The 144179-nt window shown below is 32.3% G+C and overlaps 5 protein-coding genes across 7 annotated transcripts; 2 read left to right on the forward strand and 3 right to left on the reverse strand.

The window, feature by feature from the left end:
• Positions 1 to 36753: 36753 nt before the first annotated feature.
• Positions 36754 to 45514, forward strand: LOC131849637 (peroxisomal membrane protein PEX13). Its single transcript, XM_059199750.1, has 5 exons — positions 36754 to 37371; positions 41198 to 41334; positions 41902 to 42038; positions 43572 to 43737; positions 44655 to 45514. The coding sequence occupies exons 1-5, from the start codon at positions 36977 to 36979 to the stop codon at positions 44981 to 44983; spliced, it is 1164 nt and encodes a 387-aa protein (XP_059055733.1). The 5' UTR covers positions 36754 to 36976; the 3' UTR covers positions 44984 to 45514.
• Positions 45515 to 48372: 2858 nt separating this feature from the next.
• Positions 48373 to 52246, reverse strand: LOC131849644 (small ribosomal subunit protein eS7). Of its 2 annotated transcripts, none has more exons than XM_059199758.1 (5): positions 52179 to 52246; positions 51643 to 51804; positions 50444 to 50628; positions 49320 to 49467; positions 48373 to 48501 (listed from the first exon to the last, which is right to left on the reverse strand). In XM_059199758.1, exons 2-5 carry the CDS (start codon positions 51802 to 51804, stop codon positions 48424 to 48426), a joined length of 573 nt encoding a protein of 190 aa, XP_059055741.1. In that variant the 5' UTR covers positions 52179 to 52246; the 3' UTR covers positions 48373 to 48423. The 2 variants fall into 2 exon arrangements, with proteins under 2 accessions (XP_059055741.1, XP_059055742.1); XM_059199759.1 differs by lacking the exon at positions 52179 to 52246 and adding an exon at positions 52054 to 52143.
• Positions 52247 to 53009: 763 nt separating this feature from the next.
• On the forward strand, positions 53010 to 68445 carry LOC131849642 (UDP-glucose 4-epimerase). Of its 2 annotated transcripts, XM_059199753.1 has the most exons (9): positions 53010 to 53173; positions 53314 to 53465; positions 60438 to 60578; positions 62687 to 62807; positions 63527 to 63640; positions 64612 to 64791; positions 66045 to 66158; positions 67005 to 67176; positions 67544 to 68445. In XM_059199753.1, the coding sequence occupies exons 2-9, from the start codon at positions 53446 to 53448 to the stop codon at positions 67777 to 67779; spliced, it is 1098 nt and encodes a 365-aa protein (XP_059055736.1). In that variant the 5' UTR covers positions 53010 to 53173; positions 53314 to 53445; the 3' UTR covers positions 67780 to 68445. The 2 variants fall into 2 exon arrangements, with proteins under 2 accessions (XP_059055736.1, XP_059055737.1); XM_059199754.1 differs by lacking the exons at positions 53010 to 53173; positions 53314 to 53465 and adding an exon at positions 54724 to 55649.
• Positions 68446 to 72458: 4013 nt separating this feature from the next.
• On the reverse strand, positions 72459 to 77911 carry LOC131849646 (longitudinals lacking protein-like). Its single transcript, XM_059199761.1, has 5 exons — positions 77750 to 77911; positions 77395 to 77510; positions 76420 to 76506; positions 73995 to 74141; positions 72459 to 73495 (listed from the first exon to the last, which is right to left on the reverse strand). Exons 2-5 carry the CDS (start codon positions 77488 to 77490, stop codon positions 73439 to 73441), a joined length of 387 nt encoding a protein of 128 aa, XP_059055744.1. The 5' UTR covers positions 77491 to 77510; positions 77750 to 77911; the 3' UTR covers positions 72459 to 73438.
• A 3800-nt stretch (positions 77912 to 81711) lies between these two features.
• On the reverse strand, positions 81712 to 112660 carry LOC131849638 (zinc finger protein Xfin-like). Its single transcript, XM_059199751.1, has 6 exons — positions 112463 to 112660; positions 101682 to 101767; positions 86412 to 89127; positions 85383 to 86034; positions 83567 to 83793; positions 81712 to 83097 (listed from the first exon to the last, which is right to left on the reverse strand). The coding sequence occupies exons 2-6, from the start codon at positions 101737 to 101739 to the stop codon at positions 82836 to 82838; spliced, it is 3915 nt and encodes a 1304-aa protein (XP_059055734.1). The 5' UTR covers positions 101740 to 101767; positions 112463 to 112660; the 3' UTR covers positions 81712 to 82835.
• Positions 112661 to 144179: the final 31519 nt, after the last annotated feature.

The following is a 144179-nucleotide window of genomic DNA, read 5'->3' on the forward strand; positions in this document are numbered from 1 at the left end:
TATTTGCGGCCATTTTGTTATCTACCTACTTCGGAATGAAGGCTCTCAATTAATGTCGATGTGTCCACAGATACAGTGACGATAAACTATTAATAAAAAATCTATTTTTAAATGACGTCACGCATCAAGGGATAGGGAAGGTGTTAACGAAGTGTGACAAAGGGGTGGGAAGAGTAGTAAATTAAGTGACAACATTTAAAAATCTTCATATAAAAAAACAAAAAGAACTCTTTTTATACTTAGAATGCTATGATTAGTCCAAGACCGTAATCAAGATCCGAGGCACCAAAATAGCTAATTCTAAGTATAATTGAATACTTTTCTACTGTTTTTTTCTTCATATGTATGTAGACTTAGTGTATTTCATGTTTACAATAAATTTAGCAGTTTTGGAATTAATTATTTTTATGACAATAACATTGATTGTCAGGTATGCGTGTTTAATAACACTATCAAAGTAAACAAGTAGTTTTTGTTTTTCTCCGTTACACCTACTCGTACCATATAACGGCAACCAATCTGATAAACATAGCACGAACAAAATCATAAATACTTAAGCAATATATTGACATCCCGTTACACAAACAGGACCTATAAAACGTCCCGGCGCCCACAAATAGCAGTAGGTTTACACTTGGCGCCTACTAATTAACTAATTACACGAAATATGTATTTGCCATGCCGTTGAACTGCATTGTGCATTGAATTGCAATCTTGAGATATAATTTTGATGCATCTTTGTCATTAGAATGGTAAACAAACTAATAGCCTATGTGTTGGTAAATGGTAACCATTAGTATGAAAATTATTGATCCAATAAAGGTTACTGTAGTCACCATAGTTTTCAGCGATAAGGCCGCCCATTTTCATCTGGAATTTATCACGATGGTTTCTAGGGGGAACCGCGTGGAGATCAATCTGACCTTTGAGAATGATGGGGTGTAAGTATATATATTTATATACATATATTTATATATCAATAATGTTTATATATATTTATTCTTATTTATATATCAATAATGTATATAAATGTTTGTTTGTATTCTAAGAGAGAACAATAAAGAATTTTCATTCCATTTCAATAGGTTTTAAAATAAAAGGATATAAAAATGTACGAAACAGTAGAGTAACTAGCCACCTAGATAGGATAATCAATAACCTCTGTTTAGGGGTTTCAGCCCTGATTCCCTCGACACAAATACAATATATTATACTTGTATATTAATATAATAACTATAATGTTATAGTGAGTACTAAATTACAAATTACAATTATACTAATATACTAATATTATAAATACGAAAGTTCATCTATATATGTGTCAAAACAAAAATTGTTATCCTTTTTTAATAAAACTAATAAAGACATACTGGTAACACTAGATAAGTTCATCTATATATGTGGATAAGTAGATAACTAGATATATATATATATATATATAAACTTAAAAGCAATAAACTAGTATATTTCCCACTTTTTTGACATGACATAAACTTATTTTTTTTAATTTGCAATAAACAAATAGGTATTATATATTTCCCAATTTGAACCGCTAGCTCAGCAATTAGCTTCTATAGCAGCTAACAGTGAAATTGAATATGGTGGAAAGACTCGACTTGAGAGATACTGAAAAGTTTATATCATAGAATGCCAGACCATTTATTTCGTTTTAACTACGCGGGCTTTTAGTGCAAAAGCTATGTGTAGCGTTTAATTGTCGTTGTGAGTGTGACAGAGATAGAAATAGTTTTAGTGTTCAACTTATTTGGGACGACAGCGAATATTAGTGGTTTTGCAGTGAAGTTAAATCTTAACGGCGCAAGTAGTTAATGTGTTATCTGTAAACGTTATCTATATAGTTAGTTGTGTGAATTGTTACTTCAATACTAATATTATAAATGCGACAGTAACTCTATCTGTCGCACTTTCATGCCAAACTACTGATTTAAATGAAATTTGGTACACAGATAGTCAGAGAAAGAATACAGTCTACTTTTATTGTGAAAAAAAGGTTGTAAGGTATTGAAAGAGAAGATAACACGTTGTAGTGAAGTAATAATAATTATAGTAACATTTTGGATGCAAGACTAGTAAAACAAAACCTCCATTTGACAGAAAAAGACATGCTGAACGAATCGTCTTGTTCTATCTCATATATACCGCAATGTAATAGCATTTAGACACGGAATTGTTCGTCATTTGTTTAGGACCCTTGTTCTGAATTATAAAAGAGATGATCTAACTTGCAGGTATATGGTTACAAGACTGTTGAATCGCGAACATGATGCAAATAACACTTTACAACATAAACTAAACTGTTAAATAACTATTCACTACATAAATATCTATTGATATATGAACAAAAATCCCCTCGTTGATAAAAATATCAAACGACTAATAACCTATTTTAGTTATTTAACTGTTTGTCATTTCCATAATTTGAAACAATGAGACAGAACACCAATAATTAAAGTAAGATTTAGGTTACATGAATAAGACGGTTAAATTAAATTATTGAATGGACTTGGCAAGTACTTATTCAAATGAAACAACCTTATAATTAGTTGTTGTTATAAAAGCAATAGGATCAGTTAATAATAATTCTGTAACTATTGGTAGGCATGCGACGCCGTGATGTGGAATATATTTAGTACTTTATGTTTATTACTTATGGTAGAATAAAATATTATTACCCTAATAATATTGGGGTAGAAAAAGGTTATTGCTGATGTAAAAGATTGTCTGGTTGTACTTAGATAAGTAAAGTTGATGAATTTATTTATTAACGAATAAACATTTGTGATTCCTTAATATTTACAAATAGGATACATCTTCTTCACCATATATTCTTTTTTTTAAATTTACCTTCTTTTTTGCTCTTACATTTCTATAACGAATTCAAACCAATTTTCGCGGAAGGCGATACCATAGTAACTTTATTAAATTCTCGTACGTGTTATAAAAATAATATTACCACATTAGGCGGGATATATGTTCATTATTGCCTTGCTTTTATACCATTATTTGGTGTAGGATCAGTATGTTTCTTCCACTGATCCCTATCCGGTGCGTCTCCAAAGCATCATATGTTTCTTCCTTATGCCATTCATTTGGAGTTCGCTTAATATATTTTTCACTTCCATTCATCTCTGTTCGACGTCATCGTTTTTCTCCCTTTGTTGCTATATCATCTTTCACACAGTCCATCCACCTCTTTTTTGGTCTTTCTCTGCCCTTATAACTATCCACATTCATTTGTACTAAGAGAGTGACGTTATAGGATTTTCAGATTTACTTCTGTTGAGTTAGTATACTATGCATTGTTCTCTTGGTAGCCTGTAGCGACATCCTGGCTGAAATGTATTATAATAAAACTAGAACGATACGACGGCTTATTGTTAGATTAAACCGACTACCCGGACATGAAAGTGACAACAACCAGATAGAGTTGTATAAGGGAAGTGTTTTGCGAGTTAGTCGAATCATTACGGTGACGAGTATTTTGAGATAAAACCATTTCCTATTGATTCTTTAAATTTAAGGATCATGCAATATTAATATTAGTGTAATTAGATACTTATTTGGCCCGAAAAAAATACGACATTAAGTTATTATTTATACATTAAATAACGTCGTCTAAAAATTACAAACAATTTTTGAGCCGTAAGTATGTATTAGCTGTAATGTTAATATTGTATAAATTATTTATTTGTCATGCACTTTTACTATACATATAAAAGATACATATATATGCATGTTACAAAAATTTAAAATTTTATGAAAAGTAATAAAATACGTAATATTACTTTACACTTTAGACTGTTTATAAAATTATAGGGGTTTCCTGTTATCGTCTTTATAAATTTCATCAGCTATGGGTAGCTTGTATAGTGCTATAGCACCATGATATGTTTTTCCATCCGATTAAATAGTAAACGTTGCTTGCTTGTATTGTCCAATGCTTGCAAATTATGAATACAGAGTCATTGACGTTATGCTTCAAAAATTTTGAGTTGCATTTCAAATGGAAGTCGAATGGTCGTTGAAAAGTTGTTCGTTCACGAGCACTTTAATTTACGCCAGTGTCCTGTTAATTAGGAGTTTTCAGCAACTGCGGATACAATAGCCCTTTGCTTCTGCAGTTTTCAATGTTTTGTGTTGTTGGAAACATTGGGAATTCAAACGTAAACTTGCATCTCGTGTTTTCAGTTTATAAGGTATCGCGTTTGAAATTGCAGGAATAGAAAATTGGTCTTTATAGTAGAGATGCAAAGGTAAATCTGAATCTAAAATTGTTGTATAAATATGTAATAAAACTATTAATGACTGAAAATTGTATTTTAATGTTATGGTAGATAGAGAGAGTGACACAATATAATTTTTGTTTTATATTTTTGATTATAGAATAAAGAAAAAACTTTTAAATATATTAATATCAAAAGAGTTTTCTCAACAAAAATAGTTTTGTTTGAAACTTTATCGAGTCTAGAGAAATAATTTATTTAATAAGAGACTATTAAATTAATTATTTCTCTAACTATATAGCAGATAATTTTTTCTTGCAAATTACTTCTTGAATATGCCGTATTCTTTCCGTTTTATTTCCTTTATTAAATTTAAAAAAAAATCTGTTGTTATTTAAAAGAAAGTAATGCTTATGAAATCAACAGATATACCTACCTGGTGGATACATTTGGTACTTCGTATAGAAAGTATAATCTTATATTAAACCAGACGAAAACAAAAGGCTGATAATGATTATAAAACATGTCCACAAAGTATTAATCCGATGTGACAATATGTAGAGAGTGGCTGAGTGTGACGAACACACCATAACTGGTTCGGAAAATCTAGTCGTAATAAACATGAATTAAATATAGACTTGTACAATATATCAATTTTACAAAAAGTAGCTCGATTTTTAAAATTGATTCATTCAAAAGAGGAAACTATTCTATGAAGAATTATTTATCCCAACGGCTAAATGAATGTAATATATATATTAATATTTTATTTTTCAATTATAAATTTACAATTGAAGTATATTCAAATTAAGTCTCCTAACATTTAGAATGTAACTTTTCTTTTTTTTTTAATCTCAGGACCATTCACACAGCGCCATCTAGACCCAAGTTAAGCTAGCTAAAGCTTGTGTTAAGGGTACTAGATAACTGATACAAATACATAGATTTTTTTTTTTGTAAATACATACATATTATACATAGAAAACACCCAGACCGATACAAACAGTCATATTCATGAATACAAATGTTTGTGCCATGCGAGGAATCGAACCCGCGACCATTGAACGTAAAGCGGTGTGCTAGACCGCTAGACCGCTAGACCACCGAGGTCGTCAACTTATATTATACAGAATATGAATATAATATATATGCATCACATATATATACAACATATCTAAATAATATTGTTTAATTAATTTGATTATACAACAAATATATTTAATAATACTTGATGATAATAAAAGTGATCTTTCATACGTCTGTATATTCAGATAACAATGTATTGAATTTAATTAAGACGAATCCTAAATGAAGTTAATTATATTTAAGTATCTTTGAAATAAACTATTTTCATCCTGATTCAGTGGGGAGTGCTATGCAACTTGAAACGTGGTCTGAACTTAGTGGTAATTTCAGCAAATTGCTACCATTGTTCTGCGCTCTGCGATTTAGTCTGAATGAAAAACTAGACCGCTGTAATGGAATTCTCTGTTCTTTATTATTTAAAACATGGTAACCTTAACCTCTTTATTATTTAAAAAATGGAAAATATGCCATTCCTAATATCAATTCAATGACCTGTTAATGGTTGTACCATCTAAATATTTAAAAAAATATTAATTACAAATAGCTTGGTATAATGTCAATGAAAATTCAAATAATTATAGAGAACACATATTTATCTTTATGCCTTGCTCTTGTGATCAATTAACGAATGATCGATATAAAAAATTGTAACTCATTCTTCATCCAAAATTACTATGCATATATATGCTAAATTTTATGATGGGTGGTTTCAAAGTTCCATGAGGTAATAAATAATCAAAATCACTTTCAAATATAGAATGTGAATCTGATTATTAAAGACATTTAATAGCCATCAGTGATAGACGTACTTCATGAAGACCTTAGCTTATAATATTCACCAAAAGGAACTATAGTCAGGCACCATTCATGCGAGTTATAACCATATAATTTGCCGAATGCCACTAGACCTAAACTTATCTATTTTATCTATTATTACTATGTGATTAAATATTTTGATCTCCAGGAACAAGTGGTATATATAAATAGCAACAAACGGGGAGATAAAGATGATTCGGTTTAGCCTAGTACAATACACTAGCTACGTGCAGGTAATAGCTTAGCATCCTTTAAACATTTGAAACGTCGCCATCTCCAAGTCGACAGCAACTCGATTTAAAGGAACGGATATTTGCCCGAGTGCTGTGAAGTTCTTAAATTCATTTCCTGAGTGACTTGGTGGAGCGTGTACCGAATCGAATACCATGCCAGGAGCTAATGTAGACGAGTCGCGGAAAAAAGAAATCAGGAAAGTCTTTGGGGATTTCAACTGAACAACGTAGCTAATATCTACGTCGAAATACTTTACTACAGGTATTCTTGCATATGATAGTTTTAAATTTGTAATTATAAATCAACTCTAACTCTACATAATACCTCCATCTTGTCTGTTTTATAAAAAATATACTATGTTCAATTTAACTACAACTAAATTTAAGCTATTTTAAAGTTACATTTTCGAATTTTTATTGTCTTTGATATTGTATATGGCCACAGATAGAAGGAATACCACCGGTATATTATAACTATAGTAACTATTTCAGTTACAACCAGAGAAAAAAAGAGTAATCATGTCGCAGTCCAAAATTCAAAATATTACCGTAATGTCAGTCATTAAGTGTACATTGTATTTGTAGTTATATATCATATTTGACGATAATACTTTAGTTTTATTTTATCTTTTCTTAATTTTATTACTTGCATTCCTGTGACCCACACAGCACTTCCTGCGTCACACTGTTTTGGGTTGACTGGAAGAGATCTCTTTTATAGATAAGTTCTCCTTTGTAAACAAAATTTATAACATATATACAAAACTTATATTTAAAAGTGCAATAAAGTATATATTTAAATTTAAAATACCTTTTTCATTACAATATTGATTAAAAGATCAAAAGCAGTCTTATTAATAAATGTAAGGCCCATCACTCGAACAAAGGATCTAAATGAGTTATCGTTTCACCCTCTACTCGAGTCAGTTTAACCAATTTCCTCACTGCATTCGTCTATCCGTAATGAAATATCTCCCGACCGCAGTCTACTATCCTCTTGCCATTACGGAAAATTGCATATCGTCGCTCTTTGCCGACGAACAATTTAATGACACAAAGGAGTGTGAACAAAAAAAATTGCCTATCTACATCTCTACACTCTTAACAATTATTATTGATCTTCACAAAGGCTAAGAATTATTTTGTTTAAATTTAAAAAATGCTTATATTAGGAAGAGTGACATTTTTTTTAATGCTTAATGATTTTGACTTTGTTAAATGTAATAAATAGCTTTTCGCCAAATAAAATAAGTTTAAACATTTTATATCCCTCGAATTTTCATGTACTAATTCTACAATTTTTTTTCAGTACGGTAAACCAAGTGATCCGTAAACATAAATCACAAACAAATATAGATTTACGTTTGTTGGGTCAAACGCCTAAAAATAATCAATTTTTCTACGTGGGTACTACCGTCTCTCCTATTTAGCCAGCAGCTTGCTTTATAAGATGTTTATTGGTTGAAGGGTGAAATTAGGTAATAAAATTACAGAATAACAGGCATGACATCTTAGTACTTAGGAATGACAACGCATGAGTGGTATCGCAAGCGTGGCATAATAATGTGTGACATAAAAATCTATCCGTAGTGCGGTACATATATGTATGTATATAGGCGACAGTTTCCACTTACCATCAGGTGGAATGTTAGTTTCTTTATTGGCATTCTAATGACATAAAAACCTTCTATAAATTACTAAGTTAGTATAAAACTTGTAAAATCATAACAAACTACTATACATTTTGAATAATAAGAAGAAATCTTGTCATCTACTCAATTTTCAAGGATTATACGTCATTGGAAAATCTTGTAAAGTTATCGGAAACTTTAAATGAGAGATTCCCGTGCACCAAAGCTTTAACCCCGAGAAATTCTACCAGCTCACTACACAATCTTTACGTATTTTCCGGTACAGATTAATTATTCTTTACTACATTTATTAGTTTATTTTTTAAATACTTTGTATGCTAATTTATATTTCTGACTTCCGTTGAAAGAACCACTGATATCCAATTAAAAATTAAACCGTGAAGAGCGGTAGGTCCATCTCCTGCCAATCCAATAGATTCAAATATACATATTGCGTTTACGATAACATCGACGGTGGACAATGCCTCTGACTATCCCATCTGGAATAATAGTTGTGACTGTATGTTATACTACATATATATAATAACTGTAAAAAGAAATTTTACAATTTTTTAACATACTCCCAAATTTCTTATAAAACTATAAACGTTCTCTTTTAAACCATTTTATGTCTGGTTTGTGTGACTTGCATAATCTAGAATGGACGAAATATTTTTTACTTAAGTTCTTTAAATAATGCGAATAAATTTCAATATTAATACTTGAACTACATAATATTAATAACAACTACTATTTGTTTTGTTTTTGTCCAAAAAAATTTACCTAAATTTGAAATACCCATTTATGAAGTTACAGATTTGTCTAAAAAATGCACTATAAAATCACATCACAAGATTGCATCCAATAATCTAAATTGCCCGATGGAAGAGACCCAAACCAATCTCATTCCGCTAGTTATCTGGATAGAAACCGATACAACTAAACCAAACTATTGACGTTTAAACGTTGGTAAATATATTTCTGAAACGTGGGAACCGCGCGGCGCACACAATTGGACGAGATGGTATCTGAAACTAGGTAGTAGTTAGATTTACCTGTACCGATACCGTTATTTAGCTCGTTAGTTGTTTCTAGGTCTGTTTGATAATCTCTAAATGTCGGCTACATCTTATAAATAAAATCTCGTGTCACAATGTTAATTACGACACTCCTCCGAAACGGCTTGAACGATTTTTATGAAATTTTATATGCATTTAGTTGTCTGAGAATCAACTAATTTCTATTTTTCAAACCCCTAAGTAATAATAAGGGTTGACCACCACTAATATTTTATTTTTATTTCATTAGACAAGTTTTTTATAACGTCACATTAAAAATACATATAACCTCAAATTTACATCCTTCTACCATCAACCCCCATTTTTTAATAGCGATCTTAATTTTTATTGCAAAACAACATTTGTGGGGTCAGCTAGTCTAATACATAATGTACTAGCTGTCAACTGCAACTTCTGTTTTTTTTAGATAAAAGATAGCCTATCTCCGACCTTGTGATACAATCTATTTTGACGTTGTATTTCATTACGATCCGGTCAGCAGTTTAGTTGTGAAAAGGTAAAAAACTGTCAGACAAATAGGTACGGTTTCACTTTCATGTACTAAGTATGGATATAAAGACTATTAAACTTTTGTCAAGGTTGTTTGTAATTATTTCGACGCTTTATTTTGAATATTAATATTAAGTACAAAAATATGTATATATAAAATCAATATTTGCTGTAAAATGTTGTTCGCATTTTAAGCGCTACCATGTAGTTCATTTCATTATGATAAAACTTTGTTTATTTATAGCAGTTGCACAAACCTCTATAAATGTGATACAATTAACTTATTGTAATTCCATTTGAAATATTTCTGTAGTTCTATTATGTCAATCGTTGTTTATCACAAGACAACTCACTCAAATTCGAAACAACATTACCAGAATTACTTCTTTTTGGCTGTAATGCGTTAGTTATTGTTCCATTAGAAAAAAAAAAACACTTACGATTACAATCCTAGATGGAGTGATCGTAGGAGTCTTTACATTTCTTTTTCTTTTAAATACACATGACACTAATAAAAACATGATGCTCACTGACAACAATACTTTATCACTGACACTATATAGGTAATCGGCATATTAAAAATAGATTAGATTGCAAATTGCACCGACCTATATATTAAATGTACAAAATACTACAGCTACTGAAATTAAATCACATCATCATTATGTGCTAGCTTTATTTTATCAATTATTATTTTTTGCTATTTGCCGTTAGGCCCATGGAGCCCAGAAGCTAAATTGTTTTTGACTAGTGTTTCAGCGCGGCTATTCGAGGTTTAGTTGTTACCCGAGAGCTCGTAGTCACTGCCCAGAGGGTAAGTAAGGCTATTCAAAGAGGCAACAACGCTGCCAGTATTACAATTAACGTAGTTCAAAGTTCAAAATAAATTTTTAAACAATAACTAATTCTGGAAAATTTGCTAAATATCGGACGACACAACAAAAATCATACAATGATGTATATAAAGAGTAGCCTCACATCTATATTTATAATTATTTTATCAATAAAACGAAAGGCGCTGAAGAATATATAAACAGTATTCCCCGTCCGTGTTACTCTGGGCCTTCAGTGAGGTATGCTGGGAAAAGCTAATCCGCGGCACACATGTTGCTGCTATGAGTAGAATTCCGAGGAGATTTTAATAGAAAAAAATCATTTCCACCCGTAAAGACAACCTTCGTAGGTTCTTTTCATTTAGATTGTACCTCGTAAAAAAAGGATCGTTCATTACACTCATATGTTGCTGAGTTTAGGTGCTGTATGTTTTGGATCAGAGAATCACGAGTCTCCCTGAATAAACGACTCCTGTAATCTAGGCTATTAAAAAACCTACAATAAACACTTTAATGAAAGCAAAAAATGAAGAACAAAAGAAAATAATTTGATGACACGAAATGGTTCTTCCCTCGTTTGAACACAATCATCGCAAAGCGCGCGCTAATTTTGTGCGAGTTGGATAATTAGCAAATTGCAGAGCGCACACTCATTACGTAGAACGTACAGGGTTGCCATAAATTTATAACTATTAATAACGACATTGAAAGTAGCATCTTTAAAATAATAAATTGTATAAGTGATTTTAAAATTGTAAGCCATGTGTTTGGTCCCATTATTGTGGTTAATTTTACTTACATAGCATGTAATGCAAGAAATTTGAAAACATAGAACTGTTGAAAAAATAACCTTACTTGATTTCTTAATGTTATCATAATTTTACCTAACTATACATCGGACTAATATATGCAGTTAGTATTAGAATAAATTTTCCCCAAGAAAAGGTAGTAGACAAAAGTTACTTGTTTGAAATTTCAACATCAGATCAAGATTTTAAATGAAAGAACATTATAAAATAGATTTTATATAAACTCGCCAGCGCGGATACCTCATTTTTACTTATTTCAGATACCGAGCAGCTTGTATTGTAAGCTTAAGTAGTGAAATTTAAGAACAAAAACGTGACATCTTAGTATTCTGGAATATTATTAAGGGCGTTATCTGTGTATATATAGTTGACGGTTTCAACTTACAACTTAACATTAGGTGGGCCATCAGATTGATTGCCTTTCCATTTACATAAAAAATAAATTATACTTAAAGACTTTTAAATGGACAGTAACGAATAAAAATTAAAATAAGAGCAGAAAATTCTTCTGATCTCAGGTTTTCCTGGAAACCCTACATTAAAGGACAAAGACCAAGTACCTGGCACAGTCTATGTGGCTACGGAAACCGACGTAATTCTCACCTGTCCGAGTTATTGAAATAAATGCGTCGTGGTTGTTTCAACAAAATGTAGTTTTTACTACACAACTGCGCTTAATTCTGTTTTATCTGCGCCGTAGTTCAGATCTTTGGCAATTAATTTTGCGAAAGGCCTTTCAGATTTAAAGACTTTTTATAGGATTTACTTGGAATTATTTTGCTTCTTGAGATTGCGGAGTATTTGAAACGTTTTTAAATGAGAGCAATTACAAAGCTATTTAGTAACAGAAGAATAATGTGTTTATAATCTAAATTACACTGAAATCATTTAAAAAATAGTTTCTAAGAAATAAATCTAAAAGAATGTTTACTATATGTATACACATATAATTCATATTTTAAATTACACAACATCTGACATTCCACATCATATTTTTTTTCTAACGCGTAAACATACTTGGATATGTTGAAAGTATACTATATAAACTATTACCAGCGACTTTGTTTTCTTTTTTTTTTGATAAAATCCAATCCAATATCAGTCCAACATTAAGATGCATACAACCATTTAGGGTAATAAACAGAGAGACAGTTATTTCTGTGTATTCATAACATTGGTATAGATTGCACACAAAACAAGTTGCATAAAAATTAATAGTTTCTAGTCTATTCGACGTTGAATTTCTGTTTCCAGTTTCCACAGACTAAAACAGCATTCCCCTTGAGCCAAACAATTCCGTGTGCATTTAATTATGTTCCGACACAGCCCGCCGCAGTTATAGACATTTGCATAACTGTCATTTAGTGCTTTCCTTATAAATTCATTTACCAACTTTAACTAACTTTGTTACTTATGTGCATGGTATGACTAAGAACTATTAGTTAATATTTATCATTTATGTTTATTTCATGATGAAGTTGGTTTTATTTATAATGGTACTGCTTTAATAAGAATAAAGAAAATGGAACAATAGCTCAAACAAGGTTCAGAAAGAAAAGGAAAGCAAAAAAAGAATAATTTGGAGGAATGGAAGAAAATAAGAATACATTTACTTGATTGAACTCTACATTATTTATGTAAATTAGAACTTAGAACAAATTTTAATGAAAATTAGACACTAATAGTCTTAATCAAAATTTTTAATTATAATACTTTCTAATCAAGACTTAAATAATATAAATCTTAGGTCATTTGAATTAATAATTAGAATTTCTTTTTTTATTTGAAACAGTTTACTACTATACCCGATTTACTACTAACAATGTAAATAAGTATCTATTTATTCTAATTGCTTGTTATATATATTATATATTATAGTTTTCCTAATATATAAAAAGAAACAAATTTTGGGTTAAAATTTCCCTTTCCCTTCCCGTCAAAACTAGAGACATTTAAATAGTAAAATCTCCTTAATTTTGTTTTATTTACTTATTCATGATAATTCGGATACCCATTCATATTATGTTAGTAAACAAATTATAAACTATGTTAAGTAAATAACAATTTATCCCTTCAATTCATGTATCGATGTCCATGTCCAGGTCCAGAAGCACTGGGTACGCAGCAATGCAATGATGTCCAGTATCTTTGGAGCAAACAATCCGACATATTTGCTATGGTGTTAAGAAAGCTATTTTGTTTAATACTAAAATTAAAATGTTATATGTCTCAGAATCTGACCACACACAGAGTGTGAGAGTGGTCCTTAACTTCATGACTTTTTTATTTACACTAACTTTATGACTCGGCCAACTCTTTGTTATATAATGTCATGATTATCATCCCTTAATGTATGACTTAATTTATTGATGGCCCCTAACAAAAATAGCTTGGAGAAGTAAGAATAAAAGATTTTATTTCCAAGTGTTTCTGATCTTATTCTCTGCATAAAATCTATAGATATAAATATCTTTTTCATAATAAATTTTCAGACCTAAGTCGTGGCTAGCATCTGGTCTTTCATATCGATATTGGATTATCCGTTTGCTTGCCAACTGATTACGAGTAACACCCGTAAATCAACTAATCCTCACTGGACGGCCGTGGTGAATTATAGTTATTCCCGAGAGATGCAGATTTCTATCTTATTAATATCAAAATAGAGTAGATATTGACGGTGGCAGGTATTCAAGTTATAACATACCTACTCGGCCAGACTTTAAAATTGAGAGTAACCAATAAAAGAAAATAAATACATGAGAAATAAACAGGCGGGGTCACTAAAAACGAAGTCATTTTGGTGATGTCATGAGTTTATAGAGATGTGTGCGTATCGATATTTCATATTAGTGATGTATATATCCATTATCTCTACTCGATAAAAGCGATTAGTAAATATTTTCTGTTGTACCGATCAATATTATGACATACATATATACAACTAGTTTTGAACCCCTGATGTAACAAGAGCGGTGTTATTAATTTCATGTGTCTGTGTATCTGTCTGTGGCATCGTAGCACCTAAATAAAATCCCTTTATAAGAGATGGGGTTTTACTTTTGTTTGAAAGTTGATGTGATTGAGAAGATTCTAAACCACAATTTATGAGGGTCTGTACATGTGTTTTTACGTCAAAAACTTTTACTTTTTATCGTTATTTTTCTATTAGAGTTTATGTAACAAATCATCAAAATATTTTTCTTCATGTACATCTATTACAAATACTTATAAGCTCAATCTACCGATAACAATAATAATAACTCTTTACAGTGCACAGAGTAAAAAATACAATAGGAAAAATAGTAGGTAAGAAAGTAAGAACATTAGTCGGTCTTATCGCTAAAGCAATTTCTTACTAACAAAAGGAAAAGTAGGTGGCACACACAAGACATTACGTATCCTAAACAAATAAATAAACTTTACTACCATTACTTATTTTTTTTTATTCCCTGTAACTGTTTACTAACATTTTCTAAATTTGAATATTTACTAAATACGAAATTAAAATAAACCTAGTTTTACGAAAAGATTCACTATTAGAATTGGTCATACGGTCGTCGCATTCTTTTTTCTACCACTATGTGATACAAAAAGAAATGAGAATCAAACTAGAATTACATTGACGTCTGAAAATTCCAATGGTATCGTTATACCTGCCTTTCATTAATGATTTCGGTTAAACGGTTGCCTTTGTGAAGGACGAAAGCCGAATTTCAATTTGGACAACATTCGGGCACACGGGCATTCAACGGTTCTCGCCTCTTGTCATGCAAATTGTCACACATACGGATATACCTGAATATGTGTACACATATATACCCGTTCTTTATTGTACATTCTGATTTTGTGAACGTTTTACGACAACAGTTTTGTTACTTGTATTGGATTGTTAAGTTTACGCTTGATCTGATATAATGGTATTGAATTTTTAGTATTGCGTTGTGACTTGTGGTTTACTGCCTAGACTGACACCCAAAAGGCAGAGTTCAAATCTAGGCGTCAAAGTCCGATAGCAAAAAAATATCAGAGAGACTACGGTAGGCTCGCCCCCTGCCACAATAGATTCAAATATACTCAGTGTTAACATGGCAAGAGTTGAATTGCACTATTACATCAATAACAGTTATGACTGTATGTGTGCATGTTAATGTTTAGTACAAAACTGACAGTAATGAAAATATATTAAATATTTAAAACTGATTTAACTCTACTACACTTATTTAGAACAGAGGAAAAATAGCTATAAAATCCTATAAATAGAGCCGCTACGCATTTTAACAATAAAATTTTTGTTCATTAAATTTATATATTTTTAATTAACAAAATCAATAATTTGTTATTAAACTTAATTTATAGAGTTATAACTCGATTTTATTATCTATACATAAATGACATATTTATATACAGATAGTAAAATAGACAATATAATAGGCATACAAAAATTGAAGAATATTTCTGTTATTCGTTGACACCAATTTCGAGTATATGTAGGCAAGTGATAAATAACAACTACACAAACCAAAATGTTTAATTTCTGTACATAGTATAGTTAATATACAAAAAATAAATATACTATTTTTTGTACTAGTTACATACATAAATAAAGTACATATATATATTTTTTTTGTTATCATTACAAGACTTGTTGTACTATTGTCAGAAAAGAAAACAGAAAATCTAAGAAATGCATAATTGATCGCACACACTTTTAATAACGTATGTATATTGACAAAAAATACAGCAAATTAAATACTACATCTTTTAAATCGGTTAAAATGTTACATATATATGTAGATATTAACAGAATTTCCTAGAGCGCGTTCCGGTTGGAGGCAGTGAATTCTTGCAGTACTAAGACATCCAAATGGCAAAAATGTGAAGTACTAAGACCGTCACATGATGTATCCGTGACGTATATAGATCCTCATCATCTATATGTGTGACAGTTAACACTAACTTGTTTACCATTGCAATTTTTTAAAAAATCTACTCTAAGTACAGCATGGTGTTATAAAACTTATTATCAATACATATAGAACGAAGACTAGCCAATAATAATACCTTACATGTTGCAATAACATTATACATGTCTGGCCTGTATATACATAGTCATAACACAATGCCTGCAATCAGGAAGCGCAAAACATGTATTTACTATAAGCATGTATTATTACAAGACCATCGTCGTATCGTGACCAACATTAACAATACACTAATATCTGGTCATGGATAATTACAAGTCGCTGCGAGTTGAACTACCACTATTGTCGTCCGTCGATTACTTTTTTTCATGTAATTTGAATGGCAAACAAGCTAACTGTCCAGAATAGAATAGAATAGAATAGAAAATCATTTATTCAAATAAACTTAGGTACATTGAAGCACTTTTGAATAGTCATAACATTTTTTCTTTAATCTACCGCTCATTCGGAATGCTGTCTCATCACAAGAAGAACAAGCAAGAAACTTGTGTGTTGCTCTTTTAAATAATTTATTCTTACTTACAATTTAAGTTTAAGTGTGTGAATACAAACCACCGATTAGCACTAATTCAATGAAATAATAAAATAGAAAAAAAACATTCAATATACAACAACTGGTTAAACAATTAATAAGAGAAAATAAGTCATAGTGATTAGAGCAGACCAGTCCACACAAGCAGCACCCGTTCACGAGTATGACGGATGTTAAGGTAAGGGTAACCCTCGATTATGTCCTTGAACAGAACCACAATATCACGTCACGATATCATACGACGTCGATAGTTACCACTAATGCGTTGCCATTCACGAGACAAATATAATGTAATTTCACTGCCGTAATCCTCACTCTTCAACAGAGATACACTTTACAAAGCAAGGTTGAAATAGGAGAGACAAATTACCTACGAAGATGACTTTATACAAAGTCTATCTCGGTCAAAATTATCGATCATATGGATATGTACATACAGAGAGAACATACATTGCCATTATATTATTTAAAAAAATATATAATTTATACAGAGAGTATAGTTAAACACAAAAATATAAATTTCATTCTACTCGTATATTTTGTTTACAGAAAGTAAATAGAAATATATAGAATATCCAAATTCAAAAATATAATTTCTCTCTTCTAATTTAAATTAAATCAAAATATCTTTATTATGTAGGTCTATTACAGACTTATGATATGTCAAATCTACCGTCAGTGACAAATGTGTTTATTTATACGAAAGTGCAGTGCTACATGAACTCCTATATTTATATCTCATTTGAAGATCTTGGTCATCAGCAACACTATGGCAAAAAAAATAACGAGCGTCTGTGATGACCGGAATTCGAGAGGTGATTAATGCCGACGGAACGCGAGGACAAATCATTTTTAAAGTGACTTCCCTTTCCCATTTCCATTGCGTGATTAAAAACAAATTATTGATGCTGATCACACGATCTCTGCACCTCCCGGTTGGTGTACTCGGAAGTGCCTTGCGATCTATATTGGGTTATAAACATTTGGTATTACTCCAGTAAACTTTAGTTATGTTAAAGTTAACACTTTATACGTGTAAATAAATAATTTCCAACTAATATCAATACGGAAGTTTTCAAATAGTACGTTTATATTTTTTAAACAGATCGTAAGAATTGAAATGAAATTATTTTTAATCTATGTCATAATAATATATATAAAATATCTTTCCAGTCAATATTATCAACAATAATTTTGTTTTATTAATGATAACGGAATTGTGCACTGCATCAACTGTTTACGCTGGCGGGGCACCAATAGGATGATAAGATGAGTAGGAGGTCAGGTCAGTTAGCCCATCATGGCAAAACCAACTGGAATTTGTCACGAGGGTATCCAAGGGAAACCGCGTGGTGGCCATCCTGATATGGTACATAGCTAGCAATGCGTCGTTAGTCCATATTACTAACAATCCCCCCCATTCAACGGTATTATACACGCATATCTTCACCAATACACTGAATATATTTTAATTATTATTTCTAAACATACTTACTTAGTTACATTACGTTGCTTAAGAGATTAACTTTCATCTGGGTTCAATTCTAATTTCATCACAATTGAAATCGAACTTTCTTTAGTGGTATAAAACTGCTAACTTATCGTTAAAGTTGTGTACCGTTATGTGGGTTGTTATCCTTTGGTACTTGGCAGTATTAGCACCGGATTAATTAGTATGATACAAAGCATGCTAATCAATGCTTGTTGATTTCTCAAATACGCTACAACGAGTACGTATTATTGGATTAATTTAAAGAATATATAAGATATGATTGGAAGTACATGAAAAAATAACAAAATACCACACGAGCATCCATAGATAGCAAATAACCTAGAACAGAAAAATCAAATAAAAGTTATAAGAGTATTGATAAAAAAATTAAAGTAGTTTTGTAACACTAACGATTCAAAATATAGTTCGCAATCTAGAAATGAAATTAATACGGGACGAAAACGGGGACAAACTATTATTTATTGCAAAGGAAATCATCGCTGCAAAATGTGCAAAGAAAAAAATAGAGACTTATAATTTCAGTCTATAAATTATTTCATCTCTATGATACAACGCTCCACATTCACCTCGCTCTATTTCAATACCACAGAGCATACACATCCGACGTACCAATTGTACCTACTTTTAAAAATAAAACACTTTCTCAATCGAACATGCGTTTATATGAAATCAATTACTGATTAACCACTTTCTCTCGCTCGATAACTACTATAATAAAAATAATAAAAAATATTAATTCTCTTTTTGAATGTGCAATTCGATACGTAAACGAGGTTATAAAGTAAATAAGTTTTACGTGCGGATTCCTAAGTATTTCCATACTAAGAAGATTCTTCTCAATTAAAATTAAATAACAATATATTACAAATACACATGTTATTAAAATGTAATATATGAAGTAAATAACATACAGATACACATAGGAATGGAGGAAAGAACTTAGATCTATTTATCTATTGTTATGTTCTATTCTTCGCATGCATATTAGGCGTGTACAGTATAAACTTATATTTATGATCTATCTACATAATATAGCGAGAATTACTACTGTTGCGATAATTTGTTCTAACATAGTTTTTTTACCTAATATACATATGAATTCATCAATTAAGTAGTGTTTTTTTACCTGTAAATAATAGTTGCGCGGTGAATATGGCACCGGAATGTTCTGCTTAGGTTCGAAACAATCAAATCTGGTGATTATTATATATATGATGTATGAATTGGCCTCTAAAATAATAAAAGAAGCAAACTTCACACTTAGTACAAGATCAACTAGTAAGGTAGAAAGGACGTAAGGTCTTAAAAATATTTATTAAAAATAAAAAACCGAACCTATATCCCCACGATTTTATACCGGTATAACCAATAGACAAAGCGTTGACTATAAAATTATAATATTTAAGTACGTTGAACGCCAAACGCACCTACGCGCCTTGCAGCTGGCTCGCTATATGAATGATTCATCGACCATTATCCTATGTTTAGGGTACACACACAACAACTGCATGAAGTCACTGGATTTGAACTATGTGTATTAAGAGAGGGTTAGGCTAAGATACTTAAAGGGGCATCCATAAATTATGCCACATATTGCAGTGGACAAATGACGTTGCATATATAACAAAAAGGACACAAACTTCGTGTAAAAATCATGAACTCTAGAATTTTTTTTTAATTCAACTCTACATTAGTCTATTCAATACAATTTATTGATTAGTCTAGTATGTTTACTGTCCGTATTCACTAGTTGTTTCTCTTATTTATAGTCTCCATTTAGTAGTAATTACAAATATTAATGTAATTATAATTTATAGTATAATCTACGAATTGTTATGCTTGGTTCATTCATTGGACAGTAATTTTATTTAATTCGCTTCACCCTGATAACCGGGGTAAATTATCAGGGTGAAGCGAATTAACTACAGGTAAATTTCACTCACTGCTAATTTAAGTTTTAAGCACGCAATGGTGCACGATATCTCCAAATTGCTAGGTACCTTCTATATCAATATAATTAAATGATTCCACTTAAGTTCTTTCTTGAACGTGCCTTTATATTGTGAATTTACTCTAAAATCCTACTAATAATTATATTAAATTCGAAAGTATATGAGAATCAATAAATGTTTGTATTATTCTTCACGAAAAATCTACTAGACAGATTCGAAACGAATTTGACACAAAAACTATAGACAACGAACTATTTGTCTGCACAAACTGTCAACCCATATTTCATTTCCTTCCTGAATATTTTTTTACATAAAAAATAGCCTATATTCATCTCCGTAGTACAGTCTATATATCAAATTTCATTAGAATCCATTCAGCCGTTTATTCGTGATAAGGTCACAAAAAGACAGATACTGACACATTTTTTTATTTATAATATTAGTATGTATGTATAACTAACTGAAAAGTGACTAATACGAGTGGCACAGTTTTACAGATAACATAGTAATGGCGTGTTACTAGATATTTCTTTCTACTGGCTCACAGTCCAATTAATTAAGTGTGGTCACACCTTTACGGGCATTTTGTTCGAACTAGATAGCGTGTAATTGTCGGCAAATCGTGCTCATTCTAATAAGGCGGACGTTTCAGACTCATTACTCATACCTACACGAGAGGTGAGGAGGTTAGTTGAATAAAAATACAGTACAAGAGTGATGACTTGATAAATGACCGTAATGATACGGGAAAACTATTTTATACTTTCAAAATATCGGTATAACATAAAAAAACATAATCACTGTAAATATGTCGTTACCTAAATAAAAATAAAGTTTAATTTCCAAACTATAAACACACTGGATATTTTTATTAAACATTTATATCTCCTGTCGCCAAGTCGCCAATTTATAAATCCAGTCAGTACCTACATATGCGAAGCAACGAAGAGACAATATCATCTTAAAAAATAAACTTTATTAACATAAGTGGTTTGCTAGCCCGCCATCGTATGATGTATACCAATGAAACAAATTAAGTAACCTATTCCCTTTACAATTAAACAACTAAATTTACAATTGATTAACTAAATTTTGTCAACATTACCTTTTTTAACCAAAAATGTTTCGTGTAAAAAATTAATTAGTCATAGGTACTATAGGTAGCAATTCTGAATTGATGCGCTTACGAGATTCGGCAATTGCTTTTTATATACAATACACAACTAAATTACTTATGAGCAACTTAATAAAACAATAAATAAAGTTCAAACACATTGATCACTGCGGGGGTTATATTAGTCGCGTAGTTAATTCATTATCAGATGTGCCGCAATTTGTATAATGGCCATATTCCACATGTTACAATAGTCCCCTATTCTACTTTTAAAAAAAAACATTGATAGATGTACTATTATGATCGTCTGTTGCTACGAAAACAGACAACTAATGTACTTGTTTTATTCCAAACCTAATAATTTAACTAGTATAAGAAATTAGAGACGAATTTATAGATCTTATTAGACTATTGCTTATGATAATTTATCTTAAGGATTTTCACTATAAAATTGTCACTTTCATAAATTAGCAAAGAAAGCTTTGGACGAAATCTTTTGAAAGAAGTAGTTTTCATGGGGTACTTACTGTTAATTTAAAATTACAAACACACACTTCAATTCTTTTATTTGAATAGACAAGTTTTAAACATATGACAAAGACTTGTATGTACATTATATTGCTCCGGGTAAATGCAAAGCAGTACCCACACAATGTTAGATATATCGGCAATTCTATATTTAGACGACCTAACCTATAATGGTAATGGCTTTTGACATATTACGGCTCAAACATAGGTCACGCTAAGTAATTAACTGTCGTATTTCATATTCTAGTCTATTCTCATTAGGAAATTTATACGAAATTCGAAATGACATAACTTTGTCTTAAAACTTCCAGTCAATCGACTTTAATAGCACTCTCATGTAGATTTAAAAAAGATAACAAAGCTATTTTGATAGTCATGGTACGGTGGTTTACTACATTATCTTATACAAACCAAAGACGCTAAGTAATTAACTGTCGTATTAGTTTAATTAATGGACAAAACACGCAACACGATGTCTACATATATCAAACACTTCAGACTACCCCTCCAATACTTCTAGTCGTGAAGTCATACCATTACTATTATTATTTAACACCTACTTAACAGATCATCATCAAAAGTACAATATAAAGAATTAAGATATCACAGGAAGTATAAAAGCAGCGCTTGTGTCGATGAAGTTAAAAAGTTATCGTTTACCATGGCATGGGCACGTAATGCGTAGGCCGAAGAAGGCCGAAGAAGAGATAGATGATATGGAAAAGGGAGAGAATAGCAGGATAAATAGAAGAGAAAAACATTACGCCGACCCAAAATGATGTGAGATAAGGAAAACCAGATGATAATGACGATACTTACATATAAACACTTATTGTTGAATTTGTAAGTATATAATTGTGCATTTAGCTATAAACATATGTGCTTTTAAATATCTCGCAAATGTATAAACAATATTACTTCCCAAACAAAATAAAATAATAATCTCTTTTCCCAGTCAGTCAAATCCTATAATTAGTGATTTCAAATTGTGTATGAAGTTGAATGTCCGACCTAAAAGATCGATGTCGTAATTGAATTGGTATTGAGAGCGCTGTTCGGTATTTTGTTAATTAATTGGTTGATCTGACGAGGGTTGTGCATGTATGAGACATTTCAAATACCTGTCTTTTTTATACACTTAACGATACGCAACACAATAAACTGTTTAACAAATGTTTATGTTAACACGAATACAGAGTTGCTACTGAAACTGTGACCAAGATACGTATAAAATGTAATAAATAAAAACTAATTAAATTGAATACAGAACAATATCTATAATGCTGGGCTTTGTCCGCGTGGAATACTGACCTTGGATAGCATAAAATATTTAATAATCATCAGAAGAAAAAAGATCATCGTTCTAGCTTAAAAAATGTCGAATTTCCATAAAAAATTTCATCCCCTATTTTATTTTACCTCCTTAAAGGTATTTTTTTTAACTTTGAATGACGTATTCATTTACTAAATGTAAATATATAAAATAAACAGCTTAAAAATAAGTTCCAAAGTTCTAACTTTAAAAATGTAAATGTAAAATGACATACAACCTTTCATCTCCCTTTTCAACCCCTTATAAACTCTTTTTCGCTTTAAAAAGTAGTATATGTCTATCTCATGGTCTAGACTATCTGTGTACCAAATTTCATTTTAAACGGTTCAGTAGTTTTGGCGTGAAAGTGCGGCAGACAGAGTTACATTCGCATTTATATTATTAAAGTAATATATTATAAGTTTATAATAAAATAATTACTATAAATGTAGCTACGAGTACTAAAGCTATGCAAAAAGAAGCGCTTCCAACAAACCGATTTCCGTTCCTTCGATTGTATTAGGGAAAATAATAATAACATTTTTATTACAAGTCGTAACATTATTAACAATATGTGTACATAGAGTATATGAACATTATTATATACGCCGTAATATTAATAATAATATGATTCACAAAACGTTCTTATCGTGTCAATTCATTTATATATAAACCATTACTACAAATATGAATAATTGGATGTGAACGTATGTTTGTTACTAATCTCAAAAACGTTTGAACTGTGCACATAATAATACATAAAATATTTATATTCCAGAAAAATATTAAATTCTAAATTAAACGTAATCTCGGACAAAAGCTGCTTAGAAAAAAATATCTTAGTGTTCGGATAAAAACATTAACTTTAGAGAATTTATGACCGTCATGTGAATTGGTGAAAATGTACAATGCTTAAAATATTTCTAATTCGTAATAATAATGTTTGTCTACATTAATATTGTAAAGAGAAAAAATTCAGATTTTGTATGTTTGTAACGGCTAAACTCAAAAATAACTAGATACCTATTTATTTATTATTTTTATGATTATAAGATCATAATCATAAAAAAATAATCTGTGTATAAGAAAAATCTATATTTATTACTACAAAAATATAGGGATTCCACTGAAACTTCAACAATGTAACCCTAGTCAAATGTACACCCGGGCGAAGCTGGGATAAGCCACTAATAGTAAAATCAATAAAAACAAGTATTTATAATCCGCAACAACGATCAGGTCAACTATAAAACTAAAATCTGCATCGTCATCAGAAGATGGAAGTGGATGGACACATACACACATAATACCTATTTTTAATGCTTGACTTACATTCAACAATTCTGAAATGTGAAATATGCAATAGAGAGCAATAATTCTTAGTTTATATAAATTTTACTTATCACAAACTATATGGAATATTCAGGCGTGGTACTTTATATTATAGTATACAGTCTAGACTAGTGTTTAGTTTAGTGTCATGTCCCACCTTAGCCTTTATAAAATGCATGCGGCCCTTCCTCATCCCCTACATAGCCTATAGAGGGCTATATAATATACATAATTTATAACACTAAAAAATTTAATTGTTGACTTAAGAAACTTAAATAATAGGTTAGTAAGAACTCACTAGGAAATTGTTAATGAAACAGTAAGTAAATTTTCAAACCATAATGAAAAATTTAAATTTTCATTCAATTTAATTTTAAAAACGAGCCCATTTTCCAATTGCCCGCCTTAACAATCAAATTACCCCCCTGAGTGGCATGGGCCCCACGTTGGGAAACACTAGTCCAGACTCTTAAACTTTAATCTTAGACTTATATAAAACTGACTATGGGTGTGGTCATGATTTTTGTTATATCTTTTTTATAAGGTTACATTTTTGGAGTGAGGCATCATTAATCATCAAATCGCGAAATTTGTTTGAAGCCTGTTTTTTATTCAAAAAGTTGATTGCGTTTGATGATCGGCCGCAGCTGATTAAATGGAAGCGGACAACAGAAATCAAAACTTCATTACAATATTTCAATTTATACAACTGAAATAATCAATTACATTTTAATGTTCAGGATAATTATTATATACAGTTTATTTACTAAAAATATCTACGCTCTGTAATTAAATGTATTTTTCAAAGGCTTCATATGAAATTGGTACGTTTGTAAACAATAATATTCATATTAAATTTTAACTAAAATTAGAAAAAATACAAGGCAAGGTCACTATATAATAATAAAAAAAACTATTAAATATTAATATGTGGTTTAAATAAATAACATTAGATAATTAAACTTTACTTTTCATTTTTCGATTTATTTAGGGATTTTTATCTTAATATGATAAAGCCAGTCCCCGATTAAACATTAGAATTACTATTAACTCATTTTTTCGTGGTAGGTATTATTATAAATATGGAGTATACCTAAACTAATAAACTACTAAAAATTTTAGAATCAAATTAATATATTTTCTAGGCACTGCGTGTTTTAAATTGTCTGAGAGAATGAATCTTTCATAATTAGTACTGATGTCAATAATAAAAGATATTAATTATTGACATCAGTACTAATGATATAAAATTCATTTTTATGAATTCTACATTATTAAATATACAATATTCACTAATTTGTAAATTTCTGCAAAAATATAATTGATAATAACATCAAAATAGTGTTTCTAACGTATCTCTCAATTCACTAGTCTTGTACAGTCTAAAACAGTATTACAGGAATATTATTAAAGAACCGAGGTCATTTTTTAAATTCTAAAAAACATCCGTATGCGTTCAAGGATGTATATAATATAAAATTATTTCAGATTTTAAAATGTTATTGTAATTGCAGTGGTATGGTAACTTGCCTGTTTGCAACCTTAATCATTATTTATAACGCAATCAGCACCCACAGCTTCCGTTACTGAATGTTATCTAATGAATTAAATGTTGCAAAGCGCTGTATTCTTTTCGAGTAAATGCTATGTATGTAATTTTATAATTACATTTGCTAAATTATTAACGTTGTCACTATAAAAATGTAGCAAAACAGAAATATTTTAACAGCACCGCAAATCTGCGACGTCATTACGAAATCCGCACACTTGATATCGATGACTCCCTAACGATTCAGCAAACAATTTACATACGTATTTTTATCCGTATTTTGTGGAAATATAAACCATTACCATTGCCATATTCTAATTCACATTCATTTCAGATGTATACAAACCAATAATACAATTTCACTTCATAAACACAAAAGCACTAGATTTGAATACAAAATTGTATCACTAGCACAACGGATCGATTAGTTAGTTTCAGTAAAAAATCTTTTATCACTTATATTTAAATATTTCGAATATTTATGGGAGGTTCGTTACACGGAGCGAAACCTACCACAATGCCTCGACAGTAATCGAACGAACTGACTCCGGTACATTCGTTAGCGATAGCTATTTTCGACGGGCGGTTTCGCCGGCCGCCGGCGTGGCACTGCGGCTGCCGGCCGGCCGCGTGCTATCCCTCACAAAGCGTGTGAGGAACCTAACAACACATCTCTCAGAACCTCCCATCCGACCACAGCTCTAAACACCAACACAAAAAGACGATTTTCGCGCGTCAACCATGAAAAACAGCAATCGATGCTCCTGGAACAGGACAAGAGATCTTTCCGCCTCCGCTTCCGTCACATAGCCCACGCTATAGCCGTAGCGAATTTTCGCCAATTTTGTCACCACTCGAATCGATTACAGAAAAAAAATAACGGTAATATCCAAAAAAAGACGTACATTTCAGGCGACGCTGGCAGGATTATTTATGAGTCGTTAGCAATATACAGATCCAAGAGATCATTATAAAATTCTTGTAATCCGTATTTTGTACATTTTAAAACGCCACGGGGATTATAAATGTTGTCAGGTGAAACGGATTTGAATTTATTGGTAAATTATTTTATAATCCACAACATTGTAAAAGAAGAAGAAATCAAGAAAGAGCGAAAAATATGACCGTAACGAATAATGTAGAATCTGTTACTAAGAAAGAACCTTAATAAAAAAACCAAATAAAGATATATTTCAGAGAGGGATAATTGTTTGTTGTTGTTTAATTTTTGTTTTACTCAAATAGTAAAAATAGTGGCATAGGTAGGCATAGTGAAAACTTACAACTATGGAATTTGAAAGAGATCTCATAGATAGTTGCATGGTGATTATTGAAATAAACCATTTTTTTTACTGAACATAAGTAAGTAAATAAAACCTATGGTTTTCAATAATTTATAATGTCGTCTATTCACTATTCCAGTAAATTTAAGTTCAGTCACACTAGGCACATCAGTGAGGTTTATTAACAGTTAATATGTAGAGGAATTTCAACTCTTCAGCTAAAGCCAATATACTCGAAGGTGCGTTCCTCGACGTCGGCCAATCGTGGCGATCCTGTTTCATCAAACATGATAGGTTGGATACTGCTCGAGTTACCCGGTCAAACGTGAATGTTTCAAAACAATTTACCTATTACTTTGTTGATGGAAATCCGTGAAAACAATTTATGGACACCTGTAGTTTAGTGTTCTATTACCGTTGAAGTTTTATGGAAAATATTCGTCACAGTTATTGGACCTTTTACAATTTGAGGATATTCGTATACGTTTTCAATTTGCATATATTGATTTGTTTGATGTATATCGAAAATAACGCATTATAAGTCTAATGCCGATATCAAATTTGATTATTATATTTTTTAACCAAAGTCTGGTCATTTTTAGACTTAAGAGCAAAGACTTTTTTATCAAACATTTTTTTGATCAAACTTTTTGATAAGTTAAAGAATTTTAACGAAATATGTTTGTATTACATAGACATACATAGACCGAATAGACTTCTTTCTATATATAAATTTCAATATGATGCTCTTACTATTCTATGATTTTATTATCTGTCTATATTATGTGACCTTCTGCAGAAGTTATATATAAGTACTATAAAGCTATCATTACGCCTTTTGAAGTGTAATACATACCATCGAACTTACTATTAGTGTAAACGGTAAGCAAATCCTGCAAGACGACTACTTGTAATAGTGAAGTAGGTCTCACTTAGTCGATCGGCATTAATGGGGTCGGTAATGATTAGCAAGGCTTATTTTCACAGTAAAATTAATTCCATGAACAGGTTAACCGCAGACGCAAATTATACAGTGCACCGTGTCATCCAGCCACAAAAGAGCAACCGTTGTTTAGCTGAAAGGCGTTCCGGCTAACGCACTTTTATGCCGTGGGAAGTATGCAGTTGGCCCTGATTCTGTTAGATGTCTCATTCTTTAAAGAACATAATCATATAAACCGTCCGAAGCAGTGATGCCAATCCCTATACTTGTAGTACGAGATTTTTAACCTTAGATACGAGGATATTTTTATCTTCGTGCAAATCTGTCCTATAATATTTTGACTTACGAAAATCGGTGTAACTACGATGAAGTACGAGGTTAGTCAGCTTAATTGAGCCAACACGAGACTTCATCAGAGTTATGATTAATTCGTACGAGGTTAAATATTTAGAAGTTGGCTACCCTACCCAGGAGTAAAACATTTTGATGTAATTCTGGTTGGTTGAATGACAATCTTGTGTTTTTACAAGTTTTGATAACTTCATTTTTCTTGTTTATTTTGTTTTTACATAATTTAAATTGCGAGTATAAAATACACTATAGTTATATATATATTTATTTATTCATTTTTTCAGTGATTATGTTTATTTTAATATTTAAAACTCATAATATTGTCTGTGTAAATCAATTGCAGCGCCGATATACCACACCTTTATAAAATACAGTCTGGGGACCAGGGCCACAAATAGTTATATATGTATATATATATGATCTATCTACCCATGTGTTCACATAAATTAGTAAAAATTAGGTCAAAAACTTACATATACATTAATTGAGAGGATTTTTAAGTAAGAAATAAAAATGTTTACAAATTTGATCTCCAACGGAGTAGTCAGAGTTTTCATTTTAATTTTTTATAAATTATAACCTATACATATTATATACTACATAATACAATACATATTATATATAATAGATACAAACGAATATATATAAATATACTCATAATCCTAATAATAAAAATCCAAATTTATTGCAATACAGATTAGAATATATTTATCATATACTCCGAAAGGCTCAATATGTTCAACATAATCAGTCACTGGTACTTCATACAAATGCCATCTGTCATCAGCTACTTCCGATTACATTATAATAATAGTTGTCAATTTGTTTGTAGCATTCCAACGCTTATCTGCCAACATTTGTACAAATATTTGACCATTATCTTTAAGTATAGAAGTTTTTTGTTCGATGTCCGAGGCTTATTCAACGTTAGACAGATGGAAAGTTCGTTTGCTGTCGATAATCTCAAACAGTCATCGAACTGGAATAGCTTTCACTCATATCTTGGCTCGTCAGGATTTATCCAGGGACAGATACAGCTAATAATACAAGCGGTGTCCGCGATTTTATTCATAAAACACTGGTGTTGGTTCACTCACTTAGTAAGTGCCAATAATGTCAAATATCAATGTAAGTCGAGTCTTCTTTTAGTAAGGTACATTAGGTTTAACTAGGTAAAATAATATACCTATTCTAGTTACTAATATTATAAAGTATGAAAGCAGAGTTTGTTGTAATACAAGTAGGTGTAGTATTAGTACATTAATTTAAGAAATTCTTTCACAGTCTGTAAGGTATATTATTCCATAGTGATATGGCAATATTTATGTCAATACTACTACTAACGTTGACATCGTTATGAAATTATTCGGTTCGTTCTTAATTACAAAACAACAGTACAAAAATGGATCGATTTGAAATCTATATTTAGAGTAGACCTGCAGTACAATACTTTATACTAACAATTAACACTTCTGAATTGCCTCAACATGTCATTGCTATATTTGAAATTATCAATAATCCTACTATTACAAGTTAACGTATTTATATATCGGCGTACGTGACTGTACCAACGACTAGTGACGAAACCTAGAGAAATCCTTGCAGAAAACGCACTCTCGTTTATCACACTGCGGCATCTAAACAACAAATCACAGTGACACATAGATAAAATGTAGCGTTTAATTCATGCGAATCGAATCCAATCGCGGCGGTATGACGAATCGATGACAATGTCTCGATACAGATGGGCGTGAGATCGCGATGGTACGATCTCGATTTTAATTACTTGGTACATAAGACAATTGGCATGTATAGTGTTCTTGGGAGCATTTTATAACTGATGTGAAGTCACATTATGAACAATGAGCACTTAGTATTTATAGGTACGTGTTATGTATTATTTTGTGTAAATACAGTGAGAGTACCAAACATGCAAAATAATATAAGATCTATTTATTATATTTTATTAAAATTACAAGTCTGTAACAATATAAATCATTCATAGATCAATTTTAACAAGCAGCACCCGTTCACAAGTATAAATGAAAGAACAAGCGATCATTCTGTTGAACTACATTTTAGGGACCCCAGTGACCCGTTGCAGCCCCAGTAACTGCCATTAAACACTGCCTGAACAGGCATGAAAGCCATTTTAACATTATCAACTTAAAAAAGCATGATAGCCTAAAACATTTTAGTGAGCATAACTATTCAAAACCAACCAAGTCATAACTATTTAAACTACGTGATAGTTATAGCATTTGTGGATAAAACTGCAAATAAATAACATTTTAAACAAACCCAAATGTTGACAAGTTTCAAGTTGAAGAGAAGACACTATGTAGGCCTAGTTTCAAAAACAAAAGGCTCACTCGACTCGGTATAATTCTCTAAGAGCCATTGGCGTACGTGCTCAAGTGTGCTGTTTTTGTAGGTTACCCGGACGACACCTAATTTACTAATTGTAGCACCCAATTTAATGATTCCAAAGATTCTGCACTACTTGGAACTAAAATATATAAAGTATTTCATGCGCTTATTCATAGAAGTTTCATTGATACACCATAAACATATGGTAACAAATTAGAAATGGGATAAAACTTTTTATAAAAATTTACTCTACCCTAATTAGCATAACAGTTGTGACGTACAATATATAGTACTATGTTATATACATACCGTATTCTGTGATAATATTATACTAAATACAATATATCATATAACAATATATACCAAAAATATGACATCAAAATTATATCTCTTATTACTAAGTAACAACAGTTTAACTTCATCTTTTTATCATTGAAAGGTGCTGCAACGTTAACACAAGGCGGACTACCGATTCACACATGCTGAAGGTGCACCTGATGCTAAGTTTACCTGTTTACTATATGCATACATGAACAGCACCACCGACTCCACGTAATCATGCTATCCTCATACATATTCCACTCATGACAACGAATGTATGGTAATACAAGTGCCTTGTATCCTATAATTTCGCTGTCTCGACCCTTAAGGATCCTTCCCTTACAAAGTAAGCTTTTTTGGCGATAAGTCATCGTATGTTTAAAGAAGATAGGCTGTTTTCGACGGGTTTACTTACGCGGCTTCATTTCTTTACACATGTCAAGATAATTTTCAATAATCGTTTCACTTACATAAATACTAATATTATAAAGAGAGAAAGAGCAGATTTTATTATGAGAAAAGTAAAATAGTATAAAATTCTTCCACTGAAAGGTAGCAGTGGCATAAGCTATTCAATTTATTAATATACAAAACTCATAAACGCTAAACACCTGTGCGAGACCGGGGCGGGGTAGCTAAAAATGTTGTTGCCTGACTCGGTACTTTTGGGTGTGCATTTATAGTCAGACGGAACAAACGTTACTATGATATAAGGAAGACTTTGTGTGATGTATCTCATATTCTTTCGTAGATTGCAAGCACGAACGTCGTCCAGAGTTACCAGGTGACCGTCTTGCTTTCTCCCCAAAATTTGTACAAAACCCCCATATAAACAAATTCCATATTAGTAGTCCATATAGTAATCCAAGTAATTTTTTATTCAACGTATTGTACTACAGTTCTAGTCTTATTTGTATTTTTTTAAGTGTTTATGACGCTACCTTTTACCGGCCCAAGCCGCTACTTTTACTCCTTTAGCATACATGTGTGTATTCTTGTTTTTTTCTACATTGTATGTATATAATATATAAGTACTCTACCACTTGCCAGCTTCAACGCAAATCCTGGTATCGCCACAAACTCCTTCAAATTTGGGGTGAACGCCAAATTGGCATCACTGGTCACGCTAGTGTCCCGTTGCCGTCAAGCCTCGGCGAATGTGGTAGATTTATGACGTCGGGTAATAAATTAATGATATAAGTACAAGTAAGTAGTGAAATTACACGCCATGCGGCAGTGACGATGGTTCATAGTTTATGATCCCATTCGTGTTTTATAGCTGTTAAATTTTCTCGTAGCTTTTATGACTCGAAAGGTGTTTTAAGTTTACACCCCTGTAGAAAAGTTCCTTGTAAAATTATATTCTTGCTAGAAATAAGTTTTCAAAATTTAAAATTCACAGTATAAAGAACATAATTTAATAACCTGACTTAAAACATCATAAAGCTAATATGAATTTATCTTTCTAACAGACAGTTCTGTCATAAAAACTAAATTAATCTGAGAGACGGTAGGTCCATCCTCTGCCACGTAGAATTTAAACATTCCTAGCACAATAAGGGCATGTCATGAGTCGCGTTCACTACAACAAGCGACGTTGACAGTTAGCAATGACTCTACCTTATCAACAATAAGATACGTACATTTAATAGGTACTAAATAAATTTATTATTTATTTATGCTTTAATACTAAATCATACTGTATAAAAATAAATAGTAGTGTAATACTGGTGGAGCTCACTGTATCGTGGAATGAAAACAAATATTATAAACGAATTAACGAAAAATGGCTATGTGGTTATTTGATATGCGGTCGAAGTGGGAGCGCGAGGTATACAAGCGAAAACTCTTTACAATCTTATCTTAGCCTGTCTAGTACTGCAATAAGTCCTATACTAGAACGTGTATCCAATGCCCAATTTACACTCAACCCGAGTGGGCAGGGAAGCGAGCACGGCAGTGAGCAGCGCGAGAGTATAAACACGAGTGGAAACACTTCCCATGCCATTGGCGCTGCCCCTCGCGCTGCCCGGCGTTCACTCGCCGTTGTCTGTTCGCTTATCTTTTAGATTACGCGCCGATTTTTAAAATAGTGATCCAAGTGGAAGGTTATAAATCCAGAAATTCATATATATATATATATATCTCTCTCCCTTTTTACGGGGGTAATATATTCAAACACACGGGCCTTAGCCAAGCATGGATGAGTTATGTGATGAAGAAAGAAATTTTCTTACTATTCGGCATGTGTTTAGTATGACGGCTTTTTGTAATAGTTCTATTGTAGAGGAGGGGATATGCAACGTGTCTAGGTGTTTGTTCAGACTTTTTGGTATAATTCCTGTGGATGACAAAACTATGGGTACTATGTGGATCGTGTGTGCTTTCCATTGTTATTTTAATTATTATTATTCTTTTATATGTTTTATATATCTCCCTTTTTACGGGGGTAATACGTTCAAACACGCGAGCCTTAGTCTTATTATTATTATTATGTAGAAATTTGTAACGTTAATTAATAGGTATAGGTAGATGACATTATTTACTCACCAACTGGACCGCTTCAAACGTAACGTTCAATCTGCAAGGAAAATTCCATTTTGAAATTATGACACAGAAACACATTTTGCATTTGTAAAGTTTACAGGGAGATAAGGAAAACAATAAAGTTGCATTGAGATAGATTTGTTTATAGACTAGTTGTTTTGAATGTTAATAATATAAATAACTGGAAAGATATGAAGTATACGTCTTCTTGATTTAGAATCATAAATTTCACTAAATTACAATTGTTTAATATAATAACTGTCATATACAACATAGCAAGTGCCAATATTATGATTAAGGACAATTCACACAGCAACAACAAATCCCAAGCTAAGCAGAACTTGCTTTATGGGTACTACACAACTGATACAAATATTTAAATACTTTTTTTTATAAATACATTCAAACATCCAGAGATCCATCCAGACCTATACTAAAAGTCTTACAAATATGATCAAGTTTATGGTACAATGAATCGAACTCTCTGCCATTGAATGAAAGGGAATTTGCTAAAAGCTAGACTAGCAAGGTTGTATATAGATGATGGTTACCACTTGCTATCAAGTGGGCAGTTGGCTAGTTTACCGTTCCAAATAAAAAAAGGTGTTTCCTGTAAATGTTCAATATTTAATTCAATAACAATATTTGTATGTTTCAAACACTGTACTGCAGTGCCCTTTTTTATTTTTAGAAGTTTAGGCAATTGCCAGGTACTTTGTACCTGTAGCTCTGTGGCATAATTGAAGGATATTCTTAGGAGCAATGGTTTTTAACTCTTCTGTATATAGAATATACTTTCCAAAGGAGATTTCATTTATGCATGCATGGGCTACAATCACATAGGATATGTAGTGGCATTTCCTCTTCAGCTTGGCTGAATCTGAAGATTTTTGTGTAGCACAGGACATTTTCCGCATGTTTCATCCAGTGGAAATAGCTCAGTGTGATTTCTGCTTAGGGAGCAAATATCAATACAATCACAATTTCTTCATATATACTCAGCACTCATACCTATTATAAAAAAACAATGTCATTATGTACTGTTTTAACTATTTAAAAAAACACTTGGTCAATTGTACATGAAATTTAAATACTTTATAAAAACAATGTGAGTCTTGGTCAATTGTACATGAAAACTTCAAAATTACTTTAGGTTTAAGAAAGTGCTTCAGTTTTATGAGTATTCCACATACAAGCTTTACATCTGATCCTGTATATAATTCACAGAATTTTTTGTAACAAAATATTATCATATCAGATTGATAAAAAAATTTACATTGAGATAAAACAAGATAAAATATAAACAATCATTCAGACTAGGGCACAAAGTCATACCTAGCTTATACCTATTTCTTAGAATATATTATCTTGACAAAAACTTATCTGACAAAATTTAAAAAAAATCTATTAATGAGATATGTAATTTTTTTGTTATGACTACAGAGACACTGCTTTAGTTGTGGGCACTGCTGTAGATAGCTGTATGCACCAATTGCAAAGCATAATGATTAGGGCTGTTTCTTAAATGAAACCATTATGAATCTGATACTGTCTTTTAGTTTCGACTACTTTAAATAATTTACAGCGGCAATTGATCAATAATAGTAAAAGTTACGGTACAAATTTATTTACTAACATGATATAAAAAAATATTATGAAGTATAGAAACATGTTAATAATGAATGATTCTAAATGCACTTCACGTAGCTTCAACAATTACTGATCATTACTGATGTCATTTTAGCGGGCTGAGAGTAATTGGAACTGATTGAATCGCGCACTTGCCAAATTGCACAAAACCGGTTAACGAACGCTACTTTTCAGACCGCAAAAACAGATAAATAATAGAGTAAATAGAATTTACAATTAGATATTTACTATATAGATTTTTTTATACTGGGCTTTTAAAAACAGACGAATATTTAAATTATAGATGCAGAACAACACGGTAAATAGAGTACTGTATACATAACACTATGCTCTACAATTAAACTAATTCTATGATAGAAATGAAGTTTTATTAAGTACCTCTGATAATTCTGCACTTTATATCCACTATATTATGTTAATAAACACAGTTTTGATGTAAATAATTTATTTGTGTAAATAACACTATAGGGGAAACAGAATTTGACAGATCAGCTAATTGAACTGAAATGTTGCCATTTTATTCCCATTTCTTATTATATTCATATTCAAAATGTTTTGCGAATATATATATGTAGCAAACATTTAATAGTTACAATTTCAAACTGTGCATCTTAATTGGAATTTAAAAATATGAAATGCCAAATAGATTTTTGTATTTATAAGCTGGGACGTATTAAGAAACTTTAACTTTGTAGTGGTGAGGTGATTGATACCGATCACGTTACAACATCATTATTGTATTATATCACAAATTGGCAACACATGAGTGTTAGTACAATGTCACATAAAAACTTTCGTGATTCTGTTCATGTACCATATGTTACCACTTCACATTAGGTAAGTTATTGACTTTTTTTGCTATTCCAATTACATAAATCTATCACTAGATTCTTAGCTTAATTTGATTACTTTAGTGTTTTCTCTTAAGGTGACAGCGCCTATCGTTAGTCCGTACCTAAAAGGTAGTTGTTATGAACTAAAACAATTAATATTTGAAATTTGATAAATAGTAGGCAAGCAAAGTAACAGTGATAGGGTACACAAATAAATAACACAAAACTGGTAATTAAAAATATACCTACTACCTACCTACCTACCAAAATAGAGAAAATATATAGTGTAATAAGTCTGAGGTGTCAACAGTGTAAAGTTAATTGCTCTGTGGACGCTGACATATTGCTGTTATTTACGTACATATGTCATTTATACGTCACATGTACTCTGTACTGTGCTGTTTTGTACTTCTGTGTCTTCTGTAGTTTCTGATGTCACTCACTGTTTGTCTTTTACGGTATACGTAAATACAATTCAGTGTTATTTTATTAGAAATTTATAATTTACTTATAACTTTTACGTTCAATCTGAAAACGCGTAATTATTTGGCTTTGATGTAATATTTATTAATTAATTGTCACATTTATTAACCTATTTGTATTTTACTAAGTCATTTTATCAATCATAGTTGTGCAACGTAAAAATGAGTGAACCTGCGAAACAGTTCGACCTAAACTCTGAACCCAGTTTATCGAACGCAGCGATTGCGCCTAATGGAGTAGGCATTCCATCATTTAGGAACCCCGTACCACCACCTTCTGTGAGCCAAAATGTGGGACCACCCGTCTTACCACCTAGACCTGACATGGCGTTGCAACCTAGTTACGGAATGACTCCAAGTTATGGGATGAATTCCTTTGGTGGCATGGGTGGTTCATATGGCTTGGGAGGTTCTTATGGTATGGGAGGATATGGAGGAAGCTACGGATATGGTGGTTATGGAGGAGGTTATGGAATGGGAGGGATGGGGTCCATTGGAGGCATGGGATATGGTGGATACAACAGATATGGTGGCATGTATGGAGATATGGAAAACAGGTAAGACTATTCACTAAGCGACTTCTATGTTGATTATCGCATGCCTTTTACTTGTTATACTGTAATTATTTATATAAAAAAACATCTATTAAAAAGAGCAACACACAAGTTTCTTGCTCATTCTTCTTGTGATGAATCTGCATTCCAAATGAGTGGTAGAATCAAAATATGACTATTCAAAAGTGCTTGTAATGAGTTTATTTGAATAAAGATTATTTCAATTTCTATTTCAAGCCATAAAGTTATTAGTGTTTAATCTCTATTGACTACATTATTTAGCAATAAAATATATAAACTACATAAACTGCACTCCTACTACTACATAGTATATAATTCAGCAGGAATTTATCAACAAAACAAAAAATATCATGGTACATTAGTCACACAGGGTCCCCTTCCCCCAATAAATAGTATTTATCTAACCATCCCTGAAATGATTAATATTTTTTTATATGCATCATCCCAGGTATCAATTTACAGGTTTGTTACTGACTTATAAACTAATTATTTATTATTTACATACATATATATTTTACTACTTATATTTAGTACCTTATCCTATTTTCTTATATTTTACTTTTTTATTATTGACTATATTACAGTATGTATTCTTATAATACAACTTAATATAGTTCCCTCTGTATCATTATTTTAGGGTACTCTGTGAATTTTCCTCTTTGGTACTGATTTGCTACTATTTATTCATAATTGTCCTCGTTCACGACAATTAATGTATAATCATTCAATCCTGATGAATTAGCCATGGCATGGTAACTGACACATCTTCAGTGCAAGACAGAGTGCAGTGTCAGTTCAGTGTAGGATGAAGTTAAGTAATTTATCCTCCACTGAACAATATTAATATTAGTACATGATTTCAATATGGTCTGATACTTGATGTGAATCATCCATGCTACCATAAAATAAATAAGGACACAGATTTACTAGCTATTGTTGTAAACAGTCCTATGACTAATTTGATACAAAATGTTATCAGGTTCTATGTTTCTGATAAGTTGTGATTACATTAATTTATCTAAGTACTCAGGTGTTTATATTTAAAATGTAATGAAGTATTATATACTATATCTTCATGTGATATTCCTTACAAGGTACACAGAGAGTACCTAACTCTGTACACATGCAATTTTTGCTTTATCCACATTCTAGTTCATGTTTAGAAATTATAAAAGCTAGTAGATATATGAATATATGCTGGTCTTGAACTTATGTTTATTTAGGTATTTGGATATCAACTAATTTACAGCTTTAGTGTATATAGAACTCTTTATAACCAGAATGATGTATTATTTGTGCCTATCTTCACCCAAGGTTATTGATGGGGTAGGCATAATTCTATTCCGTCAACAAACAACATGACCATTTTCATTTTTACACAGTGTTCACATTAATCTACTTATGTATTTATATATTTTGATGGATATATTTGTATATTTTGATGGAATGGTAACTCCGCTTTTCCTAATTAATTATTCTGTACCAGTGAAGTATGAAATCAGGTTAAGTGACCTGTCCATTATGACCAATTTACCAGGAATTCATCAAAATTGTTTCTATGGGCGTGTAAAGGTTGACCTAGTAGTGAATATTACGGACAATGAACTAAGAATGCCCATTGCTTGCTAGTTAATTTAATTAAATTTTATTAAACTACCAGAGCTAGTATTTGTATTAAAGAGCTCTTTTCATGAATAGCTGTTTCACAAATTTCAGCCAAGCATTGTAAGCTGAATTCCGGTTGTAGGGTGAGGTATGGCATGAAATTACAGGGCAGTCTTCTGGATTAGCAATGTACCAGGGCGTAACATTCAATGTGCTATTTATATTTTGAGGTGTAGGTTTCCACTTACCACTAGGTGGATCATCAGCTTTTTTTTTAATGGATGATAATGTATTTGTACAGCCGCCTGCGCTAACGGTTTACGCTGGCGGGGCATCAGTGGGGGATAATAGGATGATCATGAAGTCAGATCAGTTAGCCCAACGTGACAAATTCAGCTTATTACAGGCAGCCTGTCGCGTACAAGCAGCAACAAAACGCAACACAAAAGGAGCGTTCTGATTGATATATATGTATATATCAACGATGGTTTCAGGGGGTATTACGTAAGCAGATTTATCATTAGTCCACATGTCAGCAAAAGTAACAATCCCCATACCCCCTCCCCCCCCCCCGGCAGTAAACATCTCTATTACAGGCATTGTTTTTTTTGTCGCGTACAAGCAGCAACAAAACGCAACACAGAAGGAGCGTTCTGATTGGAGCGCACACCCATCCAATTTAAATATGCAACGTAATGTAACAGACTCAAAATATCAACCGATCGATCTAACGTACTTTGTTCACTCCACCAAAATAGTAATTTATCACAGTATTTACCAATTAAATTCAAGAAATCAAGCGAATTCTATCATTTTCTACAACCCGTAATCTGCTGAAGCCAACATCACCTACCATCTGAGCCATTACAGTTACATAAAAAATCCGTTCAACAACCATTTTCCAAACAGCTTTACAAATGTTAATATCATTAACGGGATAGTAAATACTTACATTTTAACAAAACAGAAATTGTATATACACTTAATCAAGTAAATATGTACATTATCATTCATAGATCATAGGTCGCGCTTACACAAACTTGCGTGCCTAATTAACTTACGATACATTTGTCTGCATAAATTAAAATTTATTTTCGGGTATTTCTTGTTCCTGATTTAATAAAAAAATGCACGTTTTTTTTATTTTATATAAATAATAAATAACCGCTGGGCATTTAACACAGCGCCATCTAGTCACGCAGTAAGCTTAACTTACTGGAAAACCTATATAAAGACTTACATGATATTTTTTTATAAATACATAGAAAACACCCAGAACGACACAATCATTCTCATGAGTACCAATGTTTGTACCGTGCGAAGAATCGAACCTGCGACCATCGGAATAACGGTATGCTAAACCGCTAATATTTGCAATGAAGCTGACGAACCACCTGATGATGGAAAGCTATTACCGTCGTCTATATATATGAACAGCACACGACACGACATCACGTTATGTGACGCCCGTTATACCGCTTAAGTATTGCCGTCCTAGAGCAGTAAAATCTCCGATAACATCCGATCTTATCCTGTAACATCACTGCTGAATCTGCAGCCTACGACCGAGGTATAGCTTACAAATCATTGTACTTGGTGGCTGAAATAGGTGAGATTGAAGTACATACGCAGACGAGTTTTTACTATCTACATAATAAAAAAAGTTAAAATCGTACTACCTTTCTACTGCTATATGATTAGTGTCATCATTGTATATATATCTTTGTAGTATTTATTGTTTGATTTAGTATATATTTATGTTGTTTATTATATATTTATTATAAATGTAATTTTGTTTAGGTATTCAAGTACATATATATATATTAATATTTTGTATCTTTATGTATATTGTATTAGTATGTGTGTTTTGGACATTATATTTTTATGTTTAGTTTTAATTATTTATGACATTTTTATTAAATTATTATTTGCACATTTTGACCCACTCAACACTTCCTATGCCACGCTCTATTGGGTTGACTGGAAGAGATCTCTTTTAGAGATAAGTCCTCCTTTGTTAACATTAGTTGTAATTAATATACTTACAAATGTATTTAAATACAATAAAGAATATTTAATAAATATTATATTAGGGCTGCGTTATTCGCTGATGTTCTGTGTGTGTAATACATATTTAGTGTTTGTATCATTATGTTGTTATTAAATATATATATATATATACTACAAATGGTTTTTTTTTCAGATTCATCCAAATGGCAGAAGAGAATTCAAGGCCGGCATTTGATTCCATACAAAGCTTTGTAAACGCTGTAGGCAGTGTTGCAATGATGTTGGAAAACACGTTTTTCGCACTAACAAGCTCCTTCAGGGCAATATTGGGTATGTATCATTGCAAACATATACATACACATCACGACTATCTTTCCGGATTCGATAGTCAGATAGCATTGTAAACTGTCGATTTCACTGAATATATCTAGTTAGTCTGATCCCCTGTCGCGTGGATTAAAATAAACCCAATGGTCCCTAAGAGTTTTAAATACGCCATAGAGTTGTTAATTATTTATTTAATATAATAACAGATGGCGATGTATATTGTTTTTTAATATTTATATTTGTTTATTTATACTATTATTATAATATTTGAATAAACGTGGCAGGAGGCAACATTTCCGCAGTCACTCGGATATTTCATTCTTCATTTAAGTTCGAGTAATTAAGAACAGTACATGATGAATTTTTGCTAAAAAAATAGTGGAAAAATGTATATTCCCTCTAAATTTGTATTTTCCGTGAGTAATTAAAAATATGCCATTTTTTATTATTACCTAATAAAATACTGGATGACGATGTATAAATGATTGACTCGTTTTAGTTGTTTTGTAACTCACCAGAACTACTGGTTTGTCACCACTTACACACTTTATAAATTTTGTATGTTCACAGGTGTTGCAGAAAACTTTGGCAGACTGAGGTCGTTATTTGCCCAATTCTGGTCCACATTCGCAGTAGTACGGTCCCTGAATTGGCTAGTCAGGAAACTTATGGTCATCTTAGGAATTAGGACAGAAAATGAATTTAAGGTATGCATTTTATCAGCTGTTTTCTATTTATGTGTATGTTTACTGAGATGAATTTAAGTAGTTCTACAAACTAAGACTTATTTTGCGGAAGTCTATTTATTTATATTGTTTTATTTTATTTTGCTATCATTTGCATGTGTTACACCACAAATATTCACTGCGGAAACCTGACCACTGCTAGTAAAAGTGCTACTTTAATAATAATAATAAATTTCAGACTACTATTAAGTCAACAGACATTTAAGACACGTGATTCGCCTCTAAACGAGGTATAATTAGGCAATTAATAAAGCTTGGATATAGCTTAGTTAGTAACTGTCATGTTCAGAGATCAAACTAAATTGGACTTCCAACTATATGAAATAAAATTAAATCAATCCATAATTGAAATGACACCTAACGAAATATAACAAAGTTGATAGTCGGTTGAGAAATAAAAAATGTAAAATGAAATTTATATTAAAACAATATATATATCAAAATTTATTGTCGACGTTTATAAGTATACTGTGCTAAATGCCCTTTGTTGGAATTGTTATTTATATTATTAGATAAGAAGTTATCAACGCTCGCTCCGTCATATCTAGAGCCATGAACGGTACAAAGAAGAGTACCTGCATTGTTGATATAGATATTACTACGCAAGTGAGTTTAATTTATCTGAGAAGATGTCATATAAAGTTTTAGATATAGCACATAGTGGAAATTCATTATTTAAGAGATTGTTGTTGATCAGATATAAAGCAATTGGTCAATTTAGAAATCTATTCATACAATTTAAAAGATATATTCTAACAAGTCAAATCAATTTGAATTATTGTATACGTTCATGACTATTGATAACAATAGTCATAATGATTCTTTATGACTATTATTATCAATACTAAAAATATATTAGTATACTGAACTGGATGGTAAGGAAAAATTATTAATAGAAAAAAAATCTACATTCATAAGCGATTAAAAGGTCGTACATAAATTTATATAGATTTTTTATTTGATTTGATAGGGACATCACCACATCATGTGACGCTCCTAATACATTTCCATTTCGGAGGACAAGGGTGTCAAGTCTCCGTTCATTGTAATTTGAATGCATAATCTCATCCTTAGGCGATACATTTTATAAGCGAAACTGAACGCAAGCGACTTTGTATAAAATCTACCTAGGTATAACAATATATGTATAGTAATAATTAACGTTACTACCGTACAGATTATTATTATACTATCTACTTATCCATAATCCATAATATTAAATAAATAGGATTATCACTCATTTCATCCCTTTGTTGATAATTAAAGAGAGATCCTTATTTATCATTAAAATAAAGATGAAACTCCAATCACAGAAGGTTAAATTTTGAGTTATGAGGGGGTCAAAAGTGGCTCCAAATGGTTCGTGTAAATATACACACGGTGCTGCTCGCCAGTTCTCTTACTTGAAACTCGGCTTGACACGCTACCGCGTGTCTAGATTATGTCGTGTTGCTAATTTAAGAATATATTGTTTATTTCCTTAAATTTTTCTAGGCATGGGCACAAGCGGTGGCTGCGACCCAGTCTGGAGTCGCCAGCCCTGAACAGCGCGCGCGCGGCTCCAGCTGGCCGATCCTGATGTTCTTCGGTGTTGTTGCCGCAGCACCTTATATTGTACTCAAAATGATGAGCGGACTCTCCAACAGCATTAACGAAAGACGTAAATATCTATAATAATTTATAATATAACTAGATGATACTTGTGAACTTGTCGGGTTTATTATATACTGCTGCACTAAAAAAATTTGCTGTGTCAGCAATTTTTTTTTGCGATATAAATTAAAATCGCTATTAAAAATAGGGGTTGGTGATAGAAGGCTGAAAATTTAGGGTTCTATGTATTTTTAATGCCACTATATGAAAAAAAAGAAATTGTCCAGTAAATAAAAATTAAATTTTAGCCTTATCATTTAGGAGTATGAAAAATAGATAGTAGCCGATTCTCATACCTACTGAATATACATATAAAATTTCATAAAAATCGGTCAAGCCATTTTGGCAGAGTATAGTAATTGTGACACGAGAATTTGATATAGATATGTATAAGATAAGATAAGATAAAAAATTGCTAATGTCCTTTATTGTGATACAACAAGCTGTGGTCATTATTTAAATTATTAACCGGGTCTTAACATGAATAATTTTATGGCAAATAAAGGTATTTACCTCTCTCGACGTTTCGACTAGGTTGCACTAGCCATGGTCACGAGCGGACATTAGCTATATAATATAAATATTAAATAAAAACATAAAATTATTCGTGTTAAGACCCGGTTAATAGTTTAAATAATGTATATTAAACACGAAAGTTTAAAAGCTGTGGTCAGTCAAATTTAATTAATTACATTAAGTATGTAACTAATAATAATTTTTATAATTTAGGCTCTTACTTACCACCACTTTGTCTGCTTTTATAAGAAAATTATTTAAATTGAGATGATATTATTATTCTGTACTGTCTCGAAATTAATATAACTAGTTAAGTAATAAATTGCTTAGCTTTTTTTAGTTTTTGCAGATAAAACCTATTTAAATAAGTAATGATTTGAAATTAATATGTAATATTTAATGTTTCAGTAAACGATCCAACGACCTGGCAGAACCCACTGCGCGCTGTCGCTCAGCACGACTTCCAAGCCACCTCCCCCCAGGAGATCAACTTCACAGCAAACCAGGTTCTAAACCTCGCTCCCCAGCACCTCCAAGGTCACCTTTGGAATTCCGGCTGGTTAATGGCATCAACAGACAAACAGCACGCTGGTATGGTACCCGTGAACTATATCAAGGTCATAAAACCAACGAACCCTAACGAAGATAATCAAAATGTCACGACAAATGAATCAAAAGAGAAAACAGTGGAACCAACTTTCAATGAATTAGACAAATTTTATGGAAATGAATTATAAAAATAGTTTTTTTAAATTAATTATTATAATTAAGATGAAGTTACGGTTATATTAATTGTAGGGACTGTATAAAATTAGTCAAACTTTATTTTAGACTGGTGGTATCTGATATACGGGAATAAATAAGCTAGCTTAGTTTTGACATTTTTATATATGCTTAATAATATACTGCATTAACTCAAAAATTACGTTTGCATTGAAAAATCTTCTCCAGCGACTTTACTTTAACGTCCATTTCTTAAATTTGAAATTTTTGAGTCATTTCGTGTCGATATCTTATTATTTTTTAATTCTTCACTGATAGAGAAATTTAAAAAATCTGGTCAATTTATTTATATAATTTTAATCCACACAATACAAAAGGTAATAAATACATTCGACGAACTTAAAATCATACAACATTTTGCTAGTTTCTGCTACCCAACTATAATGTATGCAGATAATACGTCGCGACCTTATTAATAAACTACATTAATTAATTAGACGAGAAAACGACTTTAATGATGTAACTATAAAGTCGAAATCCCAAAAACATACTTGAGTTAATGCATTGTTTTACATATTTGAGTTAATGCAGTTGTAATTGAGAGTTGCTAGCGGTTAAAATAAATTATGTTATTCGACGCGCTACTAAATGTTATTGGGCTAATCGTAATTATAGTGTAAATAAAAATAATAAAACAGCCATATTTATATATTAAAAATAAATTGTATTTTATACAAACTGCTCGATATAAGTTGGCCCTTCAACTATATACGAGTAGGTTATAATGAATGAACGCCTTTGAATATAAAGGACAGTCCTCGGTGTACATTAGTGTCCTTTGAAATACAGTGGGTATATGAAGTTGCATGAATTGTAGGGATTATTTGAATAGGCCCACTTTATAAAATTCAATGCTGAATTTTGATTGGCGCATTTCCATAGAGGGCGGGGCGTGGCAACATTGCGCCAATCAAACGACTCTTACTAAAAAATCCAGTGGTAAACTGTAAAAAGTCGTCTGCATGAGTAACTTATTCCCACTTATTTCCGTCAAGCATCTTGCTTTGTAAGCTGTTTGTAATATGGTACGATTTGACAGTGTATATGCCCTAACTGTACTCACATTGTAGTAAGCATGACATCTTAGTCTACAGAAATTGCAACGCATGAGTAACAGGATGTCGTGAGCTGTTCATGTGTAAACGACAGTTACCACTACACATCAGATGGGACGTTGTAGGGTGTTGATTATGCAGTGAAATTACAGGATATAGAGAGAACAGTTTAGTTAAGATGTTATGCCTCATGGATTATGTTTAAGTGTCCGTAGTGCTGTACATTTGTATAGGCGACAGTTTTTGTTTACCTACCATCAGTTGGACATTCAGTTTCGTTGCCATTCCAATTAAAAAAATTCGTAATGTAACTTTTATTATATATATAATAATATAGTATTATGTTATATGTTAGTATAATAATTAAATTAAATATGCGGGTGTATCGCAGCAGGTTCCAGCGAGTTGAATACCTACATGTTTTTGTAACCGCGTTTACAAATGAAATTGATAGTTTCAGTGGTGTTAAAGGGCCAACTTACATCACGTCAGCAAAGTTGTCTGTAAATGTAGTAACTGCTAGTGTCTGTACCTGATTGCGCTCGTGCTGTTTATTATTTTTATATTGTCTATAACCTTAGATTGCCCATACCATTACCGATTATATTTCACTAAAGCGGCCTTCACACTGCACTAATTATAATTATCGTAGCAATGCTAGATAGATAGATTTAGGGCATTCAGGATTGCTTTCTAGATCGCCTCCTTTGTAGCGAAATCAAGAACGATTTTACGTTAGTGTGCTCGCCGATTGATATGACTCACTGCTCCAATGTTGCACCTGATATTAATATCGTGTGTAGGCTGTAAGTAGTCATGAAGTCAATAAATTCTTATTTAATTATATTTGAAATTAATATAATAATAAAAAAAGCAATGTCAATTATTTGTAGATAAAAATGACCATGTTTTATTAATGTATATATATTTTATTGTAAATAATTTTATTTTTACACCCACATACTTGCATTTTTATTGACTGATTTAGCTATGTTCTGTTTAGTGTTATTTCTTTCACGAAGACTACTGTAATTAATGTGTAAGAATTATTCTGCACATATTTTATGCATTTCTTGCCCTTTCAATTTTCAATTCATCACAATTATCCACAAATCGTAATAGATATACGTAGTAAATAAAACTCGGAACTTTATTTAGACGGTAATATATTTTGTTACGTATAAAATTGACCTCAAACTATTATTTTCGTCAAAAATAGGCCAGATACAGACAAAACTAAACTTTTCTTACTAAATCGATGATGTGGCCGCACAGTTTATATAAAAGGAAGAAAAATATTTTCAGTTTTCTCCAAAGTTTTTTGGCGAAGAATTAATTACTTTCATTAATAATATCCCTACAGGCTTTCAGATTGTACCTTTACTGCGTATGACCATTATTTTTTTTATACGGCGGTTAGTTTAGTATATACGTAGTTCATATCGAGGAAGCAATATTGTGAAAATTGTTATTACTATTCAGTGATTTATGCATGTATAAAACCCTAATTGCAGTTATATATATTTGGAACTTGTGGATATTTGTATGATAATTACGAACAATGGGATGGACTGATTTGTTACAATCAATAAATTAGCTTTAATATATATTGGTGTTTGTTATTTATTCCTATACAAAACACGTAAAGTATTTCTAAGTAAATAATTTGTCGGTAATAAACTGTAAAATCGGGATATCGACTTTACCGTTTTAATCTTATAGTCGACTTTAAAAATCTTATTTTGAATTAATATCGTCATTTATTGCCAAATGTAATATATTTAGCATCTAATTGTTGTTCTATAAAATTAATGGGAGTCCTATAGTTCCTCTAGCAGAAGAGAAAATTATCTTTATTTATTCATGAACAATGTACATCGTATTTGAATATTGACATAATATAATGTATATATTTTCTATCTAAACGCAGTTGAACTAGTGGTCCATTTTTTATGTAATTTTCGGCGGTTTTGGCCAACCATTTCATGATGAGTGATATCACCTACGGACAATAATATAAAGTTTTAACGACAGCGGACTAATTTTCAAGCCAAGTTTAATAATAGTTATCCTGGACGATTCGCCCAGTGCTATCTAGTTTTAAGCTAAGCAGAGTTCGTGTAAAAGTTACTAAGTAACTGATAGAAATACTTACATATCATAGATACATCTAAAAATCTATGTATATTATATAGAAAATACCCAAATCTATAAAAACATTCATACTCATGAATAAAAATGTTTGCATCGTTCGGGTATCAAAACTGCATAAATAAAAAAATAAAATATAGAATTATAGATTTTTATGGGTTTATTTTATTGTAAAGTCATAGTCTAATTTACAAGTAGGGTTCGGGGAACTCGAAGGTGACTTCGCGTCCTGTTAGCTTCTTGTATACAGACTGGAAAGTGTCCACCTGAAATAAGAAATTGATATTAATATTTGTTCCAGCATTCCTTCCATTTCTGAGCTAGCAATTGAAACGGTAACTGTCTGCAACTATTACAACTAATTACTAGCTACAAGAGAGAACAATGTTGTTTTATTTTATCTGAAATACCTAGTTTATTTGTCTTAGTTAATCTCTTAATAATAATGAAATATTAATTAATTAATATACAAAAATACTTAGATACATAAACTACATAAATGTAAGTAGATATAATAATAAGGCTAGCTATTCATTATTTATTATTATATCTACTTAAATTTTATTATTATTTTTGTACATTATACTAGGATCAGTGTCTCACACACGACACCATCAAAGTTTCCAAGCACATGTTTTTCATATGACTGCAATGGCAAGTAAGCTGACGTAAAGTGGCAATTGTTGTCTATATACATTCTCAGAACCGATTTCATGTTTTCCATGCCATTCTGTAAGTCCAAACTTCCATACCATGTAATTTCACTCGTAAATGGCTTTAGACATAATACAAAGATACAACAAATCTTCACAGGATTTAATCTCTGACAACTAGCAATATCAATGGCTGGATGGAAATCATGTACATATCCAATGTATTAAGAAAAAAATTAGAAATACATAAATAGGTGTCATATATTATACTTGTGGGTACTTTGATAATATCCAGTCTGGTTTTCTATCAGGTGAGTGAACATAGAGAACATGTCTCCCAAATTTAGTGTCCCTTGATATGTATACTACAAGAAGTCTTATAAAAGGTGTAATAATATAGTTTATTTCTAATATTTTAAAAGAATATGTACCTTGTGTTCAATGGTGGTTTGTTGGTTTTTGTCCAAATGCACTTTGATGAGTTGTGAGCCGTCCAGCTTGACCCTGATGCGCTTGCCAACAATTTCAGCGGGGAACACTAAGTCTTCGAGGATAGCATCATACACTGAGGTCAGTGTCCTGAAAAAATCGTTAATATGTGAAAATATGTCTGCCAATGTGTTCTCTTTTTAGTATATTGCATAACAGTTTAGGTTCCAAGCTTTAAAAATCGTTACATAGTTCTTAAGATAGTTTTGGCTACTCCTATGATGAATAATCTAAATTTGTAATTCCCACCAGACTCCCTCATTTTAATATTAATTGTTTATGTATGTCCACTTAATAATGAAACCTACTAATAATTGTTTGTTGTCCCTGAGGTGATGTTTTGTCTTTAACTACGATATATGGACCCGGAATTTGTCAAACTTTAATGATCAAATTGAAATAAATCACAGCTACAAAATTCCACTGGTCTCTCAAACCATGATGTTGACAAAATCACCACTCAAATTTGGTAGCAGCCATTTAAAATAAAGAAGAAGCTACTTTATGACATGCACTTTAATATTACTACTATTATTAACTGTAGCATTCAGTTCAGCTGGCTGCTACAGTCGAGAAGAATTGACAAGAAACTTTATTATCCATATTAATATTTTAAATTTTATTTTCATTAGAGCACTAAAGTTTCTTTGGTTAAACACACTGATCTCAGAAAGTATTGGTTTAAATTACAAAATTACTACTGTTGGTCAGACCATAGACAAAGTTGCATATGACAGTTATTAAATATAAATATTTAATAACTAACTGTCACATGGGACTTTAACATATCATCACAACTGTTATCTCAGATGGTATAATCAAAGCCATTGGCGACTATCAACATTGTGGTGAACTCAACAGTTTAAATAAAACCGACATTTTACTATCCAACATGTCAGGAGGCTAGCCTACATATTACATTTTCCTCTAAGAATGTTGTTTCTTTCACAAGCTAGTCATTCAGATTTAAACTCACAACCACTTCGGCTCAGTTAAAGGTAGTAAACTACTTGGCTACAACCTATAACACTTTTTTTTTTAATTTAAATAATGTAGTTCAACATACCTGGAGCGCGGCCTCTTTTGTTTGTTAGCGACGCGCGTCTTGTGGCTGGGCTTGGGGAGAATTTTCCGGTCACCAATGAAAACAACGTGTTTACCACTGAACTTCTTCTCCAATTCCCTGACCAGTCTGATCTGAATCTTCTGGAACGCCTTCAACTTGGGCATGGGCACATAAATGATGATTGACTGGAAAACAGAAGAAACCAAAAATGAACATAAAGAAAATCTATTATTTCATGTACATACATATATGGTCTAGATGGGGTCTAGGTATTTTCTCTGTATATCATGCATTTATATATAAGCTATAAGGACATCCAAATTTAAATATTTTGAATAACAAACTTAATAGATTGTTGCTAGAAATCAAGAATACTTGCCTATGCCCAGAACAATTGAAATAATACTCATAAATAATAAGGATAATACCATGTCCCAATATGAATTTATGGGTAACTAGTTTTATTACAGTTTATCTGTATTATATTATACAAACTGTTAAGAATTGTTAATTTTTAGTACTAAGAAGGTAACAAACATATACACACTTTCATTTTTATCTAGCATTGCGGGAATTTTAATATTTTTCTAATTAAAATAGTTTAGCTTATTATAAACAATGAAGATAAAAACTGGGGCAACAAGTTATTTGATACAGCATATGATATATAAATGCCTGAGGTGTTAATAGTATGTTAAAAAGAGGTTTAAAATTTAAGTTCAAACAACTGAACATGGAACTTTTTTGATCTGTGGTTCAGACTGACTGACAGCAGATAAAGTATGTTTAAACATTTGAAAAGAGAATGTATTTGGCATATTATCTTCATGTTGAATGTTTGTAATGTTTTAATTTATGAATTAGTGTGCTTTTACAATATTAATTTTGGTTTGTAGTTATATTTAGTTCATCCGTTAATCTGTGTTATTTATTTCAATAGAATTGCTACTTTGCTAACATTACAAGTTCTAAGATGACTTCCCTCACAGTTTAGACAAAATTATTTTATATATTATCTGTACAAGAATAAGTATGGGTTATTAAGTCTATATTGTACATATTATTGCTTGGGATTGTACACAACAAGTGCCTATAAAAACTATCATTGAAAAATTACCTACTAGATTATAGTAAGTCTCCTTTCTTAAAAGCATTGTTGAAGCATGAGTTAACTGTCTAGATAATAACTTGAAACATACCTTCTTATTGTGCAGTTCAATTTCTTTAGCTTTTGTAATGTACAGCTCCCTCAGCTGCGCCTTCAGGTCAGAGTTGGTTTCCAACTCGACCAGCGCCTGCGAGATCGAAGTCTCGAAAACATCGGGTTCACCGGCGCTTGCCTTGATAATTTTCGTACTCATCTGAAATTCACCAACACTTTTATTTTCAGCAGAACTTTAAAGTAGAGGTTAGGAATGTTAACTGTAATTTAGTATGAGAATTTAAACAGTAGCACTCGAATACACTAATTATATATGTTATCTATGATGTTATTATCACACACAAGTAGGTAATATATAATTGTAATTTCTATTTCACTTTCGGCAACAAAAACAACGTTGGTGTCAGACGGAGGAAGTGTCACCCGAAATAATCTTTAAGATCAGTACCGTAAATAATTATCTATTGGCATATATATGGTGCTGGTTAATATGTGAAACAAATTGAGGCAATATTTATGTAATAAAATTAATAATTTCATAAAATTTCACTAAAAATCAACAATGACAACTACCTTGAATACTTGAGGGGAGGGAAAGAGATAGAAGATCAGTGTGCTAAGCCTTTAAATTTTTAGTACCAGATAAAAATAAAAATATTTTTTAATTTTTAAAATACATTTGGATTTATTATACTGGTAAATTACAAAACAGTTGTAATATTTTAATTTGTTAGTCAATATTTTTACATGTGTATTAAAAGAAGTATGTATATTTATAATCAGCCCATACAATATTTTCAAATAAGAAATAAGAATTTTTCATGTAATTTACAAATAAGTTAATACTGAAAACATTATTTTTAGACTTGTTAACTACAATTACAGTAAGTTAGGTACATATCATGACTACTTACTTAAGTATACTTATTAGCACTTCTTAAAAAATTAGACAATAAAATGTGAAGAATTAAAAAATGTGGCAAATTTACCCCACAGCATTCAGAATTTAGTTAATAGTAACATTCCCTATGTATACGTTCAAAAATTAATTTAAATCATATAATTCCTCCATTGTTAATTATTTTGGTAATTTTATCGGTATTAAAGTAATTATATTATTAGTATTAATTTTAATATTGAACAATTAAATTAATTTTATATTATTCTTGTCATTTATTATACTAAATGAGTGACAGTTTCTAGCATTGCATTTAACATAAGAAAAACCAACAGAGTATTATTATTTTTACTAATAATTGTTGAAAGAAACATTTATATAAGTGTAGATTTTTCACTGATATCTATATCGAAATATTTTAAAAATAACTTTAACACGTGCTTTCGGTGCGTGCGGTTATTTTTTTATTTAATTATAATGACAACGACATTGACGTACATATTTTATGTTTTGAAATTTCCGAATCTTACTGAATTGATTTAAAAACAATCATTTCATTATTTGATATCAAACAGTAAAGTAAATATAGCAGAATATATGATATGTTACTATGCTGTATACTATTCATTAAAATTATCGAAGATGTTCTCTTGAACAGTCAATATAAAGGGTTTGTTTTTATATACTAGTATTTAATTGCTAATCGTATATAACATTTTTTCTTTTTCATTTGCTATAAGAATAGGAATTGTTTGACGTTCAGTCTTTCAATAGGTGTGATCATAATGTGTTTATTACTGTTTATTTCAGACTGGAAAATGTTTCGTCTGACATGAAATGAAATACTATGAAATAATAAATAGGCCTTGAATTAAATACGGTTTATGTTAAAGGCAGATAATATACTGTGTTCTTATTAAAGCTGACAGTTACTGTAAAATAATGAGGCCAAATTTAAATGGGTATGTGTCTGTGATATTTTAATTTCTATGTATTGTATGTAGTTGTTAAATTATTTGTTAAGATGTTTTGGACTTAATATTAGATTTCTTTTAAATTAATATTCATTTTTATGGATTCATGGACTGTTTTAATGTCAATGGTTCTCATAATGATTAACACATACTTACTGTGACATGAGAATTTGGTATATTAGATAAAATGTTCTAAAATATTAATATTGACAAGTCTAATGTGCTCTAAAAAGAGCTTGCAGTGGTGTTTCATATAAATCTACTATGTTTCTATTGGAAACTCTTATTTTTTTTTAAGAATTATAGAATTTAATAATGTGTACATATTTAATTTTGAATTTAGGCAAATGTATGGCGTCCATCTATATTATAAGCATAGACAGCTTAATAATCAAATCAAAAATAGTTTATTCTTGTAGCACATGTTAGCCGCTTATGAATATTAAGTTTTTCTCTCATTCTGAATGAGTGGTAGAATAAAAAAAATATGACTATACAAAAGTGCTTGTATTGAATTTATTTGAATAAAGATTATTTATATTTCTATTGATATTTTAAGTTTTTTGTATTAATATTTTATACTTCATGTATGGGCAATATATGTAATTACCATAGTCTTTTGAACTTTTCTCAATTTCATTGACTCTATGTAAAATTATCCACAAGAAGCAGAGTGGAGACAACTAACATGGCGAGAAGATATTAGGAAAATAGCAGGAAAAAGTTAGACACAAAGAGCAAAGTAGAGAAATAGTGAGAAAATAGGAATAGTCAGAGAAAGACATGTAAAACTGTTAAGATTGAATAAAATAAAACAGAATCATGTTCTTATGTCGGGACCATATAGATAGAACCTTTTTATATTAATATAAACACACCAATATTTTATTAAAATATTGTTTTCAAATTGAAATAAATTATATAGATAAGGGGGATTAATTTTGATCTTCCAATCTTATAAGAATATTGAGTATTGTATAATATTAGTGGTAAAGGGTTTTCAATTAAGTGATTTTTCCCAATAGTAAAGAATTGGAATATTGAAAATAATTTCTAAAAAGTTCATACAAATTAAATGGTTATTTCTAGATTTAGATTTTGTTTTTTCCTTAAAGCTTATCCCTTTGATTAGTATTTTATAATTAACCCTGTATAAAATAAATTAATAATTTATTTAAAAATGTATCAACTTTATTATTATATTATATTATTAAGTATATTTCAGACAACATTCTGTGTTTTTCTAATGGATCATAACTAAATGGTGCACCTGCCTGTGCTGTGGTTTACACTGGGGAGCAGTGGAGGTTGATAAGATTAGCATGAGGTCTCCGGTTAGTTAACCGTCGTGATAAATTTGTGGAGTATTTTACCACGATGGTTTCCAGGGTGAACCATGTGGAGGTCAGCCTGACATGATACATTGCAAACAAAGGGGTTCTTAATCCACATTACTAACAATGCCATTCCACCCCTAACACTCGGCGTTGGTGTGTATCGGAAACCCTTTTTGTCATTGTCAGTGCATCAGTTCTTTAAACCTACATCCATCCCACAAGTCTGGAGATCAGCTTGAAGTTTCTCTTCTTGCTGCTCGATGAACCGCAACTGCATGGTGTATAGAGAGATTGCGTAAAGATATTCGTCTCTTTAAATTATTATAAGGACAGGATTTGTTTTGTATATGTTTGTTTCTTTTTATAATAATAACAATAGTAATAAAAAAACTATATAATAAGCTACAGTACCTACATTAGTAGCGAGAAACATCCCATAACATACAATTAGTGATGGTAATAAACTGAATTAAAAAATTCTTGGTCTGAGCAATATGGTATTTGTTTTATTAAAAAATAATAGAGAATACAGTTATTGCATCCACGCGAAGCCGGGGCGGGTCGATAGTGATACTAATTATCCATAAAGGGAAACACCACGCAAGTATTTTGATAGAAGCATTGATAACGTATGTGTACAGTATACAGAATCATAACGCGGTTGTTGATAACGTTTCAGTCTGCCTCCACAGTGACCCAGCTGACGTTGTTTCGTGAATTCGTAACGCTTATTACTCGTATAATCAAATAAAAAAGTGTGTATTTAAATAAGAAAAAATACCTTTCCTTTTTTTATTTTTATTCAACTGCGCAAGTGCAATCTGTTATACTGCCAGTACGTATTATATTTTTGTTATAATATTCATTTTGCAGATTAACAAATATTACACGTAAGTGGAATTCACAGTGACCCAACTGACGTTGTTTCGTGAATTCGTGACGCTTATTACTCGTATAGTCTAATAAAAAAGAAATATATTTAATTTAAGAATAAACATTTTTTTTTATCAACTGTCCAAGTGCAATTTGTTATACTACCAGTACGTATTATATTATTGTTATAATACATTTTACAGATTAAATATTCACGTAAGTGGAATCCAGTTGGCATTCTCTTTACTTATTTGTTTTTGTTATGTAAATTCATTACCAACATCTGCTTATACTGCTAAATATACGTAAAAGTGTTGTGTTTACAGAATTATACAGTAATGAACGTAGGCAAAGACTATAATTATAATATATATAATATAAAGTACCTATAATATAACTACATATACATATATATCTATAAATATATATGTACATATACCAAGTCAAAAGCAAGATAGAGAACTCGTACTTATGAAACTAAACTTTTTGATCAAGTAACAAAATGCGAATTATCAAATAAAATATCAAAATTTAAAAATAAATATAGCTTCGTAGTGTAGCGGTATAGCAGTCTATTTCGCGGTGGTCGCGGGTTCGAGTCTAGCACAATACTGTTCTTGTCTGTATTTCTATTCTGTTTGTTTAAATATCTTCTATGTTCTAACCATAATATAAGCATTTCTAATTGTTGTTTATTTTCCATAGTATTGAGGTTGCTCAGCTGTGCTCAGGTTTCAGAAGTAGGCTGTAAAAGTCGCTTGCGTATCATCAGTCTGATCTTATTTCAGCCGCAAAGCAGCTTGATTTGTAAACTGTGTTTCGGTAATAGGGTATAGTGTGATATTTTAGTTCTTTTAATTTGCAGCACGGTTTCACGGGTGTCATATGATAACGTGATGTTCGTAGTGTTGTTCATGTATATACACGACAGTTACCGCTTACCATCAGGTTAGGCCGTCTTTTTTGCCATTTCAATTACATAAGAAAAACTAGATGCTCGTACAATCACGATTCACGAATATCCTATCATAGTATTTTATAGCATGTAATGCTTCTTTACATAGTATAAAATGAAGTCGCTTCCGCTTCCTGAAGTCTGTTTGCTGAGGAAGGTTTATATGTATGCTACCCTCCCCGGCTTCGGGTACATGTACCCGTGCGAAGGGAGGGAGGGGATGGTAGCTAGTTAAAAATACAATATAAAATTGACCTTAAGTTATTTTAATTTGGTTAAATGAATTTAATTTGTTTAAGTTATCAGTATAAGATACAATAATGTCAAATGAAACGAATATAGTTTTGGATATATCTGTACATATTTTTTTCCCCATTTGCATCTAGCCGGTTTTGGAAACATTTATATAAGTTCATATTACGTTTTATTGACTGTCGTAGAATAATTTATCTATAAGACAGTGTATATTGTTTATATTATATTCACAGAATATTTCGTAACATTTAGTAAGACAATAAATATTTTGGAAGAATAAACTGTCACGCCTCTATACTCTGTAATTTCACTGCCAACTCTCACCTTTTGAACGAAGCTTACAAAGCAAGTTACGTAGCTAAAATAGATGAGACACCTACTTTTGTATTGGTAATACCCACGTAGATGATTTTCTATAAAATTTACCTCGGCAAGGGAAGAAATTTATAAATGGGCTTATGAATATCAAAGTTCGGTAACAAAGATGTAAAAAATACAAAGCATTGAGAATCATCTTGTTTTGAAGTCGGCTAATCACATCGTAGTATAGTAATAATGGACAATGTGTTATTACACTTAATAATATTATTAATCCAAGGATTAATGCATTCTACTTGTAGAGAATTATGACGGTTTAATAAGATAAGATTTATTATTATTGAAAATGACTGATGAATGCCTTTTTAAGCCACCACGTAATCACATACGCTGAGGATGAAAAATGTGAACAATATTAGTTGTTCTTAGATATGGATGGACCAGTGCCGGAATTATATTTCTATGAGTGTAGGCATACAAATTTCCGCTGCCCCATCCTTTAAAAAATAATAATTTTCTATTTGTAGTAAAGAAGGTTTAACTGCTGCTCTCATCTATCATTCACGCTATACTATATTATACATATACTTATCTATATAATATACTATATATATTACGATAATATGGGTTTCGATAGGAATGAGTTTCTATTCTTTAAAGTATAAAAAGCCATGAGAAAACTGACTTTTATCCTCTGAAATCTGCCGCCCCTAGGACGCTGCCGCCTCTAGGCCACGACCTATATGACCAGGGCTGGGGTGGACGGATTCGAATGAAATTTAGTATATTCATAGATCTTATTGCCTGCATTAATTTTTATGCAATATATGAAATATTGCATAAAAATTAACCCCTACTAGATTATTGTTTTTTATAAGATAAAATATAGTATGTGTCTATGTTGTATGCGTAGTATATGTCGTATATCGTTGGTATGTCATATGTCGTTCGTAACAAATTTAATTAAGATCCGTTGAGCCGTAGGTTAATAGGTAACAATGATACAGACAGTCACACATTCACATTTATAATTTATACAAGTATATATATATAAATAGAATATAAGTGTCTGCTTGTAATTTCAAATTATAACAGCTTTCCACTAAATGCATAGGAATCGAACCTGCGACCATCGCAAGTAAAGCGGTGTACTAAATCTCTACATCACCGAGGCCGTCTATATTTATACAAGTACTGTAGAGAATGGTATTAAGAATCTAGGTTAGCACTAAGTGGTGTCGTAACTCTTATTACGGTTTTCAGCATACTTAAGTGCATTGTATTATGTCCACAAGTGCATGAAATATGATTTGTGCTCATTGTAAGAAATGTGACCATCAAGCATTGCTATGTTGATTTTATCCTTATGTAAATATAATACAGTCTACAATAGTTTATCAGAACGTGTACGTACATTTGTTAAAATTCTACGCAGTGTGTTTAGCATTTATTTGTATAATTTGTATACATCTGAGGCCGGAAAATATACAGTCACAAGTTTCTGACAAATATGTAATACCTATTCTTATATTTAGAATTTTAGAAATAGTGATAAATTCCAGTTTTCATGTAGGTATATATGTATATATTTATACGAGCTGAGTTAAGTAATTACCGTTGCCCATAAGCCATGAGCATCGGCAACACCAGGAGAATTCAAGTGCATTGCCGGCCTTTTAAGAAAGAATAAGTTCTTTTCTTGAAGGTTTCTATAAATATTTCTATAATAACAGTAGCTTAAGTTACTCTTTATAATACTAGCTATCTGCCAGTAAAAGTCCCGTCAAAAACTATTTTAGATATTAGCACTTCTTTTTGCTAATATCTAGTTCAGTTAGACATTTTTTTTTAATATTATTTTTTATGCGGATGCCTAACTTGAAATCACAAACATACATTTAAATTTTATTTATGTATAAATGAATTAAAAATAATTAGCGGTCAGATGCAAAATTTAACTATCGAGTATCAAATCATTACAGAACAGCAAAAAAAAAATCTAATGATATATTTAATGTGTTATTGTTAGTTTCGTACATACGCGTAAATGACGTATGGTCGTTTTAAACATTACGTACTGTGATGTGAACAGGATGTAACATAATATCTGACGATAGTTTTTCTAAAACAACGTGTAAGGAAGTGTGATACGACCCCTCCGCTCAATCCCGATCGGTTCATTAGTTTTTGAGATTATTGCAAGCATATATAGACGCAACTGAGAATTTGTTTCATAACATACATGTATAGATAAACACTTTAGTATACTATTATAAATTAAATTACAATTATTCGAATATCTAGTGTACGACTGTCATGAATCTATAACATTACACTTATTTCCTGTCCCCCCCTCCGATCTCCGTCCAATTTAAACGGGGAAATTACGACGGCCGAGGTTCGAAATTCTAGCAGTGCTCTCAGATTAAAGTCGTATCCATCAGGCGGGAGTTGGCCTTTGGCCGCTCCATAAGTCCTTCCGTGTGTTTGTGTTATGTGCACTCGCCCTCTATCGTCCAGTGAAGCTGTAAAGGCTGCGGCCAACAGCATTAAAGTAAACCGAAAAAAAGGGTGATATTAGTTGTTCTATTATACATTGGACGGCCTGATCGTTTTTCTTTTCTTTATTTTAATCCAGGAAAATTTACGCAGCGCCATCGGCCGAGTTAGATTTTTGTATAAAGTTGTAAGACAGTAAGACTGACGTTACAGATAAAGAATGGAAAAAATAAAATAAATAAAAAAAAAGTAATGTACACGTTGCTGTTTATATATTTGTCATTTCAACAATTCCAAACGAAGCAGAACATATAGAAATAGAAATAATCTTTATTCAAATAAACTTAATATAAGCGCTTTTGAATAATCTAGTTTTTTTATTCTACCGCTCATTCGGAATGCAGACTCATCACAAGAAGAATGAGCAAGAAACTTGTGTGTTGCTCTTTTAACTAAATTAATATACTGTGGGTACTAAACAGGTGATAGAAATATACCATCAACTCCTACTTTTTAATCGTGATTTTAATTTATATGGTAAAACAACTTTTACTGGGTCAGCTAGTAATTTCTATAAATTCATAGAATTCACTGTCTTAGGAGATGATTTTTACCGATAATATCTCATTCAGATGGCCGTCCCCATGAGAACGATGTTATTGTAATTTTCTTGTCTAGGATATAAATCATGGGATATATTTTAAACGTGATATTTTGTTTCAGAGTCGCCATGACACCTGCCATATTGGTAACGGGTGGCGCTGGTTATGTGGGATCTCATACCGTCGCTGCACTACTCCAGTGTCAACACGAGTACACTCAATTCGATATAGTTGTTATTGATAATTTATGCAACTCGTATAGGTAAGTAGTTGTGATAGAACAGACCTATTCGATTCATTAGAAAATATCTGAACATTTGACGGCCTCGGTAGTTTAGTGATTTAGCTCGCCTCCTTACTTCCGATGGTCCTTATTGCACGATGCAATTATATGTATTCTTCTATATTTATGAATATGCTTGTTTATAACGTATATTACGTATATATTTGCCAAAAAAATATAAGTGTTTATATCAGTTATCTAGTACCCATAACACAAGCTTGAGCTAGCATAACTTGGGTCTAGGATGGCGCTGTGTGAATGGTCCTGAGATTATTATTGCACGATGCAAACGTTTGTTTTCTTCTATATTTATGAGTATGATTATTTGTATTGGTCGATGTTTTCTATGTATGTAGTTACAAAAAAATGTATTTCTGTCAGTTTTCTGAAGTAAAGTTGATTTTGGGACTAGATGAAGCTGTGTAAATTGTCCAGAGTTATTATTATTATATATTTTTATGTAACTGGATTCACAAACAAGCTGACGCTTCAAGTGGGGGCCTTCAAGGGTCATCTATATACATGAAGAACAAAATAGAGGACAAAATTTCATTTTATTTTCTTTTTATCATGATTTTGAAATGAATTTGTAATAAAAACATATTTAAATACATTCTTTTGTCTGCCATATTGAATTTGATGGCGAACTCGAGCGAACCCTTTAATTGGATACATATATCCTTGAAAAGCACACAAATAATTATACTTATTGATTGAATTTACAATGATGTCACGTGGCTAATCATGCATTGTCATTCAAACTCAACGTTTATGCAAAATTACAGCGCAATCAGTTGAGCAAAACTGTTGGAATCAGCTGAGTATGTTGAAACCTATTTTTATACATTTCAGTAAAAATATGATAAAAATGAATAAATTATTAATATTTTTAAAAATTCAATTTCATAATAGTATCCTAATAAATTTTGCAAATGAAATAGAAGTTTGGAACATGGACGAGATTCTCAATTGAAATCTACATTTTGTGTCAACGTCACGTCCGTATGTGTAACCGGAAACGATAAAGATTTTCCCGTTCAGGAAATGAAAATTAATTATTAATTATTAACATTATTAATCTATTGATTAGGTATCTATACATTCTAATTGATGTTATTCGCTTGTATCTTTAATCTGGACTGACGTAATTATTGTCTGATCAGCTGATAATAATAATGGATTACAACGTAATTTACAAGTGTTAATACAAATATTACAAATAAAGCCATAATGCGCTCGTAATCCTACTGCCTCTGCGCGCCGTGCATTATTGTGCATCTGTGGCGCATTACATTTACGCGGCAAAATAAAATAGACTACAAAAATGGCTTCTTCCGCAGACAGAATTATCTTGTGCTCCTAATTCCTAATTGTTTTATACTATTACCTATATATGTCTGCAATTTACTTTTATTACAATATACTTTCTATGTATTCAACAAACCTGAAGCCCCTACTAGCATACCTAGCAACAAGTATTAGAGAGGTCATTACTAAAAACAAAATAAAACAAAAGTTATCAAACATTGATTATGAACAAATTCAAATGCGTGGATACCTCTATCTCTCTTTATTTAGTTTACTTTGGAATTTTTGTGCTGGTTTAATGTGCCAGTAAAATTGCAAAGTACGCTAGCATAACGACAGTCCTCAGGCGCATGTTCATCACAGGCTTCACAATATGCTGTTTATGTACTGCCATAGTCATTACTTCCTATCTGGTGGGGCTGGTAACTTTTATACCATTCTAATTTCATAAGAATATATTATGATATTCTTCATTTTTACAACAGATTACCAGGTTTTTCGTAACTAACTCAACCCGTGAAATTATGGTTATATCTTTATTGTTTGTAAAATTAGTGAAACAAAAAAATATTCAAAATAAAGTATACCACAAAAAATTGTATTTTTTTTGTGATATCGCACAAACTCACAGACAAACAATTATTGTTTTGGGGCTCTATTACGTTGACAAAGTCTCCCTATAACAGAATATCTCAAATATTCCATCTAAAGACAGCGATCAGTTACATTTTTAATTTTTTATGATAGATATATGTACAGATTAAAGTTCTTGCTTACAGAGAAGAAGGTGAGAAGAAACCTTCTCCACTGCGAGTGGTGGAGGAGTTGACTGGCAAAACTATACAGTTTTACGATGTGGATATCAGAGACGCAAATGGTTTAAGCAATGTGTTTGAAAATGTAAGTACTTTTTTTACAAGTAGACTCGTCTTCTACTTCTCCAAAGCCGTTATATATATATATATTTTTTTTTTTAATTCAATGGTATATTAATTGTTCCCCGCGATTTAGTCTGCTTTTATGCTCTATGTCCGTATTAGTGATTACACTATTATACCACATTCGAGGCAACCTATAAATGATAAATAGTACGTGTGCGTCATTCTATAATTTTTCTGCCCCAGCTACCAATGCTGACTCAGCTGATATGCTCGGTCCACTTCTGCTGACTATAACTTATTTTACCCTTTACCCACGCAACGTCATCTACATTGTATTTCCCCACCTTCTGCAATATTTTTCATTGCAGCTCCTATTAGTCGTAGCGTAATGTGCGTGCATGCTTAAAGCCTTCCTCGACAAATGAACTATCCAACACAAAGAAGTTTTTCAATTCGAACCAGTAGTTTCTGAGATTAGAGCGTTAAAACAAACAAACTACTCTTATAATATCTATAAAATCTCAGCTTTATAATATTAGTATAGAAAAGAAAATTATGGAAAAATACTTATATACGGAGATATATATTGGGAAACGATTAACAAGACAGAAAGTATAAACAAGAACTATAAGTTTCAATACAAATTTAGAACAATAAATACATTTCCGATTATCCAGTACAGTATATATACAACTGTTTTATATCACCTTGTTATTTATTTGTATTGGCTTTCTTCAGCACAACATAGACTGCGTGATTCACTTCGCAGCACTGAAGGCGGTCGGCGAGTCAGTACAGAAACCCCTCGAATATTACCAGGCGAATATTACAGGAACATGCACATTACTTGAGGTATGGAAACTTATTTATTAAGAATAAACATAAACTACCTGTGCCCGCGGTTTCAACCGCTTGTTTATAGTCTTTGTTCTTCTGAGCTAATATGAAGCCACCGTAAACTGAATTGTTAGATTTATTCCTTAGACATGTCAAATGAAACGCTCATAATAAATTTCGGGCAGAAGACGTTCAGCTGTCACGTGACCGCTGACTGGCTGGCTAATAGCGTTCGTAATACGAAATCGCCAGGCAGTTCAGTTTAAGCCGTAAATCGAATGGGAATAAGAGTTCATAATACGCCCCTTGATGTATAAGATATATTATTGAAAAGTTTCAGGTTGTGAACACTGATTAAATTTATTGTTCTTTGCGATAGCATATGCTAGTGGTTACTCTATTCTCCCAAATTTGAATTTTAATGACTGTATATTATTATAAACATGTTCCACTATTATTTGAAAAAAATACGAGCTGAGTTTCTTGTCAGTTCTTCTCATCTCGATATCATTCCGAACTGACGGTAGATTTGACATATCATAAGAGTCTGTAATAGACCTACATGAATAAAGATATTTTGAATTTGAATTTTCATTAAAATTCATTCAGTAGTTTATGCGTGAGAGAGTAACAAACGTACATCCACACTCGGAAACTACTGCGTTTATAATACTAGCTGAGCCCGCGGTTTCGCTCGCGTTAAAGTTCAATATATAAATTTCAGCATAAAATCTAGCCTATGTGTTATTCTGATGCATAGGCTATATTACTGTAAAGTTTCATTAAAACCCATTCAGTAGTTTATGCGTGAAAGAGTAACAAACATGCATCCACACTCACAAACTTCCGCGCTTATAATATTAGCAAAACTGTAATGTGTATAAAAACGAATAAATTATTTAATTTAATTACAAAGCAAACTCTTTGACGGAATGATAGAACAAAACGCAGATGTCTTTGTAGTAAATCTACATTGGTAAATGCAGGTAATGAGGAAGTACGGCGTCTACAAGCTAGTGTACAGCTCGTCGTGTACAGTGTACGGGGAGCCGGAGACACTGCCGTTAAGAGAAGGGCACCCTACAGGACGCGCGCTCGCCAGCCCCTACGGGAAGACCAAGTATATCTGCGAGGAGATCATGAAGGACGTGTGCGGCAGTGATCAGGTAGATACGTTTTTGTTTATAGATAAATACATACTAATTTTATAAATGGGACACATGGATCAGGGGCGGATCTACCTAAGGCCCGAAGAAACAAAGTGCCCCTGATATTTTTTTGGTTGGCAACCCTGAGATCCATACAAGTGCGCGTCTATCGAAAGGAACGGGGAATTTCTGGTCGCTTGTTTTTGGTGGGTGTATTTTTTTAGTTGAGTAATATAATTAGGTAGGCTCCTAAGTAGATTCAGCCCAGGGCCTCACAATTCACGATCCGCCCCTGAATGTGAAGGTGTGTTTGACTGTATGTTATGTTAGCAGACTTCTAGGAGCAAAACTCACTGTTTTTTTTATTTGTGTATAATGCAATGCACATTTCACTGTAATGTAATGTGAGTTGGACTCTACTGTCCTACCATTGGGTCGTTGTCCGTGTAGGGCAGAGATTACAAAAGTAGCCAGCCAAGCTCCACCCAGAAGCGCAGAAGCCTGGTGTCCTCACAGGCTTCACGGTGTGACCGCATCGTTCGTTTGTGTACGTACTCCAGAATTACGTGAGCGGCCGGTTCTTTGGCTTCAAAGCAGCCCCGACAAAGAGTACTGTCTGTAGTACTTATTACAAGGGTTTAAGGGACCCGTTATTGTCCCTACCATTATTTTAAGGTTTTTCGTATTTAGGTTTAAAAGACGTTTTGTTAATCTTTGGTTTCCTTAAATAAAGTAAACGATCAAATGTGGCAAGTCCAGAACTTGCCACAATTGATTGTTTTATAAAAGTGGTTCGTGTCCATCTTTGGTTTTATATTTTATTAGATATACACCAATTTTTTGGAATTATTGGAATTACTGGCGAGTTCAAGTTCGAAATTGCGAAAACGGTAATGGTAAAAGAATGAGGGACCTGCTACCGCAATACTAGATAGTTTTTGGCCACCTCGTCCGCCTCAACATGAACATACCGCTCAGTAAACACAGTTCGACATTTCAGTATGAATATGTTGTCCTGACTGAGCCAGCAACAGCCATTTCTAAACTAGATGTCAACAACTTCAACATTACATTCATATCGGATAGTACAGCCGTCTAGAAAACTTCACAAAACAGGATAATCTAGTATCACTATGTCATGGATAAGATATCATTGCACAATCGATTAATTATCCAGTAGATCAAAGGGCGCAATGGATGGTAACATTTCACTGTATGGGTTCATCCCTTGTGATTATTTATGTAATGATTTACTTAATATATTTTGTCAGAAATGGATGATAATATCACTCCGGTACTTCAATCCTGTGGGCGCGCATCCCAGCGGCCGCATCGGTGAGGATCCCACCGGGACACCTAATAACTTGATGCCGTATATTGCACAGGTATTTAAAATTACATATTATCATTTACTAATTTATGAAAATAAAAATATAGTAATTTCATAGCCGTTATTGCTGTTTCCCACAATCCTCCAAATCTTTACTTATACCCTTATAGTATAAAATCCATTAAGATGTGGGCTTTTAAATGCAATAAGTGCTATATTTCTAATTTCAATTGTTACTACCAAAGAATAGTGCTTTATTATCTACATATTAATACGTTAAGCAAAAACTTTGTACCACTTTTTACAAAACAAGGAAATATTTCATACATTACAGTTATAGTTTATACTAGCTGTTCCCGCGACTTCGTCTGTGTGGAATTTAACTTTATTTTTCTAAAATAAAAGTAGCCTAAGTTACTCCTTGTTATATCAGCTACCTGCTAAAAAAAGTCCCGTCAAAATCGGTCCAGCCATTACAGAGATTGGCCTGAACAAACAGATAGACAGACACAAAAATTATAAAAAAAATTATTTTGGTTATATACCGTATTCATATTTATATGCATGTAGTAAAAAACGGTTATTTCAAATTTATTTATATGTATAGATAGAGAATAGTGCAGAATGTTTTTTTATATTATGCATAAACATTAAATTAAGAGAACACGCACACTAGTATCAAATACGTGGTGTGTTTGGTACAAACACATATATATTTTTTTGTTTATTGTTAAAGTTTGTGGTCAAATTGAGAATAGATGAATATTGTTCGTCTTTAATATTGTCAATGGTCGTACTGTATTTTAAATTAATTATGGTCCTATTTTAACCACTGGGCGACCACTAGTATTATTTATATAGCATAGATAATAAAAAAAATATAGTGATACTTTAATGCGAGGTGGCGGTGGGTCGGCTGCCAGAGCTGCAAGTATTCGGCGCGGACTATGACACTCCCGACGGCACAGGGGTCCGCGACTACATTCATGTGCAAGATCTGGCCGAGGGACACGTGAAAGCTATTAAGCTGTTCCGGCAGCCAGATTTCAGCGGCTTCCATGCTGTTAATTTAGGTAATATTTTATGAAAGATAATCACAAAACATTATATCAATTCATGGCTTCTCATTATACAATTGTTGCTTCCTTGTTCTTTGTAAAAAAACATACTTTTTATAGTATCTATATTTTTTTTATTTAATTGGAGATGATGGTCCAACTGATGGTAGTGTAACCACTAACTATATACATTAACAAGACAGAGTTCCCATTTCAGAGGACTAAGGCATTATACCGCAATAATTTCCTGTAAGTTCACTTCCATATGTGTTCCTTCAAACTGAAACAGCTTGTGAAGCAAGCTGATTGGCGGCTAAAATGGAAGGAAGTCGAAAGTTTTGAATCGTTAATCCATTATTATAGAACTCTCTGGTCCTAACAGGTACCGGCACTGGTTACTCAGTACTCCAAATGATTGCGGCTTTCGAATCGGCGAGCGGACGGCGGGTACCGTACAAGGTAGTAGGTCGGCGCGCGGGCGACGTAGCTGCCAACTATGCAGATGTCTCGCTCTCGCATAAGCTGCTGGGCTGGCGTGCAACCAGGACATTAGAAGACATGTGTGCAGACACGTGGAGGTGGCAGAGTAATAATCCTAATGGTTTCAAGAAGGCATAAACTCAGTGCTGACGTAAGCATATTATTAAGCGACTTGCGCCCTTATGATCCTGCGCACTGGTGCCTAATAGAACAACAAGCGGCTATGTTGTAGCTGCTCTTTGAAAACAACATGAAATGTTATACCTAAAATAAATTGTAATTCTTATGTTTCGTCTCTTTCTTTGAAGCAAAATTTTCACTTGAGAGAAAGAGACAAAAATATTTGAAAATTACATATACAAGTAATTTTAACTATAGAATTTTTATTCAAAAATAAGTTTATATTATTTATCAGATGACCCAGTTTAATTCTATTTTTATGATACACTAGTTATTAGATTAAGCACTTGTCAGATTTATTTCGCCAAAGAATCCCAAAAATTTATTATGTGCCATTTAACAAATTTATTTATTCGAATTATATTCTTAGTTTTATTTTATTAAACTAGATAAATATGTTCCTATTGTGTTGCCATATTGTATTTAAACATACCAAATATTTTTATTTTGTTATTTAAAGCAAATTCATGTCGGAAATGCCAAAGCATTACATTTATCAGTTTATTTGTCTATTAACTGTCAGCGTCATCAAAAGTACTTTTTTTATAATAAAATAAATACTCGGAAAAACTAAATTATATTTGAATTATTTTTCACAATTTTATGTCGTTATTTTTTGTGTTACATGATGTTTATCATTTTAATTTGTAATGAGATCTGTTGTTAAAAATATTTATTAAATTATTGCGTTTATATTTTTATTTCTGTGACATATCGATACATAATGTTAATATTGGCATTTATATTTAAACTTATCATTCCATTGTTAAATGCATTTTATTTTACCTAAAGGTATATTATTTTGTAATCTTCAAGGTGCTATATATAAAAATGTTACGTACTGTCTTGTTTCGGTCACGAAATAAAGCTTTTTTATATATTTACTTTGTTTTATTTTTAGACTAGCAACCTGACCCAAGTGTATTACAAATCTTTGAATTTATTCGCTTTCCGGTACTATAATATGCATGTATTATATATATATAAACCTTCCTTTTAAATCATTCTATCCACTGCTAAAAGCAGCATTAAATCTGTTGCGTCACTTGAAAAATTTAAATGCAGACAGAGGGGCCAACTTTGTTTTATACTATGTAAAGATACACGAAATATGAATAGGTCAAATACCAAATATAAAATTGCCAACATCTCAGATTTTAAATAAAATTAAATATATTATGTGGCTACCTATATATTATTTATACTATACTATTTAAAAAAAATCTATCTCGTGTGCATTTAAAAAGACGCTTAAATTCTTGATAAACAATTGAATAGGCCTTTATTTTAATCAAAATTAGTGAATTTACGTTGTGTATACTTATTATTTTGTAGTATGATTTTGTTGCTAGTGAAAGATTTGGATTTCGTCGAACATAATTCAATTTTCAATCAGAGATATCTTCTGCTGCCTCGGATTAATATTATTTATTATACAACACATAATGAGCTAATTACTGTAATAATTCAGATAAGAGGACCTGTAATCCCTACTCTATCATTTTTTATACAGATAATTTGTAATTGCCACAGTATAATCCTAATGCTTAGCTTTAATACTTTAATTTTCAGACAGCGCCAAATAGTAATGAAGTGTTTACTCTGCTTAACGACAGAATACAACGTATCGAGTACACATTTATATTTCTTTTTACATGTCATTTTATATTTTATTATTTCCTATATGGGTCTATCGGTCTTTGAGTATATAAATATTGTTATAATATTAACTATTAGCTGTGCTCGCAAATTCGGTCGCGTGGAATAGTGACTTTGACCAAATACAGAAAAAATATTTAGTAATCTAACCCAAAAAACCAAAGTAAAAATTTCATCGTTTTAACTTCAAAAATTACAAATTTTCATTCTTTATTTTACCTTACCCCCTTAGGGGTAAAATTTTTACATACTTTGAATATCATATTTATTTATATTTAATCAACTGTTTAAAAAATAAGTTTAAAGCTTCCAGGTATTTTTTTCACAACCTTACATCTAATTTTTTAGCAGTAGAAAGTAGTCAATATCCTTAGACAATCTGAATACCAAATTTCATTTAAATCTGTTTCAGTAGTTACGGTGTGAAAGCGCGACAGTTACTTTCGTATTCATAAAAGGAAGATTACAATTAGATATTGTAAGTTGGATTTTGTAAGGCATTTTTACTCTCACCTGGGCCGTTGTGCAGTATATTTTTAGGTATTATATATTTATTTTGTTAACGTTATAATTAAGAATTGTTAACAACATCATTTCATATTTCACTACATTTGACTATCTATATGTAATCTTGTTGTTATGGTAATTACAACAGATGCTTTTTTTACATTTCCTTATAGACTTTGAGCTGAGTGTACCCTATTGTCTCACTATGAAGTAAAATTAATGTTAAATTAAAACAAATAGTACTGTAGTTATTTTTCTGTATTATCTAAAATTACAAATCTTTCATAATTTCAATCGTTACAAACTAAGTTTTGCTTGATTATTCAGCACATACCTTTACTCTGTCGTCTAAAAATATTTGATTTACATTTTTACAATATCTCTAACACCACAGTTCGTGGGAGGAGGGGTTTAAAACAAAACGTTAGAGCTATTAGAAAATACTTAGAATCTGCATTATTTACAAATCACTTGCCCAGTCGCGTTTGGAAATTAATTTCATAGTAGGGCTATATGCACTGCTTCTAATTTTATTAATAGGCACTATAAAAAAGTTCTTATAAAATAATAATACAACGTAATGGTCTACTAATAAACAGCAAAAGAAATTCTTATTTCCGGGCCAATGATTTGGAATGAAGCATTAATAAAAGCACGACAAAACAAGATAAATAAATGTGCTGAACGTAATATAATATTTAAAACTTAAAATAGTTTATTTCATAATGAAATCTGCTGAATGATGCTAGATGATTTGAGATCGTAATGCAAGAGTTTAAAACTGATTTCTTTATAAAATCGAAAGGAATTGCACTTATAATTATTAATCAATACCAAGTTAAATTACTTAGCAACCACCAAATTATTATTTTAACTTAATATGAGAAAAATATAGTAGAAACAAACATACACAATGAAGTACTTCAATTAATCTGTCGACACCCACATATAAAAAATAATAATTTGTCATTTCGTATGTAGCTTACATAATAAAAAAAAATGCCGAAAATACAAAGAAAATAAAAAAAAAATTCTATCACGCAATATGAATGACAAAATTATGATAATTAATATACAGCCATATAATACGGACATATGTATGTTAAGGAAAAGAAACACTTAAGATAAAGTACACTGGAATACCAATGGAAAAGAAACTATATTTATAGGTAATTAAAAACATACTGATTATTTATATTACTAAATATTAACAGTATTTAAAAACACTAACATAATGACGAAGGATGAAGGTCGACTCAATTTTTATATTACAGCAAACAATGGCGTTTAAAAAACAAAGAGGACTGCATTTATATTAAGCAAGTTTGTATTACAAATCCTGTAACACCACGTCCAGTTTATAGTAAGTTTATAGAAAATATAATACCATCTTTGTATAGGTAATTAAAAAATTAAATATAATAAAATTACACAATATGACGAATAATGAACTTGACTGACAATTACTCTAAACAATTTGATACTAATCAAGTCATAATTAGACTCGATAGAAGAGCAACATTAATATTTTGTAAAAATATATTAGTCGCATTAAATTTGTTATTTGATAAAAATGCCCATTAGTTATTTCTATCAAACAACAAATTAAAATCAATGTATTAAAGAATTTAATCGATTACACCCTCTTATTCATAAAGACCTATTTTAGTTCCTTTGCCTTTCCAATTTGCTAAACGGAATAAAAAAATATTTTAGTTACTGGAACTGTTTTGTATTTTTATTTAAGTCACGTTCTTAATTTGAAAGAATATGATAAAAATACTATTATTATGATTTAAGGTTCTGGTTTTTATGAATACCGGGAGGTTAATCGATAGATTTGAAGTCAAGTCGACTGTATTTTATCAGGAATCATTTCCATAGATCAGTAGAAAGTTAAGAATTAATAATATTTCGCTCTATGTTACAAATATCAACACCAAAAATCGACATACAATCGCACTATGAGTAAATAATCGTAAGGCAACGATTGGTGGATAGAACTACATATTACTGACGTGGTAGCATGTCCCAGCATCCCACGTACACGAGATAAGGTATAAGCTAATTTTAACATACTTTGGTTGGTAGGTAACTTGTGGAGTTTGAAGAGAGTAAGGCCGGGATGTCAATATTACTATCGCATCAGTGTTGGTGGAAACTGTATATTATGTGAAATAGTTTATATAAATGTAATTCTATCATTTAAGGCCGCTGGTATACAGTCGGTTAGTCGTCAGGTTTCCCGAATGCGACAACCGAGCCAGTGGTATATCAGAGGCTAATATACTCCAGTGGTTCCCCTCTGTAATACATCAATCAACTACAATACGGAAAGAGTAATAATAACGCGTATATTTTTAAATTAGATAAAAAAACCAGCACAGGTAACAAATACCTCTTCTGTATTTGTTATCTATCTCAAAATGTTATAATGTTAGAAAGAAAGTGCATTAGAAAAAATAAAAGCGACTGATTACAAAGTATGTGAAAATGAAATTACTGAGAGTTAAATTTCTTTTGTATCATGGACATCAGAATTTATTATCTGCTTACTCCATAATATTTATATTTAGGGGAAGATGCAGACAAATTAATTTGAGCCTAAATTCAAGGCTCTAAGTTTAATTTTAAATGTAGTCTTTTATTGTAGTTGGTCGATGTTGAATATTATATAAATATTTTAGTATTTAGTGTTGTATTTTATTTAAAAAAATAGCACTGAATTAAAATGCAAGACGCATATTTCTATTACAAGATCATATTAGTGTATTTGTTAATACCAAAATATATAAAATTCAATACACTATGTAAATATTGTCTATGATTTTTGGCTATAGACAAGCAGCTGTCTCATATATACTATATTATGAAATTAAAGACTGGACTTAAATTATTAAAACTGTGATGTGTACTTATATTTAGTAATACTAAAATTATATGTACTGTGTACAAAAAAAAAAGAAATAATTTTGTTTGCTATGGTCATAAATATTATTTTTTTAATTATCTGTATATGGCCAGAGCAAACATATAAATAAGAACAACGGGAAATGGGGAAGTATTGCTTTACTGTGTGGGGATATTTCGTACTACCCTACACACAATTTTAATATTACCATTCGATTTAACAATAACGTGTTATGTACATAATAATTAATAATAAAATCTATAAAATTCATGTGAAGCAACTAATTAATTCAGATCACTATCTGACTTCGAAAGTGTATTCCGGAAATACGTAAAAATATTTTATTGATTATTTTTTTATTTGTCCCGGATAGTCAAAGGCACTACGCCTGTACAGTCATATCTTTTTTACTTTAGCTGCATGTCTAGAGCCCTAATAAAGTTTGCAGTCCACAAATATGTGAGTGTATGTTATTGGTATGTTACATTGGTGTTTCTAGGATCACTAGAGTCTTTAGGGCACTTGCTAACTGTCGGTGGGCTAGCCTTCGCGTTTGATGCTCGGCATTTGTGGTGGGGGCTCGGCCAGACCCTTCACCTGTAAAACACATAGGCTTCTATTAGATTTGATGATATATTTTCAATAGGATTCTTATAGACTTTTACCATTGTAGACTTTCAAAATCGTCTGCACGGATTCCTCAGTCTCCCCTATTTCAGATTCTAAGCAGTTTACTTAGTAAGCGGTTGGTGAGGCAATAAAATTACAGGATATAGAGATATTTTAGTTAAAGTGTGAGGATGGGCGTCGGCATGATGTCCTTTGTGCAGTTCACGTATATATGCAATGGGTGCCTCTTATCAATAGTGTGGTTTTTTAAATAGCATAATAGCATAAGTCATCACCTCCGCCCATTCACACGCTGATTCATACGCAATACCAGGGTAATGGCAGGTCATTTGCCGGCATTGCCGCAGCTCCGGCGGTGTTTGCCTGTACTGTAGATTGCAGGGTAGGCCCCATATCGTCGTTAGGGCGTCCTATTTCACCCTACTCAATCGTATAAGGTTGGTAAATGCGGTCTATCATGACCTACCTTAAGTCTAGCCGCTGTTTTGAGGAAGGCGGGCAGCTGTTCTTGAGAGACATTCACCTCGCCCGCGTACATGAACTCGAGGATCGCCTGCAGGTGGAGGTACGAGACGTCCTTCAGGATTATTATGGGGTGCTTTGAAGGGTTCTCCTGTAAACGACATCACAATTAGAATATTGGGGTTTAGGTAAACTAGTGGGGTTAGTAGTAATAATAATAATATTTCAGGACAATTCACACAGTGCCATCTAGTCCCAAGCTAAGCAGAGCTTGTGTTATAGGTACTGCACAACTGATACAAATACATAGATACTTTTTGTAAATACATACAAAATATACATAGAAAACACCCAGACTGATACAAACAATCATACTCATGAATACAAATGTTAGTGCCGCGCGAGGTATCGAACCCGCGACCTGCGGAAGTAAAGCGGTGCTAGACTACCGAAGCCGTCAAGTAGGAAGCAGTTACAAGTTTACTAGAAAGATATGTATCCTGTCAGATCAAACTCCACACATTCCCACTGAAAACCATCGTGGATAAATTCAGGTGACTTCGCCATGATAGGCAAACGGACTTGACTTATCATCCCCCACTGATATCTCGTAAGCATATACTGTTAGTGCAGGCGGGTGCACCATTCCATATTTATCCAGTAAACTGCTTATGCCTATTGTACTAAATATTTTTTTATACAATTCGCTTGTTTAATCAAATTCAAAAGTTTTATCAACGTCCCAACATTTGCATACGACCAATAAATTCTTATTATGACAAGGTACAAAAGTGTTCATATATTTATATTCCTGCAACAACCGTAGAAATTGCATAGTTTTGCGTATGAACACGTTACAATAACAAACATCGCACGATATATGTTATGTTACATTTATAACACAACATCCGCGCTGCGCACAACAATTACTACTCATAATTCACAAGTTTAAAACTAGACATTTCTGACATTTTTCCGCAATTATTTTATACTAGCGGTGCCCAATTGATAGAAATTTCACCATAATTAATTAACATTCAATAAGATTTTAGAATCTATAGTATATAATAATAATAATAATAATAACAAAGCCTTTTATTCCCATAACCATCCAGAAGTTGGACAAATAAATTGTTAGTATTTTTTTTTCCTTATGATCTATTTGGTACTATTACAATTATAATTATACTATTTGTGGATATAGACCCCTCTTTGGGTGAAGGCCTCCTCCATCTTTTTCCAATATTCTCTCGTCTCGTTTTTTGCTATACCTAACCAGTCTCTTCCTATATAGTCCACAATATCATCAGCCCACTATATACATATCGAATCTATAGTATAGACAAATATTAAATAAAATATTATGGCAAACAATATAATTCTATTCTCAATTTCATCACAGACTTTAAGAATAAACAAAAGAGTAGACATACATATATTATGAAATACATTGGTGTGTGTAATGTATTATATTGATTTAAAAAACAGGTAGACTGTGTATAAAGTTATCTACCATTAACTCGCCCATTGCAGCTAGCCCCAAAGCTTTGTATCCATTGATATATGGATGAGATATGGCAGTGTAATTATAGAATCCAATTTATAGTAAATTGGACTCTGTATTGGGTATAAAACTGTCGCCCAAATAGTATGGTAACTTTTTTAATGTAATTGGAATGCTAAGCTGACAGACCATATGGCGGTGAATGGCAACCATTGCCTATATACATGAAGAGCGGAAAACAATGTATACCACATCATGCCTATACATCGTTTTCCGAAGGTCCAATATGTTATGCTCTTATAAATTAACTGTCAATTCACATTTCTGAACATAATTTATAAATACACTGAGTGATAAAAATTTAGTCCAATTATTACATGCATATATACCTCAACGAACATAGTAAGAGAATATAGGATTTTCTTTGATGAATATTAAAACTTCTTTATTTAGTAGGTGTAGTTATATGGTACAAAAGAAGATTTGATCTGGGGGTGACAGTGTTTTATTAGTGATGTGGACTAGAGGTTAGATTGCCAATAATGTACTATTTCAGGTTGACCTGCTCATGGTCACACTTAGAAAACATCATGATTATTTATGAATTCGATACACCAACTGGCTTCAAACTAATGACCTTGGTGGTCTAGTAGCTTCATTTCTGATGGATGCGGATTCATAACTTCACAAGATGTAAACATTTGTTTACATAAAAAAAATTAAGTATTTCTAGCAGTTGTCTACCTCTAAGACAAATTCTGCTAACTTTGGGACTGATTGGTGCTATGTGAGTGCTCAGGGTCAGGATTATTATTATAATCCTATCATCCACCACTGAGATCCTGCCACCTAATACCATCTACACAAACAAGTCTAGCATTCTATAATCATATATTAAAAATACATACTTTAATTAGACTCTTACCTCTAATAAACTTTTAAAGTATGGACTACACGCTGACAACACCATTTTATGTGCTTTACATGTCTGTCCTTCACAAGCAAGTGTTACCTGCAAACATATAACATTGAATTATATATTGTTTATGTGTAATACTTTAGTCGACAGAAATAACACATAATATGACAGGATATTAGATAGCATCAGTCCTATCCTCATCACATGAACAAAGTCTTTGGTAGACTGATAACATGATTAAATGTTAGACTACACTGCAGTATTATATTAAAACTGTAAGTTTATAGATTTGTAATGACAACAAATGTTAATTCTAATCAAAGCTGAAGGATTTGTTTAGTTCCTTGAAAAATGAATTTAAAAATTTTCTGCAAAAGTAAATAAATTATGACACAATATCACAGAAATATAATAATTTCATATTAGTTGTAAGTACATAATTAGTTTTAAGTATAAACTGAACAAGATTGACATAGAAATGTAGACTTGAAAGTAATATTCAAGTATTTCAAATTACACAAAAAATATTATTTTTGTATGTTAAAATTAAATATTGTAATATAAATATTTTAGTTTAACCTTAAATATCAATTAAGGTGTTTAAAATGCTTATAAGTATAGATTAAATTAAAAATGGATCAGATAATGAATCATTGAGTAAGAAATATCCAAACATTTAGATTTATAAGATTAGCAGTATATAATTTTTAAGATACATAGATTAATTATAGCGTAAAAAGCTAGTGTAGCGATAATCTACTTAGGTATACTTAATTTGATCAAACTTTGATATCTGATATCCACATTTTATATTTCAGACTTTTCTTAAATATTTAAGACTTAATAACATAAATGTAATATAAATGAAATTTAGCCAGTTGTTAGAAGAGCTAAATTTATAGATAATTGGTAATTTGTTAAAAAAAAATAAAGCTTTCAGAATTTGGAGGGTATGCAGCTAAAGTCAGATACATTACTCACATCTGTAAAACTCTTTTCGTCTCTCAGGTGCCTGAACGATGTCACCATATTTGTTTGAAAATCGTTCCATTTTAAGAAAAACTGCTGATCGCCCATATTGGATGTTTTTTTTTCTTCTGCAAATAATATTTACATGTGCACATACAATTAAAGTAAACAGTTATAATAAGCAATAAAAACGGCTTAATTTAATCATCTAGTACATTGAAACATATTGTAAACGAAAAAACGTTAATTGTTTTAAATGATCACGTAAAAAACTGTAATTTACATCTACGTCACTGTATGTGGAATGTATAGAAAACAAGCTATCACTAAGTGTATTCCGCTAATATATTATAAGGTTAGTACTCACTAAAATTAAATTGTATATGTATTCAGGGACAATGTGTATTGTTTCCCAACACTTGTCCAAAGTTAAGCAACCGTAACTCAAAATAAAGACGCTGCTAGTTTACAAATTAGAGATCTTTCTTTCTATTTCTTGAAATTACTTCAGTCAGTCAATGTCAGTGTTGCCAAGATGATGTTAAAATTAACTCAAAGTGTCATTGAAATTTGAAAGTTGTTATCGGAAGTGCGAGGGCGTGTGAATTAAGGGAGATAAACTGTACTTGTATGTAAGGTATACTATCTATACGTTATAAAACAGCTATTGCCCACAATGCCACTCAATGTGTATATTAACTATTAAGTTTTAAATAATAAAACAAACCCTATTTAACATTTCGTAACAAAATATTTAAATTGAATTATTATTAGTGATACAGAATATCTCTTGGTTTCAATACATTTTTCATATTTATTGAAGATGGTGTGGTTGACAAATAATATATTTATTTTAATTAAAGTACATAATGAATAAAAAATAAATGTCTCGTATACAAAGTAAATATTCACTACCGTTTCCTAGGCAATCAACCTTATAATGGTAGCACTAACGTGTCCTCAGACAGTGATTGGCTAGTATATTCGATGCTATTTTATTAGGATGCGTTCAAGCAATAAAATAAATAAGACATTATTATATTATAAAACATATTATTATTATTATTAACCAAAGCAAGAAATCGTTAACAATATTTTATTGAATCATACTAGTGGTAATATTTTAAACAAATATGTAATATATAGAGCTAAATTAATAATTTAGAAATTTTGATGGCATTTGTGTATTGGCGCCATCTATTAACGAGTAGTAGTAATCTCAGCTGATTAGTTTATTGTTGCTTTAAAGCAGCGGATTTTTCTTTAGAAGATAAATAAAATAAGCCATGCAGTTAAATTACTAAACACATTCTCTATCTAAACTCTTTTTACAAATACATTTAATTATGGATCATTAAAGTATCATAAATTTAACTGTTTCTTTGGGAAAGTTGATTAGTTTCTTCATTAGGTACTATGATTGAAATTAAGCTAGGTGAAAAGTCATGTGCTATGAGAATGAAAAATATAGTATCTTAGATACTAATATTATAAACGCAGTTTATTGGATGGATGGATGAAAACTTTGCAATACAAACAATTTCATGCGGGTGATATCGCGAGAGCAGCTAGTAATATTATTTAGTTCTACCACAGATAATATTACATAGTACTACAATGTGGAATGTACCTTACCTACTGTTTACAGTTTTGCCAAGTTTCATTTAAAAGACAAAAAAAAAACATTTGTTTGGCTGTTTTTTGTTTTCGTACTTATGTAGTAAAATCCTTTCGATGGCCTTGGCGCTTTACTTCTGGTGGTCGCGGGTTCGATTCCTCGCACGGTGCAAACATTTGTATTAATGAGTATGATTGTTGGAATCGATTTGGATTTTTTCAATATGTATTATGTATTTAAAAAAAGATATCTGAGTATTTATATGAATTGTCTAGGTATCCATAACACAAGCTCTGCCTAGCTTGAAAGTAGATGGCGCTGTGTTAATTGTCTAGGGTTATTATTATAATTAGCGATTACTTTGTTAATATATATATATATATCTATATATGTAGGTAAGGGTTCTAACTATTCTCTTTGATATATATAACTGCTATGTTTTGTACCAAACTGTATTAATTGACATACCTATTTATTTATCGACTTTAATGTTATGTTATATTTAAAATGGATTTTTCATACTTTATAATTTTCATCTTAATATTGTTTACTGTTAAGCATATTAGGATATACGAGGTATTTATATAGGGTAGAAAATAAAACGTGTAAATAATTAATAATACACCATTATGTATTTCACAAAAACGTTTTTAAAACGACACTCATATTGCATAGAAGTAAGAGAGGCGAATAGGTGAATAGTAAACATTTCACTATAATAATAAGTATATTAGGTACTATTAAATCATGCGTATGATTATGGTAAAAATTATTTTATAATTATTATAATTATCTTAAATATTAGAGCGGTTTTAAAACACACGAACACTACATCGAAAGGCCAAGCGGTGTTGCCACAATTTCCTTATATTAATGTCTTATCATTAATTATATTATAAACTAGTTTCGTACTATTAACTGAGCCTGCGACTTCGTTCCAATGCGACGTGGTATTCATAATAAATTAGCTAATAACTTTTTGTTTGTAAATCAATTATAATAAAACAAACACAAAATTTTAAGTTCAATACATCACAATTAATTTGTGAAAACTGCACCTGAATCAATTAAGACGTTTTTTAGAATAACTTGAACTATTTAAAAGACAAAAATTCTAACAATAATTTTCTGTCGCTCAGTAATAGTTTTTCATACATCTTCCATGTACAGACAGATATTAGTTACATTTTTATTCTATCTATAGATAAAGACACTAAGTAGATACCTATTTTATTTTAATATGTAACTCGTAACACATTGACGACAATAAAATACTTTACACCGTCTCTTTTCCTATACAATTCATCAATTTCACCAATCATGAGATATGTATAGCAAAAATTACAGTTTCTAAGTACAATAAGTATATTCACTTAATATCAAAATCGTTGTATTTAAGTATAATTGACATAAAGCAGGAATTTTTTCGATGCATTAATACAATAATTAAATTACTTTGGTATACAGCGTAATAATAATTAATAACTAAGTACTTAATAATGATTTTATAAAAACCTTTGGATACAACGTAAGTACTTCTACAGACTCTATTCTTTATTATTGCTCTATAAATCTATGATTCTAAACAATACAGATGTATTTGCAATAGTTTCACTTAATCCTTTAAATCTACTGCACTCTATATGACGATGATTGATCTGTCATTTATTAAATGAATTTTAAATTACCTTATTCGAATCTTAGAAATGTATGGTCATGGCATGGCATTCGGATAAATTACTTGAAGAAATATCTAATTCTTTTTTTAAATGAATGTTTGCATTTAAATAGACTGTACTAACATTAAATAGGCATGATATACAGTTACATACATTATAAAGTTATCTATATTTATTCTATGTAATAGGTATATTTAAATAATTATAATATGTGTCTTATATAGCAATATCATGTACAAAGCATGTTGAACTTAGGTATATTCTAGCGTATGATTGAGTTTCACATAACGAAACTGTTTTATTATTATAATTAATAATTTAATTCTAATTTTAAGGTTTTTAAAACCCATACAAACATAACATTGCCGCACCAAAATATAAATATATATATGTACTTAATATAAAAATAAAAAAAAATGGAAAATACTAATATACGTCTTTGAATAAAATCTTCGGTACCAACAAATCATAAAAATTAATTCTCTTATAATAATTATTATCTAGCATGTTCGGGTAAAACGTCCACCGAAAATGTATCGCTCTAAATTTATACACACAACTCGTAAATTGTATTTAAGAGTATAAGAGATCTTAGCCGTTGTCCTTACATAAATTACATTTATTTTCTAGTTTTCAATAAAAGAAATGCCATGAATTTGAGCAAATAAAATATCTATACACTATTTTAGAAAGACCTAGCCCTACAATACAATAGTCATAGACAAACAATAAATAGAAATAGTTAAGAGTGACACTAAAGAAAGAATTATAAAGTGCTATTCTATTTTGCTATATTTTTTGGTCTAACTGAAGCATTAAATGATTGAAATCGAAGTGCATATCCACTAATATCAGTACTATAAATTTATTAACTTACTTTTAATGTACTCGCTTACTGCTAACCAAATCTAAGCACTTATGAACTATTCATTGGTAGGACAGTTGAGGTTTATTTATTAAAACGTGTAACAGAATTAATATACTATATAGGTGGCAAACAAGCATACGGTCCATCTGATGGTAAACGGTTACCGTAGTCTATGGACGCTTGAGATACCAGGGGTGTCACGTGCTCATTTCCGACTATTAAGAAACCGTATTATACCCTTGAAAAACCCCATGCTGCAGTCTCGTGAGAAAACCTCACGAGTTTGGTAATTTTATTTTATAATTACTTTAATTTATAGAGACCTATTGGAGTAAAATATCTGAATTATAAGTTTTATATCGTTGTAATAAGGCTTAAATCCCTATGATTCGATTTATAACACCGGTGGGTAATGTAAACCTATATATATATTTACGTATTCGAAAATATACTACTTTCTAAAAACTACTTTCAAGGACTGCGTTAATTCTGTTACATGTTGCCTTAATTTACCTATATTTAAGCTATAGACTGTCTGTCCTTAAGTAAAACTTATTTTGCATAGAAAACCTAACTATTGACATTTTGGTATTTTAGCTAAGTTAATTTTCGTTATAGAAAAAAAGTCTAAGAAATTGACTAGATAATTTTGGATATTTTTGCGAAAATTGTTTTTGGCTGAATATTATTAACTATTAATGAAATGACAGTGGAAAACAGTATAGTTGTGATCCTAGAAATATACGATAGCGGGAAAAAAACCTAGTGTAACGCGACTAGATGAAAATGCATATTTTACGTGACATTGGCTGACAGCTTTTTGGTGCTTTTCAGTATTACTGGCTTATTGAATTACCTTAACCTATTTAATATTGATATGAGACGACAAATGTTACTTAATCGCTAAAAATAAAACACAACACTATGTACTTTTTCTAACTGGCACTACAGAAAACATTCGTTGTTCAATACCCACTTTTATACAATAACGCTAATAGTGCTAAGGCAGAATAGGACGGTTTATACTTTTATTAAATTAAGGCAGCTAAAGGCACCTACGTATAGAATTCTAATATATTCATAAGCGATATATAGCTATATAAATTATTTACAACTACATTGACATACGAATAATAAATATATTGATACTTCAATTTAATATCTACTCGTTGATAGATGGCGTTGTACAGTTTTTTTCGGCCACCGACGTTTGAAATTGGAATGGCAGTTTTAGTCCTCGTGGAGCTAGGACAAGTCTAGCCGGCGTCACAAGGACTAAAGCGTACTCTCATTTATTCACTCCTAAGAATTTCGCCGCCTCATCAGGTGATGAGAGGAGTTTGTTGATGATCGTCTTGTCAGGGATACCTAATAGTTTGCCGATGAGATCGCTACCATTTTCACCGTCGTTTTCCGTTTCTGATGAGTATTTGCGCGAGCTCATGTCCAATTTCAGTTTCTTGTCGTAGGGCGCGGACGGCGGCGAGTTGTTGTTGTTGACATTACTAGGGATGTCGCAACCAGAACCGTCGTCATCCCGGTATCTAAAACTGCAACAAAAATATTGTAATTTAATACTTTGTACGAGGCATTTTCAGAATTTATTATTGTAATAAGTCCATTCAAATTACAGGACACAAGGGCATGTCACCCTCGAGTTAAGAAAGAGTATATGGTGTACTAGGACGTTATAATGACTATGGTGCTATTTATGAAATAGGCCACAGCGTATTTGTTTAGTTAAATATATAAAACAATCTGTCTAATCTCCGATGGTCGCGGCTTCGATTCCTCGCACGGTGCAAAAATTTGTATGATGAATATGATTGTTTGTATCGGTTGTTTGGTGTGTATATTATATACCTACACATGTGTATGTATTTACAAAAAAAAAATGTAAGCATTTACATCAGTTGTTTAGTACCCATAGCAAGCTCTGCTTACCGTTGGACTAGATGGCGCTGTGTTAATTGTCCAGGGTTGTTTATTTATTTATTATTATTTTATTTAAATACATACCCATTGGTAATATTCTCAGATTCGATTGGAGTGTGTGGTGGAGAAACTTCTTCATCATCAGTGATTTCATCTCTATGCTTCTTCCGGTGTCGGAGCATGCTATGTTTCAGGGTGAACTTCCTGTGGCACAGGTCACACGCGAACGGCCGCTCCCCAGAGTGGGTACGCATGTGACGACGTAAATCTTCGGCTGACCAAAAGCGGCGCACGCAGAAAGCACAAACTACCTGTAACAATGAAAAAAAATATATAAATATAGTTGTGGGCATTCTATGAAGTGTAATAAAGAAGTATTCACAATATTATGCACATATACTAACGGTGATTCCGCAAACGTTTTGCCATATAAATTAAAATCACTATTAAAAAATTGTGGTTGACTGCAGAAGGGTGAAAATTTAGGGTTGTATGTATTTTATAACACACATTCTTTTTAAATACTGATGTTACTAAAGAAGTTTCCGACTGATTTAAATATAAGTTAGATAGGTATTTGATTGTTGTGATTGTTAGGGCACAGTTAAGTCCTTTTAGGTTCTATGACCGGACTAATTGTTTATTAATGTTCTTAATCTTTAAGCTTAAAACTATTGATCTTAAGAGGCTGACCACTGGTGGCAAAAAAGTTTTTGGCGGCTGATTAAAAAAAAAAATAATTAATTATAATTTTTTACCCTTGTATATGGTATATCAACCCTTATAACTTAGGGGTATAAAAACTAGATCAATATATCGGTCAGGGAGTTTTCTATGTCTGTTATGATGTATTTATGATAAAAAATCTAATCAATTATCTAATACACATTACACAAGCTCTGCTTACCGTGGGACTAGATGGCGCTGTGTTAATTGTTCAGGGTTATTATTTACTTTAGAAAACAATATATATCTTTATTATCTATTTGTGATAATTATTTTTAGTGAAATCTACGTTGTCGCTGATATCATGACCCGTCAGCAAACATTTCGCAACTCTAGTGTCACCTCATGTTTGTTCGATGAAATTAGATACATAACACCAGATTTTTTAAATAAAACTGTTTCAGTTTATTGCAACTAATGCATGCATTGTTTTGTTCATCAATACTATAAATAATATAATATTAAAGTGCAAGTATGTCTGCCTGGCTAACTTTCGATCTGTTTGTTACCTTTTCAGGACAGAACGGCTGAACGGATTTTAATGAAATTTGATGTGAAGACATATTCCTTGTAGTCTCTTTGTCAGGACTGTTCGAGACTTATAAGACACATAACTAGTTCATAAAAAAAACTGTTGAATCCGGGCGGACGAAGTCGCGGGTAACAACTAGTATACAATTTGTTTTCAAAAGGAAAAGTAAACAATATAAATCAGGCTTAAGCCTATGTTTTGTAAGTGTCAATTTTATCAATTAATCTTTCAATAGTACGAGATTCATAATTATGCTCAACCTAAAGATAACAACTGAACTACATATCTATGTATAATAGGTATTATATCAATTTACTAGTCGATCCCGCAAACATTGTTTTGCCACATAAATTAATATACCTACTTATAAAAAAAATAGGGGTTAGTGATAGAAGGGTGAAAATTTAGGGTTGTATGTATTATTAATACCATATTATAAAAAAATTATCTAATAAATAAAAATTAAATGATAGGGTGGACAACCCTTATCACTTAAGGATATGAAAAATAGATAGTAGCCGATTTTCAGACCCATTTAAGTGTAATAAAATTACATAAAAAGTCTGTCAAGCCGTTTCGGAGAAGTATGGTAACTAACATTGTGACACGAGAATTTGATATAAAAGATTAAAGCTAACTCACCTTTCTGTTGGCGTGGTCTGGGAATTTGCCCCTGTCATCATCATCAGCACTCTCGCTCCGATCACTAGCTGCGTCTAACGCTCCCTTGCTGACTAGCTGCTCATATTCCACAGAATGCGTTGACGCCAGATGATTCAATGCTCCGCCTCTGTCTCCGAAAGATGCCTCGCAGAGATGACATTTAAAGACTAGACCTCCATCAGGAATATCATCATTCAAATCAGGGTTTGGAGATTCTGGCTGGGAATCTCCAGTACCATGTCTCGACGACATATGTTTTTTTAACGTCTCCATTGAGGAAAATGTACTAGAGGGGCACGAGGCGCATTTGAATGGTCTTTCTGGGACAGATCTTATGTCATTTGAAGGTTGAGGTGGGGAGACTGTATCGGGAATTGGTTCGGCCAATATGGCTCTTGCTGAACCTCCGTGCTTTCTTAATAAATGACGATCGCAGTTGGATTTTGTGGTGAAAAGCAGGGGGCAGTGCGGACACTTAAAGGGTTTCTGTCCCGTATGTGTGAGGACGTGGCGTCGAAGTGAAGACGACCAAGGAAACTTCCGGTGACAATACGGACATGATACTCGGTTAGGAGCTAAACTGTATGCAGACTTCTTTTTGGGTGGTTGATTTCCAGTATCTGATTCGGATCTGAAAAAATTTTTTATAATATTAATTTCGTAGTACAAAATTTGGTGCTGTAAATAAAATATTACTAAATATTTACCAATATAATAATCTAGTCCTAATATACAATCGATTTTAAATTACATAACGTAACTATTTCTATGTAATAATTAAATAACAAGTTATTTGGATAAAATACTTAACAGTTTTTAAATTAATCAATATAACTAACTAGACAATTAGACATTAAACATTATTGAAAAAACTTAAAAAGTCTCTTGAGTTACAAATTCTACAGTGGTAGATAGTTAAATAAATTCTGCTATACCCATGAAATTTAAAATATAAGTAACATTTAAATCAATGTACATAGTAAAGAGATTATGGTCTATATTACTTACTTATTTTCATCACTTCCAGAGTTATTTCCTTCACTAGTTGAAGCGACAAGACCTTCTTCATCTTCTTCTTCGTCGCTGCGCGTGGGTACTACTGGTATAGGCAAAGATTCTTGAATCGAATCAGTACCAGATTCAGCTTTTTCAGATATGTTTGAAGGTTTATTGATAAGATTACCAGCGATTTTCAGGTCGAAATCCTTACTGAGCTCCTGTTGACGAGAAGCCATTAAAATTTCGGCAGCTGCGCGATGAGCAGCAGAATGTTCATCAGATTTGTTATCTGTGTCCGGTTCTTCATCAATGATTAGGGTATCGTCTTCATCTTCTTCATTGTCAGCAACTTCATCAGAATCTCTGCGAATTGGCGACCGCTCAGACTGCTGTAAAGGACGTTCGAGGTGGCGTGCTAGAAGAGCATACTTTACACGATCAGTTAATGAATCAGGCGTTGTATATGGCGGAGGGGCTCTTGTAGTTGGTCTTCTTACGCTCCAATGCTGTGGATGTTGTTGCTTGACGTGACGTTCCATGTTTGAACGAAGAGTGAAACGAGCTGAGCACTGGGAGCATGAGAATGGCCTTTCCGTCCGATACCGTCTTTGTTTTTGTTTAGGCATAAGCACACCATTTTTAATAACCATTTTAACCGAATCTGATTGGGGAATGATATTATTACTCAATGGTCTAGGAGATTCTGATTGAGGCGATGGTAAAGGAGACACAGCCTGTGGTATTATGGGCTTTTGGTCTTCTTCTTCTGGCTCCTGTTTTGGTTGACTATCTTGGTCGCTTGCTACAAGTCGACCCCCCGACATGCTAAGTCCACGAATTATTTCTTTTTGTATACGCTGCTTCATTTCGACTAGTTCTTGTGAATCAGTTGGATGAGTAAAAAAAGAAGGCTGTAGAAAATAAGGATTAATTGGAAAGGATGGTGGTAACGGTAGTCCAGGCAGTCCTGGTACGGCGCTAGCATACAACTGCGATATATGAGAAGCATAAAAAGTAGGATCAAGTTTAGGAAGTGCGTTTTCTAGAAGTCTTTGGTGGGCATTAGCCCAAGATAATAGCCTTGTCTTTTCTATTGTTGATGCAGCAATAGCAGCTGGATCTGGTTCAAATGATGGTCTAGTTGGCGTTTTAGACTCATTATCGACATCCCGTTTCTTTTTACTAAGGTCAAGAACATCACAACTATTGTTATCACTAGTACTGAGATCAACTGGAGCTTCTTCATCATAGGTTTCCGTTTGGATATCATTTGCTTTGTATGCTGGAAGTTCAGGTGGCCTATATTCAGGAATCTGTGTCAATTGCCCAATACCTTTTACTTTTATTCTTGGTAGAGGTTGATCATTTTCTCTTATAGTTATAGGAGCTTCTGATAGTGATTTAGATGTTAGGGCTTGAACTGGATGTCTGTCAGAAATAAAGTTAGGTGTAAAATGAGTGAGAGGTGTATCTCGACCAGTATTGTCGTTGCGCCTTTCAACTTCCGGAGTATGGAATGCGAGCGATCTCTTCACTTCATCGCGAGCAAGTTTAGAATTTACTTCATCGTTATTCGGATCTTCTGATGGGTGATAGATTATAGAGCGCTTGACATCTTCTCTTGTAACTTTTGCATGCCGGTTTCTCAAATGTCTTTCACAATTTGCCTTTGTTGTGAAAGCATAATTACACACTGCGCATTCATAAGGACGATCACCATTATGTGTTCGCATATGACGGACTAAAGCTGCCTTGTCTAAAGAGGCATGAGGGCACATATTACACTGATATGGTCCAGGACCAGTACCGCTTAGATGTACTCTGTTATGTCCCTTAAGAGCTCTAAGATTGGGAAATTTAGCAGGACATAATCTACATGGAAATTCCCCTCGTAACTTCATACGTCGAAATTCAGCTGCAAAGTTATCTTGCGTCTCCTCTTGTTCCCGTTCTTTCACCACAGTATCAGGAGGTGTTAAAATAGTATTTTCTAACGGCACCCTAGTACCGGTCAGTCTTTCTAGAAGGCTGCCAGCAGATGTAACATTCAAAATAGATTGTATATCCGCTAAATCTCTAGCAGCATCGATGTGTCTCATACCATTGGTGAGATGTCCATCATCAAATTTAGGTGTAAAACGATCCATAGGGGGTGTTAATGTTTCCGGTATATTAAAAGAACGGTTCCTAAGATCCAATTTGGCAAAGAAGTCTTCCCGCCTGTCACGTTCTGGCGTGGGAATCCTAGTAGTACCAGTGCACGATTTTTTATGAACGTCCAGAACTTGTCTGCAAGGAAAATCTCTAGAGCAAACATCGCAACTATAGTGTTGTTCGCTAATAGAAATTCGATTACTCCGAGATATATCTGGAAACTTTTTGCTTGAGTAATCAACAAAAGCGTGGTCGTCGTAACCAGTTCTGGTGTCATCACCGTGTGCAGTAAATCTATGAATGTCGTAAGCATTTGCGGAATCGAACCTTTGCTTACATTTAGGACATTCGTATCTAGTTATTCTTTTATCCAGGGGAATAGGGTTCGGTGATGTTGAAGCTGCTCGCTTGCGGGCTCTTCTTAACTCATCTTCTTCACTCCTGTCTGATCGGTTGTCACTATCAATGCTGGTAGTTCTAGTAGTTCTGATGTCTTGTCTCTCGGCCATTTTCTCCATGTCTCGGTCTGTTTCAACTTTGGCTTGTGTGATGACCTCCTCTGTTTTGATTTCTGTAACAACGAAATTATACATTATAGATTACAATTGATTAAGTACGACTGTATGTTTGAAATGTGGCCTTTCATTTTACTATTCCAAGAAAATCCGACAATAGATGAGTCAGTGATTCATTTGTACTTTCGCATCAAGGATATTGAAATAACATAATGGGATGACAGTCATTGCGGTCATTTCCGATAATCAGCTAATAGATTTCGCTTAAAGTGTTTGGTATTAATCATTTCTAACCTGCTATATCTCTAAATAATAAATTATAGTTCTATTACACAGAAAATTAACACTGTGATAGTAAGCTGTCTCATTGTAGGTATATAAATTGTACTGTAGTGTTGTATGTTATAAATGTGTGCATTATTGTTTGCCAATAAATTTATCTCTTTGTAATAAAAAAAATTGCATTGCTATTAAAATATAATTATTGCTACTCTAATAAAGGTAGGTCTATAGAGCAAAAGTACTACTTTTTATTAAATTTGTTTATTGTACAGACATCGGCTCGGACATTATTTTTAAGTATGTTTAATATATATAGTACAAGTTGTTGTATATAGGCTATAAATTTCACTCGTGTGAAATTTATTGCCTATGTGTTATTCTGATGTATAGTATAAACTATATTATTCTAAAGTTTAATAAAAATCCATTCATTAGTTTTTGCGTGAAAGAGTAACAATCATTCATTCAACGCGCGAATCATCCAGACTCAAAAACTTCCGCGTTTATAATATTAGTGACACGTTATATTAAAAATATGTTTAATTTTCCATCAATTAGTTTGCGAATCGTAACAATTACGCAGTATCTCGTCAAATTGCTTATTTCAACAAAGTCGAGTGACAAATATTTTTTTTAGCAAGATGATTACATTTTGTATTGAATAAGTAAAATTCAACACCGCTGTTACAGTATCTGTTCGATTAATTAGAAACGGCTGAATTGTCTTTATAACTGTTTTCAACGGCTGCTTATATAGATAGGGACATCCGGTTTGCTCCGTTCGTATTACGCCAATCACGCGTTTTGTTCAAATTCTTAAGTCTAATTTTATACCGACATTGAAGACGAGGTTTGATAATTCCATTGTAATTTTTATAATAATAATAATCTCAGGACAACTCACACAGCGCCATCTAGTCCTAAGTTAAGCTAGCTAAAGCTTGTGTTACGGGTACTAGTGTATACATACATAATATACATAGAAAACACCCAGACTGATACAAACAATCATACTTATGAATACAAATGTTTGTGCCGTGCGAGGAATCGAACCCGCGACCATCGGACGTAAAGCGATGTGCTAGACCGCTAGACCACCGAGGTCGTCAAGTTTTATGTCTCATCTTTGACATTTCAACGAATATAATTCGTAGATTTTATCAATAGACGAGGTCGGTAGTCTAGTGGTTTACACGGCCTTGCTTCCAAAGGTCGCGGGTTACCTATACAATTTTACCCCCGATCCGAACGATCCCCCGTCCAATTCAAACGGGGAGCGATATTACGACGGCCTGAGCCGAGGTTCGAACCTCTAGCGGTGCCCTCAGACTAAAGTCGTATCCGTCAGGCAGGAGTTGGCCTTCAGCCGCTCCATAAGTCCTTCCGCGAGATTGGAGTGCCATCTGCACTCGCCCCCTAACGTCCGGTGAAGCTGTAAAGGCCAGCTGCGGCCAACAGCATTAGAGTTGTCCGAAAAAAAAACCAATTTTACTTTTATAGGTACGAAGATAGTACTAAAAATAACCGGAATACTTAAATGAATACCTAAAATTATGTATTTACGTTAAATTACATTTGCATCAATTAATTTGGTTATCATTATCACATTCATGCAATTTATTACGAATTTACAATTTCCATGTAATCAACATGAGGCATTGGCGTACACAATGAAATCTGAAAACGCATATTATGAATACGAATAATGCCTATATAAGCTTTTAAAGAAAATATTTGCGAAGAATCGGTATTACCTACGTCGTATACATACCTACTGCTTTATATTTTTTATGTAAATAAAATGACCAACAATGCGTACGAACACCTCGTGGTAAATGGTAACCGTCGTGTAGTTATATACATGAGCAGCACCAAAAACATGACGTAATCATGTGACACCCGTAGTACGACTTATTGTTACGTGTTGCCATTCCCGAGGACTAAGATGATATGCCATCGTAAATAAATTTATATTTGGATGTACTGCAAAATACTAAACAGTCTGTCGTCGAACTTACTTTAGATAATAAAGTAGGTACTCAACATTAAAAAAAAATTAACTTAGAGTTTTATATGTAAAGATATGAAAAAATAAGTCTCGGCTTACGTCGTCGTTTCGATTTATGTCGCGTATTTCCAGAACTTAACATGCTGTAAGTACGAGGACTGCCTGTAATTAAGTAAACTTACCAACTTTAATATGTTTCCATGAATCGCTTTCTATTTAATAATATTACGACATTCACCTTGGCAATGGTCAATTAATTCTTAAAAGTTCATTTCTAATTTGTGAAGATATTGTTAAAAGAAAATGAATGTAGAAGATAATCTATCGGAATACATTACTGAAAACCGCATTTAAATCGTATTAGCCGTCTTTGAGATTAGTTCGTACAAACAAACCGTAAAAAATTCTAACGATCATTGTTTTTTCCATATATCTTCCATGCACAGTCAGTTAGAATTTGTCAATTATATGTATAGACTAGCTATTTTGTAGATATGGAATTAAACATTTATTTATTAAAATAAATAACATTTCTCAAAATAAAAGTATCATAAAATATTCCTTATAACATTAGATATCTGTGAGTGAAAAGTTTAGCGAAGTTTAGGAAGAACAAACAGCCAGACGGTAAACATTATTAAATTATTTTTTTATGTAAGTACCGTATATACATTTATATGCATATGCTACATAAAATGTTAAAAACTGTTAATTTGAAATTACAAACCGATACTTTATTTTTTTTATTTATTTAAATTAAACGACTATGTAGTGAATCCGTGATTTTAATATCAACAGTTAAAACCTATCACATAACCGAGTTCATTCAAGTTCATTTACGGAGAAAAGGTGTGACATACATGCGCGCGCCGTGACTTCCTCCTTCCCGCTTATACGGAATTTAAATCGACCATCCCGAGGAGTCCTGGCTGTATCCAACCATAGACAAATAATTTTGAGTCTTAAAACCATAGACACAAGAGCTGCCATCAAACAATAGTGTAACGGGTATAGCATATTATAAGTTTTGATTTATATGGCGAGGACGTCGCGTATACCGCTGCTTTCTTCCACACTCCAATGGACGTCAACGGTACTCAATTACACCGTGTTGTATCTTCAAGCCCTCATTTATGGTGTCGCCATTGACAACTATATGTTTACTATTACAGTTGCGGAGTGACAATGTAATATCTACTTTATGAGCATAGTCATAAAGTAACAAATGAGTTAATACAATTGCGTGTACAGTTGCTTGCAAAATGCGACAACAATCCATTGTCTAGAAATTGATAATTCATGTTCTCCGTACGGTCATTTGGTCGGACTTGTTTCGCATCTCTGAAGAAAGTTAATTATGTATTTCGGGTATGTATTTTTCGAAAGGCAAAATTGACCAGTTACAGAGTATGCGAATACAAAAGTGTTGCATCATGATTTTAAGTTGAATTTTCAGTTTTTGTCACAATAATGTAGGGTTAGCATATTGTATGCTTATATTTGGACTCTTTTGTAACATGCTTGTAAATGGTCAAATGTAACAAATGCATTTTTATTATAACAAACTACTTGCCACCCCGGCTTTGTTCGGATGTTCATAACTTTGTGAGTACTGTATAAGTATATAAAAACAATGCCTAACGAATAATAATAATAATAAATGAATAACGTATTTTTCAAACAATAATATTATTTATATATACATGTACATAAAAAGCATTATTTTACTCATCTATGTAAAAGAAAGTAAACTTTAAATTAAAATTCTATACCAAGCCGTATGGCGCGTGGTAATAATAGATGATACTCCTTTAATGACAAAATACTACTAAAATCGTTCCAATATCCCTACCGTAATTTGATAAAGGATTGTTATTAAACAATCAATTAAAATCTGAAACAAAATTGCGATTTTTTTATTTTAAGCAAAATCAATCAGACTATATAAAAAGTATACCAACACACGTAACTATTTCTGTGCGGGCATGCGCGGCCATCTTGACCAAAGGCTGCATCATTAATGCAAGTCAGGAGCGAGCCTTCCGCACCGATTTAACGGTCTCGCTATGATGTTATGATCATTGGTCGCCGCTGAATATCATAAAGAGGACGAGGTGCTTTCATTTGTCGGACGAGTAACAGAACCTCTGTTTAAAAATGGATGGAGAATACCAAAACGGTAGGAAATGGTACACTTTGTACAAAGTTGTCTCCGTACCAATGTCTCACCTTTTTCTTACGCCAAACAGCTTACTTTGATGGATCATTATTGGGTGTGGAATATAATAGAGAACGAGGTGCTTTCATTTGTCGGACGAGTAACAGAACCTCTGTTCAAAAATAAATGGAGAATACCAAAACGGTAGGAAATGGTACACATTGTACAAAGTTGTCTCCGTACCACTGTTTCACCTATTTCTTACGCCAAGTAGCTTGCTTTGATACACATGAAAGATGTCACGAACTTCACGGACATTGTAATATGTCTGTGGAGCTGTTCATTAAAAATGAGGATAGTTAATTTCCATTATCAATTATTATTTGCCTAATAAATACTGCATTTTCCACCAAACAGTTTGATTTGATAATTGATATTAGTTTTATTACTTGAGGATATTAGCAGACATGAGTTTCAGGTGTCATTAAAGGAGTATCATCTATTATTACCACGCGCCATACGGCTTGGTATAGAATTTCAATTGGAAGTTTACCTTCTTTTACACAGATGAGTAAAATAATGCTTTTTATTTACATGTATATATAAATAATATTATTGTTTGAAAAGTACGTTATTCCATGTGTGATGTAGGTGGCATTGTTTTTATATACTTATACAGTACTCACAAAGTTATGATAATCCGAACAAAGCCGGGGTGGCAAGTAGTTTGTTATAATAAAAATGCATTACCCTCAAGTATACCTAAAACTTATAGTTTGTTATAAGAAAAATGCAATGTAATCATGAGTTTCAGGTACAACATGAGGGTTATTATGTGTTTCATGTACGACATAATGTCTGTGGTGCCGATCATTACAGGCGAAGATTGTCACTTTCTATCACATTTGCCTAATAACCCTGCTTGCCATTACATAAAAAAACGATATCTTTATTTCAGTAATACAACCTTATCGATATAGCCATAAGGTCGTAAATATCAAATACAATCTAACATTCAGGGGTAATAGTTATAGAACTGACACTTTCACCAAGGAGGGTCAAAGGTTGCAATAGAAACTGACCCCTACATACATTGGCCACGTGATTAATTTAAAAGGGTTCAATTTATAAAAAAACATCATTTGTATTTCGACCTATATATAATGCTCTTTGAACAGAAGTTCAGCTTTTCAACGAATGTTTGTTCTGAATTCTTAATTTCACGGTGTTACTTGTATTTTGAAATCGGTAAAAATTTTTTTGCTCTAATACTAATAATGTCTGTACTTAAAAAAATATAAACAACCAGATCATATAAAACTATTAGACAAAAACAGGGTATTTTGCGAAAGGGGGAATATTTAAAAAGTAATAATATTTTTATATTTTTTACAATTGCAATTATAATCAACAGTATACAAAACTATTCAAAACTTCTAACCGATAGCATTATTAATTTCTGAAAAATAAGACTGCGACTGACTTACAGACATACAGTTGAATGAAACGTTTATCTTTTTGATTCAAAATTCTAAAATCCATTCTAATTCAATAAAATCTTATATTGTAATAAGTAGAAATAGGTGCAAGTTCATTAGTAAGTATTAATGAATGAATATTGTTTAGTTGTTAATTATATTGATATATAAAAGTGTCGACTATGCAAAATACTCAAGTATTCATATACTCGAATTTCGACATAAATAAATGACATTGGCCTTTGTTTCCTATTACAAATCAATTATACAAACGAATTAAATAATGCAATCAGAATTTTATAGAAATTAAGTAATCAGTATTAAAATTATCTTAAAATTTTCTGTGCTCCCGGTTTCACATCTGTGTAATTTGTAGTATATGTGGTATTCTGATGTGTAAGCTATATTACTGTAAAGTTTCATGAATATCCGTTCAGTAGTTTTAGGTGAAAGAGTAATTAACAAACGACCGTCCACATCGAATGTCCAAACTCACAAATTTTTATTATTCAAATAGAAGTAGGTATAGAATTTTATTAATTTATGTTGTATGTATATACATATGTTATATGCATTCTGAGCAGCTTAATGCGTTCTAAAGTAGGTATATCGGTACTTACTTATATTTGTAACTTATCTACTTCATTCAAGATGCAAGGTGCAAGTATATTTAATATAAAATACGAGTAAATACATAGTACAAAATGAAGTCGCTTCCGCTGTATTTTCGTTTAGATCTTTAAAACTACGCTAGAGAATAGATAGAGTGATCAAGAGGAAGGTTTATATGTAGGTATAATGGATGTATACGTGCGAAGCCGAGGCGAGTAGATAGTTTAATACATTTTACAGTTTGGTTATTCTATAACCCTTTTCAAAATTAATTCCACTCGATTGATCGCTTTCACCGAACGGAAAAGCGTTCCAGTTAAGCGTTTGATAGACGTGGAGGGCTGTAAGAGATGCGATTACTATTGAATATTAATTCGCACCGAGCCCGCTAGATGGCGGTAAAGAACTCATGCGTTATCGTCTAAATGAGACTTATCCTGTGACAACTAATAAATAGCGTCACACTTTACTGAGGGAGGGGGTAGAAAATGTGTCACACATTTTATGACAAAGGGTGGATATAAATGTAAGTACTAAAACATTAAACTTAAAAATATTTCATAACTAGCTGACCCGCGTAACTTCGTCTGCATCACATTTGATATTCATCATTATTTCGCCCAATTTACATAATATCTTTTAAATTATAGCCTATATATCATTCTGACGTATAAGCTATATTATTATAAAGTTTCATCAAAATCGGTTTAGTAGTTTTTGCGTGAAAGAGTAACAAACATTCATCCATACTCACAAACTCTCGCGATTATAATATTAATAAGATATTCAATATAATTGCAAATATATCACCGTCACACTAGGGGAAGTCTTATAAATGTGACTAACTGTGACATGAAAAGGGGTCGAGAGGTAAAAAAAATAACTAAATTATTTAAATAACAGATTTCATTAGAGAATTTTAAAACGAATTCACTTAGATAATCATATCAATTATAAGCTACATTCAAAATTTATAACTTTGTTACCCTTTTACGATTATTATTCCATATGTGATAGTTTTCGCTTTCCTCGATAATTAAAAAAAAAATATATTGATAGCCAAAATTGTGTATATCTCGTTGCATTTATAGTTTGGATTGCGTCATAGTCACTGACGCGAGTTAACCCATTACTCATCTGTTATCAAGACGGTCCAGTTGTCCAAAATAGCATTTTTTTTCTTATTTTGTAAATTGGGACCGGAACATACGAAGACTTATAGGGTTATCAGATAATGTACCGTTGTTATTACCGCCTGCACGCCTTAAGGTAACATCCTAATCTGAAGATAACGAGACACGCATTAGACCGAATGACGATTGGAATTTGTAAGTCCTATTGTAATATCATATATAAAATTCTCGTGTCACAATGTTAGTTACTATACTCCTCCGAAACGGCTTGATCGATTTTTATGAAATTTTATATGCACCCCTAAGATTTTTTTTATTTTCTGGACAACATTTTTTATAATGTGGCATTAAAAATACATACAACCCAAAATTTTCACCCTTCTACCATCAACCCTTATTTTTTTTTAATAGCGATTTTAATTTATATGGCAAAACAACGTTTATCGGGTCAGCTATTATGTACCTGTGTACATAAAAAACTAGAGGTGAAAATAGCTTCTTCTTCTTCGTCTTTCGTGTCAATGATAATCCTCAATATATTTAGACCAGAACTTAACAATTTCTATGGCACGGTCGCCTTTCTTAGGTCTTGCTTCATGTAGCACGATCGGCACAAACAGCATGACCGGATATGGGACATCGTTCGGTACGGAGCTCCGCAGTAGCACGAATCTATACATATATTTCGTAATTTTACATTATGATAATCGCCTCATTTCTTCGTTATTTAATATTAATTCTCACACCGGTACTCTAGTGGTTTAGCAACGCCTTACTTTCAATAGTCGCGATACAAATTGTCTTCATGACTTTGATTGGGTATATTACCATCAATGTGGACTTTATCACTTCGAATTATTTAAAAAATTACAGACAGGAAACCGTTGGATTAATCACTAGATAATCTATTTCCGTAGTGATGTTCAAATAGGCGATTTCATCTTAAAGGAAAATGATAAGTGAACTATTCGTGGAACACCGTGATGTAATGCCGGCCTAATCTGGGATAATTATGTAGTTTACGACTATATGAAACATCAACGAAAGTCGCCAATTTGTCTGCATTCACTACTAGCTCTTATGATTATATTAATACTTACGTGAAGCGATAACTTTACACCTTTTTTACGCAAATTGCGCGAACGTAGGAGTATGAAATTTCGCACACTTATAGTTTATATAGAGAAGGAGTGCAGAATGTAATTTTTTTTTAATTTTGCTTACGAAATAAGAAAAAAAAAAATAAAAAAAACAGACACTACGATTGTATTGAGAATAGATTAACATTTATTTTAATATTATTTGTATAGTCTTACTGAATGTGAAACATGGGAATAATTTTAATTAATTAATCGCTAGATCACCGAGGACGTCAATGTGTATTATAATAATGCGTGTATCTTTTTTTAGACGTCCATAGACTACGGTATTCGTTTACCACCAGAACCGTTTACTATTGGTATAAAAAGAAAATGCTCTCAATGGGAGATTATAATTTGAAGATGTGCCACGAGTGTATCTCACAAGGCTTGTTGACGGCCGCTTTCCGAATGACCTCAAGATAGTATTGACACAAGTGTTTGCGACACAAAAGGATGTGGAGTTGCTCTCTCGAGATATCCGAATTTCGGCTGAACAAACGGAATTCTTTAGGATTGTCTTAATGACGCCCTAATGAGATATTCTGTGTTGTTTGTATGATGACGCGGTTGCTCGGTGGTCTAGCAGTTTAGCACACCGCTTTACATCCTATGGTCGCGGGTTCGGTTCCTCGCACATTGCAAAGATTTGTATTCATGAGTACGCTTGTTTGTATCGGTCTGGGTGTTTTCTATGTGTATTATAATTAGAAAGTTCTATGTGTATACTAATTACAAAAAGAACTATGTATAAATATCAATTGTCTAGTAGCCGTAACACAAGCTCTGCTTACAGTGGGATTAGATGGTGCTATATTAATTGTGCAAGGTTATCTTTTATTATTATTGAGGAGATTGTTAATGTACTTAGAATGAAATTCTTCATTTTATTATTCACTACTGGAATCATGCGGTGTTGCCCGCGTTGAATATAGTGTATGTTACTCGAAAATGTTGCTTTCTATAGGTGAGACAATTTAAAAAATAGATCCAATTATTTCTTAATATTATTTGACGGGCTCGATGTTTTAGTGGTTTAGCACACCGCTTTATTTCCTGATGATCTCGAGTTCGATTTTACGTGTTCGTTGCAATAATTTGTACTCAAGAGCATATATATTTATATTGGTTTGGGTATTTCCTATGTATATTATATAGGTATGTATTTATAAAAGAAAAGTCTTTCAATATTGTTATCAGTTGTCTACCCATAACACAAGCACAGTTTAGCTTGGTATTTATATTTGTCGTGGGTTATTTATATTATTTATATAAATAAATCAAATGTATGTCTGTAATTACTCCATTAGGGATAACATCCGTGACTGTATATTTCATACTACATATATGACCCGCGCAACTTTGTTTGCATCAAAACTTACTTGATACTTATCGTTATATTTCGGGCAATTTACATAATATCTTTTTAAATTATAACCTATGTGTTTTGATGTAGAAGCTTATACTGTAAAGTTTCATCATAATCCGTTCAGTAGTTTTTGCGTAAAACAGTCAACCATCTATCCAAAATCACAAACTTTCGCGTTTATATTATTAGTAAGAGTTTACAAAATCTTTATTCTATCAATCTTAGTTATTAAGAAATGCCTTTATATGTTGAAATATTATGTAAGTTTGCAATCGCAATTGATTGATATGTACCAATGATGATTTAATACGTTAACTCCGAATATAACGTTAGTCACGTATTTGTTTTATTGCGTACATAACATAATAATAGCTCTGTTTTTTAATAACTCTATAAAATGCATACAGCGCAGCTACACCCAAACTATGGCAGAGCTCGTACTGATACTTAAAACAAATACATCTTACGAATATATGTATCTGATATATATAATATCTGACGACCTCGGTGGTCTAGAGGTTTAGCTCACCGCCTTACTTCTGATGATTGCGGGTTCGATGCCTCGCACGGAGCAACATTTGTATTCATGAATATGATTGTTTGTATCGGTCTGGGAGTTTAGACCACCGGGGCGTCAAGATGAATAATAAACATGATATAATATTAATATAACACAAACAAAGAATCAACAAATAAAATATGTTTTTTAATCTATTAAATATATTCTTATTATTACAGTTTTACCAACAATACAAACAAAAAATCAAGTCTATACGTGAGTATATAATATATATAAAAAACATATTTTATTTAAAAAAAATTTCTTCATCATCAGGTAACATATGGTATATTTTTTTAATTCGAAGTAATAAATTAATCATATAATTAAATAGAAAAGTTGTGACAATTCGAAAACTTTTTGTCAGTCAAAGTTTTAGGTCAAAAAAGCTGGCGGTATTATAATGAAATTTTGACAAGTTTAATGAATTTATTGATGTAATTTGATTATCATAAATATTTAGATTCTCTAGTAAATACGTAATAACAATAAAATATCACATTTTTCTATTCGAAACATTAAATTCAAGGTTTTTGAAGTCCAATCATATTTGCATTTCGCCACGCCGCGCCGGATGCCTAGTCGTAAACATTATCAGCTAAACATTGCAATAAAAATTGTAGTGGCTCGTAGAAATGCTTAGGAGTCGAGTCCAGCTCGTGCCAACCATATCACTCGAGTTACATACAACGCCATACGAGCAGAATCGAGTTGCGAGATGCGAGATGGTCGCTATTAATCGATGTATTAATATCGATTACACATCCTGTTTGTATACCTGCGTTTTGTTATCAGGTGATGTACCAGAGAAGCTTGTTGATAGTGTTTGTTTCATTCAGTTTTGGCAATGTTTCGGTAACTAAATCAATCGAAATTACTACTAGTAGTAATTACAAACTTTGTAATTTTAAGTAACATCCGAATAATAATAAAAAGTAATAAATTGTTGCCAAGAACCATCTCAATAACGCCAGATATCAAACAAAAAAAAAAATTCATAACAATCGATCCATTTCTTTAGAGTTAGGTCACGGTTTAGCACATCGCTTTACTTCCGATGGTCGTGGGTTCGATTCCTCGCACGGTAGAAACATTTGTATTTATGAGTATGACTGCATAGCTCTGGGTGTTTTGTATGTAGGTATCTTATGTATATATTTACAAAAAAAACCATAACACAAGCTCTGCTTATCTTGGGACTAGATGGTGTTGTCCAAATTGCCGGATATTACGAGTATTATTAATATTATTAACTATTGCGACAAACAATAATTCTTTCACATTTATATTGGTAGGAGCTAGTACAGGAGATATAATGTGATACAATTATAGTACTTGAGGAAATGATTGTGTTCAGTCTGAGTTGGATCGAAAAATTCATTACCTACTTGCTTCGTTGCGTCACTAATGCGTCAATAGTCGGTTTAGTCGTAAATATTATGTTTCGCACTTTAGGGAGACACGCCTCATATATATATATATATATATAAAATTAATAGCTTTCTGAGAAACTTAAGCACAATTTTCATGAGTCTAATTATTATATATAAAAACAATATATAAGTATTTATAACAGTGGTTTAGTACCCATAACACAAGCTCTGCTTAATCTGAGACTAGATGGCGTTGTGTTAATCATTGTGAAATCCGTAAGCTAACTGCATTCATGCGAAACCGGGGTAAGTCGCTAGTGTTATCACTTCCGGTTTTTCGAGAGTAATGGTGCACAAGATGGCGGACTATGAACAGTGACTCGACAAAAAAGGCATTATACGAGCAGCCGGTGAGCAGAACGGACGAGTTGTACGCGCGAATATTAGTATAAAAATAGGTTCAATTGTTAAAGTTAAAACATATTTGGTATGTACTTACGTTGAGAAGATGGCGGCTCAGCCGCGGGGGGCGCGGGGGCGCTAGCTGCGCCCTGCATGACCCGCGACGACCGACCACGTCGACGCCTAATAACAGAGAAGAATTTTTCATGTAACTGGAATGCTAATCAAACGGCACCCATATCCTTGAACAGCACGGATATCACACCTCATCACATTAGTGATAGTGTGTGACGTTACACTATCACTAATGCTTTGCCGTTTCGGAGAAGTAAGATGTTATTCTTTCGTAGGTACTCCATAATTTCACTGTCAAATCTCAATATTCAACAAAAGGACATTAAAAAAAACATTTGATCATCTACACCATAATATTAAACTTAAAAGAAAAAATTAAAAAAACATTTGTAACATAACATTAACATACACGTAAAACTTGTAGCTATCGCCCGCAAGGCATTTATGAACGCTAATTTCAGAATTCATGTCAACAATTCGAATACAGTTTCATTGATGCAAGTACGAATAGCACACATTTATGTATATTAAATTCAAACCAAAACACAATAAAAAAAACTATCTGTACGATGTTACGAACTCAGGTAGTACTGAGAAATTATCTTTTATTCTGATTATTTCTTTTATTATCAAAACGTTAATTTCTTACAAATATGATAAAGGAATGCACGTTGACTCACGATTAGGTTATCAGCGTTTCCTTTTTGTATAATCATTGATCGACTAGAAATGGGGTTACCTAAACTATATATATGTATATAATATATAATTATCAGGTAGATATTATTGGGTAGGGTTTCAATTTAAGCCGCTTTAGATGCATTCCTAACAACACCCCGTGAATGCATCAACGTTCATATTTAGCGGAGTATAACGTGGCAGGGGGGGACACTGTTAATAATGTGGACTGATGACCCCATTCCTGCCAAAATATTTCATGTCAGGTCAACCTTCGCGTGGTTCCCCTGGAAACCATCATGAAAATTTCACGTACTTACACCATAATATGGAAGAGGACACTGACTCCTGAAGTACAGGAATTTTTTATAACTACCTCAGTAGTTAGGGACTTCATAAATAATTTATACAAAAATGTGAATAAACACAATTAATAAAAAAAAAATGTCAAAATCAGATAAGACGATAAAATGTTTAGTACATATTAATGCAGATGGCTGTACCAATTCGACGCATCCGTGGACTGCATTGCGGTAGATCGTGTCTCTAATCATATGGATACTAACCTCCAATGTTTTGCTGTAATACACTCGTACATTGTAATAAATAATGAACCGTCATCATTCGATAACGATCTCTAATCCAGGGAGAGTAGTTATTAAATCGAAAAATCATTAGAAAGTTTGTGAATATGATGTATGTTTAGTTATTTTTTCACGCAAAAACTACTGAACGGATTTTGATGAAACTTTATAGTAATATAGCTTATATATTAGAATAACATATAGGCTATACGTTTTATACGGGTGAAACCGTGGGCACGGCTAGTAGGAAATAAATTAAAGATTTCTTTTTTCAAAAACAAATTAAAATTAACAAAGTTAAAATTACGGAAGCAACTGTCCACATAGTATTGATTGAAATGAATCGGAAATAGAAGAAAAACATATTACGTCAGTCCCAAATATATAGGATAAGAACGAATCAGATAATGGTGAAATCAATTGAAAAATAAATTTCACATACAGAAATGTGATTGATTTATTTATAGTTAAAAGTTATTATTACAAAACTTACACTTACTTTGATTTTTAATTCACTTCTAAAACGCAATAAGTAAGAATAATAATTTTAATAACTTACACTAACGCATGTATTTGCTTCGGCAGTACATATACTAAAACATAAACGCATGCAATTTATCTCACCTTCTCTAAAAAGGTATTTATTCATTGATTCTGCAATAATTTCCTGCGCTGGTTATATGACTAATTGAATAGGCATATCATACGATGAAATGTAAGGCATTTAATTAATGCCACATGAGTAAAAACTGTGGTTTTGTGACGACGAACAGGATCAGTCATTAAACAAAAATACCTACCTAATATATAAGGTACTGGCTGACATACGAGTTAATATAATCAGTCGAAGGGATTGTTAATAATAATTGTAAGTAGCTACCTCGTAACTACTCTGATCATCATTGCTAGCAAAGGATTTCTTTTGCTAGAAATAATAACCAAATAGACCAGAATCAGAGGTGTTTTTTTTTAAACTGATGACAATGGAATGTCGCATCTGCCTGCGCTAACGGTACACAGTGGCGGGGCACCAGTGGAGGATGATTCGATGAGCACGAGGTCAGGTTAGTTAGCGCATTCTTGCAAATTTACCAGGAATTTATAACGAATGTTTCCAGGGGGAACCGCGTGAAAGTTAACCTGATTTGGCACATTGTTCGCAATGGGTTTATTAGTCCATAGTACTAGCTATTCCCCCCCTTAAAGCAGATGTGTTAGGTGTCTGCGTGTGTACCTCAATTTCTCTAATTCCGCTAAGCAGCTTACTCTGTAAGCTGTGGTTGTAGGGTGCAGATTAGACAGATAATTTCTTTGTGAATTCGCCACGATGAGCTAACGGACGTGACTTCTTGCTCTCTTCTGTCCTCTTGCACTGGTGCCCCTCTTATATCCTGGAGCTCAGGCGGGAACACTATTCCATTATTTTGTACAAGGTTTTGGAGTGTAGCGGTTTAATATTATAGTTCCGATGGTTGCGGGTTCGATTCCTCGCAAGGTACAAACATTTGTATTCATGAGTATGATTGTTTGTATTGGTCTAGGTAATCTCTATTTATATTATACGTATATTTACAAAAAAAAAGTAGTCTATGAGTCTAGCAACCATAACACAAGCTCTGCTTAACTTGGGACTAGATGGCACTGTGTGAATTGTACTGGGTTATTATTATTATTATTATCAATGTAATGTAAATGTAATTTACATCCAATGAGACTAAAGCATGGGGTTTTTCAAGAAAGGTATACTAAGTTTCTTAAGGGTCTGCAACGCGCACGTGATTCTCGTGGTGTCTCAGGCGTCCGTAGGCTACGATAACCATTTACTATCAGATAGGCCGTATCTTGTCTGCCCCCATCGTAGTATAAAAAAAACCTGTCAGTATGGTTGATACAAAATCTGTGAAGCATTATACATACAATTTATAGCATGATAAATATTAATTGACCCTATATGTATGACCAATAAACAAATTTTAAATCTTACATCGTTTGGAATAAATACAATAGGTGTTTTCAAATCCATTATTTATGGTCACCCTAAGCGGCTGTCGACCATTTGCGCGTGCGCAGCTCACGGCCTATTATAGTCCAGACAATGAGTGCTAATAACCTGTACTCTTGGTATGCACTCCGAATGCAGTTATATACAATAATGTACATACAGTAAGGTCTCACTTGGTGCAATATGTATCTACCTACTACGTCACTATTTAACTAACTGATTACTGGTCTCATGTTTTTAATGTGAATAAATCCATAAATTTATGACTGAATGATTTTTTTATTTAGCATATAGGTACGCTAAATAGTTATTTATATTTTTACATAGCTTAATCGTGATGCTCAAGAATCAGGCATTCCACAACATTACACATTAAATAGATAATAATTAAAATATATGAAATTAAAAGTACCTACATCACAATAATTTCATAAATTTTACTTTCTTTATTTCCCCTAGTCTGATGTCAAATATTTTGCAATCCCTGGTAAACCAGTACATGAATAGGATATGTTTTAAGTTTTGCGTTAGTACCTACTTCAAACTTCGTGTTTTAATATTCAGATCTTAGATTTTAAAATTCAAATTCTAACCCCTCTCACCTCTTGTCACACGTCATATTTTTTCGACCCCATTATGGTAGACTTTATAAACATTAAAAAGTCTGATTCCAGTTGGTTATGACGAAGGCTATCTTACTACCTGAATTCGCAACACATACGCACTTAATTGGGGGTCAAAACTGTTGAATATTCTTTATTTACAAAATAATCTTGCTTTGTCTAATAGAACCTTGTATATATTTTTTTTATTGTAGGAAACAAAACCGGAAAACATAGACCTTATTAATTTTATGTACCAAACGTACATTTAGGCCATTGGAATGTATTTTCTAATTAGAAGTCTTCCTTTTCCCGATATATGTATAATATAAAAAAAAAAATGTGGTGGCAGCTGACCATGTACAGGTACTATTACAGACGCATGTAGTTGACGGTAGTTTTAGTCTATTACATAGACAAGAGCATTTTTTCGTAATTTTGCATGTCAATTTTGAAATTTGGTTTGTGGATTTATAAACTTTACCTTAAAATTCTTTATGTTCATATTACACAAGGTTTTAGATGTGTATATGTTAGAAATAAATGTCTTGAGATTAAGTATTATTAAATCTTGAATCTATGCATACTAAAAATAGAAAAATTAATAACAAATTTACACAAAAAAAAGTTTTGGATCGTTCAATATTGTTAGTACTTATTGTTAGAAGCGATGGTTTTCATCTCCTTATGATAGAGTGTATTCTTTCCAAATGATTGATCGCTACAGTTGTGGTATAAAAAAAAAGTATTAGAGGCATACCCAAGCAGACTTCCTATAAAGTCTACCTCGCTAGTTCTTAACCCGAGGGCCCAACAAGCATAAAGGAAAAAAGTTACAATATACGGCATAAAGTGTGATGCTGTGACGGTCGTTCAGGGGACGAGGGTGGCTAAAATGTTTCATTTAAATGTACAATGGATGATACTAGAGTGCACGGTTAGTAACTGATAATGTGATAGATTACAGGTGATTTTGTCGAGACAACGTGCATTACACTCCACGCGTATCTATATTACGAGATATAATGTCTCAATTTCAAGATGCGATCACATTTTATCGCTCTGTTTCTCAGTACCTATGTAATATAATGTAATTATAAATTATGTATATAAGATACATGTACATAATTGCTTTGTTACACGCATAGATAAAATGTTTTTTTTTAAACCACAGATGTTTACTTTTCTGTTTCTAAGATGATTGAGTTTTCATTTCTCGAAGGCAAAATGAGGTATTGTATGTATGTAGATATGTATACTAGTATATATGCGAATCTTTCATGTGTATGTGTTATAACTGAGCCTGTTACTATATACTTGTGTAATTATTATGATTATGAATAAAATTAACACTAAATTTTAAGTGTAGTACCATATATTTGTGAATATCGCATTCGAATCGGTTATGCCGTTTCCGAGATTAACACGCATTAGCTCACAGATAATTATTCCAAAAAATCAATGTTTTGGGTTCTCTTACTTTAATAAAGTCCGCAATAATGGTTTTCTCTTATACCTTCCACGTACAGACAGAGATCTATTCATTTTTATTATTATTGGGAAATTTATCATTGTGGGTTCAATTGAAGGGACTAAGTTATTTTTATGAGTTTAATTTATGGATTATATAAAAAGGTGTTTCACATTTAGAGATAAACAAACTAGGTACGTACTAATTCAATAACAAAGAGATTGTATTCAAAGATATGGTTTTAAAAATTATTATTCAAAATCAGCAGTCTTAATAAGATTGTATAGTAGGGGTCGTAATAAAATTTTCTATCAAGCTTAATATATTCTAGAGCGCTCTTTTCATTTCATTAGGCAGATATTATGTTTTACTTAATTTAAGTATATATTTCAATAACTGGACACTGGTACCTTTATTTATCAGTGTTTAAAATATTATTATTATTTTAAATATTCTCTAATTATCTTTTAAATAACAATAGAATTTCTCAAATATTTCCTAGACGAAGTTTCAAGCAAAAGAATAATACTAAAAAAAAGACGATACAAATTTTTGTTTTAAAAATTGTCAATAATAAATATTGATATAGATAATTTGAGGTAAATAAATTATCTTAATTAGTACCTATTATTGTAATTTTCTAAATAAAGCATGCTATTAATATTAAATTAAATATTAGATACTAAATTATACTAAGTTATTTATAACTACCTATCCACGCTCGTAAAAATAATCTACTTATATAATTTTTGTTTATCTACTTATGATATTCTTTTTTCAAAATATAACACAGATAACATATAAAAACGTAATAAAACTGGGATTTTATTTTATAAATGCTGGTAGATATTGTAATGTAATGTTATCTAGAGCGTGATTAATAATGGTCAGTTGTAATATTACAAAATATTAATTAAACACCCAGTACTTGCATACTCATCTATACGTATAAGTAGGTATTATACTTAAACGATTCTCATTATGATCTTATTAGATTTAATTGTTAAATATTAAGTCTTGACTAGGAATTCATTTCATCATAGTTATTTGACGGCCTCGGTTGTCTAGCGGTTTTGCACACCGCACAGTGGGAAACTCATTTTCGTCTCATAAATCTATAACTTCTGTATTAATAAAGATATGTACATGATTTTTTTTCCTGATAATCTTAAATATATATACTTTTAAATAATGTATGCTTTGTGAGTAAAAAAATGTTTCTAATAGTTATAAATAATTTAGGAATACAAGAAATATAGAATTTGTAGACTTACATTTATGTCCTAAGAAGTTTATACAGAAATAAGTAAAAGTATCAGCGTAAAAAACCAAAATTCTTATAAAGATAGCTTACAAGTCACTCAAGAGCTCCTTTTCTTCATCAAAAAGTACTAAATATTTTTAATTGGAAGGTTTTCTTAAACTTGTTATGTATGGGTCAGAGGTACATAAAAATGCGTGTAGAACATCTTTGTTAGAGGCTACCCTCGAACATTGTCTTGCATGATGAAGCCTGAACTGTTTATAGTCTTTTTTCCGTGATGAGCATCTTCTGAAAGTTGCCCAAAAGGCAAGACAGAAAAGTAACGTATCACTCGTTCACATTTCATTTTAACATAAAGCATTTTTATTAATTCCTCATATATACTAGTAATTTCTGATGTGCAATGATAATTTTGGAAAAATCTTGTGGCTGTATTGCCGTCATTAGTGTTGCCACTAACTTGCTTCGGCTTATCTATATTTAATCCAAGTTCTTCTCTGAACCTTCTTTGTACATAAGCCTTCTTTTGCTTTTTTAAATTTTTATTTTCTGTTGTTGTGGCAGATCATTTTTATTGATTTGTATTTTGTTTGTAAGATAAATGTAAAATAAGTTCCACGAATGCAAAGTTGAAAGGCCATATTGATAGGAAGTTTCATCGACAGGTTTATTTTGTACTTTTTCTAAATTGTTCATCTCTGTGGGTTTTGCACTGCAAATGGTACATACATTTGATTTCTGGTTTAACGTTAGTAATTTCTATACATAATTTTGGCGGATAGCACGAAGCTTCACGAATCAATATGATGGAAACAATAAGTAATTCTTTACTATCAAACAACTCCTCATATTTTCGTACTGTGCCTTGTTCAGATCCAATTTTATGAAAATGCGAAGAGCTTAATGTTTTGAATACGCTGTTATATGTGCCGGTTCATTAGATTATTCATTAAGATTGCTCAATTCATCTAGTTTTCTGTCGGCAATGCTCGTAAAATATCAATGATAAAACTCTTAAACCCTGTACATATGTACAGGGTTTAAGGGTTTCACCATTGACTCATATGATTCAGTATAAAGTTATCAAGCAAGCCTTGTTTTTCCCTTTCTTTATCCGAACTGTCTTCGTACGTTTTAGAAGGTCTTCCTCTTTTCTCTGTCTAAGTAGGAGGTTCAGGTTCGCATGTAGTTTTTTCTAGATTTACAGTGAAAATACCATCCTATCAATTGCTATTTTATTTAAAAACGTTCTTTCTTTCTACCACATTTCGTATAGCGTTGACGAAACTGAGTTATGAAGGACTTCTGAATACTTGCGATAATATATTCGCATCTGAAGATTCGGTAAAATTATTTCGTAGTTTGATATAGAATCAACATAATTTGTATCACTTTAAATCAATAAGACACTTAAGTCGCGTCTGGTACACGAGAATTCACTCATTGGGGCGAGATGAGTAATTAACAATTGTTTAGTAATAACAAATGCTTATAAAGAACTGTAATATTTCATATGCAAATACATACACTATTTTATACTTAATAATGATCATATACGTGTGCAAAATTACTTGATAAAAAATATTTATCATTATGCGGTATAGAATAGGTCTGTATGGGAATGGGAACTATATACTGTGTGAAATAGTTGATAAAAGTAAGGCAAAAGATAAAATATAAAGTAATAATTGAGCAAAAAGTATTTTTTTGAATATTCAGACAGAGAATCTCAAATAAAGAAGAAAATCTTAATATACGTTCTTAGAAAAAACAAATCTCACCATGATATTATACTCGATTTAAATATTTTACGCAGTGAAACTGCACAAAAAAATGTTATGCCATCAAATTACATTATATTTCCTAATAAATAAAACCAAATTTAGAACTTCGGCAAGCTTCGGCAACTGTCAAATCTCCAAGTGAAAGTCTGAGAAAAGAAAATAGTACATGTAACGATATATGGATTTTTAGTTAAATAATATTCGACTAAACTAAATATATTTTTATTTTATAGTAAAGTACACATTCTAAGCATTCTAAAATGGTATCACTATATCACTTGATATTGTTTTGATACTATAAACTTGTACCAAACAAATTTAAGTTACATAATTATTTTTGTATTTTTTTCATTCCTTGACTTTAGAGGCTCTATTCTATGAAGTATGAATAGTCAGAGATTTTAATCATATTTATAATGATAGAGTAACTCTTTGGCTACAATTTGAGGTATTATACAAGCATATACACGGAGTTTTAGAAAAAGTATTTATGAGATGGCTTTCTTAGGCGAGTTCCCACTGTGCACCGCACATAATTCTTATGATCGCGGGTTTGATTCCTCGCATAATGTAAATATAGATATTCATGAGTATCTGTTGTATAAATATGTAAATAAATTAATAATGGGATAAATATTTTAAAGGTAGTTGTAGAGACAGACAGTGTGGTGACATAATAGAATTTTGTTTTATAGTTTTTGATTAGAGAAGATAAAAAATAAACTTTAATTATATTAATATCACAAGAGTTTCTGATTGTTTTTATTAGCCTGTGTCTATATGGTGTAGGTATTTAAGTAAAAAATACTACAGATATAAGTATTTTTACTATAATTTCTCTAGTACTCATAACACAAGCTCTGTTTTATTTTTTATGACTTTCTTTTTCCAATTCTCTTTTAAGATATATAGGTACAATCAATTAGTTAATTTTTATCATTAACGTTGCATTATGTAGCCATATTTTAAGGATATACTTAGTAGAGTAGGTAGAATTTCTACAAACACGTTTAAAAGGGTATCACTGTCTTACGTAGGTACTTCAGCCGCCAAGCAGTTTGCTTTGTGAGCTGTTTCGTTAGAAGGTTGAGATACGGTAGTGATATGACAGGTTATGACATCTGAGTCTTCTGGAATGGCAACTCATGAATTTTTGTGCATGATATAAAGTGATCTCCTTGGTTTTTTTCTTGTAGATACTGAAATATTAATGTTTTAGCGTTTTTAAGTTTAACAAATGAGGATCGGGCCGTCTTTACAGCAGTCGGTGTAGAATACGAATGTAGGTATTTCCTGTGGCTTGCTGCCTTGGAGTACCGAGGGACACCATGGAGTTTTTAGTGAGAACGAATCTCCCATACCCCATCACGTTCTCTCGGACGGGACGGACTTAAAATCTATTAAGATTATATTGATAGGCCAATTTTTTATCTTTTTTTTATCGTGAAGAAGACATTCTCACTTCAGGTAATTAAAATAGCAAACAATCTTACAGCCCACTTAATAGGGACCCTAATTCCACATTTTCACAGAAAAAAATAATAGGCAGATAGTACCTACACAATTTTAAAAAAGTAAAACATTTTAAAGCACTTTATAAAAACAGTTTTGTTAGTTACTTTTTTTAAGCGTCTAAGTTTAAAAATAAGTGAAATATCAAATTTTAATAGTTACGTTGATTAGATTAATTTTATAGAGGTCAGCGAAATATGTATAGCGATTTATATATTTAAAACATATTCATGTACTTACAAGAACTGTTTACATCTATATTTCTTATTTAAATAACTAAAGTTATCGTATGCAAAAATAATTTTATAATCATATAAAATAAATTATTTTAATATAAAATATAATTTATATTTTTACACATTTAATATTTATAATTATGATTATTTTAAAATTACTTTAGGTAAAAAATGATAATGTCATACGATATATTTTACGGTACAAAATATATGTTATTTTGAAATATAAATTCTTTTACACGCAAATAATTAAACAATTTTACTTCTAAATTGGTAAAATATATAGGTAGGTACTTTACATTATTTGTAATAGAAATTAAATTCATATAAGATTTATATTTTACGAATACAGTTCTTATTAGAAAATTTCTGAGCCGCAACCATTATTAAAATTTATATATTAGCTTTACGAAAAAAAAAATACAAAAAGAACAGAAATATGAAATGCTGATGGAATTAAAAAAAAAAATACGTCACTAAAATATTTTTACGCAAAATACCTACCGCGCGGACACGGCAAGGGTCAATATACGAACTACAAATGTAATATTTTGCTGTTCGACCAACTAGATTCGACTAAGACGTGTCTAAGGGACCCCGCTTAAAGACAATGACCGATCGCTAACATATCGATAATTTCCACCGTTAATCTAATCGAAATTGCACTTACCCAATCGTGAATAATTTTAGTGATATCTGCCGTTGTTCGAAATTTAAAAATGTCCAACCACAGTTCCAGTCTTTCACAAAACACTATAATTATTTGAGCACAGATTTGCAGTCTTATATCACTTAAAAGTTTAAAGGCACTATTGACGGTTGCGGGTTGCGTCGGATCCGCATCTCGTGCGACAACCTCACGCGACGAGATCGCTTCTCTTTGTGCTTATTGAGAGTACGCACTGTCGCTTGCTCTCGGGGGAGAAGATGGCCGCTATTGGTCGGACGGCGGCGCGCGCGGAGAAGGAGGGCGCATCTCGTACGGGACGCGAGTGAGCGGGACGGATAGATTTGTTCGTTGCGCTACAGATTGTCCAACGGTGGCGATTCAGGTGGATCATTTGAGAGGCGACAGGATAATGTGGAGATGCCCTAACGGATGGTTCCGTTTATCGAATATCGAGTCCATTTGGCGCGCGTTATCTCTGATTAACACAATCAAATGGTGGCAAGTCGCTACACACTGTTGTATGTAAACTGCCATTATAAAATATGATTTCTGTTTAATCAGAAAATTATATATATTTTTTTATGTTATTAACTAAATTAATATATATACTTTAAATAATATTAATGTTGCAGATATGTACCTAAGCATTCTATATAACAACAGACATATCAATATCTATATAGTAATAAAGAATATAAAAATAAATTATCTAATATATAAAATTCTCGTGTCACAGGTTTCGTGTTTATACTCCTCCAAACGGCTTGACCGATTTTGATGAAATTTTATATGTATCTATATTCAGTAGGTCTGAGAATAGGTTTATAACTAATTTTTATACCCTAAGTGTTAAGGGTAGTTCACCCCAATTTTTTTTTAATTTTTTCGACAACTTTTTTAATTTGTTTTATGTGTCATTAAAAAATACATACAACTCTAAATTTTCACCCTTCTATTACCAACCCCTATTTTTTAATAGCGATATTAATTTATATGGCAAAACGTTTGCCGGGTCAGCTAGTACTATATATGTATAGTATAGTATAGTATAGTAGTACTATTGCGAGTTGCAATCGGAACTAATAGAATAATAACATAAATATTGTTTACTAATTAGTATAATTAATTAATTATAGTATTTTATTGGATGATCATGGAATGTACGTGCTTGCTCTAACAATGTTAAGATGTGCATGAAGTCAGGTAAGTTAGCACAATGTGACAAATTCATTAGAAATTAACCAATGTTTAAATGGTGTTTTGTTGTTTTTTGGTCTCATGGTATAGTCTATGCTGGAATATTGCTATGCTACCCTTGTCATGGGACACTAATCACCATTGCTAACAATCTCCTTTTTCCCAACTACTTTTAGTGAAGTGGTTAGAAATACTAAAATACCTACTTCTAATCAAATATCCTCAAATAGCTTTTAAATTATATTATAGTACAATATTCTATTTTTAAAAAGCAAGGCAATAGATATTGTGTTAAATAATACTTCGAATGTAACTTCCTTACGGGATGTAAGTATCAGTTTTATCAGCGTACCCAATCATCGACACATCTCATCTTGACCTTTTACAATCGGTCAAACGCATAGCAAATAAGTCGCCCTCCCATACTCCAACACGTGGTCACTTAATTTTTACTTATTTCATCTGTTTTTAGATGGTGGAATGAGATTATTAGTGATGTGGATTAATAAATAAATAATCTCAGGACAATTCACACAGAGCCATCTAGACCCAAGTTAAGCTAGCTAGAGCTTGTGTTATGGGTACTAGATAACTGATACATATACATAGATATTTTTTTTTTGTAAATACATACATATTATACATAGAAAATACCCAGACCGATACAAACAATCATACTCATGAATACAAATGTTTGTGCCGTGCGAGGAATCGAACCCGCGACCATCGGTCGTAAAGCGGTGTGCTTGACCGCTAGACCACCGAGGTCGTCAATAAACGCAATGCTAGCAATATACCATTGTCAAGTTGACATCCACGCGGTTCCCCCTGGAAACCATGGTGGTAAATTACCATTTGCCTAGATGGGCTAACTGACCTGACCTCATGTTGATTTTATCATCGTTAGCGAAGGCGGAAGCTGAATTAACATCTTTACTTAGACAACTTTTGTTAAATTTCGGTCGGTTTAGCATTTCGTCTTACTTCGACTACAATGGTTATGGGTTCGATTACATTCAGGAGTTTGATTGTTCGTATCGGTCTGGATGTTTTCCATATAGATATATTATGTATGCATTTACAAAAGACAATGTATTTAAGTATTTATCGGTTGCTATGCTATAGTATGCTAGTACCCATAACACATGCTGGCTTGGGAATAAATTGCGCTGTGGGAATTGTCCTGCGTTATTATTATTATTATTATTATAAGCAGGATAAGAACAATATGAATTGAAAAGAGTAGACTCTATTTTACTGTTATCTAGCTTGAAGCAACAAGCAACTCTTCCTTTCTTTTTTAATTTAAATTAGGTACTAAGTACCTACATTTCGAATAAACTGCAGAAATATAAGATATCTTGATTTGATTAACTTCCAGTTAAACTAAAAAAAGCTAAAATTAAATATTGTATTGTATTAATTATATTGCGAACAGGGATGAATGGAAGCGAAAAACATATTACGCCGACCCTAAATAAATGGGATAAGGTTCTTCCTGTGCAGATGATGATGATGATGATTAATTATATTGCATTGTATTGTATTGATTATATTATATTGTATGTTGGACCCTGTTTTCCACATATACCCCCCTCTCATTAGATCCGTTATGCGTGTAGAGCTAGAACTCCTAAAGTAGCCAGCTATGTTCCTCCCAGAAACGCAGAAGCCTCCTGGTGTCTTCACAGGCCTCACGGAGGGACCTCACCGTTCCGAGGATTTGTGTGCGTTGTGTGGCCACTGCTACGCACTCCAGGATTACGTGACCGGCCGTTTCTTTGGCTTCACAGCAGCCCCGACAAAGAGGACTGTCTGCTCGCCAGATTTCAGTAAACACTTGTTTTTTTGAGCGAGGATAGTAATGAAGTTGTTTGTCCACTGGGTTGTAAGTACCAAATTAAATATTACAGACAAATAAATCTCATAGGTACAAACTTCGCTATTATCTATCTCCCTGACATTAATCGATGTTCGATATCATACTGAAGAGATAACGCTGATCTTTTGTTCAAGGGAAAAAACAATAAATTTAAAAAGATTACATCCATCAGTATCTTTAAAAAATATTTTTATCTTTATTCTACACGCATAGGTACAAAATATCACAGCCATATTGTAATATTGTCTCACAAGAAAACCGATTAGTATCTCAAAAATAATTTGGACCAACACGCGTGTAATCGGTATTAAAATACATTCACCAAAATAGGGTTAAAAAGGATGAAGATTATTTTTTAATTACCTAAATTAAATGACAAACAATTTGATGACTCGTCTGAACTAAATGGTAAGTGGTAGTAAAGAAGTTAGTGATAAACGTCGTCTAAATCCATGAACTTCGAACATCACTTTGGTCATACATTCCACTTATCTTGTAATTCATGTCATGCCACTTATCTTATAATTCACTGGAATATTTCACCTATCGACCGAAACAAGCAAGAAAGCCAGCTGCTTGACTGAAATAGATAGACAAATGTACCCAAATAGTTAGTCTTTAGTCTTGACTAATAGTAAAACATATTGTACTTATTAGTCAAGACATAGATGATATAACACCATTAATAAAGCATAGCGTTGGCACCTACATATAGTTGAAGTGGGCAGGGAAAGTAAGGGATTGTTAGTAACGGGACTAATGAACCCTGTGCTAGCAATGTACCATGTCAGGTTTACCTCCACGCGGGTCCTTCTGAAAATTATCGTGATAAATTCCTGATGAATTTGCCATGATGGACTAACTGACTTGATTTCAAACTTATCTTATCATCCTCCACTGGGGTACGACTTGTGTATCAATCCATTGTTACCAATTTAAAAAACATAGCTGACGTCATACATCTTTAAAACTTATCTACAGGATATTTAAGCACAATTTTACAGCTAAGATGGCCGCGTTACTTAACGGTTCAGATATCGGAGTTATAGGAAACTAAAGTTATTATCTGATAAGAGCGTGCAAACACAACCATAACTTAGTACTTATTCACTCCATTTAGCATCATTTCAATACACCGGATGTATTGATTAGCTAGCAAGTTAGTGCCGGTGGGGGAGGGGACTCTAAATAATGAGGACTAGTGGTCTCATCGCAAACAAACCCACAATTTTTTTTTATTAAACTAATAAAATTTCTAAAATAAAAGAATCTAAGTTACTCCTTATAACATTAGCTATCTGCGAGTGACGGTCCCACTAAAATCTGTCCAGCCGTTTCAGAGCAAGAACAACCAGACAGACAGACATTTTTTTTAAAGTAAGTACCGTTATATTTTTAGATGCATTTAGTCAAAAACTATTAATTTGACATTACAAACAGACATCTCAATTTTATTTGTATAGATTGAAACAGGAATCATATCATATTCAAAAGTCAGCCTCAGCTGGTCTGAGTATGTGTGTAACGCGAGTTCAAACATGATACACTGTAATGACAAATTATGTATATCCAACGATATATCCATATACAGGTAACTATATATTTACCTTTTATGGTTTTACTAATATGTACATGGTTGACATAATAGACACGTTTATAAGGAAATATATATGATATTTACGTCAATATATACTTTAAAGGTTAGGTTAGGTTAGGTTTCGTAATAAAGGAAAATTGAAATAAATTGAAAAATTCAAATGAATTAATTTAATAATAATAATAATCTCAGGACAATTCACACAGCGCCATCTAGACCCAAGTTAAGCTAGTTAAAGCTTGTGTTAAGATACCTGATTTTTTTGTAAATACATACATACTATACATAGAAAACACCCAGACCGATACAAACAATCATACTCATGGATACAAATGTTTGTGCCGTGCGAGGAATCGAACCCGCGACCATCGGTCATGAAGCGGTGTGCTAGACCGCTAGACCACCGAGGTCGTCGTATTTAGATCTTTAAATAGTAAATGAATTAATTTAGAAATTCAAATCAGAATAATTAAATAAACAGCTAAATGTACGTTTTATTTTGTACTTCTGTATCAGGGGCATCTTAAGATATTTTTGTAAAAAAAAAAAAAATTTTAGGAAATTCGTTAGAGATAACAAAAAACATGACTAAATTGTCTTAATTAGACACCATATTGTCAATTGTATAAAGCTAGGGGCAAGGGGATTGCTAGCAATGTGGACTGATGGAGACATTGCTAGCAATGTAGGTACTATGGTTGATCTCCACGGATTTCCTCCTGGTAAGCATCGTGATAAATTTGTCACGACAGGCTAACTGACCTGACCTCATGCTCATCTACCATCCTCCACAGGTGCTCCGCCAACGTAAACCGTTAGTACAGGCAGGTGCGTCATTCCATTATTATCAATTATAAAAGGCTGATTAAAGCTCAATTTCAGGTTATAAAAAAACATTACGGCCTCGGTGGTTTATCGGTTTAGCACATTGTTTTACTTCCGATGGTCGCGGGTTCGATTCTTCGTTCGGCACATACATTTATATTCATGAGTATGATTTTTTATATAGGTCTGGGTGTTTTCGATGTATATCATGTATCTAATTACAAAAAGAACGATGTATTTACATCAATTGTCTAGTACCCGTAACACAAGCTCTGCTTACCGTGGCATTAGATGGCGCTATATTAATTGTGCAAGGTTATTTTTTATTATTATTGAGGAGATTGTTAAATACATAATTTACGAAAAAAAATATCTATATATTCGTATCAATTATCGAGTACCCATATCACAAGCTTTAGCAATCTTAACTTAGGACAATATGGCGCCGTGTGAATTGTTCTGAGATTATTATTATTATTATTGGTCCATATTAATATTTAGTTTGTGTATATCGTCCATTCTTCTAGTAATACGCTCTCCCGCCAAATCACGGAAACCGCGCGAATTCATTGACAGACCGGAGTACGTTTACAAACATGGCGTCCGCGACGGAAAAAGATAGACAAACGGGATGTTCGATGCTTGGTTTACAAAATATAAACTAGGGTGGCTACTGTGAACACAATAGAATTTAAACAAACCATCTCGTCTAAAACCGAAGTGCACAGTAGACAACTGGGGTACTGTCATAATTATGAGTATTCGTGGTCACCCAGTGGTCATAATTCGACCATTCATTAATTTAACATTCAGTAAGACTATAGACAAATAATATTAATTTATTCCCAATTTGACTACAGGTTTTAACAATAAACCAAAGATACGCATACGCGTGTGTGTTAAATACATGGTAGAGTATGCAATACTTTTTTAAAATTAAAAATATTAGCTTCAAATTATTCTGCTCTCCTATAAATGTGCGAAATTTCATACTCAATTTATATAAAAAGGTATACAAAGTTTTTGCTTCGCGTATTAATATATACGAGTAGATTACTTAGACTTAAGCATTGTAACCTGTATTTTTTATCTCTCTGCGATTGTGTATCGCAAAATTACAGATTTTTAATGTGTTTCAAATAATATTGTTAGAAATGACCTTACATAATTAAACCTCTACAATTTTAATTGACCTTGGCCTTGTTTAATAATTAAAAAAGTAATATTACTATTAACATGTGTGATTAACATGTTAAATTGTGGAGTTGATACTAGTAACCGGGCTGGATTACAGATTCTAAGCCAAACGTGATTGTAACAAGCAATTGTAAACAGCGAAAGTCACTCTCATCAACACATCTACTATAAATTATACATAGACATCTATTTCTATCAGTTTAAAAGTAATCAAGCCAGTTACTCTATGAATTTGTAATCCTTAAGAACATCAAACATTAGTGGCCCATAACGTCTCTGCCATAGTAAATATGTAGCCATAGTTCATGGTAAGTACAATACATACAGTGGTTATTACTTTAAATAGAATAGGCGGTCTAGTCCCTTGAAATTTCAAAGATTTTAAAAAGTTGCAAAATAAATCAGGATTATCAATAATATTTTTTTTTCTAAGGGTATATTAATATTTTCTACATTCTTATAATTACAATACCTATCTATTTGTGCTGAAGAATTTTAATATTTCATTTTTTACACGATCATCAATTTCTTCTCTAATCAATAATCATCAATTCCATAGCGCACAGCGGTAACTGACACTGGCCGGTAGCAGCCTTGCGCGAACAATCATAAGAAAAAAGAAGATTCCATTTCGCGCCAACACTTCCGCCATGTTGTTCGCGTGATGAAAATGATGTATTGGTCATACGGCTTTCTTTCACTTTCGTTAGAGAATCGTGATGTTGAATGATAAAGTTGTTTCCTTGTTCGTCTTTCTAATTATGAGTTGTTAGGAAACTTGCTAATAATTGTAATTACAGTTAGATGCTTTATAAAAAACTTTTGGAATAAAATTTGAAAATGATGTTTGTATTGACTGTGTTAAGATTCATTTATGCTTCTACTTGTAATAGTTACTACAATATCTGAAGAAGTAAAAAAGAAATAAAAATATAGAAATGATACCAAAGACAACGGCTGTATGGGCCTAGACTCTTTGGCTTTCCTATAAAGATAAAAAAAAAACAAAAAATGTATTAATTATTATAATATAATCATAGATAGACATATCTTGTATCAGAGGTAGACTGAATAAAATCGTCCTCGCTTCGTAATCTGTGTTTCGAATGTATTGTGGAGAGTAGACAGTGAGATTATAGGATAAGAGGCAAGACAGCTTAGTCCCCAGGAATGACAATATGCATATCTCTGTTGCAGCTATTCATGTAAACATATATTATCCTATTAATAAGATTTTACAAATATAGAAAATTGCGCTTTTTGATGAAAAAAATGTTTCACGAGGTTGAGGTGACTATAGTGACTACTACTACATTGCTAACAATATACTTACATGGCAAGTACATGGCAGTACAAGTAGTTACATGACAGTTTAACCTGCACGCTGTCGTCTCTAAAAATTATCACGTTCAATTCCAGGTAAATTTACAATAACGGGCTGTAAAGTGGCTGTTGAATATATGGATATAGGTATTGAAACAACCAAATTCCAAATAATAAATACTACTTGTTTATTGAACTTAATACAATGTCACCCACTTATACACAGACATCCTTTACCATAATACCCCATGGATTGAGTGGACAGGGGATCGTTAGTAATATGGACAGATGACTATACACTGGTGCCCCGGCAGCGTAAACCGTTATCGCAGGCGGGTGCACCATTCCATTATCATCCGTTAAAAAAATACCCCACGGATTTATAGAATCAGTGATACCTAATCGTATCAAGTAGATTTTAATACAGTAGATGTATTCTTCGGGTTACCAGACTCTATATCTGTATACAGGGGGATAAATATAAGTGGAAACAGAACAATAAATCGATTGTGTCTGATAAATATTAACGTTTCCTTGGAGCCGTTTAAATAACCGTATTTGAACATATCCGAATCTGGGTACCGGCGCCTGTGTTGCCATTATCATACATTTTCCCAAACCTTCTTCTAAAATCTTCCCAATATTAAGATTTTTATGAGTAATCCCTCCCATAAATAGGCTATGTTGTTGTATTGAGATACTTTAACATGAGCGTTTCCTAATGTTTATAAGATGTTCTCGTTTTTTGAGTGATTAAACAACGCATATGTGTATTTAATAGGTGATAATAGTTGTTTATGGTTCATTAGCCTGCGCTAACGGCATAGGTAGGTCCTGCAGTTCGACGTGGCGAATTCAATAGGAATTCAGGGGTTTCACTGTGCTACACTTATTTTTATTAATACTCCTGTATGACTGATATGACCTCATGTTCATCTTAGCCTTTGTTTTCGTTTCCAAGCCATATTTCATTAAGTTAAATTTCACCCAGATATCCCTCAAAACTATTACTCCCCCCTCAAATTTCCCTTTATCGCTACAAAATCGCCATGTATAGGGGAAAACCCCCTAATCTGGTATCACTGGCCGGCACGCCGGCATCAGTCATGTATCTTATTTGGCTACGATATTTGTATGGCGATATCTGTTCTCTTCTTGCTCGTGTCAATATTGTCTAAAGGGTCGACGACCCTCTATATGCAATGAATATTGTATCTATTTCCATTTATTGTGATGTGACCTTAATAGATACGTATTTTAGTACTATTTAGAGGATCATCTCAGTTTGTTTATTTATAGGACGTCCTAAATACTCGTATTGTATAAACATAAATATTAGTTGTGCAGACAAACATTGTTTTGCCATATAAATTAAAATCGCTATTAAAAAATAGGGCTTGAGGCTGAAAGGGTGAAAATATAGGGTTGTATGTATTTTTTAATGTACAATATAAAAAAAATAAGAATTGTCCAAAAAACAAAAAATCTGGTTTGGTCAACCCTTATCACTTAGGGGTACGAAAAATAGATAGTAGCCGATTCTTAGACCAACTGAATATGCATATAAAATTTTACAAATATCGGTCTAGCCGGAGGAGTGGTAACTAACATTATGACATGAGAATTTTATATAGGAATAAGATATAGCCAACTTTTGTGCATTACTAACTATTACGCGAAAATTTTGATTTTGACTTTTAATAGGCAAACAAGTTCTATGATCTTTCTATCTGTATATCGGGTTGTTAGATTTTCAACTATAAACAGATGTGGATCTTAAGGAAATAATAAATAAAAATAGATTCCACGTATATCGAGGACAAATGTGTTGAATGATCATAAAAGTGCACGTATAAATTGTATGTATATGAATATTTGGCAACTCTTTGTTATGTCTGTCATATATCTGATAAGTAATCAATATAGCAGGTAAGAAATAATTCATAATAAATAGTTAATTATCAATGCGTTGCATTTATTTCTGATTTTCTTAACTGCAAACATTAAAACAAAATAAACGCACGAGTAAAAAAGTTATCTCAAAATGCTAATAAATGTATTTATTTTGAAAACCTCAAGGTGCATCGATAATTTGTACAACGTAATATAGAATTAAATAGAAGGTTAATGACGTCCTTTTAATAAAACGAAAAATATTTATATTTAGATAACAATCGTTTAGCGCGGTTGTGTGCCCAGCTGGACCGTGCGCTGTGACGGAAAATTCTTTTGCGTTCATCTTGTTTATCTCGAATTTTACACTTAATAATACACCTTTACATCAGTTGTGTAAAAGTGTATTAATTCTGCGAAGAAAGTAGGTACCTATGTTAGTTTTGTTCAGGAAAAATACGTAATATAAGTATTAAAAAAATACCGTTTAAGGTCACGAAAAATTAAACAACTGTTCTAGATCTTGATTAAATTTATATGCTTGATAAATACCAGTTATGAAAAAAAAGAAATAGTCCAATAGAGAACGTTAATTTGCATATTACTGTAAATAATATTCTTAAATATTAATAAATATTTTGTAAAATATCTTTTTTATCAACCTTGAATCCAGTTGAAAAGAAAAGTAAAATAAAACATGGTTATCTTTAAATAATAACGATTCTTTTAGTATTTCGAAAATACAGGACACTATAGACTGTTAACAACATTAACTTACATTAAATAAAAGCCATTTTCCTTTTAAATATTCAGTTTATTTGTGGCCGTGTAGATTTTTGTACCTACTTATGTGTGTATTTGTTTCTATAATATTTATAGCCGACTTTAAAAACAACACACTACAATTTAATTGTATTCTATTTTTATCTTCGCCAATTAAAAACAAAATTTACAAACTCAGTTTTGTTGGTTTCTTATTTTGATTTTTTTTTTATACCTATTAAGTTATTTCCACAGCTTGTCAATATACTGTAACCACACACTGTTGACCACATCTGCTCGATAAGAGATTTGTTCACGTGGGAGCCGTTGGTCAGCTGATAACAAATAAGTTGCCTAAAATACTGAGAGAACTAACCTAACAATAACGAACAATCCAAGGGGAAGATAATAGTTAGTAATGTGGAGTAATTGCTAGCACTGTACCGTGTCAGATTAACCTGCACGCGGTTCCCCGGGAAACCATCATGACAAATCCTATTGAATTTGGTATGATCGGATGACAGACCTGACCTTATGGCCATCTTTTCATCATTATCATCCTTCACAGGTGCTCCGCCAGCGTAAATCGTTAGCATAGGCATATTACATTATCATCTATTAAAAAAAATACTAACAATCAATAATAACTTCGCATTGCCATTCTGGAGTACTAAGATTAACATTCGCATCCCGTAATTTCGAAACTTGTTGCTTCCTGGCAACTTGTTCACCATTCTTTTAATAGTTATTTGGTATTAATTTGATACCTTTTTTTAATCTGATATGTTTGACTTCTTTATGAGGCTTCTTAGGAATTCATCATATACCGTTACCAGTGATCCCGCTCTTGTAACATAATAATAATAATAAAAAAAGATTAGGTTATTACATACCTATAAACATAAATATGTATTTTTTATGGATGATAATGTAATACTGCACCCACCTGCGCTAACGGTTTACGCTGGCGGAACACTAGTGGAGGATGATATGATGAACATGAGATCAGGTCAGTTAGCCCATCGTGATAAATTCCTGATGAATTTGTCACGATGGGCTAACTGACAAATTCATCAGGAATTTATCACGATGGTTTCCAGCGGAAACTACGTGGAGGTCAACCTGACATTGTGCATTGCTAGTAATGGGGTCATTAGTCCACATTAATAACAATCCCCTTCCACCCATACAAATATATACATTTAGGCGCATTTTACTGCCATACCTATTTCACTATTTCACCCATCATCCGAAACAAGCTGCTTTGCGCCTTGGCTAAAATCGGTGAGACAGAAGTACCCACACGTAAGACTTTTAATAAAATCTATCTCTGGTAATACATGTTTTTATTAGATAATAATCTTTCGAAAGATGAGTTAAGAATTGGCTAACGTCATTTACGCATAAAGTTGCACCACAGCATTGCATAGGAGAGATAGCAAGATAACCTGAACGTTCAGATAACTAACATACTAATTATGAAACGATTTTAATTATAATCACTACTCTTATTGCATTGTTTTACCAATTTGCATAGTTTAATATTTGTCTATGTATAGAGAAATACTGGAAGAGCAAATTGCACGAAATTGTAAATTCGTGACTGTAATTATACTTATCTACATTTTTTTAAATTGGAAGGCTACAAGATGACTTAGGTATCGATGGTAAGTGGTAATCATCGCAAGTAACAATAATATACATGAACAGCACCACAGATTTCACGTCATGATACCACACAAGCTTTGTCATTCGAGAATACTAAGATCACATGCTTCTTAATTATAGCATGTCTGTAATTTCACTGCCTAATCTATACCCTACAACCGAAACACAGCTTCCTTTTTTTTTTGAGACAGGTACAAATGCATACTTATTACAGTGTACATGTGGTAGCTACTCTAATCCTTAAAAAAATGTATTTGTGAATTGTGTGATTTAAAGTATAGAAATGTATAAAATATTTTTTCAATTAGGTATTACCAAATTTATTCTTGAAAAAGCCATCTTTCTATATTAATTATACCAGATATTAATTGTAACTGGGTGCCTCTTTTTTAGATAAATGATAAGCAAATGTTTCTCTCCTGATACAATCTATGTTCATGTCAATTTTCATTAAAGTCAAAAAGATAGATTTTTGCATATTAGAAATTTAGCATGAATTTTTTATTTTTATTTTATAAGTAACTTTAAGTAAGTACCTGTACATGACCTGTACACGAAAATGAAATACTAGAAATTGGATTAGAAGAACGGTGGTGCGGTTCTTTTTTATCGGAAAGACTAGAAAAAGCACAGTAAGAAAGTGGCGTATTTTGCAAATAACGTTTAATTAAAATTGCACGAGGATTTCAAGGATTTATAGACATAAAATTGCTCGAGCAAAGACTGTTCTATTTGCTAAAACAACTTTATACTTTATTAATCCTTCTAAAAGGTTTAAAATTTATTACCGCTATCGTTATTATTGAGAAAATTACTTTTATTTCTTAATACATCAAACTGATAATATTTATTATCTGTGACGCAGCAATTACCACGATGACACAACTATAAATTTTATATCTGTGGTGTGTGCACGACTGCGTTAACTAGTAACAAGGTCTACATAGAATAGACAATTAAGTATATATTTTTTTTATTTTGATATTCCAATCTCATCTCTCGTAGGTGTAGGTGAAGGTAACTTTTTTTAATGGATGATAATAAAATGGTGCTCCTGGAAATGGTATATGCTGGTGGGGCACCAATGGAGTATGATAAGAAAAGCACGAGGTCAGGTCAGGTAGCTCATCGTGAGAAATTCACTAAGAATTTATAACGATGGTTTCCAGAGAGAACTACGTGTCAACTTGACATAGTAGGTATATTGCCAGCAATGGAGCAGCCAGTTATTACTCCTAGGCGAAGCCGGTGTAGATAACTAGTTTCAATATATTGCAACATATTAAAGTTAATATTCTCTGTATTTTGTATACGTAAATACATTTTAGAGTCAGGGCCTAGTTTTTATTGGGGAATTGATGAAATTAAGATGAAATTGATTAGAACAACCACGTCGAAATTCGGGAGAGATTTTATTTTGCGTAATATAACAACGATTAATTCTAATTCTTACAAAGTTATAAAATCAGATGATCTATTAAAAAAAGCAGAGGAATTCGCTGGCATTAGGAAATTATATAATTAACGTTTAAATCTCCAGTTACTTACTTCGAAAATTATATGTAATTAATAATTATATATATAATTATTATATATAATTATTATATATATAAACACTATAACGAATTGTTAACAAGGTAAACCATTATTAGATATGACATTAGTCATTGATAGAATCTTATTGTCATACATCAAGGAAAGTATGTATTTCATAACTGAATCATTTGCACGTCATCGGTCGCCAGCGGTCAATCGATGTCTGACTGACTTTAAAATTCCTCTGGAGAAAAGTTTGACAGTCCATTACGCATGCGCCGCGGTGCGGGATGCGTACGCGCAGCTATCCAGCCGCTTTCGCGGGCCGTTGATTCGATTCGACATCATTTGTCGATTCGAGACGTGTTGCTTGATCATCAACCAGATGAATGATAGTCATTGTACATTATATACGAGAAAATAATGCGTACAGAATTATTTATCGACAAATTCTGTCGAATCTAACTCTATATCATACTGCACTAATTCAATTTTTTTTTGGGAATGTGACTGTAGGGTATAAATTTAAAGTATAGTTCTTAAGTTCTTTTTTTAGTTAATGCAGTATTGTATTAAAATTGCATTAAAACTAATTACATAAACTACATATTATTGAGTTTCCTTTAACACAGTTAGTGAATATTTGTATGAATAAGAAACGGTGCGTAAGTCTGCGCTAATGGTATACACTGGCAACAGTCAAGAAAGTTAAGATAAGCAGATCGACCTTTTCCAGGTCGACCTCCACGTTTTTGATCAAGTATGATTTCCAAGGACCTTGGAAACCATAGTTGTTAATTCATGGTGGGTTAGCCGCAATGTGATCAATCTTAAAGTTCATCCTATCCATACTTCACAGGTGCCTCGTCTACGAACATCGTAAACGCTAACGGAGGTACTATTCCGTATTAATCTATTAAAAAAACATCAAACAGGATATCTATACGTTCATAAATAACTACTCATTGATAAAACAAATTAGCATAGCTAGATATCGATCGCATTACACAATTCTGGATGATTAACATTCCTCTCTGTGACAAGTCTCAGGGGCATTAAGTAATTGGCTTTCTCTTGCCGCTTTGAATTTACGTATAATTAATTAATACGGCTGTGTATATATAGATGCAATTGTGTAACTTCAAGCGAGAGTTTTTTATGGAACTGGAATGGCAAACAAGTTGACGGCACACCTGGTGGCAAGTGGCAACTGTCGCTTACATATAAGTATATAAAGAAAGGAACGGACATTTATTTATTCCCCTCCGATCGATCCCCAGTCCAAATTAAACGGGGATCGAAATTACGACGGCCTGAGCCGAGGTTCGAACCCCTAGTGGTGCTCTCAGACTAAAGTCGTATCCATCGGGCAGGAGTTGGCCTTCAACCGCTCCATAAGTCCTTCCGCGGGTTTGGAGTGCCATCTGCACTCGCCCCATAACGTCCGGTGAAGCTGTAAAGGCCAGCTACGGCCAACAGCATTAGAGTAGTCCGAAAAAAAAATTATTTATTTATTATAACTTCAATGCACAAGTAATAAAGGTGTACATGGCGGACTTAACATCATAAGACTAGAGCTGACCCGCGCAATGCGTCTGTTTCCCTCGTTTTGCGACAGTTTTCATTACACCTTAGCTGTTATTAGTCGTAGCGCGATTATACACCCACTTATAGCTTTCCTTGATGAATAGGCTATCCAGCACTAAGTTAATTTTCAAAATCGGTTCAGTAGATCCAGAGATTACATCATACAAGCTTTACCTCTTTATACCAACCTTACAAGCTTTACCTCTTTATAATATTTATAGGAGGAAAGGGGATTGCTAGTTATGTGGACTAATAACCCAATTTCTAGCTAAATTATCCACAATGGTTGACATCCATGCGGTTTCCTCTGAAAGAGATCCTGATAAATTGCCATTTGGTAATGAGCTTACTGAGTTTTTTTATTATTCTCCACTGGTGCCCCGTCTGCGTAAACAGCGCAGACGGGTGCACCATGTCATATCATCAATTAAAAAAGAAATTAGGAACAACAAACAGGCTGACGGTCCAGCTGCTAGGCTGTAACAATCGCCTATATATAATATATGATTAGTACTATGAACATAACATTGTCATGTGACACCTGATATATTACTATTCATTCCAGAGGACTAAAAATCTCTTATTCGGTCTTTTCACTGCCTAATCTGACTCTAAATCAAAACAAAGCAAGCTGCTCTGCTCCTGAAATAGGTGAGACTGAGGTACTCACATAGACGACTTTTTACAGTATACCACTAGTTATCTGAAAATGTACAGATTTTGTAAAATGGACATTACTATTAAAACTTTTAAATTTTCATTAAGCTAATGTATGTTATACGTGCGATATTTGGAACACTGCAATATTCTGCTGAATAATTAGGATAAGGTGGCGCCACAACTTTGTGGTTGCCAGATTACTGTATCACAAAGTAGTGTATATGTATTTGTACGTAATTATATATGAATATTCATTTGTACCGGGATCGTTCATGTCACCTTTGAGCTGTGACTCTACGTCCGCTGAAAACACGTCAAAGACGGCAAGTGCAGACCTGTCATTGCATACGTATCCAATTCAGATTTTACTTACATTTGAACATTCCCAAGTGATATGTGAACTAGACCGAGAGGACCTAAGGATCGTGAATTCTAATCTGATGTATAAAAAACTACATACAAATTACTTACACTTGAACATGGCGATAGGTGTTCTAATCCAAGAAGACCTTCTTGGGTTAGGCCAGATCGTGATTTATAATCTAGTCCATAAAAAACTTTATATATAGAAATATCGCTTAATGATATTTATCAGGTATAAACTTCTTAACCAATTCTGATATTTGGATTACTGCGTGTTTCATTTTAATAGATAAATATTGAATAGTGATCCGCGCTTATGCGCTAATTGTAAATGATGGCTGTGTACCTATGTAGGATGATAAGACGAGGATCAGTTAACCAAATTTGGCGAATTGATTACGAATCAAATCCAAAGGTTTCAGGTGGAGAGGGGGCAATGGAGATTACCCTGTCATAGTATACTGATAACAATAGGGCTCCTAGTAAATATTTATAACAATCCTTATCCACCCACTCGCTGCCTACTGCCTACTGTTGCTGCAGGTGGGCACCACACGCAGTAGCAGTAGCACGGAGGTCACTTTGAATTTTGATAAAAAAATAGCAAATAGTGTGGTTATGGAATATAACTTCACTATTTGCATGCTTGTTTATGAGCTCCATTTTACAAACAAGTATGTTAAAAAAATGTAAAACATATAAAAATAACCCAATAATCCTGGACAATTAACACAGCGCCATCTAGTCTCACGGTAAGCAGAGCTTGTGTTATGGGTACTAGGGAACTTATATAAATATTTGGATATTTTTTTGTAGAGACATACGATATATGAGTGTCATATCTGCAATATATTATTTATTAATCTGTGTCCGATTTCTCTCGTATATTTTTTCCTGTGCATGCCTGCTGCTATTGACCCCGTCGCGACACTCGGTTGACGTATTGTATCGATTGACACTTGGTCCTGTTTATTGTAATGTATAAAATATCAATCTGCATATAAATAGACTTCTTAATATTAATTAATGTACAACTGTAATAATAATAAATTGTACGGATAACAAATCTTTTAATTTCTCGGCTTATTCTATACTATAACACGCCTGTATGTATAACATAAACCTTCTTCTTGAATCAATCTATATATGGCTGAAAACTATACTCACACTAAACTCAGTTGCATAATTTAAAAGATAACAGACAGAGGCGGTAAAGATACCTCCTCATCTAATTAAAGCTTTTTTTTTTGGGACTACTCTAATGCTGTTGGCCGTAGCTGGCCTTTACAGCTTCACCGGACGTTAGGGGCGAGTGCAGATGGCACTCCAAACCCGCGGAAGGACTTATAGAGCGGCTGAAGGCCAACTCCTGCCTGACGGAAAGGACTTTAGTCTGAGGGCACCAGTAGGGGCCGTCGTAATTTCGATCCCCGTTTGAATTGGACGGGAAAGTTAAAGCATGTATGTACACCAGTTCGAAGCTGTAGCAGTATATATCTAATCTAATCTTATATAAAAAAATCTCGTGTCACAATATTAGTTACCATACTCCTCCCAAACGGCTTGATCTATTTTCATGAAATTTTATATGCATATTTAGTAGGTCTGAGAATCGGTTACTATCAACCTTGTGTTTTTACAGCGAAGGTAAATCAACGGAATCCCTCCACAGCGTAGTAACCCGAATTGGTAACTCGTCAAAGCAGCCAACACTAGGTGCCTTTATAGACATCGAAGGGGCCTTTGACAAAACGAATTTTACCAGCATAAGCCGGGCTCTTGCCATACATGGAGTACCTTTAACTATCATAGAATATAAGCAACATTTTATTTTTTTCGACATAATATTTCATTTTCATTTTATTATTATTTAGGATTGATGAAAATACTGTAGAGAGATACAACTCTCATCAATCATGTTTTTTGGTACCCTTCCACACACTTAATCTAAAAGAAGAAGTCAAGTACCCTATGGAACAAACATTTTTAAATACCGATTTTAATTTATAAGGCAAAACAACGTTTGACAGGTCAAGTAATATAGATAGATAATCTTGTTACCTATAACATGAGTCACTATTTTATACTATCAGTACCTTTCTCAAATTATCCATTTAACAGAAAATACCAAATACAAATGAATCAGGAGGAACAAGACCAACAAGTCATCGTAATATGACTTTGTTTAACATGAACTTATGATTGGCCCACACATCGACCTTTTTCAGTGCGTCAAAATTGAATATTTACATCAAACAAAAGTCAAACAACAGATTAATAATATGTCAATATCATGGATGCATAACCACATGAGAGATATTTACGGATCGAGAAGAGGATCAGGCATGACGGTAGCAGGCCCCCTCCCGCTTCTGCCATAAACAAAGATACGGTACAAAAGAAACAAACCACCGATTGTAAACAATTGTGAATAACAAAACGCCTAATAAATCTGGACAGGCATGTCTTGTGGCCGGGCCACTGTAAACAATGTACACAAACGGTTCCCACGCAATCGCAACTGCGCGATTTACGGAACGGAAAATGACACCAGGAGATGGGAGGATCTCTGATAGGGTTGTCGAGACATTGACTGACAACATTGATAACCACCCCTAAATCTATATTTTTTATTTTTTCGACATAATATTTCATTTTCATTTTATTATTATTTAGGATTGAAAAATACATACCACATCAAATTTTTACCCTTCCATCACCAACCCCTATTTTTAAATACCGATTTTAATTTATAAGGCAAAACAACGTTTGACGGGTCAAGTAATATAGATAGATAATCTTGTTACCTATAACATGAGTCACTATTTTATACTATCAGTACCTTTCTATTATCCTTTAGTTTCCAACAAGTCATCGTAATATGACTTTGTTTAAGTAACTGATTGGATACCTTTTTCAGCGTAAATTGAATATTTACATCAAACAAAAGTACATAGTCATAAGTGCATACATGGGAGATTTTACGATCACCATAAACAAAGAGTCGGTAGCTAGAACTTGTGTCTTGTGGCCGGTACAATGAACGGTTCCCACGCAATCGCAACTGCGCGATTTACCGGAAAATGCGAGATGATCTCTGATAGGGTTGTCGATCACTAGCATTGCATTTTTATTCCTTTATTTAATTTTTAATGCACATATATAAGCGCAAGTGGCGGACTTAACACCTTGTAACGTTATCTACCAGATAACCATAGGTGGTTCAGAGTGTCGTGAGAGAGTTCTGAGATGCAATAATCAGACTATGAAATGTCATGTACAGCCACAAATTTTAGTAGAAATTAAAAAGAAAAACTAAGACAGAAAATGAAATACAGAAGAAGGGTTACAAGTTCAGATAATGTCGTGCAATTGTATAGTATATAGTAATACAATTAAACTACTTTTAAGTAGCGACCCGACCGTATGTTCTAGTACATACTTTTTAATTACGTGCATCAAAAGTATATGGAGTTTGTTACTGCCAGTCAATAGACAATCGTGTTACCTACAAAAAAAAAAAAGAAATTCGTTTTATTAATATCGAATTAGCAGTGAGTAAACCATTTTAAAACAATAAAGTTACAATGAAGTGACAACCCTTCAAACATGCATAATCAACAGGCGGTCATTGCAAAGGAACACCTGAGCTTGTAGCTAAGTAAACACCCTTGGGAAAGGCATCTTGTATCACACATTACATACACATATCTTCTATACATTTACATATAAATAAAATTGGAGTGTTTGTTTGTGATATTGAAATAACAGTTTTTTTTACTATATGCATATGAATATAAATACGGTACATACACTAAAATATTTTTTTTACAATTTTTGTCTGTCTGTTTGTTACTCGGAACAAATATCTCTATAACATATATCTCTGAAATGGCTGGACCGATTTTGATGGGGCTTTTTTAGCAGGTAGCTGATGTAATAAGGAGTAACTTAGGCTACTTTTATTTTACATAAATAAAGTTAAATTCCTCGCGGATGAAGTCGAGGGAACAGCTAGTATGTATACAAAAATGTAACTGATTGCTGTCTGTACACGGCGATATGTGAGAAAATCTACAATATTAGAGACTATATCAACGTAATAGAACCCAAAACAATGATTATTACAATTACTTTCTGTTTGTTTGTATGTTAATAAGCTCTAATCACAGAAATTATCAATTTGGCTGCAGTAATCACCAAATTATTGAGATAGACTTCGTTTAAAATTTTGTATTTGTTTTATTCTAACTAAAAATAAAAAAGTTACGTGTTGACGGCTCAGCTTGTTAATAGAATTTTTTAATTTATGTACACGCCTAATACTACAATAATATATATAACTAGCTGATCCACGCAACTTCGTCTGTATCACATTTCGTTATTGCTACATTTTTCATTGCAGCTCCGCTTCTATTGGTCATAGCGTAATGTTACAAGCCTGATCCTCTCACCTGCTAAGGAGCCTATTATTGGACTCGGACACTATAGCCCCATCTTTTAGAAGTCTTGTAATTGGTCTCACAGACTTGTCTATAATGACATTTTGACAACTAACAGTTGAAGGATTAAAGACTTTCTCGATAAAAACACTATCCAACACTAAAATAATATTTAGAATCGACTCACTACAATCAGAGATTATCCCCTGTAGACTAACAAACTTTACCTCTTAACAATGTAGACAGATCTAACTACACTTGGCCAGAGATTAAAGGAAGGATGAGGGGATTGTTAATGAATCTGTGACTCTATTGCTGGCATTGTACCGTGACAAGGCAACCTGATCCCCAATTGAAACCGTCGTAGTTAATTCCTGGTGAATTTGTCAAGATGTGCTAACTGAATTTGATCTCATGCATATCCCATCAACCCTCACTGACGACCCGCCAGCGGAGGCGGCAATTAAAAAAAATCATTAAAGAAATAAATATTAGATTCAATTTGGGATACGATTCATTATCAGTCTTTTGTGGAACCTAATCAATATAATATATATACTTAGAGCAAGAGAGTATGTTATGGCCTAGTGGGTATTAATATACTCTGTTGGCGTTAGAAATTCGATTCTAGCTGACACCGGATTGACTCCTTTGTTTACCAATTAAGATAAGGCGAGCTCAACACCAACAGCAATACGGTTGTGGAATAAGGACGAAAGTTTCCCTAGAGATTAGAATTTGGAGGCTTCAAGATTTGTTAGACTGCCATAGGCAGCACAATTAGATTAGTTTTTACTGTTATGGATACAGAGTATGATGACCCTATGTTTTCTCTGTGTAATTTCATAATACTTGTTATTTATTCTTCTTGTTGCCTTGTAATTTTGCATAGGAAACTGTTTAATCAATTTGTTAAACTCATGTTCATTTAAAGTACTCGAATAAAACTCTTTAAACTCATTACTGCGTGAATAAATTGCTCCAAATACGAATTCGAAGTTCAAATCTTGAATTCCATGCATGTTCATAAACCGACCGTTGAGCGTTCTAATTTTGAAATCAAAATTTGCAAGATGGACGACAGTGAAAGCGCGGTCATTGGTCGGTTGGCAGGCTGCGTGCATGTCGATACACGCGCACAATCTTACCGTTACATTAAAATAAATCTGTATTACTGTTATATAAGGTTGTAGATTTCTTGTTGTATGTGAATATAATAAGTTTGTCGTACACTACCGCTCTTCGTGGCACGCGCTCTTCAATTGAGATATAATTATTCTTTTGTTTACGTTCACATTAATAATAATTATTGCTTTGTTTTTATTTGAGCTTAATTACTTGTAGTTTTATAAAAAGTGCAGGTGTGATGATTAGAAGATACTATTTCGCATGATTATCGGTTTCATTTTTCAGGCAAATTTTAGCAAAAAAACCCATAATTAATTCACAGTCTATGTCTAAATTACGTCTCATTTGTGACACTGAGATGATGACCCTAGTATGATAATAGTTAACGAATTATATTAAATATTATGAAAATATTCTCAAAATTTTCGTTAACACTTTAAATTCGTGTTTTAAAACTCGTATGTATATACAAGTATATGAGATTTTAAAGTGTGGCGCTATGTATTTTAGGACCCCTCCACCCCTTGTCCAGATATGTCACTCTTTGTCGACCCCTTCCCCCCATACCTTGTGCCATAATTTATCAATGGTGCTTTACTTTAATTTTGGTAATTTACGTATATTCGAATTAAAACACAAATTTTTCTAATTCAAATTATGATTATAAAAAATAAATACCATAATAATATTTTCATACACCTTGATTAAAAGATATAAAGGCATAAATTAGTCATCCATAATTGTACATAATGAAGTTATATTCGTCCTTATTGAATCATCAACCAACTCTACTAACAATAGTATTAAGTGATAAATATAACAACTCTTATCAACATTTAACGCTCCAGCATTTTATGTACCATAAGCCATAAGCAAGTGTATGTATATTATGTATATTATTTTAATAGGAATTCGTGACAATTTGCTCCTTATCTGGGATATATTGTAATAAACATAATAGTGTATTGGAATACGTTCACATAATTAACTAATATAATATACTAATATCTAGAGATATTATTCATATCATAGATCAATTAACAAAACTTACGTTTTATAAGTTTTGGGCCAGCCCTTGTGTAAAGTGAACCAAAATCTAATGCTTACAGTAGCGATTTGTATTGTAATGTATATATATATTTGTATATGTTATAAGCAAGGCGACCTAGTTGAAGTTTAACACTTATATATAGTTTACAACTAAAAACAATCACAAGTACATTGATTTTGAGTACAACAGCCACAGTAATTACTAGTTAGTTCACTACGGAAATTCGCGCTAAAAATATAGTACAGAAGTACTAATTTCGTATAATCCTACCTAAAAATCAAAATATCATTCTATGTAATCTGACATATCACTTTCCATTTTACGGTACAATAAAACTGTAATGGCGTAAAAACATATAGTGGAGTGAAGTAAATAAGAGCATTATTATCGCTATAAAAACGCTACGCTTACGCTACGGTCACGCTACGCTAACGCTACGGTAACGCTAGTTTTCGATCTCGACGTCTTTACCATGACGCTGTAACGCATCACTATTACTCCAACTTAACAATGTGTGTAATGAATTAATTTACTTACACTTCTATTGTTGTTGTTATGATTTAATGTTTATCTAATTTAGATGTTCTATATCTATACATATAGTAAAAATTTAACTGATCCACTCTATTTTTCTAAATCTATCTTGGCTGGTGGCCTTTACAGCGTTACTCAAAGAAAATGCCACCACTGTAGTTAGAGATTTTCTACTTTAATATTAAGTTTTAGAATTATGTAATATTTGCTCACGAGTTGATCATCCCTGGAGTTGATGCCGGGGCAATAAGGTTTGCCCTGAGGCCCCAACGTCCACCCTTTTAGGGAGTGCAGATGACTCGTACCTGTCTGGACAAGTACGAGTCATCTGCAAGCAAATGACACTTTCCGCGGAGAAACTTATGGAACGGCCGACGGCCTACCCGACTGAATCTATCGTTGTCAGTACCTGAAAGATATATAAGAAAAGCTATTATTGGGAAACTTTATCCATAACCCAAAACGATGACTGTTGCAATGACAATTTTCATCTGTTTGTGTCATCTGTAGTACTTATTTAAAATGCTGTGTATGGTTTCTTCCTATCAGTCTCAAAAAGAAAATTATAATAATAACAGAAACGTTTAAACGTTTAAACCAATAATGTAATTCCTCTATAAATTGAGAACCGTCTTTAGTAGTCAACGAAATAAACAGAAAGTAATTTTTTTCGCCACAACATCATTCGGGCAATTGGTCTTAGCCGATTTGTTACTTGTGTAGGGTTGCCATATTAAATATATTTTAAAAATCTAACACGCAAATTGTTTAAAAGAAGTTGAAGTTCACTAGGTACATCCAGTAACAAAAACCTCCCCTCCTATTATTTATATTAGTTTTGTAATATTGTCATAATTCCATGTATTAAAATTTCGCTTTTCCATGCATGTCTAAAAGAATTTACGAGATTTATTGCGACTAGCAATTTTGCCCTATTTGAGTTCTAAAAACAATCACGTACCCATATATCAACTATCTTACTCTAAAGGGCTAACGCTCATAGCCGTAAAATTTACCGGTGACCACCGACGACCTCGGTGGTCTAGCGGTCTAGCATACCGCTTTACGACCGATGGTCGCGGGTTCGATTCGGCACGGCACAAACATTTGTATTCATGAGTATGATCGTTTGTATCGCTTTGGGTGTTTTCTATATATAATATGTATGTATTTACAAAAAAAATATCTATGTATATATATCAGTTATTTAGTACCCATAATACAAGCTTTAGCTAGCTTAACTTGGGTCGCTGTGTGAATTGTCGTGGGATTATTATTATTATAAATAAACACAGTTTTTTCAACGGCAACACCATTTCGCGCTCCGATGCAGATGTGGCGCGGGCACAATCAGGATGCGCGACTACTGTGGCTCTCATCGCATGCAATCACGGCACGCAAGTAGTGTTGCCACATGCCCTCACATCTTTGTGCTAATTCACGATTATTAGCGAGTGATTGATTGATTGCGAGTTAACTGTTTCGTTTATTTTTTCCAGATACCTTTTAAAAAATTATTGTAACCTGTCTGGCTTGCAGTTTTGTTGTACAGAGTGTACAATTACTTCTTTTCGCTTAGTCTTTATTTTGACTTTTGTTTTCTAAGGGATTATCTGTGATCTTTAATAGTTTAAAATATTTGTCAAGAATTGGGCTATCAAAAGCAACAATATAAATTAAATCCCCGCAAAGTGTTAAGGCATTATCTTAATGACGAATATGTAAACTATATGACGAAGTCACATAATATAATACTTATGTAAATACAGTTTTTAAAACATAATTTTCTTATATTTTACTAATATTATTATATTAAATATATAAATAAACTAGTATTATTATATTAAAAAAATAAATATAACATTAAATGCGCAAGTGTACCTCTCTACCTATGTTTTGTTACCTTTTAATTACAAAAGGATATCAATGTGATGGGATATACATATATTAGGGCCATATTTTGTCCCAAAACAAACAACCTCTCTTGTAACATTTCGTTTCCTATATTATTTTTAGTACTCTATGTTTTGTTTTCGATGGGTCACTTCTGAATCGATTTAATCAGGTTTTACTCACTAAAGTACTTATTCTGTTTGATTGATTATCTATAATACCTACCTCGGCCAGATTACGTTCTATAAGTTTGTACAAGAACGTATTGTGTTTCTTTTCTTCTGATTAGATTGTTCCTCTAAAATTAAACAATTTATCAGTACCAGAGTTGATTATTTAAAAACTATTAGTTTTATGATAAATAATACACGTGTAACTGATAAATAACATAATGTATAAGAAAGGAACATATGAGAACATAGGAGTATATTTGTAATGTTTACTGAGGTTTTCCTTTTATTTTTATTGCGAATGATTATTCTCTTGTAGTAATTGTATTAAATCTTACAGAATGATTCATATTATTAGTGTCATTTAACACAAAGTGTAATGTGTGTCCTTCTTCTTTTTTTATGTAATCAGCGATTATATAAAATCCCTTACTTTCTAAGGCTGAAACTTAACAAAATAGAAAATTGACATATATAATATTTTTTTCGATGTGTATGTGTAACCCAAAAGTTTATTCATAACCGTAAGACATTACACTTCGCTAACAATATAAGAATATTATTGATCGGTTATGACAGGTACGAATAATATTATTCAATTAGTCGCCATCAAATTTTCACTTTGAGATTTCATTCAGTCAATTTCTTATATACAATCTAATTATATACAACTACATAGTTGTGCTCACGGTTTTACCCGGATGAAATTTGTCGCCTACTATGTGTTATTCTGATATATAAGCTATATTACTGTAAACTCCGTTGAGTAGTTTTTGCGTGAAAGAGTAACAAATATCTATCCATCCATACTCACAAACTTTCGCGATTATAATATATATAAAATATTGTCTATAACTCTGTAGTTCTCTATAAATTTTAATACGAAATTCTTTCCTTTTAACACCTACATCTTGTCTACTAAACTGTTTTCATTATTGTGCGCAATATTACGTCGTTACATTTTAAGCGACCGCATTTCTTATTGCGACTGATAAATAACAATTGATTCAGAGGCAAACAGAACGGTCGATTAGACAAAGAAATCGTCACGTCACCGAGAAGCTCTCGATCTCGCGGCGTGCGCATGCGTCGACGGCATTGTATTCAAATGACGGGTCGGGTGACCTGTCAACGGGGACAAGTGAAATGGACGCACCGCGATAACTAAGAGTTTATTCGGTTTATGCTAATATATAAGTTATAACTCAATTATTATTCTTACTAGCTGCCCTGTGTATCTATTTATTAATTTAAATAAGAAGCTAATACACGCTTCACATTTAATTTGGCAATTGCCGTCATTTTTCAATACAGACTCTATCAACTGCACAGAGTACGTTATAAACATCATAGATTAATTATACCAGACTATATATACTACACTATTAAACGGCTAAAACAATGACGTCAATCTATCAAGTCTGACCCTACCTTCTTATGAGGAGATTACAACCCAAATTTTTCACTTGCACCTACGCAATTTTTAAATAATCTCTTTTCATCCATAAGAAACATTTTAAAAACAAGGTCATACAAGTATATCACTCGTATTTTTGTATCTATAGGTATATACCACTCGTCTTAAGAACGTTATATAAAAAATAAAGAAATACAAGTTAAGCAATTTAAATTGAAATTCCTTATCAAAATACTTCAGAGATAAATCACTAATTTGCGCATTATCTAACGAATACATTTAAATGAGAGATAATTTATAACAAAGAATGCTCAAATAACAATAGCTAGATAATTGCATGAATTCTCACCTGTTTTCCAGTTTGCGCGCGCGCATTCTCGTTTAGGCGTATACCTTACGATTTGTAACCACAGAGTAATAATTGTAACACAGATCAGTGTTCTAATAGTTTTTTTTATGAATAATAATGACCATTTCATGCACCCGAGGTTAGGTCAGTTAGCCCATCGAGGTAAATTCATCATGAATATATCACGATGGTTCCCAGGGGTTATCACGTGGAGATCAACCTGACCTCTGAACATCCCCAAATTGCTAGCAATGGGGTAATTAGTCCCTATTACTAACAATCCTCTTCCTTCTAACTCTAATTGTTTATTTACTACAGGTTTATTTTTTAATGGGTGCTAATGGAATGGTATACACTAACGAATGATAGAAGTCGGGTAGCCTACTGCGATTAATTCTAGGTGTTTTCAGGAGGAGTTCTTGAAGGCGGAACTGATATAATATATATTATTAAAAATCTCTACCTCTTTTAAATACTTAAATAGTAAAAATTCTGTACTCGTAATAAATATACTGCTGTATCAATTTGTGAAATCGATGTTAATTGAGCGCCCTAATAGATTTAACAAAATATTGAGAATTTTGTAAACTATTTTTTATACTATTTGTCGACAAGGGTCCGTTGCCATTTCAGAGCACGATGTTATCTGATATGCCTCTTATCCCATAATTTCACTGTCTAATAAATATACAACAAATAAAGTTTACATTATTTATTTTGTATTTATTATACAGCGAAACCACTTCAACTGAAACACACCCAAAAGGCATCCTTTTCACATAATGCTTGACTGAAATAGATGATACTTAGGGACTTACAGTGTACCACTGGTAAAATTCTGAACCATGACGTTTGTTTCCTATTACAGTACATATGCCATATTTTGTTACCAAAATTACATAACTTAAATCAAACAAATAGCGCCATCTAGTAGCGCTAAAAGAAGTGAAGGTACTATGGGCATTCGACATTTGATAAACTTACCTGCATTTTCGTAAATTATAGTTTGTTATGTGCGATTCCTACATGCCACTGCGGGCGATAAGGCAATAAATGTCCCAAATCGCCAAGCATCTAAATGAATATTTTTTCTAATATAAAAAAAAAAGAGAATGCTTGGATCGATGTTTCATTGACATTTGTTACACTTTAATGCAAAAACTATTCAAGGGATTTAAATTAACAAATAAATACGTACAAGTAGGACATATATTAGTTTAACATATAGTATTTACTGTATTTACCAGAATTCTTGCGGGCAGCGCTGTGTATCATCCAGTTGTAAAATAATTTTGTTAGTGTAGCTATACTACGGTAAAACTCGGTTTAAAATTGCAGTTGCACTGCAATTTATTTGTTAAAATATTAAACCGATATAAACCTGATATACTTGAGTGCTGAGGCTAATGCATGTAACGCTTGTAGATTGTTGCATTCGTAAAGTTATGTATCATTACAACATTCTTTAGTGAACGTGCTTATACTCGTCTAAGAAGATTGATCGATACATTTATGAAGATGCGAATCAGTTATATATTCAGGGCCGGATTAAGGCCGAGTAAACAACGGTCTACGGGGCCCCGTCTCAATTCGGGACCCTGAATCGAGCGCATTACAAAATATGAGTATGTATTGAAAATGGTTCTTCAGTGATAATAAATAATGATTTTTGTTTTTCGAGGCATAGTTGATGAAATACTTTATACAGAAAGATATAATATGGATGCGTTAAATAGCGTATTGTATAAACAAAACTCAATTTTCGTTTACATGAAAAGAGCTCATTATAAAGACTTTCAAACGACTGAAAACTCCTGTTTAAACAATATTCTATTAATACACGGATATAAAATATCAAGGATCTCTTTTTAATACTTATGCTCGTGAAATTATTTTCACAAGGGCCCAGACATGGTTAATACGGCCCTGGATATACTGAAACGTTTACTAGTGCACGAAAATGCATGCAGTTTAACAATACATCATTGGTTACTGGAGATGAAGTTTTTGTTCTAGTAATGTGTGAATGATTTATTACTTTTTTCCCAATAAGATTAGGGTTATTCTTAAAAGGTTGAAAACAAGTTGTTAACAAGCTGAAAGCCAGTTACAATAATATTCATGAAACTGAAAACTTTTCCCTATGAAATAAAGTGACAAATTTGAAATATATAATTTGAAATCAATTTTGCGTTTCGTTCCTGTGAAAATTTGTTTGGAATTTTTCATCAATACACAATTAATCGATTCATACAAATAATTCAAAATTTATTTTCGAATTTCATGTTAAAGTTTCGTAAATACAAAAACACCGCGATATTTTCTTAAATTTTTTTGATTACTAGGTACTGTAAGATTGCGAAGTGGTTTTCTGATACACCTAACCGTGTTTTACATTATTATTTTTCAGACTACGCTTGCTTTTCGATTTAAATAGATAATGTAATCTGAGATAAGAGTTATAATTCTATAATCTACGAGTAATGGTAACCCATTTATTTGAGCTAATTTAATTTAGACGTTTCCTATTATTTCTCTAGTAAAGCTTTTTGTAGTAGTTTTTTACAGATTTTGTTTTCATTTTACATCACTATTGTAGCAATATTTATATACATAATGATAAAAAAGTTAGAAGTTAAAATCTATAGTTGTAATAGCATGGAAATTAATTTATTAAATATTTAGTACTAAAATTATCTAATTAATTTTAAATAGTAGTGGCCGCGGTTTCACCTGCGTGAAACTTTTTATTTGTAACCCATGTGTTATCCTGATGTATAAGATATATTATTATAAAGTTTCAGTAAAATCCATTTAGCAGTTTTTGCGTGAAAGAGTAACAAACGTCCATCCATCGATCCAGATTCACAAACTTCCGCGTTTATAATATTAATAAGTTATACCTATAATTTTTTTGTTTGTGTATTTTTAACCTAACTTCTACTAAACGGCTAGACTGATTTGAATGAAATGTTGTGTGCATATTACAATAGGTCTCTGCATGATTTGAAAAAAAAATTGTCTCAGACTTAATACTGAAAGTACTTAGGTAAAATAATTTGGTAGAAAATTAACCTAAGAATGAACAAGTCAATAGATAATTATGCTTATTCCTGATTCTACGGATTTTTCATGATGTTCATAACATTTATAATGACGCATCTAATCATATAGAACTTTCAAATTACAGATTTCAAGCTGTGAGCTAGTTATTTAAATTTGAAGCTTAACTTATTAGCATAGCTACGATTTTACAACACATTTTACATATGACATTTTATTAATATGTAGTTAACATATTAATAAAATGTCTACCTTTTTAAATCCCGATATCACTATCACTTTCTACCAAATGACGTGTCAATTTCCCTAATATGTCATTTAATATAAAATATATAATCAAAAGAGAAACGCTTAAATTATATAAAACATGTAATAAATATAACAAGTATGAATGTCTTTGTTCGGAGGAGCATGACGCAATTAAATGAGATATAATTTTCTTATCTATTTCTTCAATACCAACCTCATCATACGATAATTGACTATTTCTAAACGTAATCTTAGTATAGAAGATATAGATGTATAATGAAATACTTTTATATTATACAATAGATATATAAACGTACAACCCAAATAGCGTACATAACTTGTGACTGCGTACAAAATCCATTTTCGAGGCACGTGTTACGAAATACATCTCCTATATGTACTGTACAGTAAAAGGAGAGTATATAACTGAAATGCTAACAACACTCAGTTGGAAAACAGCTCTAGCTGCGCTGGGAATAGGGGTGTTTTTGAAGATGAGCTGGAATGATCCGCATCTCAAGCGGGACAAGGACGCAAGATCGCCACGAGATTAGAAGCCATTTCGTCTGAACTCTGAAGTATTGATCGCGTCCGCGCGAGGTGGGCGCGAGGTGGGGCGCCGTTCCGTTAATCTCGTGCCATGTCTGTTGGGGCGGATTTTTAATGGTTTTCTGGATGTACCTCTCTACCTATTGTACGGTATGAGGTTTAGGTATATTCTGTACAGTAATGGTGTTTGGTTATTACATAGAACCCGTTCCTTTATTACTGAATAGTAGGAACGTACCTATAACGTTACAGTAACGTATGGACAAAATTGAATACATTATGAGATTTTAGTGAAGCCTTTAGTGTATTGGGAAGTGGTGTAATTTTTTTTAAAGATGTATGAATTTCGTTTAGATAATATATCTATATTTTGCAAGTTTGT

Source organism: Achroia grisella, unplaced genomic scaffold (genome assembly GCF_030625045.1).
Source record: "Achroia grisella isolate CSIRO2021 unplaced genomic scaffold, CSIRO_AGI_Agris_v1 utg660, whole genome shotgun sequence".
Lineage (NCBI taxonomy): Eukaryota > Metazoa > Arthropoda > Insecta > Lepidoptera > Pyralidae > Achroia > Achroia grisella.

Excerpts from the sequence above, each read along its gene's own strand:
- LOC131849637 (XM_059199750.1), top strand. The coding sequence starts at position 36,977 with ATGAGTGAACCTGCGAAACAGTTCGACCTAAACTCTGAACCCAGTTTA. Across the intron at positions 41,335-41,901 it reads CTCCTTCAGGGCAATATTGG|GTGTTGCAGAAAACTTTGGC; the intron begins GTATGTATCATT and ends GTATGTTCACAG. Across the intron at positions 43,738-44,654 it reads CAACAGCATTAACGAAAGAC|TAAACGATCCAACGACCTGG; the intron begins GTAAATATCTAT and ends TTAATGTTTCAG.
- LOC131849644 (XM_059199758.1), bottom strand. The coding sequence starts at position 51,804 with ATGAGTACGAAAATTATCAAGGCAAGCGCCGGTGAACCCGATGTTTTC. Across the intron at positions 49,468-50,443 it reads CAAAAGAGGCCGCGCTCCAG|GACACTGACCTCAGTGTATG; the intron begins GTATGTTGAACT and ends CGATTTTTTCAG. Across the intron at positions 48,502-49,319 it reads AAACCACCATTGAACACAAG|GTGGACACTTTCCAGTCTGT; the intron begins GTACATATTCTT and ends TTCTTATTTCAG.
- LOC131849642 (XM_059199753.1), top strand. The coding sequence starts at position 53,446 with ATGAGGCCAAATTTAAATGG. Across the intron at positions 53,466-60,437 it reads ATGAGGCCAAATTTAAATGG|AGTCGCCATGACACCTGCCA; the intron begins GTATGTGTCTGT and ends ATTTTGTTTCAG. Across the intron at positions 63,641-64,611 it reads GAACATGCACATTACTTGAG|GTAATGAGGAAGTACGGCGT; the intron begins GTATGGAAACTT and ends TGGTAAATGCAG.
- LOC131849646 (XM_059199761.1), bottom strand. The coding sequence starts at position 77,490 with ATGGGCGATCAGCAGTTTTTCTTAAAATGGAACGATTTTCAAACAAAT. Across the intron at positions 76,507-77,394 it reads ACGAAAAGAGTTTTACAGAT|GTAACACTTGCTTGTGAAGG; the intron begins GTGAGTAATGTA and ends ATATGTTTGCAG. Across the intron at positions 74,142-76,419 it reads ACTTTAAAAGTTTATTAGAG|GAGAACCCTTCAAAGCACCC; the intron begins GTAAGAGTCTAA and ends TGTCGTTTACAG.
- LOC131849638 (XM_059199751.1), bottom strand. The coding sequence starts at position 101,739 with ATGCAGGGCGCAGCTAGCGCCCCCGCGCCCCCCGCGGCTGAGCCGCCA. Across the intron at positions 89,128-101,681 it reads TGAGCCGCCATCTTCTCAAC|AAATCAAAACAGAGGAGGTC; the intron begins GTAAGTACATAC and ends TCGTTGTTACAG. Across the intron at positions 83,098-83,566 it reads TCTGAGAATATTACCAATGG|TTTTAGATACCGGGATGACG; the intron begins GTATGTATTTAA and ends TTTTTGTTGCAG.